This window comes from Lepus europaeus, chromosome 1 (genome assembly GCF_033115175.1).
Source record: "Lepus europaeus isolate LE1 chromosome 1, mLepTim1.pri, whole genome shotgun sequence".
NCBI lineage: Eukaryota > Metazoa > Chordata > Mammalia > Lagomorpha > Leporidae > Lepus > Lepus europaeus.
The window spans coordinates 108516333-108634321 of NC_084827.1; the positions used below are offsets into that span (position 1 = coordinate 108516333).

At 38.3% G+C, this 117989-nt stretch overlaps 1 protein-coding gene and 1 pseudogene across 1 annotated transcript; both read right to left on the reverse strand.

Annotated features, from left to right (window-relative positions):
• Positions 1–8433: 8433 nt before the first annotated feature.
• On the reverse strand, positions 8434–106601 carry TTC21B (tetratricopeptide repeat domain 21B). Its single transcript, XM_062187535.1, has 29 exons — positions 106488–106601; positions 101355–101484; positions 101154–101264; positions 96747–96913; positions 94089–94211; positions 91330–91487; positions 80229–80313; positions 79089–79187; positions 76565–76757; positions 76065–76162; positions 75564–75764; positions 71740–71869; positions 67989–68146; positions 65658–65882; positions 63989–64227; positions 62178–62250; positions 61113–61223; positions 60237–60375; positions 53614–53720; positions 46455–46643; positions 44604–44714; positions 43552–43633; positions 27753–27903; positions 27237–27398; positions 23264–23459; positions 20048–20272; positions 16255–16375; positions 10127–10194; positions 8434–8992 (listed from the first exon to the last, which is right to left on the reverse strand). Exons 1-29 carry the CDS (start codon positions 106506–106508, stop codon positions 8915–8917), a joined length of 3951 nt encoding a protein of 1316 aa, XP_062043519.1. The 5' UTR covers positions 106509–106601; the 3' UTR covers positions 8434–8914.
• On the reverse strand, positions 83207–89610 carry LOC133775722 (upstream-binding factor 1-like protein 1; annotated as a pseudogene).
• Positions 106602–117989: the final 11388 nt, after the last annotated feature.

Sequence of the window (117989 nt, forward strand, 5' to 3'; positions counted from 1 at the left end):
CAAGGTAGGAGTAGGATACATTAGTAGCTGAGCCTGGGACACCTTGTTATGCTAGAAAGAAGTGCATAATAAATAAGTAAATAAAAATAAAACAAGAATCTTGGGGACAGTCACAACGTCATAGGAGCCAGCTTGAAGAGGCGCCTACTGGCCAAATAGGAAAATAATTAAACACCACAATTAGGCAGGACATTAATGAACACTGAAAAAAATAGCATTTTACAAGCCTACATTTTTATATTTAAAAGGTAAAATAAAAATTAAAGTAAGCAAGGGAGAGGCTCTTGCTTAAAGTAAAATGCTGAGTGCTGAGTGCTGGGTACATGTGGAGGAAGTGCTCATGTGAGAAGCTGTCCTTTATAACTATGACAGTGATGACGGATCAGGAAAGAATCATGATAATGCAGGGGGATATTTTGGAAGAGGAGCAGGATATTTTTATGATCCAAAAGTGTCTTCTTACAGATTGCTTATTAATTGCAAGGGAAAAATAATAACTACATAGTGGAGAAATTTGTCTGAGTAATCAAAATTAATTCACCAATCAGGGCAGATGGACATATGGGCTTCCAGATGTCATACCCTGAGGACACAACATCATTTATAGAGCAGCAGGGCCAGGAATTCTTAGCTCACAGCAAATCTTGAGAAAGTATTAGACAAACCCCAAACGAGGAATCTTCTCCTCCAAAAAAGGAGAGGAGGGGAGGGGACGGAATTCTGTAAAAATGTCTATGTAATAAAAGATGGAGAAAGGCTGTGAGGATGCCCCAGGGTGAAGATACTAGAGAAACTCAATGATCAACGCAGTGTCCCATCCCAGGGAGGATCTGGATTGAAGGGACAAGGGGCGTGATTGGATCAGCTGGTGCTGTTGATTATTGTGTCCACGTTAAATTTACTGAAGTTGATAGCTGCAGCCCTATTCTTTGTAAATAAGACACCGAAGAATTTAGGGGCACAAGGGTGTATGTATAATGTATGCAACTTACTCCCAGAAAAACATTTTATGTATTTATATATGTGTAAGTATATATATATATATATATATATAAATTTGTAAGTGCATATGGAAAGCACAAATGATCAAGTAAAAAGGGTAAAACATTAACAGTATTTTACTACTATGTATTTTACTAAATCTATATTTACTGGGTAAATATATATCCTGGTATGTGGCTGCTTTTTACATTCTTATTCATCCAACTTCCCATATACTTGGAATGATTCCCAAATTAAAAGTTTAAATCATGTTTTTTCTTTTCGTGAAAACAAAATAATTTTATTGTAACCAGAATTATGAATATTTGACATTTTAAGAAATCTATAAAACAACTCAATATACAGTAAGACACACTTTAAAAGGCAGATTTCTGTGCCTAACCCAGAAAAGTGACATCAGAATCCAGACACATCTCGTCTGTCCCATTTCTTCCCCTTGCCTCTTCATCTTCTATGCATTCAATCATAATGTTGCTCTTGGGTTTTCTCAATATCCTGGACTTTGCCCCATGACTATACTCTGAGACTATCCCCTGCAATTTGTGACTTAAGTCAACATGAAAAATGGGACTGAAAGATTTTCAGGAGAGTTTTCCTTTATCGACTGAAGCAACTTCAAGTATGTAATTTAAACTGCATAAAAAGAGCATTTATGTAACTGTTTAACACTTTTGTGAATTTCCTTCTAAGTGCTTTCAAAGTTTAACCTCTAAGTAACAAGACCTAGGACCCTTTCCGCATAGTAAGTCAGGATACTACTGACCACTTCACAGCTCTGTTCTTCATGCCTCGAGTATTTCTTAAGGTTCTTACATCATTTTACCAGTTAAAAATAACACTAGGCTGCCTTTGCCGGAAACGGAAATAGTAATTACTCTCTCAAAATATCCTTATTTTTTTTTAGTTTTCTTTTACAGTGCCAAAAGGATTTGTTTAAAGAAAGATAAAAATAACATGCATACTATTTGAAAACAGCCCCGGTTTAAAGATTGCCATTGATTCCAGGGTTATGCCGCTTGGAAGGAAGACATTTAGAACCTGCTCATTACTCAGCTTTCCTCATTTACGGGATCGCATTTCTTTTATGGGCACTGTGCCAGACTCATTGATGTGCACTGGGAGGCGGATTGTGGAGGGAAGCTCTTTTCTAGAAAACATCTGGTTCTTAAGAAAGTATTAGAAGGTGGGTAGTACATTTTCGCTCTTCGCTCTGATTTATTATGTTACAGTAACCCCCTTCTCATCTGGCAGGCCCGCTTCCAGCAACCACAACCCGGAACCTGGAAATAAGCGAAAACTATCTCAGAGTCCAAGGAAAACAGAGGCCTAAATTCCATTGCGTATGAAGGAGCAGTGGTGCCCTTAGGTCAAAGTCTATGTTATTTGTTATAAAACTGTTGGAGCCAATTAGCATAAGGGCTCCTGAGGCCACTTTTATATGCGGTGCCTTTCTTTGCAGTTATTTTGTTCCGTCTTTCTCCTTAACTAAACTCATCCATTCCCCCTTTTCCTACTCAGATTTTCTCTTCTCTTCCTCATAACTCAACATTGACTGCCTTTTTCACATGAGCATTTCAAGATGCTCGGGAAAATCTTCTCCCAGACCTGTGCAGCTGTGGCCCCCTGCCCCCTTCCCTCAGCCTTCTGTATACACAATTTTCTCTACTGTCCTTAGTTCCAGTCCCAGGGCTGCCCACCAACCTAGGGGACAGTTTTGCTCAAATTAGAAAAGGGAGACCTTGTTCTTTGAGGAGACGTGGTTGGGAGTGTGCAATCTGGAGGCCTTCAGCCTCATCGACCGCCCCCTGGGCTGGCTCCCTGTGACACAGCCCATGCACTACACAGCCACACACTGTGCTCCTGTTGGGCTTCACTGATTTCCACGGGTTCTTCAACTTGTTACATTTGCAATGACTGACAGGTGATGGACTAAAAGTGCAGAGAAGTGCTCCTGCTCTCAGTTCTTTCTGAAGCTGCAGAACTGTGCCCCTGGCCCCCTTGGCAGGAGAGTCTCTGGATATTCCCTTGGGAACCCCTCTTCTACCACCACTGCTGTCACCACCCCCATCACCACTTTCGGGCAGTCTTTCCTCTTCTTACACTTCCTGAATCTTTCCCTCTGGCAACTGAAGTAAATTAGATTATATTTTTTTTTATGAACAATTAGAAGTAAAAAATGAGCGTTCAGAGTTGAAAGAATATCAGCTTTTATTTTTTTCCTCACTCATCTTTGCTCAGTAAAATAGCTTAAACAGGCAGCAACAAACAACTTTGAGGCTGATGTAAAAAGCAAACAAGAAAAACCTTTTACTTTTAATGTAGACTACACATTCATTGCAGTGAACTTTTACAATGGCAAAGAAATAAAAATTCTCTGGTATTTTATCACTCAGATATAACCATGTTAACAACTGAGTTTCATTGAGCTTGTGTGTTATCTATTATACATACTTTTTTTTTTTTTTTACAAATTAATGCACTGTTTCTAGTTTTATGCTTTTAAAATTACTTTGTGAGAATTTTAAGTTAAAAATCTGTGAGGGGTGGGTGCTGTGGAACAGTGGGTTGCCACTTGGGAGAGCCACATGCCATATCCAAGGACCTGGGATAAAGTTCTGCCTCTGCTTCTGATTGGGCTTCCTGCTGATGTGCACTCGGGGATGCAACAGATAATGTCTGAGGTACTAGGGCTCCTGCCACCCATGTTGGAGACCTGAATGGAGTTCCTGGCTCCTTCCTAAGCATGTCCCAGCCCTGACTAGTGCATACATTTGAGAAGTGAACCAGTGGATTGAAGTTCTCTTTCCGTTCATCTATTGTTTTTTTTTTTTTTTTAATAAGTAGAAATCAATTAAAAAATCTTTAGGAGGCAGGTATTTGAGTGTAAAAGTTTAAGCTGCCACTTAGGATACCCACCATACTGGAGTGCCAGTTTGAGTTCCTGTTACCCCACTTCTGATCCAGTCCCCTGCTAATGCACTTGGGAAGCAGTGGATGATGGTTCAACTACTCCAGTCCTTGCCTCCCATGTGTGTGACCCAAAGGAAGTTCCTGGCTCCTCAGTTCAGACTGATCCAGCCTTTGTTGGTGAAGGTATTTGGGAAATGGCTAGCAGGTGGGAGATGCCTTTCACATAAATAATTTTTAAAAAGGATTTTCTTTTTATTTGAGAGGTGGAATTATAGAGAGAGAGAGAGACAGAGATGTCGTCCATCTGCTGGTTCACTCCCTAAATGGCTGCAACAGCCAGAGCTGGGCTAATCCAAAGCCAGGAGCCAGGAACCTCCTACAGGTTTTCCACGTGTGTACAGAGGCCTAAGAACTTGGGTCATCTTCCACTGCTTATCAGGCCATTAGCAGAGAGCTGGATTGGAAGAGGAGAAGTCAGGACATGAACTGGTGCCCATATGGGATGCCAGCACTTTCAGTGTGGGCTTAACCTACTATGCCACAGCACAGGCCCCAACACATAATTTTTAGAAAAATAACTGTGAAAGAAGTTTAAACACATATTTTTAAAGTTTCTAAGGACCACACAGTACTCTATTATTGGAAAAATCTTAATGTGTTTGACCACATCCTTCATGTTGAATGTTTTGGTAACAACTAAAAACAGCAAAAAACATTGCTGTCACAATTTTTTTAGCTGAAAAACTTTTGAGAAAGTTTTTGAATATTTCCCATGATGAATTTCCCTAAATGGGACCACTTGATCAAAGGACAGGCTCTTAATTCATATTGCCAAGTTCCCTGTTAGGAAGGCCATGCTACACTTCTACTAGCATTGTATGTACATGGTGGTTATCTTTATACCTTTGCCCAAGTTTGCTTTTAAAAACTGCTACTAATCTATATGATCCTATTTTAAAACTATTCAGTTGTTATCTACAGTGCCGGGATGGCTGTTGTCAGATTCTTAATTGGTCTTTTGGTTTCCATAGTGATTTCAGTATCTCCTTATATCCTAGTGCAAAGTTCAATGAAGCTTCCTCAGCTGGGCAGCATAAAAGGACATTTCCAGATGTGCTCAAGGTCCCTGACCTCTAGGGAAGAAAGCTATTTCCTCTAGGGACCCAGTTTGTTATACTGGCTGGATTAAGGTCAAAAATGAATTAAACTTACAAATGTAGATCTCAGGTCCACAGAAAATTCTTTCATTCCAGCTATGTCTCTCTTTTCCATCCTGAAAACCTGGAAGTCTCATTTAACATGTCATAAACCCTGGTTCCTTTAAGTAGCAGTTCAGAGCAGTCTGGAATCAATACTGCCTAGTTTGAGTCACAGCTGTCACAGATTTGTGGTCCTGGGCATAAGATATATTTCATAGAGAGTTTAAAAATGGTGGCATGATAGAATCACAGGATGCTACTTTGGATTGTGATCCTGGACGTAGACAGGCCTGAGATGACAACTGATACTTGATGTAAAGAAAAGATTAAGCCTAAAGGGGGAAACTTGGGAACCAGAGGCAGGGCAGAGAATAGGGAGAGAATACCAAATAGAAGAGGGAAGGGCAAACGTATTCCTAGAGGTGCATGAAATGAGAGTCTGCATGTCAAGAGTCTAGCCTAATGTTTGGTGTGGAGAGACAGAAAAAGAAGAAAGGAAGAAGACAGGCAATGAATGAGAATCCCGAGTCCTGGATGGCTGAGCTTTCTAAGGGAATTTACTTATCCTACAATCTCGCTTTGGAAATTGTCTCTTTTCATCCATGAAGGTTCTTCTCAGTTGCAATTTCTGCATGGAGTATAAGCAGCAAGGAGAGCTAACATTTTAAGAGCCTCAGTCACTCATCATACGTTTTATATATGTTCCCTCCTTTAATCCTTCCACCCTGAGGCAGGTTATTATGCTTATAAACTTCTTTATGAATAAGTGAACTGAGACTCAAACTTTTAGTAAGTGGTAGAGTCAAAATTTAAAGCCAGTTTGGTCTGACTGCAAATCCATGCTCCTGACTGCTACGGCACACTTATCCTCAACTGCTTCCTCTTTGATAATCTCTACACCCGTAAGAACTGTTCATTCCACTCAGTTCATCTTGTTCCTCATTACTTAGCTACCTCTGAGATAGAACACTTAGTTTCATCTGACAGACAGATGTAGACAAGAGAACATTTTCTTATAGATACTTTCTCCCTTAGGTTTGAAAGGCATTTCAAACAGTAAATAGGCACAAGCTTCAAAGATGGCTGGGACAGGATGAAATAAAATTCTGACTTTTTTTTTCTATGACCCTGAACAAATCACTCACTCCAAGTCTTCTCTTCCTCATTTGAAATATAAGAATATTATTTCTGTGGCAAGTTGAGAATTCAAGACATAAAGTAAGGAAAGTCCCTAGAATAGCATCTAACAAATGGCAGTTGCAAAAAAAAAAAAAAAGCCATCTTAAGAAACAAAAACAAAATCTTCATTTTACGGATAGAAACATTGATTTGCAAATGTCTTGCTGGGAGAACAGATGCTCAGCTTCATCCAGTTTCCATGACTGCAGCATCCCATGACCCAAGTTCACCTGGATTTACAAGAGCATCCTGCTATATGGTTTCTGCCTCAGTCAGCTCCCGCTGCTATCACAAAATATCAGAAACTGGTTGGTTCACCAACAGCAGGAATTTCTTTTTCACAGACCTTGAGGCTGGAGTCTGAGATTCTGGTTTAGGCATGGCCAGGTCCTAGTGAGGGCCTATTTCTGAGTAACAGATGGCTGACTTTTTAAAAAAAGACTTTATTTCAATTTATTTATTTGAAAGGCACAGTGATAAAAGGAGGGACAGAGAGAGGCAAATTGAGAGAGAGAGAGAGAGAGAGAGAGAGAGAGAGAGAGAGAGAATATCAACTATCCACTGGTCCACTGGTATACTTCCCAAATGGAGCCAGGTTGAAGCCAGGAGCCAAAAATTCCATTTGGGTCTCCCATGAGAGTGGTAGGAATCCAAATACAAGGGCCATCAGCTGCCTCCAAGGTGTATTAGCAAGAAGCTCAACGAAAAGTATGGAGTACCCAGGACTTGACTAAGCATTCTAATACCAGATGAAGACACCTCAAGTGGTGTCTTAACCCACTGTGCTGCAATGCCTGCCCTAAAGCTTAGCTCTCCGAGTCTGGAGTCTGACTTCTTGTTATGGCTTCAACTGTTGGGAAAGACAGCCAGAGAGCACTCTCAGATCTCTCTCTCTATATATATGTTTTTTAAAGGCACTCATCCCATCCCACCCTCCTGCTCTCTGAAGGCCCTACCTCTGAATACCACCACATGTAGGATTAGGATGTTAACATGAATTTTGGGGGATACTCAGTCTATACCAATGTGCTCAATAATGCCCATTCAGGCTGTAAGATATTTTTCCCCTTGAATTGATGATAAAGAAATAATTTTTTCACAGCTTCAGTCTGAAAACAGGGATAATGATGCCTGTATTATATGGTTGTGAAGATCAAACACAATAAGACAAGTAATTTAACAGACATGAAAGTCTTCACATAGTCTATCATTGTTAAATGTTTTCAAGAAATACCATAAATAAAAGGTAGGTGGAAAAAGTGGAATGATTAGAATTTTGTAACGTAGAATTAGAATTAAAAAGAGTTTTAAAAACTTGGAGAAGTGATCAGTCACAAGAGAATACAGCTCAAAATAAACATGGGCATTCATTGTTTTAAAATTTGCTTTATTTATTTGAAAGGTAGAGAAACAGATAGAGATGTAGACAGAGATCTCCCACCAGCTGGGTTACTCCAAAATGTTAGCAACAGCCTGTGCTGGTCAGGCCAAAGCCAAGGGTTGGGAACCTAATCCTGGTCTCCCATGTGGGTGGCAGGGAACCAAATACCTGGGCCACCTACTGCTTTCCAGGGTGTGCAGGGATAAGGAGCTGGAATCAGAAGTAGAGCTGGGACTCAAATCCAGGCTCTCTGATATGAGATGACAGCATTCAAAATGGTATCTTAATTGCTATGCTAAATGCCTTCCCCAGGTAGAAGACACTAAAAGAAAAGCAGCAAATGACTTTTAAAAATACCTTGTGTTCATTGCAAATGTAGGAAAATTGAAAATCGTGTTTTTGATTTTTTAAAGACAATTGAGAAATATGTAGACAAAAAATTTAAAATAACGATAAGAACTGCATTTATTAAGAAGAGGTTAATTTAGTGTAAAAGAGGGATAATTGCTCTGATAGGGTACTGTTAGGCATAGCTGGGTGATCAAGTGATTTTCACATGGTGAATTTTGTGAGCTCCTTTTTCAAATCACATTGGCATCGACAGCAGGAAGAATGAGCAGAAAGGGAAACTGACACTCTGTACTTTTCCAGAAAAGGCTTACCTAAGAAAGTCATATTTTCTGCAATATTGCCCTGAGGAGTTTAACCTGATTTTGCAAAATTTATGATGTCGGGTGATTTCCAAGAGGAATATAAAAAAAATATAGTTACAAGATCTTTATTAAAATATATATTTAAAATATATATTGTCTTTTTCATAAATTTACATTGAGGTTTACTCAAACTTTTGAAACACAGACTATCACAAAAAATTTAACAGAGAACAATGCATTTTACATATATTCCCTGAAATAAGCAATGAACATTGCTTAGGAAAGAGACAGAATGTTTGATTATCCAGATTTTAACAAAATGTTCTTTGTAGAAATGGTTTACAGTCTTTACCACAGAGCCACCATATCTGCACATGATCAAGAGCCAGACAGACCTGTTCTCATTCAACCTCTCCATTAGCAGGCATGTGTTTGGCATTGGCTTTCTCTTTATGTGCAGCAGCAGCCTCTGCTGGAGAAAGGAAAGGATGCTTCTATCGCGAAACATTAGCTCAAACCAATTCTGAACTGGAAGAACTCAAAGCTTTCATTTCTCACTTAACCAACAAACTAAGTTAAAATTCTCCTTTTCAAGGTCTTAAAGACATGCGTGCCTTATCAAGTATATCCTTTCTGATCTTTGGATAAGCTGGATGTGCTTCAAGAACCTGCAAAAAAACAAAGAATCCCCAAAGAACCTGCAATTAATTATCAAGAACTAAGGAGTCACAAAATTCACTAGCAAAGAGCACTACAGGTGTAATATCATTGTAGTAATGCTACAGCAACTGTAACACCTTTGAAAGGTGACATTTTGGATGCAACATGTTTCATTTACATTGCCACATGACAACAGTACAATATGAATAACACATGTGGAAAACACAGCAAAAACAATACCTTCCTTAATAGAGAAAGGGGGAAATTATTTATCAATGACTTACAATATTTCATGATTAAACTATTTATTCATGATATTTAGTAAAGCCTTGGAAAGTGATTCTTAATCAAGATCAAATATCAGATTTACCTGGAGTAATTTTGAAACATGAATTTCCAGACCCACTGATCTAAAAGGAGATCTCCATTAAAAAAAAACTTTTACAAATGATTCTAACATATAACCTTAAATTAATGTGAAACCATAATTGTAATGTACAGAGTGACTCATTCATTGATTGCAACCACTGAGGCTAGCATCTGTTAGAACGATGCTGATGTGCAGTTATAAGGGATAAGGGACATTACAAAATTCTTTTCTAAGGAGCCTTTCTTGGAACTCTTAACAATATTTAATGTAGTGTTTTATATAGAATATCGATAAGACAATGTATATATAAGGAAATTCTAGGAATTCAAAAATATAACTTGAGAAATTGTCATTTGTAACTGAATGACTTCTAAATTACAGAATAATACATTTTATCAGGTTTATAAATTTCAATTCACTACTGGCCAGAATGAGACATTCACAAGAATCTATATTCAGAACAATGATCTGGAGAATCAGTATTATATCAAAACATCTTCTAACTTGAAAATTAAGTTTTATTTAACATTTGTTCATTAGCCTCTACCTTGAAATTGATACAAATATTTCATTTTGGTTCCAAATTAAAAACACATGTTCGATTTACATAAACTACTATTTTCTAAATTTTAAACACAATCTTTCCAGAATATACTTGATGTCATTTAAACAAAATACTAACTCATCTACTCAAAATGTACATTTTATGATTAATTATAGTATGAAATTATGCATTTGGAACAGTTTAAGAAATCTAAATTTCAGTGTTTACCTGGTGACAAATGTCAATTGCATCCACATATCTTTTTGCTTTTAAGTAATTAAATGCCAGTTTGTATCCTGTTAAGAAAACAACAAAAAGATACATTACTGTTCATAGAACCCACTGCTTGTATTTATTATTATTATTAGTTGACTCATCCCTTGTTTATTTAGTTATTGGAGAGCTCATTATGGCAGCTGGTGGCTGAACTGCACAGAGGAAAGTGGTGTGACAATAGAAGGCAGAGTGACACTGAAGAAGGGTGAGGAGAAAAGAGGCTGGGGAGGACAAAAGGACCCCAGTGGAAATCCTGTTAGCTTAAAAGACTGCCACTCCACAAGGGTGGTTTCTATAGCCTGCTAGAGAAGTCTCATTTATCTCAGGTTAACAACTCAACTGTTCATTTATACAGTGTAGATGGGCTTGGAACAACATATCAGGTCATCTGATTCCTATAGTCATTAGGTTTACATTCTCTTAGGAGAGAAAGTACATTTCTCAGATAATTGCGTGGGTAAACGAATCATTTCAAAACTGAGATAAATGCTGTGAAAGATCGACACGAGTCAAGATCCAAGCCAGGAGACTTGTAACAAGGAATCTGACTGAGACCAACAGGGTGCCAGAGGATGTGTGAAACCCAAAGCGCAAAACAGAAACCAGGCCAAGGCATGAATCAAGAATCATCAGCAAGAAGGAGGTGAGTGTGTAAAGGCCAGTGGTAGCACACATAGGAACCAAACAAACTGAGAGTGAGTGACGAGAAGACATAGCTCAGACAGGTACAACATAAAGGAGGGCGGATTAGTCATCACATGTTAACACTGCAGTGATCTGGAAGATTGGCCACAACTTCTGATTTAGAAATGCCACAGGGTAAGTGTTGACCATTAGAACAAAGTTTTAAGATATTTTAAAATGATTGCTATTCTCCAGTAAGAAGGAGTGAGAGTGGGGCTGGCACTGTGGCATAGTGGGTGAAGTGGGTAAAGCTCCCACCTTTGACTCTGGCATCCCATATGGGCGCTGGTTCAAGTCCCAACTGCCCCACTTCCAATCCAGCTCCCTGTCAATGTGCCTGGGAAAGTAGCAGAAGATGGTCCAAGTACTTGGGCCTCTATACCCATGTGTAAAACCCAGAAGAAGCTCCTGGCTCCTGGCTGTGGCCAGATCGAGCCTTGGCCTTTGTGGCTATCTGGGGAGTGAACCAGCAAATGGAAGATTTCTTTCTCTCTCTCTGTCTCTCCTCTGTAACTTTGAAATAAATAAGTCAATCTTTTTTTTTTTAAAAAAGAATGCATAAGAGTAAGAAAATTGAGGAGACAATAAATAACAGCAGCTCTGTACCTAGTAAATAAAATATAACACCATGTAAAATCATATGCAATAATACCTAACTTTACCACTCAGAAATATGAAATAGGGAAATGTGAATGCTGCTCGTAGGTGCTCATAAAAGTGACAGAATGAAGTTTTAAACTTCCAAATAAAACTTGACAAGAATTACTGGCTAATACAATCATAAGGTAGCCAAAAGAACAGTTATCTAAAATTTGTAATATTTGACATATACATATTCATCCCAAACTCATCTACATAGATATACTCACAGAACTACCAAAATTGAAAACAAGAAGTTTCAGAGAGGCAGACTCAATGTCATGGCTAAGGCATTGTAAGATTGACTAGTAAATAGAATTTGTGACATTTAAAAAGGAAAACAATTTAGGCCATCATATCAACCATACTTTGTGCAGGAACTTGTCATTAAGCTTGGTTTTAGGTTTGGTTTCTGGCTTCACCAATTTGGGGAGGTTAGGCATGTAATTTGAGCTGTCAATTTTAAGTTTCCTCATCCATAAAATGGAGATAATAACTTCCTTCTAACTCTTGGTATAATTTTACTTTTTAAAAATATTTACGTGCTTGTATTTGAAAGGCAGAGAGAGAGAGAGAGAGAGAGAGAGAGAGAGAGAGAGAGAGAGAGACTATCTCCTGGTTCACTTCCCAAATGCCTGCAACAGTCAGGGATGGACCAAGCCTCAGCCAGGAGCCAGGAACTCCATCTGGGTCCATGTGGGTGGCTGGGACTCAGGTACTTGTGCCATCACCTGATGCCTTCCTAGCAGCAGGAAGCTGGACCAGAAGTGAAGGAGCCAGAATGGATATGAATGTCCCAAGTGGCAGTTTAACCCACCACACCAAGATGTCCAGCCCTCTTTTAGTAAAATGTCAAAGATTAAATGGAGGATGTGAGTGTGACGTGGCTGCGATATCTGTTACCCCATTGATCACCAGGGTTGATTTGGCTGATCTGGCTGGCTAGGCGGCTGTCCCCTTCCTCCCTCACCACTCCAAGTGAATACCTCCTGAAGCTGTAGTTGAAGAAGATGACCTTCCTCACTAGAGGAGGACTGGTATCCGAGTAGCTGCACTCCCCTGCTACAACCTCCAAACAAGCTCTCAAAGATTAAATGGAAGACAAAGGTCTTTAAAAAGTCCAAAAAATGCATATTATGAAAAATTCTGTGTGGATTTCACAGTAGGACGTTTTTTTAAAAAAAGATATATTTTATTTATTTCAAAGGCAGAATAATAGAGGAAAAGACAGAGAAAAAGATATTGTCCATCTGCTGGTTTACTCCCCCAGATGGCTGTAATGGCCAAGGCTGGACCAGGCAGAAGTTAGGAGCTTAGAATTCCATCTGTGTTCCCCCTTTGGTGGCAGCGGCTCAAGCACCTGTCCCAGACACATTAGCAGGGAACTGGATTGGAAGTGGAGCAGCCAAAACTGGAACTGTTGCTCTGATACATGGTATCACAGGCTGGGGCTTAACTGTACTATAACACCAGTCTCAATAATAATAATAATAATAATTCTATAGTTTTTTATACCAAAATAAACACATTTTAATTCTGCTTTTTAAGTATTCTTGCTTGCACTTGTAATATGCTTTTTTAAAAATTTTTTTGACAGGCAGAGTGGACAGTGAGAGAGAGAGAGAGAGAGACAGAGAGAAAGGTCTTCCTTTTTGATGTTGGTTCACCTTCCAATGGCCACTGCGACCAGTGCTTCGTGCTGATCTGAAGGCAGGAGCCAGGTGCTTCTCCTGGTCTCCTATGTGGGCAAGAACTTGGGCCATCCTCCACTGCCTTCCCGGGCCATAGCAGAGAGCTGGCCTGGAAGAGGGGCAACCGGGATAGAATCCGGCACCCCAACCGGGACTAGAACCCGGTGTGCCGGCGCCACAAGGCGGAGGATTAGCCTAGTGAGCTCACTAGGGGTTCTAGTCCCGGTCGGGGCACCGGATTCTGTCCCGGTTGCCCCTCTTCCAGGCCAGCTCTCTGCTGTGGCCCGGGAGTGCAGTGGAGGATGGCTCAAGTGGTTGAGCCCTGCACCCCATGGGAGACCAGGAGAAGCACCTGGCTCCTGCCTTCAGATCAGCGCGGTGCGCCAGCTGCAGTGCGCCAGCCGCGGTGGCCATTGGAGGGTGAACCAACGGCAAAGGAAGACCTTTCTCTCTGTCTCTCTCTCTCTCTCTCTCTCACTGTCCACTCTGCCTGTCAAAAAAGAAAAAGAAAAAAAAAGAAAAAGAAAAAACTTTAGTATCATACAAACGTTAGCAATTTTTCTGTATAAACAAACACTACATTAGAGTCACAGAGCTATAAATGTCGGTATAAATTTCATAGATAATCCAGCCCAAAAAAATTTAGAGAGGAAACAAAGGGAAAAGAGGGCAAGGTACATGAACACTGCAGCCACATTATACCTGTCAAATTTAAAAGAACTCAACTATATGCTATCAGGAAAAGCAGAGAGAGTGAGAGTGAGGGGGAGAGAGAGAGAGAGAGAGAGAGAAACAACAATGTAAATACTTCAGGTTGTCCTGAAACCTGGGAATGGTTGTGAATGGAGAACAATGAATACATTGTTTTTTGTTGTCTCACTGTCTCTCAGTTCCTGCTGTCTTTATTTTTTGAATTTTATTTAGGTTGTACAAATTTCATGTATTTCATATATACAGATTTAGGCAAATAGTGATACTTCTACCTCCCTCCTGCCCACACTCTAACCCTTCTTCTACCTCACTCTCACATTCTCACTCTTTATGTTCACAAAGATGAATTTTCAATTTACTTAATGATTGCATAGTTAAGCCTACCCTAAGTAAAAGAGTTCACCAAATAGTATGAAAAAAACAAAACATTGTTTCTCAACAGAAGAGACAAGGGCTGTAAACAATCATCAAATCTCAAAATCTGCTGCCCATTTTTTAAAAAGTTCTTATTATATATATTTGAGGTGCGCAGCATTATATATAGACAGGGTGACATGGTTATGCAGTCAAGCAAATGATTCTGTCTTTCCTGGAGGCTTTCCCAGCGGCAATATTCAAACTTGCCACCTACAGACAGAGTATGAGTGTGATTTTAAGGGTTTCCTGAAAACTTAAAAAAGTGTAATGCATTGTTAAATTGGCCAGACAGATTGAGGTGTTGAATGCAATGACAATCTTGCAAAGAGTTAACTGAGAGTCACAGAGAAATGTTTACTAAATCCAAGTTGGAGTGACTGATAAATACCATGATGACACACTGAAATACCTAGTGAGCTGCAATCTACTTGCTGACCTCTGGCAAGGAACAGAATACATGAATTATTTTTAAATCTGTTGTTTCTGTGGAATAAGGTGTCAAAATTACTTTAAGGCCATTTAAGAAGTTTATTTCTACAAGCTAACTTCATTCTGTACGATATATATGGGTTCTTCAAAACATTCATGGGAAATGAGTATTACAGAACAACTATGCATGGGTTTCAAATTTTTTACACCAAATAAACTTTTCTTGATTCATAATTCTATAATTTTTTGAAGTACTCTTGTATAACTCCCGAGAATGGAAAATACTGAAAAAAATCATCTGTTCCTGTGCTTTATACAAGACCAGTAAAATAATAAAGCCCAGAAAAACATAAGGTGAGAGGAGACCTGAACTGATGGCTGTTAATGTGAGGATGACTGCATCTGAGGCTATGCTGTGCCATGGCTGCTGAAAAGACTGATGCTATCACAGGCTGAATTAACAATTAGGAAATGCCCAAAGGAAAAACACTGATTCATTACACCTGCAAGTAGCCCAGTCACAAGTGGGAACATGATCACCTAAGGAGCATGGACAAACAAAATAGAACAGTGTTTTGCAAACTTATTTGCTGATGAAAACATCCCTTCATACTCAAGTCTTTTTTTTAAATATAAATAACTATTAACATCTCATCAAGTGTTCCAAAGCACGGTTAGGGAAACACAAGTTTAGAGCTTGCAGCTGACAGCAGCAGAGAACCAAGTCTCAAGAAGTAAGGACAAGTTACTGAGGGTGGTTTGAAGTGGGGTCTTAAGCAGGGACACGACATAAAGTCACAATTCAAGGGTATCATCAGTGAGAAGAAAAGGATCTGTGGGTTACTCCAGAGAGCAGACCTGGGCAATTGCAATGCAGCCTATTTCAGCTCAGCATAAGGAGAGAGAAGAGCATGGGGATGGGCTGTCTCACAATGGGGGAAGCTTGGTCATTGAGTATATCCCAGATGCCTCCCATCTGTTAGGAACGCTATCAAGTAATGGTTCACAAATACTGGAACTAGATTAGGTTTCTAGATGCTCAGGAGGGGGAAAAAGGCCCCCTTGTAAAATAATTGTGGGAAATTTTGGCCCTCTGTGATGTTCATCACAATATGTAAGTGTTTGAAGGCTTTAAGAAGTTCTGCAGTAATCTGTGTGTATAGATATACTGGAATGTTTTCTAACTTGATAGTCACATACATTATTCCACAGTGCTACCATTTTTTTTTTTTTTTTTAGTGCCACCATTTTTTAAATAGCAGAGAGTGAAGGGGGAGAAAACAGCAGAATTAGACTAGATGTCTTCTATGGTGATGAAGAACAAGTTTGGACCTCAAAAAACTATACTTAACTATTGGTGGCTAATAATTTATTATGAATATGAACTTTCTTTTCAGAAAGGTCTAAGAAAATTGGTTGTTATATTTTGTTCTGCATTTGAATGAAGACTTATGAAAAAGAACCCACAAGTTTCCTATGAAAACACAGGGACCAATTTGCTAAACTCACCTACTGATGGATTTGTCTGACTGCCATGCTTCCATGCCATTTCATAGTTGAAGGCAGCATCTGTATATGCTTGCTCTTTTTCCATAATATATCCCATGTATTCATAAGCTTTGCAGCAGGACTAAAGAAAAATGGAAGATTATCAACAGATTAAGTTTGATCCCAGATTCTAAGGAATGTTTTTGACTATAGAAGTAACTTATATTAAACAATTCAAAAGACAAATAAAACAATGTTTTTCAACTTTGGGCATACAATCAAATAATTCATAAAACTTAATAAATAATTATGATACCAAGCCCCCATTCCAAACATACAGAACTACAAATTTTTTATAGAATCAGAAATATACATCAGGACATATGTATTTTATGCATATACATGTAAACTATTGTGAGTAATTTTAATACAAATATAGGAATAAGAGTATAATAAGACTCAAGAACCCATAACTCATCTTCTAAAATTAATACATGACCAGTACTCTTTCACCTCTATTCTACATACTTTTCTTCCTATATTACCTGAAAAACAAAAGTCCTTGGCTACATGTTAGTGGGTCTCTCAAAAAGATACATTCTTTAAACATAACCACAGTTCATCCCACCTGAAATGTAGCAACTCTGTAATATCACCATATATCTAGTCACTAATCCAAGTTCAAAGTCTCAATATAATTTTTAAAGACATTTCAGTTGGAATGAGCATTCAAGTAGGACTAACAAACTGCAACTGATTGAAGTGTCTCCCAAATCTATTTTCATGTAAAGATTTTCTCTCTCTCTCCTACTTTTGCAATAAAATGTAGTACAAATAAAAGTATTTGTCTTGAAGTTTCTCATAACCCAGATTTAGTTGACTATATCTTCATAGTTTTATCTAATATATTCCTGCATCACTAATGTCTGAAAATTTTAATCAGGTCCAGAGGTTTGGATGATTTTGATTTGGGGGAAAAACAAATTAATCTACTCCATAGGCCAGTGCCAAGCAGAACCACATTTTAGCCTGAAGTGAAAGGAAATATGTGCAACCCTGGATGTATATTTTTGTGTATTTGTAAGTTTTCTAGAACATTAGTTTAAAAATGGTTAAGAATTAAAAAACATAGTACAAAGACATACTATTTAAGTCTCAATATTTTATTTATAACTAAAATGAATTTATTATAATTTAACTTGCTTCAGTTTAATGGAAGAGATTTCATCAATAATATTTTCATTAAAATTGTTATCATTAAAAAGACATAAAAACATGAACATAGGGACATATACTGATGTAGGCTACAGCTCAGCACAGCACAGTAAGATCCTCTCTACTGAATAGTTGATTCCATTTATTTTGATTAAAAATATTAAATTTTCATTTATCTTAATTACTTAGTGTTTCACTTGTCTCACTTCTGATAGATATTGTATTCTTCCCTCAGAAGGCACAGAATGTCTGACTGTCCCTCTTTTGTGATGCTATTTACATTCACAAATTCTTCAACGTTGAAACACAGTTTCATCTTTCTTCCCTGATTAGCAGGAAAATGTCTGTAACGAGAAATGTCTCCTTATCTGCTGTTTGGTTACCCCATCATGCAACTTGTACAGAGAATGCATGCTTACCTCTTTTTCTTCACTTGCTAGCTTTAGGAATAACAGTCCATTCATTAGCTTATTAAAGTGGTGACCAATTAGCATTTTCCTTCATTTTTGAATCTTTGTGAAGTCATGAATTTAAATGTATTTGATGTGAGGGTGTCTTCAAGTTTTTTTCTAAGTCTTTGACATAATTCATATTTGATACTTCCCTGCCATCTGGTATGACAAGATGGCCTAGTATTATTTTGTATACTTCCTGCCTTGATCTGAATGGTTTCCATTTGTTAATTATGTAATTCAGGTTTCCTAAGCTTTAGTTCCTGACTCTCATGCTTACATTTTTTAAAAAGATTTATTTATTTATTTGCAAGTCAGAGTTAGAGAGAGACAGACACAGAGACAAAAGAGACAGACAGAGGGAGATCTTCAATCTGCTAGTTACTCCTAAATGGCGGCAACTGCCAGAACTGGATCAGGCCCAAGCCAGGAGCTTCTTTGGGACCTCCCACATGAGTAGAAGGGGCCCAAGTACTTCTGTCATTTTCCACTGCTTTTCCCAAGTGCCTTAGCTGGATCAGAAGTGGAGCAGCTGGGACTCAAACTTGCATAAGGGATGTTGGCATCTCAGGAGGTGGCTTTATCTGCCATGCAACAGCACTGGCCCCTCATGTTTCCCTTATTGATGAGCCTAATCAGCAGGGCTGAATGAAGTTGCCCACGTAGCCACCATACTTGACCATGCAATGAATTGCTATCAGCTATCTGGAAAACCAAAATTCTACCTCCATCAAAACCTTAATTCTCACACAATCTTGCTTATTCCTAGACTAAACATTTAAGGGTTAACTCTTTAGCAGTTTAAGTTTTCAAAGCCTATTGATCAATATTTAACTTAAAACTGAGCAGTCAGAACTGTCTATAAATTGATAAATGGCATGGTGCCTTAGGTTTTTAAATTCTTAAGAAATTTTCTTAACAGTACTAGATAATCTTAAGTTCTCTTTAAAAAACAAATGATCCATTTTGTAATCTAATTTGTTGAAAGAGAATAAAACATATTTACTGTGATTAAGATTTTGAAGTAAGGGGTTGGTGTTGTGGCATGGTGGGTAAAGCTGCCACCTGCAATGCTAGCATCCCATATGGATACCAATTCAGGTCCCAGCTGCTCCACTTTCAATCCAGCTCCCTGTTAATAGCCTGGGAAAAGCAGTGGAAGGTGGTTTAAGTGTTTGGGCTTCTACTACTCATGTCATCTGGAAGAAGCTCCTGGTTCCTAGCTTCAGCCTGGCTCAGCCCTGGCCACTGCAGCCATCTGGGGAGTGAACCAGCAGTGAACCTGGGGAGTGAACCTCTCTGTATCTCTCTCCTTCTGTACTTCTGACCTTCAAATAAATAAATCAAATCTTTAAAAAAAGATTTTGATGTAACTGATATGGATCTGTGAAGTTATATATCCTTAAGTTCCTGAGTACAGTGATTTTTTTCAACAAATAAAAATATTTATTTTCCCAGGCCATTAGCAGGGAGCTGGACTGGAAGTGCCCATATGGATGCTGGCATTGTAGGTGGTGGTTTTTACTGGCTACACCACAATGTCAGGCCTCCCACATTAACTTGGAAAAAAAAAAACTGTTATAAAACATTCTTTCTATGGTAAAACATCAGAATGTTAGTAGAAGCCTTCAATTCCAAGGACTTTAAGATTTTTCAATTTTGCACCTATAGATGAGGAACTTTCATTAAAAAAATCAAATTAAAAGCTAAAAAGACTTTCCTCACAAAATCTACTCTGTGTACTGCATTCTAATAATGTGAAAATGACATGCAGCTGCAGTAAATTCATTAAGAGAATTTCTTAATAGGAAGGACAGGCGTCCGCAACTAATCTTCTTTTGCAATTTTCATTAGTTCTGGGATGAGCTGGGTAATCACAGGCAAACACTTGACATTCCAAAACACTTCCTGTAAGTAGAGCATCACCACAGCTGAAATTTGAAACTGTATAAATCTCCTTTTTTCTTTTATTTTCAAGGGCAAATAGCTTCTTATTAATATTTATTTGCGGCTGTGGTAAATATAAATGTTTCATTCTCAAAACACACACAAGAACCCTTGGAGATGGCACAATACTTTCTAACAAATGTTAAAGAAAGCTAATGCAACAAAATGTTAACAAAGATTTTTACTCTTCAACCACCTACTTTATTATGACGCAGGCATCGTTTTAGCAATTCTTCTGCCATGTCATACTTTGCTGACTGAATATAAATATCAGCGAGTAGCAGCCAACTCTTTTCAAACTCCTCAGCATCAATAGGATTCCAGTTCATCTTTGCAATCCGCTTCAACTGGTTCCTGGCTTTTGGAGTCTGTTTCAAGATCATAAAAGCCGTTGCCATCCCCAGGAGTGCTGGGATATGATCTTTCTGCAATAAAACAAAGCTTTAGACCATTACACACACACACACACACACAATAAATGTGCTGTTGAAAGAAAAACACAAAGAAAGCAGCAAATGCTATGTCCTAGAATTGGTCTGTGGATAATAACAGTTTTTCTAGTTCTACCACAGATATGCGTCATTATAGTCATTTAAAACATCAAGTAACCTTAAGTCAGCGTGAAAAAACTTGGCCAGGCACTGGGTGTGGTTAGGATAATTCAATAACTATGCAGATGCCATAAACATAATTCCAACAATCAACATGACTCAAACTTTAATGAGATTAACCGGTTGTTTTGGGTTTTGTATAGAATCAGAAAAAACATTATATTACAGTATAATCCTTATTGAACAGCTTTAATGTTTTGGCTCATTGGTTCTTTCACCTGTCAAAAAGGAATAAAAGAATGATTTACCCACAAATAAGGAGTCTTTATCCACATTGACTTCTATTGTTTTTTTCCCCTTCCTTCTCTTTTTGGTCAAACACTTCTCCAAATAAAGTTTATCCAACTAAATGTTATAAATAAGCTATGCAATTAAACACTCAGGAATCATATGCAATCAACTCATTCTTTTAGAATGTTGTTAGATTCAGGGTCTTCAGCTTTTTATGGAGTCTATAAGCACAATACTCTTTCACATAGAATTCAAAGTCACTCTATAAAACCCAACAGAGGTTCAATTCATAAGAATTGATACGAAATGGAGGCCATTAGCGATCCATCCAGAAAGCCGTTAAGAGGTTTGCTCCTGTTTAAGACAGGGTGCTTCTTAAATTTCAGCAGAGGGATTATGGTGCTTTTATACAAAGAAGCTATCAGTTTCAAATACAAATACAGGATGAGACATTGCAACTTGGAAATTGTGATATCATGTCTATAGTAAGTGGCAACATAAGACATAAAATTTGAGTAACTAATAAGGAATATTGCAAAAGGAGAGGATAGTGGTAAAATGCTCAATGGCCAACATAGCTCTATTACAAATACAGCACTTTCATGGTCAAGGTGGTATGGTGAAAGCAAGGGGAAACACTTTACTTGGGCTTACTGTATCTGTCACAAATTCCTGTCACACACCTCTTCTTCAGTCCCTTTGAATGACCCATACTGTTGTGAATATATCCTCTTTTTTTCCCTTTGCTTGTATTTTCCCCTTTATGTATAATATACTTTCTCCATTTCTGCCTGTGAAACTATAATTTATTCTGGTTCTTCAAATCATCCTTGTTTCTTAAATCATACTTGTTCCACAAAAGGGTTCCCCCACTCTCCTTACAGTGTCTCCTACAGCACTTTTATTTGCAACTTGAGGATAGAAAGTAATACATGTTGTTTTGTATTGTAGTTGGTATGCTTGCCTCATCTTCTGTAGATTATGATAAATTTGGAAAAAGGGAACGTAAGTTATCTTTGAGGTTTCCACCATGCTTAGCAACTACTGGCTGCTTAACATTATTCATTACTTTGAACGTATGCAGTCTATGAGTTAAAAGACAAAAATGTGAGATGAAATGTAGTGTTTATGAAAGTTCATTTCACATATCATTATCAATCGAATAATATGATCGGTAAACAGACTGGCAGATGGTATATCAGCAATCACATATGGTAGAATGATTTAAAAACAGTGAAGTCTCATCAATACAGGAAACTGGCAGTCTTTCTAGGCCGGAAATAGCTAAAAAGTCACTCAATGCTTTTGATTCTTTTACTGTTAACCTGCATAGTAGGAATAATTGAGTTCACTGAAAATAAACTCTCTTATTGTTAAATGGAAGAACATCACCTGACAACATGCTGCCACCTTACCAGAAACTGTACTTCATCATGTTCTCACAGATTTTCGTAGACTTACGTGGCTGTGGCACTTTCATTCAGCAGCTATCATCCGTCCACTGCACAAAGCCCATTCAATAGTGCACAGCCTCTGAAAGCACTGCTTGAATGTCTGTGAAAGGGCTCTGTCTAGAGGGTTATTGCTGCTGATGTACCTGGCTGTTTTCTTTCAGGGGTGGCTTAGTGGTAATTCAACTGCCAACGAGGATAGTCATACCCAAAGGAGCAGTTATAGGTCTCCTGACCCCCTGAATCACCTTCAGGGTTCTGGAAGCAGGAGAGGGGCAGGGGGACATGATAAAGGGTTTTCTCATAGTTTATTCCTGCCACTGAGACCTCAGAACCACAGGAAAATACAGCAAGACTCTGCATAGCCTCTCAGAGGCACCAACTTATGAATTGACGGTGGTCTACAGCATTGTCCCATGGAAGAATAAACATGAAACCCAAGGAGTGTACTTCGAACTGTTACCAACTGCTGATGGGGCAGGCGTCATAATTCCTTCCTTGATAACAAGTAACTGAGTGGGCAAGGGGAAGGAAACAGAACACCCAGAGAGTGAGAAAGGAAGTGAATTTCAGTGAAGAGAGAAAAGAAGCCTTGGATCTTCTTAGAATACTAATAAATAATAATAAAAAAGATTGTAGGAGATTACCTCAGTGTTGCTAAAGAACAACACCATCATTTGTATTAATGAATTATAAGTTGTCAGTATTGATATCAGTTAGCACTACATTTGGCAAAATCCCAAGTTTACAAGTTGATAAGGTGAGAGATAGAGGCAGGCAGGTATTGATTTTAACTCAGGAAGTTAACCTAGGCTACATTTTTACCACAGAAATTCTCCAGAGGGAAAAGTTGCTCCCTGAGAATTAATTTGTGACCTTTTGTATAATTCCCTGTCCATTATAAATACATCAAAAATGTATCAAAACAGTAATGTGTCTATTCTGGAAGCAAAAGTACATTACATAAAATTAGGCCTAAGGATGTGAATGTGTATATGTATAAATTTTAAAAGAGTAATTCATTTAAAAGTGAATCTTCAGAAAATTTAAAAACTAATTAATTGTATATTTATGTCCTACCAAGGAATGACAGCATACCAGGTTGAAAAGAAAATCTACTAACCTCAGATGTTGCTATTTCGGTGAAGACATTTAGTGCTTGCTCAACATTAGATTTCTGTTTGGTAGCCATTAGGCAATAGTTTTCCATTATGTGAAGTTGTACCTGTCCCTGAGCCGTCTGAGGTTTTAATTCTTTGAGGAGTTTTTCTGCTGTTCTCACTGCTAATTGCATACACTCTTGCTTCTCAGTTGAATTACTGCATACAATTAAAAATAAATCACTTAGGTATATTAGTCACATGGCAAAATTCTTTGAGATTAGAATCAGAGTTTTGGTTACACTAGTTTCACATTTTATCACTCATTTAAAAATCAAGAAAATCATTTGTTATCCTAAAATACAAAGTAAAGCACAGTAATACTGTATTTTTTAAACTAAAATTAACATGACCCCAGAAAACACCATTAAACCATAATTCATTCTAGAATGAAGTAAAAAAAAAATCAATGAAGACAATATCAATATGTGGTACATGTGTTCATTTCAGCTAATATGAAACTAGAATAAAAGTAGAAGCATTATGGCCGGCGCCGCGGCTCACTAGGCTAATCCTCCGCCTTGCGGCGCCGGCACACCGGGTTCTAGTCCCGGTCAGGGCGCCAGTTCTGTCCCGGCTGCCCCTCTTCCAGGCCAGCTCTCTGCTGTGGCCAGGGAATGCAGTGGAGGATGGCCCGAGTCCTTGGGCCCTGCACCCCATGGGAGACCAGGAGAAGCACCTGGCTCCTGCCATCAGATCAGCGCGGTGCGCTGGCCGCAGCGCGCCAACCGTAGCGGCCATTGGAGGGTGAACCAACGGCAAAGGAAGACCTTTCTCTCTGTCTCTCTCTCTCACTGTCCACTCTGCCTGTCAAAAAAAAAAAAAAAAAAAAAAAAAAAAAAAAAAGTAGAAGCATTAAATTTTCAAATGTTCAGGTCAGCACCATGGCATAGTAGGCTAAACCTCAGCCTGTGGCACTGGCATCCCATATGGACGCTGATTCGTGTCCTGGCTACTCCTCTTCTGATCCAGCTCTCTGCTAAGGCCTGAGAAAGCAGCAGAAGATGGCCCAAGTGCTTGGGCCCCTGCATTCAGTGTCTAGCTTTGGATTGGCTCAACTCTGGCTGCTGTGGCCACTTGGAGAATAAACTAGCAGATGGAAGACTTTTATTTTTGTCTTTCCCTCTCTGTCTGTAACTCTACCACTCAAAAAATAAATAAAATTTTATAAATTTTTTTTCTAATGTTGAATCTACTGAGAAAGTAAAAGCAAAGAAAGGAAGAAGGGAAATGGGCCAATTATCATATTACCTCACTTAACCTACGTTAAATTCATTTTACAGATAGGCAAAACTGAGGTTCAAACAGGTGAAGTAATTTGTCAAAGATCATATAGCTGGGGCTGGTGTTGTGCCATAGTGAATAAAGCTGCACATGCAACACCAGCATCCCATTTGGTCACTGGTTCGTGTCCTGGCTTCTCCATTTATGATCTGGCTCTCTATTAATGGCCTGGGAAAAGCAACAGGAGGATGGCCCAAATGTTTGGGCCCCTGTCAACCAGGTTGGGGACCCAGATGAAGCATCTGGCTTCAGCCTGGACCAACCCTGGCCATTGCGGCCATCTGGGGAATGAACTAGCAGGTAGACTCACTCATTCTCTCTCTTTCTCTCTAACTCTGACTTTCAAATGAATAAGTCTTTTGCAAAAAAGATCATACAGTTAATAAATGGTAAATGTGAGATTTTAATGGAAGTTTGTCAGATACAAAAAATATATACTCTACTTTCCTCACCATGCTGCCTATTAGACTTTCAGAAAATAATATGTGTCCAAAAGTTCTACATTTCAAGTACAATAAAATTTGAATATTTATTGGCAAGTTTCTTATTTTTACATTCACAAATAGACAGATATAGATAGATATCAATTAGTAAAGGAAATCCAATTCCCATAACCTAATTTCTGAAGCCATTGGTCCTTTTCATAGGCTTTGGGCGTTTTGTCTTATCTCAAATCTTGCACTCTGTGGGTTGCCATCTTCTAAATTCCTCTCCTTCAACTTCTATAAACACAGAACAGCTTTTTTTTTCCACCACAGTGGAAAAATCACCACAGTGATTGCCCTTTTCTAATCTCCCTTACTGCTCCAGACCCCTTGAATGCAAACATGCCCAAATTTGTTCTCAGACTTCTGTATTCTGCTCTCAAAGAGGTCATTCATGGAGTTCTATTTGCTTGGCAGACATTGCCAAATCTATCTTGTCAGTTGTGACTTCTTTCTGGGTTCCAATTTTCAGTATTTTTTTTTACCTTTATTTATTTGTTTATTTATTTAAGGGGGGGAGGCTGTGTGTGTGTGTGTGTGTGTGAGAGAGAGAGAGAGCGCGCGCGAGAGAGAAAGTGATCACCTGTCCATTGGTTCACTTCCCAAATGTCTACATCTGCTGGGGCTGGGCCAGGCTGAGTCCAGGACTCAAGAACACAATCTAAGTCTTCCATGTGGGAGGCAAGGATTCAAGTACTTGAGTCATAAGTGCTGCTTCCCAGGGTGTGCGTTAGCAGGATGCTGGGATCAGAAGTGGGGCTGGGATAGACCAAGGCAATCAAATATGGGGTATGGGTGTCCTAAGCAATGTCTTAACCATTGCAACACTCATTCCAAGTTTTGTATTTGTAACTGCTTGATGAAGATCTCCATTTGGAGAGCATATAGTTCTTTATTATATTTTATATCAAATTTTCTAAAACAAAGAAAAATAAACAAGCTACTCCCCTCCTCTAAAACTTTCCATGGTCTATATAGTCTGAGCCTTAAAATTTGTCACTGAAAAGTGTCAGCAACCTATTGCTTCCTATTGCTCCTTCATGCAGCCTCCCTTGACTACCATGTACTGCTCTGACTTCTGTGAATTCCTCGAATACTAAATACTTATTTCACTGATTTCTTTTGAGTTGGACATGTAATAGTTTCATGTATCTTTCTTGCCTCCTAAGTAAATTTCATGCTCCTAAAGGCAGAAAGTACCTCATATATTCTCTTTACATCTTTATACATTCCCCAATCATGCCCTGTCCAATTCTGAGAGAAGCAGCAACAAACACAGTTGGATGGAAATGTAACCATTTCATAGCAGCATGCCACAGGGACTAACAGCAGGGGTTCTGAGGCCACGTGGAACTCAGACTAGTCTTGATCTATCACTATGATCACACCATACAAGTTAACTCTGAGCTTATTGCATGCTACTCTTTTTTTTTTTAAAATTTATTTGACACATAGAATTATAGACAGTGAGATAGAGAGAGAAAGAGAGAAAGGTCTTCCTTCCGTTGGTTTACTCCCCAAATGGCCACTACAGCCGGTACTGAGCCGATCCAAAGCCAGGAGCCAGGTGCTTCCTCCTGGTCTCCCATGCAGGTGCAGGGGCCCAAGCACTTGGCCCATCCTCTACTGCCCTCCCGGGCCACAGCAGACAGCTGGACTGGAAGAGGAGCAACCGGGATTAGAATCCGGCGCCCATATGGGATGCCAGAGCTACAGGTGGAGGATTAACCAAGTGAGCCACGGCACCAGCCCTCATATTACTCTTGTAGGGAATAAATGAGGTTATACATGTTTATAATATATGTGCTCTACACTAAGCACAGTGTTTGGTGTATAATTACCATTTGTTTAGAGGTTACTATTATCATTGCCAATTTTTGCCACAGTTGTCAATTTCTATTATTTATTTTATTTTGTACACAGTCATTGAGGGAGTATCTTCATAACGTGTCTACTCTGACTTAGGAAACATCCTAAAAACATTTTATGCCTGATTAGAGAATAGTTCTATTTGCTATGAATTGAATTATTCATCTGAGTTTCATTAGTGTTATAGCAGTATTTAATTTTCTTTCATAAAATATCCAGCACATTTTCCCCAGAAGGGGAAATTTTGTTTTTGTTTTGTTAAAAAAAAGCGTCAAACAACAGGTCAAACACTACTCACCCCAGATCTTCATCCAAGTTCTCAAACACTTCACCTCCAATAGTTTCATTATCTGGATTTAAGCAGATTTCTATCATATTATAGAGGGCATTCTGGCCCCAGTCACTGTCTTTCCGAGCTTTATTAAAATTTCGAAGGGCATCATTTGGTTCTCCAGTATACCTTGTTAAACATCAAAAAAAATTATTTCAATCAATGACCAAAAAATTTGTATTGGTTTATATTCTGGTGAATAAAACTATTAATGTTTTAAAATGTACATATTTCACTGTAAAAAAAAGCTTATGTTTTTTAAAGATCTGTTTATTTTAAAATCAAAGTTATAGAGAGGGTGAGAGAGAGAGAGAGAGAGAGAGATAAAGAATGATTTGCTTCCTGCTGGTTCACTCCCAAGATAGCTACAAATGCCAAGGCTGTTCTAGGCCGAAGCCAGGAATCAGGAGAGAAAAACTTATTTTACTTTATCTAAAATAAGAAAAAAGCTACTATGTAAAAGTTATTTGTCTGTGGGTTTACCAAAGATATAGTCCTTTACAGTACTGATATCCTGGCTCCAATTTTGCTCTGGAGTTATGTTTCTCAGCCATTAAGAAAAATCGTGGAACGTCCTCAAGTTTTCCACATCTTCTTAGGATATCAATCAAACGAAACAATGTCATGTAGTTATCTAGAAACAAATGATACTTCAGACATGGACAACAGAGATGATCTTTCATTTTGGTCGTTACAATCTTACATCATTTAAATGTGATTTATTTCAAATGAAGTACAATTTAAATATAAGAAAAGGAATGCTTCAGGGGTTATAAGTTCTTAAGGAGATCACACTGCTGATCTGTCAAGTGGTATAGGCTAGGCTGGGCTGATCACAGTGAGAAAAGGTTTAAATGGGTAAATCTAGAAAAAAAAGTGCACAATTTTTATAACTTACTTTAAAATGCTCCTGGAATCAAAACTTTCTAGAAATAGTCTCTGCCTTCACAATCCACACTCTCACTATGGAACTCAGGAGGACTGATCTGATTGCACAGGGTAAACCACTGTATCTCGGGGACACCCTTTGACACTTACTACAGGTGGAAAGGCAGTGAGAACAGCACATGTTGACAAGGATATTTGAGTGATAATTAAAAATTTTATTCTTGACTTTAACATGTATATGGCCTAACCCACTAGACACTAGCTTACTAGACTATAATCCTAACATCTGATCCAATTTCATCTTTTCTTTAAGGAAGAAGAATTAATTCACTTATTTGGTTTCCAATATTTTCCCAGCAGGTTCTCAGGAACTCTCCTTCTCCTAGTTCTAGTTCTCTTTTATCACAAACATACCAAACTTTGATAAAACAATTTATTTCACTATTTTTTTAGGTTCTTAGGATTCTAAGATATAACCATAGATAAAGATATGGATCTGTTTATGTTAAAAAGGAGGAAAATTCTGATACAAGCTCTAACATTGATGGACTTTGAAGACTTTATATGAAGTGAAATAAACCAGAGACAAAAGGATAAATGCTGTGTGGGTCCACTGACATGGGGCACCCACAGCCATCAGATTCAGAGAGCAGAGCGGCAGTTCCCAGGGGCAGGGTGGGGGAAGAGAGGAATGGGCAGCTGGTATATAGAGCTAAGTCTACAGTCATGAAGTTCTCTAGATGGATAATGCTGGTAGCCTACACAACAATGAGAATGTACTTAATGCCACTGAACCATAACTTGAAAATGGTGACGATTATAAATTTTACATTATGTTTTACCATAAAAATTATTTAGGAGAACCTCTGTACCTTTCTCTGAAGGGAGGAGAGAACTTCCACTTTGACTATGACCTTGTCTAAATAAGATCGGAGCTGGCAAACTCAAAATGCTTCCATAGCCTTGGCAACTCATGACAAGAGCCTAGGGTGATTACTGATGCCATAAACAAGAGTGTCAATTTGTTAAGTCAACAACAGGAGTCACTGTGCACTTACTCCTCATGTAGGATCTCTGTCCTTAATGTGTTGTACAATGTGAATTAATGCTATAACTAGTACTCAAACAGTATTTTATACATTGTGTTTCTGTGTGGGTACAAACTGTTGAAATCTTTACTTAATATATACTAAATTGATCTGTATATAAAGAGAATTGAAAATGAATCTTGATGTGAATGGAATGGGAGAGGGAGCAGGAGATGGGAAGTTTGTGGGTGGGAGGGTGGTTATGGGGGGAAAAAGCCACTGTAATCCATAAGCTGTACTTTGGAAATTTATATTTGTTAAATAAAAGTTAAAAAAAGAAGAAAAAAAAGAAAAACAAAAGAAAAGAGAAAGAAGAAAAAAAAGAAAGAAGAAAGAAAAAAAAAGGAAGAGACCTTTGAAGGTTTTTCACATACTCTATTACATGAAGCCAAAATCATCCTGGCTGATAATATGATCATTTGCCCTCCCTGACACATAATCTTGATTCTGTAAATTTTGTTCTTGCTTTTTGGCATCACTAAAAGAGTATAATAAAAATATTGTTTCAGAAAAAGAGGCTTCAAATATTAGTCTTGTACATTAGTCATACAAATTCATGCAAATTAGCCAAGAAAAAAATTAGATTATATTTGACTTAGATTGCTATGTAAATGAAGAAAAGGCCTAAAAGAGATGAACAAACTAAAATGCCATTATTAATATACAAAAGTTTTGACAGGAAATAGGATGGCTGCTCCATAATAAAGCCATAGACTCTGTGGTAGATGAAGGAGGAGCTAAAAATTAAAAATTTATGGCCAATTTTTAGAAAGATTAATTAATTAATTATTTAAAAGGCAGGGCAACAGAGAGCAGACAGACAGACACACATACATACATACATACACACACACACACAGAAAGATCCCATCCCTTACTGGTTGCAATAGCCAGGTCTGGGCCAGGCTGAAGCCAGGAGCCAGGAACTCCATCTTGTCTGCCTTGTGTGTGGCAGGTACCCAAGTACTTAGGCCATTATCTTCTGCTTTCTCAGGTCCAGTAGTAAGAAACAGAGCAGCCAGACTTAACTAGCACTCGATAGGAATGCTGGTATCACAAGTGGTGGCACTACAACACTGGCCCTTGGCCAAATTTTTTGTTATGATATTGCCAACATGTGTGGTGTGTGCTATTGTTAATATAACCTAGGACAAGACTGGGAAGATAGCTTCTTGAATAATTTTCTCCTTATAATAATACTGAACTATATTATTAGTTCAAGTTTTAATTAACTACTAAAAGATTAAATGACATTTACTTATCTTTTGGTTAATCATGAAATTTGCAGAAAACAAATTTCTTCATTTAAGAAATTCATTCATTAACTGAAATGTATCACACTTTGAGAAACTTAGCTGGTCCATATTTATTGACGGATGGTAAGAAGGTAACATACAGTGTGATAAAGATAAGGCATGAAGGCAGTGCTGTGGAATTACAAAGCATAGAATTTCTAACTCTGTCTGGAGGAGTCCAGAGAAGCTTCATGTAGGAGTATATCACTGGGCAGTCTCAACGGACAAAGGCATATGGAGTGGCATATGACTACAGAGCCAGGCGAAGAAGAGCAGGGGGGTAAGGGGTGCAGGTGGGAGGTAGTGGTGGTCATGGTGTTAAGTTTGGTATTATTAGATATTAAAGTGAATAAAGAGAGGTAAGAAATTTGAATGGAAGTGCCATATCATATTTAGAACAAAGGTATAGCTTTTTTTAATAGAAAACTTTTATTTAATAAATATAAATTTCAAAAGTACAACTTTTGGATTATAGCGGTCCTTCCCCCCCATAATGATCCTCCCATCTGCAAACCATCCCATCTCCTACTCCCTCTCCCATGCCATTTTTCATCAAGATTTTTTTGTTTTTTTTGTTTTTGGACAGGCAGAGTGGACAGTGAGAGAGAGACAGAGAGAAAGGTCTTCCTTTTGCCGTTGGTTCACCCTCCAATGGTTGCCGCGGCCGGCGCACCGCGCTGATCCGAAGCCAGGAGCCAGGTGCTTCTCCTGGTCTCCCATGGGGTGCAGGGCCCAAGCACTTGGGCCATCCTCCACTGCACTCCCTGGCCACAGCAGAGAGCTGGCCTGGAAGAGGGGCAACCGGGACAGAATCCGGTGCCCCAACCGGGACTAGAACCTGGTGTGCCGGCGCCGCTAGGCAGAGGATTAGCCTGTTGAGCCACGGCGCCGGCCTAAGATTCATTTTTAATTATCTTTATATTCAGAAGCCTCTTGAGTTCGCCCACTCCGATCTTATTTAGACAAGGCCATAGTCAAAGCGGAAGTTCTCTCCTCCCTTCAGAGAAAGGTACCTCCTTCTTCGATGACCCCTTCTTTCCACCAGGATCTCACTCACAGAGTTCTTTCATTTAGGGGTTTTTTTTTTTTTTTTTTTTTTTTGCCATAATGTCTTGGCTTTCCATGCCTGAAAAACTCTCATGGCTTTTCAGCCAGATCCGAATGCCTTAAGAGCTGATTTTGAGGCCAGAGTGCTGTTTAGGGGATTTGTTATTCTATGAATCTGCTGTGTATCCCGCTTCCCATGTTGGACTGTTCTCTCCTTTTTAATTCTATCAGTTAGCATTAGCAGACACTAGTCTTGTTTATGTGATCCCTTTGACTCTTAGATCTATCAGTGTGATCAATTGTGAACTTAAACTGATCACTTTAACTAGTAAGATGGGATTGGTACCTGCCAACTTATTGGGATTTGGAGTCCCATAGCAAGTTTTTAGCTTTACCCTTAGGAGTAAGTCCAAGGGAGCATGTGCCAAACTGTACATCTCCTCCCTCTCTCATTTCCACTCTTATTTTTAACAGGGATCAAAATAGTATAGCTTTTGATTTTTAGAATGGAGATGATGGCATCATGATGGCTGGGGGCAGCAAGAGCCCAGAGGCTGAAGATCAGTTGGGAAACTACACTAGTTCAGGTGAGGGGAGTAAATGTCCCAAATCATGACAGTGGGCTAGCAGAAGACAGACTAGATGTGATACCTTTCAAGCTGGCGGAACTGGTGGGGCCTGTTAACTAGTTAGTGTGAAGGAAGGTGAAAACTCCACAGTGATTTGGAGAGTTTGAGAGAGAAAAGATACAATCAGTCAAGGCAGCAGTAATTAAATATGTATCTAGGTTAAATCACACTGCACAATGTATTTTTGAAGTAAGCTAAAACAGCCTTAATCTAAAATATAAGATGGTGGGGCCAGCGCTGTGGTATAGCAGGTAAAGCTACTGCCTGCGGCACTGGCATCCCAAATGGGTGCCAGTCCTAGTCCTGGCTGCTTCACTTCCAATCCAGCTCCCTGCTAATGTGCGTAGAAAAGCAGGGGAGGATGCCCAAATACTTGGGGCCCTGCAACCACATGGGGAACTCAGAAGAAGCTCCTGATTTCTGGCTTTAGATTGGCCAACTCTGGCCATTGTGGTCATTTGGGGAGTAAACCAGTGAATGGAAGATCTCCCTCTCCCTGTCTCTCTCTGTCTCTCTAACTTTGCCTTTTGAATAAAGAGATAAATCTTTAAAAAAATTAAAATGTAAGATATGCTACTGACAATCACCAATGATGACACATTAAGTGTAGATGTGTATGTTTTAAGTTAATTCTGACATAACAAATCTGTTGGTAAGCATATAAAGTTCTAGTATGAATAAAGGATATATCATAAGATTAAAAATATAAAATATCACATAGACAACAGGAATTTATATTTGAAAACAGTGATGTGGTACTTGGCAGGAATTGAGTGACCCTTCAACCAATAAACACTTTCTCTGCATGGTCTATTTGCTCAGCACAGTGCCTGATTCTGGGGATAGGAGATGAAGATGATATGATTGCTGAACTAGAATTTATAATCTAATGGGGAAAACAACTGTGCACATAAAAATATTTCCAGTGAAATACTGTAAGTGATTAAAAACGTATGGCTAAAGTGGCCCAGGATTAGAGTGACCAACTCATGTCAGGTTGCTTAGGACTTTTTATTAACATTTAAAATCCTGTACCAGGAAGCCCTTCAGTCCCAGGCAAACCAGGGCAGCTGCCCATCCTTCACAGCACCACAGAGGATGTTTTCTAAGGTAAGTGGTGCCACTGAGAGGCAGTCTTATTTTTTTTTCCCAAAGAGCATTTATTTTAGATAATGTGTTGGGAAAGACAGAGATAAAGGATAAGGAAGGCAAAGTGCATGACAGATGAAAGGAAAACACCCACATAAAGACCTGCAGATGTGGTTGGGATGTCCTTTGGTATTGCTGGAGTATGCAATACTTACCCTGAATTTAGGAATAACTGACTTTATATTTGTTCATAAACACACCAAGGCAGTCTACTAAGTCAATTTAACTATTACCTCTGTGGAAAAAATGCTAGTGCCATGTAGCAGAAATTTAAGTGAGAAAACACCTACATGACACATAACATTTTTTACAAAGTAAGGGCAATATTGCCAAAAATGGCTGAGAAATATTCACAAGGGAAGCAGCCTGCTTTACAAGGATGGATCATTCTTTCGAATGCTGTGAAAAGCTGTGAAATGGGAACAATCTGAGATAGAATGGAAATATTATGTGTATTACCTTTATATGGCAGTTCAGAGAAGGAGAAAAAGGCAAAACAGACTCTGGAACCCAAAACAGAAAATGCAGAAAAGACTACAATGTGTTTGATGTCCAGTCATCATATGAAGTAATACTTACTACCGCTCCCATCCTTTCATCCTGTTTCTTGTTTTGGTATTGGTTGGTTGGTTTTGTTGCATTTTGTTTTTTTGGAAGGTTTTATGAATCAGAAAGCCCTAATAAAGCAAAAGAAAACAAATGCTTATATTTCATGATTTATAATTTTTGTTTTCTTTTGCTTTACAGATTTTCTTTTGCTTTACAGATTTTCCATCTGCTGGTTCACTCCCCAAATGGCCTAGTAAAGCAAAAGAAAACAAAAACTATAAATCATGAAATATAAGCATTTGTTTTCTTTTGCTTTATTAGGGCTTTCTGGTTCATAAAACCTTCCAAAAAAAAACAAAATCCAACAAAACCAACCAACCAATACACAAACAAGAAACAGGATGAAAGGACGGGAGTGGTAGTAAGTATTACTTCATATGATAGTTGGGGATGAACACTCTAAGGAAAAAGCTACACTGGAGCAAATTCTTGAATGAAATTGAAGCAGCAGTCAAGTGAGTATCTGGGAGAAGCATATTCTAGGAAGCAGGAATAACAACCAAGTCTCAAAGCAGTAGTCTGTTCAGACTATTGCCAATCAAATAGCCAATTCCTTCTTTTCTATCACAATTCTGATTTTATTCTTAGTGGTATTCAATTTAGCTAAAAGGTAACATGTCCCACCTTCTTTTGCAGCCATGGAGATAACTCTACAAAAGGGATTTTAAAGGACAAAAAGATGACCCATGGGGACGTGTGCCATTCTTAGCTCAACACAGCATGTGCATTCCCCATCAAGGCTCTGAAACATCAATACCCAGAGCTCCAGGGGTCATCTCGTTTCATGAGTTGTTGTCGAGAATGGAAGTCAGGCTGATGATGGCAGAACAAAAACACAGAGGACACAAATTTCTTAATCCCGTGGAGCCTCCATGCAATATCCTGTTCCTGCACAGTCTACTTTTAGCTTTCTTTTACATACGGGAAAAACAATGCCCAGATCTTTTTGGTTAGGATGTGTGTGTGTGTGTTTGTGTGTGTGATGGGGCAAGAGTTTGGCTACTTTCATCTGAAAGCATTTCTAAGCTAAACTACTGGGCAGCAAAGAAATAAGTGAATTATGAGGATCCTGTAACACTTATGTTAAACATGATGAAGGCTTAGACAAGGGGGCAGTGGAAGAGGTGGTGAAGGTGGAGCTCATAAGGACTTGCTGATAGCTTGTGTGATGTACAAGAGAAGACAAGATAAAGGTGACTGTGCAGTTTGTGGTCTCAGTAAATGGAGAGCAGTGATGCTACCACAGAGATGAAAAATGAGAGGGAGTAAATTTAGAGGGAAGGAAAAAAAATCATGAATTCCATTTGGGACATGTCAAGTTTAAGATCTGTTGTAGTGTGGCTCCAAGATGGCAGAATAGGGAGGGAGCTCACTGATAGTCCAGGAAAGGATAGTTTAATAAAAGTGGAGATAGTGAAGTCTCAGGGAAGAATTAGAGGGACATGGTGGATCTACGTGGAGGAACTGGGCGCCACGGCTTGGGAGCCCAGCTGCTGAGAGTCTTCTCCTCCGCTCCAGCGGTGGAAAGAGAGGTGAGGCGAAACAGTAGTAGCCCGAGACACTGGCAGAAAAGGGCAGGAAGAGCCTAGAGGGAACGAGGCTTGAAGCCCCGTGAGGGAAAGTACACCAGCCTAACTAGATTAGAGAAAAAAACAAAAGGGACAGGATGGTACGGACATAATTCTTTCTCTCCACACACCTTACAAAGGCATGTGAGACAACAGAACAGGTGCCATTTTGGACATATGTAACAACTGAGCTAGCTTGGGGCTGCGCCCACCCTCAGCCAAACCGAAAAACTTGAGTCTCGTTGGGAGTGATAACAGGAGACTAATACCTAGTGAATGTGTGGAGCTTATGAACCGGGACTGTAGAAAAAAAAAAATTGAGGGTGTGTGGGAGAACTCATGGTGTGGCTGAGACATGAGTAGTCTCGGTGGGCGATGCCACAAACTTGGTAGCCTTGGCTACCCAGTGAGAGACATTGCAGGGGAATCTGAGCTCAAACTGAGTACTGCACAGATCCTTTGTGTGGTCCTTGGGACAGAGCAAACGAATATTATACCCACCTGGGCTAGCGCTCAGGCACTCACTGATTGCCATCGAGAAGAGCTCAGCTGAATGGAATTACTTCCCTTCTAAATAAAAAAAAAAAAAAAAAAAAAAAAAAAAAAAAAAAAAAAAAGGAGGAGGGAAGATTTACCACACCAAACCCGGGTGTGTCACCTTTGGCACACCCTTAACCTGAAGAACTGAATAGAGCTCTCTGGCCACACCCACCACAAGCCTCTAGAAATTCACCAAAGGCAGATAGTCCACTTAATCTAGTATAACGATAAAAGCCACCACAGTGAAAAAAAAAATGAAGAAGAAACCAAAAAATATCTCCACAATGCCAAACAACAAACACAGAAACCGAGGAAACAAGAACAAGGATGACGTCATGATGCCCTCAAATGAACATGAAACTCCAATAAAAGATTATGAAGATGATGAGACAGAAGAAATGCAAGATATGGAATTCAAAAAATTTATAATAACATTTAGAAAAATTTAAGAAACATTTAGAAAAAATGATTATGAAACATTTAGAAAAAATTATGATAAGAATATTTATCAAAAAAAAATGCATGAACTACAAAAATCCAGACAGGACAGGACAGAAAATCTCTCTCATGAAAACGAAATCTTAAGGAGGAATCAAAATGAAATGAAGAATTTAGTAGAACATGAAATTGAGATATTGAAGAGAAATCAAAATGAAATGAAGAATTCAATAGATCAAATGAAAAACACATTTCAGAGCCTTAAAAACAGAATCAGTGAGGTAGAAGAGAGAATATCGGCATTAGAAGACAGAGCACAGGAAAGTATACGTCAAACCAAAGAAAAGAAGAGGAAATTAGAAATCTAAAAAATATTGTTGGGAATCTACAGGATACTATTAAAAAACCCAACATTCGGGTTCTAGGAGTTCCTGAAGGCATACAGGGAGGGAAAGGATTAGAAGGCCTTTTTAGTGATATACTAGCAGAAAACTTCCTGGGTTTGGAGAAGGACAGAGACATCCAAGTGCAGGAAACACATAGAACCCCCAATAAACATGACCAGAAGAGATCCTTACCATGACACATTGTAATCAAACTCACCACAGTGAAACATAAAGAAAAGATTCTAAAATGTGCAAGAGAGAAACATCAGATTACTTTCAGAGGATCTCCAATTAGACTCACAGCTGACTTCTCATCAGAAACCCTACAGGCTAGGAGGGAATGGCGAGATATAGCCCAGGTAGTAAGAGAAAAAAAACTGCCAGCCCAGAATGTTATATCCTGCAAAGCTCTCATTTATGAATGAAGGTGAAATAAAGACCTTTCATAGCAAACAGAAATTGAAAGAATTTGTCACCATTTGTCCAGCCCTGCAAAAGATGATTAAACACGTGTTACACACAGAAACACGGCCATCAATATGAAAGAAGGTAAAGGAAGAAAACCTCACAGCAAAAGATCACAGGAAGTTCAAAGCATATATTAGAAATATCTTTGGGAAAATGGCAGGGCATAGTCACTACTTATCAATAGTCACACTGAATGTTAATGGCCTCAACTCTCCAGTTAAAAGGCACAGACTGGCTGAATGGATTAAAAAACAAAACCCATCTATTTGCTGCTTACAAGAAACACATCTTTCCAACAAATATGCATGCAGACTGAAAGTGAAGGTTGGAAAAAGATATTCCATGCCAACAGAAACCAAAAAAGAGCTGGTGTAGCCATCATAATATCAGACAAAATAAACTTTAACATAAAAACTGTTAAGAGAGACAAAGAGGGGCACCATATAATGATTAAGGGATCAATTCAACAGGAAGATGTAACTATTATAAATGTATATGCACCTAGTTACAGGGCACCGGTTTATTTAAAAGATATGTTAAGGAGCTTAAAGGGAGACTTAGACTCCAATACAACAGTATTGAGGGACTTCAATACTCCACTTTCAGAAATAGATCAACCATGCAGAAGATCAGCAAGGAAACAGCAGATTTAATCGACACTATAGACCAAATGGATCTAACAGATATCTACAGAACTTTTCATCTTACACTTAAAGAATACACATTCTTCTCAGCAGCACATGGAACCTTCTCTAGGATTGATCACATACTAGGCCATAAAGCAAGTCTCAGCAAATTCAAAAGAATCAAAATCATATCATGCATCTTCTCAGACCACCATGGAATGAAGCTAGAAATTAGCAACTCAGGAATCCCTAGAGCATATGCAAACATATGGAGACTGAACAACATGCTCCCGAATGAAGAAATCAAAAGAGAAATAAAAAACTTTCTGGAAGTAAATGAGGATAACAATACAACATATCAAAACTTATGGGATACAGCAAAAGCAGTGTTAAGAGGAAAGTTTATAGCAATGGGTGCCTATATCAAGAAATTGGGAAGTTACCAAATAAATGAGCTATCAATACATCTCAAGGATCTAGAAAAATTGCAACGAACCAGACCCAAATCTAGTAGGAGACAAAAACTAATTAAAATCAGAGAAGAAATCAACAGAACTGAATCCAAAAAAAATTACAAAAGATCAGCCAAATGAAGAGTTGTTTTTTTTGAAAAAATAAACAAAATTGACACCCCATTGGCCCAACTAACTAGAAAAAGAAAAGACCCAAATCAATATAATCAGAGATGAAAAAGGGAATGTAACAACAGACACCACAGAAATAAAAAGAGTCATCAGAAATTACTACAAAGAGTTGTTTGCTAGCAAATAGGGAAATCTATCAGAAATGGATAGATTCCTGGACACATACAACCTACCGAAAATGAACCATGAAGACATAGAAAACCTAAACAGACCCATAACTGAGACAGAAATTGAATCAGTAATAAAGGCCCTCCTAACAAAGAAAAGCCCAGGACTGGATTGATTCACTGCTGAATTCTACCAGACATTTAAAGAACTAACTCCAATTCTTCTAAAACTATTAAAAACAATCGAAAAAGATGGAACCCTCCCAAATTCTTTCTATGAAGCCAGCATCACCTTAATTCCCAAACGTGAAAAAGATGCAACAGAGAATTACAGATCAATTTCCCTGATGAACATAGATGCAAAAATCCTCAATAAAATTTTGGCCAATAGAATACAACAACACGTCAGAAAGATCATCCACCCAGACCAAGTAGGGTTTATCTCTCATATGCAGGGATGGTTCAACGTTCGCAAATCAATCAATGTGATACACCATATTAACAAGCTGCAGAAGAAAAACTCTTGGAAAAACCATATGATTATCTCAACAGATGCAGAGAAAGCATTTGATAAAATACAACACCCTTTCGTGATAAAAACTCTAAGCAAATTGGGTATAAAAGGAACATTCCTCAATACAATCAAAGCAATTTATGAAAAACCCACGGCCAGCATCCTATTGAATGTGGAAAAGTTGGAAGCATTTCCACTGAGATCTGGTACCAGACAGGGATGCCCACTCTCACCACTGCTATTCAATATAGTTCTGGAAGTTTTAGCCAGAGCTATTAGGCAAGAAAAAGAAATTAAAGGGATACAAATTGGGAAGGAAGAACTCAAACTATCCCTCTTTGCAGATGATATGATTCTTTATTTAGGGGACCCAAAGAACTCTACTAAGAGACTACTGGAACTCATAGAAGAGTTTGGCAAAGTAGCAGGTATAGAATTGATGCACAAAAATCAACAGCCTTGGTATACACAGGCAATGCCATGGCTGAGAAAGAACTGCTAAGATCAATCCCATTCACAATAGCCACAAAAACAATCAAATACCTTGGAATAAACTTAACCAAGGATGTCAAAGATCTCTACGATGAGAATTACAAAATCTTAAAGAAAGAAATAGAAGAGGATACCAAAAAATGGAAAAATCTCCCATGTTCATGGATTGGAAGAATCAATATCATCAAAATGTCCATTCTCCTAAAAGCAATTTATAGATTCAATGTGATACCAATCAAAATACCAAAGACATTCTTCTCAGATCTGGAAAAAATGATGCTGAATTTCATATGGAGACACAGGAGACCTGGAATAGCTAAAGCAATCTTGTACAACAAAAACAAAGCCAGAGGCATCACAATACCAGATTTCAGGACATACTACGGGGCAGTTGTAATCAAAACAGCATGGTACTGGTACAGAAACAGATGGATAGACCAATGGAACAGAACAGAAACACTAGAATTCAATCCAAACATCTACAGCCAACTTATATTTGATCAAGGATCTAAAACCAATTCCTGGAACAAGGAAGTCTATTCAACAAATGGTGCTGGGAAAACTGGATTTCCATGTGCAGAAGCATGAAGCAAGACCCTACCTTACACCTTACACAAAAATCCACTCAACATGGATTAAAGATCTAAATCTATGATCCAACACCATCATATTATTAGAGAACATCGGAGAAACCCTGCAAGGTATAGTCACAGGCAAAAACTTCTTGGAAAAGACCCCAGAGGAACAGGTAGTCAAAGCCACAATGAAGAATTGGGATCACATCAAATTGAGAAGTTCCTGTATTGCAAAAGAAACAGTCAGGAAAGTGAAGAGGCAACCAACAGAATGGGAAAAAATATTTGCAAACTATGCAACTAATAAAGGATTAATAACCAGAATCTACAAAGAGATCAAGAAACTCCACAACAAAACAACCCACTTAAGAGATGGGCCAAGGACCTCAATAGACATTTTACAAAAGAGGAAATCCCAATGGCCAACAGACACATGAAAAATGTTCAGGATCACTAGCCATCAGGGAAATGCAAATCAAAACCACAATGAGGTTTCACTTCACCCTGGTTAGAATGGCTCACATACAGAAATCTACCAACAACAGATGCTGGCAGGGATGTGGGGAAAAAGGGACACTAACCTACTGCTGGTGGAAATGCAAACTGGTAAACCACTATGGAAGTCAGTTTGGACATTCCTCAGAAACCTGAATATAACGCTAGCATACAATCCAGCCATCCCACTCCTTGGAATTTACCCAAAGGAAATTAAATTGGCAAATAAAAGAGCTGTATACACAGTTCAATTCACAATAGCTAAGACTTGGAATCAACCTAAATGCCTGTCAATAGAAGAATGGATAAAGAAGTTATGGGATATGTACGCTATAGAATACTATACAGCAGTAAAAAAACAATGAAATCCGGTCATTTGCAACAAAATGGAGGAATCTGGAAAACATCATGTTGAGTGAAATACACCAGTCCCAAAGGGACAAATATCATATGTTCTCCCTAATCATTGACAACTGAGCACCTAAAAGGAAACCTGTTGACGTGAAATGGACACTATGAGAAACAATGACTTGATCAGCCCTTGTCCTGACAGTTGAGGAACAACTTACTACTTTATTCCTTTTAGTATTTCTTACTTACTACTATAGGTTGAACTCTTTAACTAACACACAATTACTCTTAGGTGTTTAAATTTAACTGAAAAGTGATCCCTGTTAAATATAAGAGTGGGAATAAGAAAGGGAGGAGATGTACAGTTTGGCACATGCTCACTCGGCCTTGTCTAAATAAGATCAGAGTCGGCCGGCGCCATGGCTCAATAGGCTAATCCTCTGCCTGCAGCGCCAGCACCCTGGGGTTCTAGTCCCGGTTGGGGCGCTGGATTCTGTCCCGGTTGCTCTTCTTCCAGTCCAGCTCTCTGCTGTGGCCTGGGAGTGCAGTGGAGAATGGCCCAAGTCCTTGGGCCCTGCATCCACATGGGAGACCAGGAAAAGCACATGGCTCCTGGCTTTGGATCAGCGCGGTGCGCCGGCCGCAGCGGCCATTGTGGGGTGAACCAATGGAAAAAGAAGACCTTTCTCTCTGTTTCTCTCTCACTGTCCACTCTGCCTGTCAAAAAAAAAAAAAAAAAAAAAAAAAAAAAAAAAAAAAGATCAGAGTTGGCGAACTCAAAATGCTTCTATAGCCTTGGCAGCTCATGACACGAGCCTAGGGTGATTACTGACGTCATAATTAAGAGTGTCAATTGTTAAATCAACAACAGGAGTCACTGTGCACTTACTCCCCCTCCCCATGTAGGATCTCTGTCCTTAATGTGTTGTACTATGTGAATCAGTGGTGTAACTAGTACTCAAACAGTACTTTATACTTCATGTTTCTGTGTGGGTGCAAACTGTTGAAATCTTCGCTTAGTATATACTAAATTGATCTTCTGTATATAAAGATAATTGAAAATGAATCTTGATGAAAAATGGGATGGGAGCGGGAGTGGGAGATGGGATGTTTGCGGGTGGGAGGGTGGTTATGGGGGGGAAAAAGCTGCTATAATCCAAAAGTTGTACTTTATATTTATTTTATATTTATATTTATTAAATTAAAGTTAAAAAAATCTGTTGTGACATCTAAATGGAAAGCAAATAGGAAGAGGACAAATGTGCTTGGGACACAACAGTATATGCATGGGAAACAAAACATGGGACTTGTAAAAGTTACCTAGTGGGTGAATATAAAAAAGGAGAAAAGATTTGGGAACTGAGGTCTAGCAAGTTCTAATGGTTAAAGGCTACAAAGAGAAGAGTAGCTCTAACAAAGGAGAATGGAACAGATTGTGCAACTGGAGAGAATAAAAACCAAGTGGGACAGTCTTTCATTTTGGAAGCTGGATGAACTATGTCAATATGAAAACTGAAGTAAGCAAGAACTGAGAATATCATACTGGACCTGGAAGCCCAGAGGTCGTTTGCCACACTGCACAAGTAACTTTCTAGGAGTACAGGAGTGAAAGATACAAAAGTGAGAACAGCACATTTCAAAATCCTTTATAAGAAACTTGCTGTAAGGAGTACACAGGCAGAGAACAGTGGTTGGATAGGGATGAGACTTAACAGTTGGTTTTATTTAATGAGCTTATTGAAAGCAAGGATATGTCACAGCATGGCTCTATGCAGATTAGGAAAAAAAAAACAAAAAACAAAAAACAAAAAAAATACCTGATGATGCAGTAGAGCAAGAACTGCAGAGAAAAGCCCTTCAGTAGATGAGAGGATGTATCTAGGGTGCAGAAAGGAAAGCTGGGCACAGATGGGACCACAGACTGGAGGAGCACAAAAGCAGGGGAACAAGCAGATTTGGTGATGCAGAATGGAGAAGTTCACTTCTATTTGCTCATAATTTCTCAGTGAAATGCAAGGCAAGGATTTTACTTGAGGGCAAGGAAGGAGGAAAGCATGTTGGAGGTTTGAAGAGAAAGGAGGATGTGTAAAAGTGTTTGGTGTAAGTGAATTCATTACAGTCACACAGTAGATTTGTCAGGCAGCTCCTAAGAGCCCACTGAAGGTTTGTGGTCATAATATAAAGGGAGAGCTGTCGACAGTGTTGTATTTTCTGTATAGCCATCCAAGTTACTGATGTCCATGTGAGTAATAAGCAGAAAGTTGGATTCATCCAAGGTTGAGGTTTTTCCAAGAGTTTAACAGCTAAGGAAAGAAAAAAGGCAGGGTAAAAGAACTGATTGCATTAGAATGTATATAATCAGTGCGTATTTACCTGGTTTGCGTTCTAAAAGCTGTTGTAAGTGAAATGCTGCTTGCTCATAGTCCTGTTTTCTGAACATGAGATCAGCCATCATCTATGAAGATAAAAGTTGGCTCTAAAAATACTGCAATATATTTTACAAAGCATATTCTTCTAACCAAGAGTTAGCACTGTGAAAATACATAGGAAAGACAATTTATAAAAAGGAGCCATTTCAAGTTCAAGCACCTTGAGCAGAATGGCTTTGAGAACAGTGTAAAGAAGATAATCAAGAATATGAAACAGATTTCTCTGGTCATGAAGCTACATTTTTAGCAAAAAATATGTTTGGAGTAGGAATTTCACACTCTCTGTGATATCGTAGAAAAGATGTTGTGGTGGATTCAGCTACAATGGTAATGAGAAAATTAAAAAAAAATTCAAAACTTTACTCATAAATTTTTCAAAGGAATTTAAAACAAGCAAAACCTACTGAAAATTTTAAATTATGTGTTTTAAAGGGGAGACTTCTTATATTCCTCTTTATAACAACTTCAAATGAAGCTCACAAAATGTCAGCCAGGCAGCTGTTTGAAAAGCCAACTACTTCAAGTCAGGTAGAAATGAAGAAGAAAAGAAAAAAGTCTATTGAAAATCCGATTGTTACAGAATGATACATAGCGTTTACTTTTCTTAATTCTGAAAGTTCCAGTGGAATTCTTAAATTAGTCCAACATGTCTTTGTAAGTATTTAAAAGGTAGTATTTGGTAAATGATATCTTTGCCATATGAACTCTGCCTGAGCAAGCATTGCCTTGAGCATAAAGAAAAATTAACTAGATGCAAATTCTCAAGTAAAGGCCTGACCTAGGTTTGTTATCATTCTTATAAATAAAATGTTAATGATACTTGGTCTCTTTTTTTGTTGTTAAAATGTACTAATGTTAGAAATATGTTATTTCTTCCAAAAGTCAACATGAGCCATACCTATCTAGTGTTAGCACTATGGGGTAAAATTTGAATCTTCCACTTGGAGTATTAAACACAGCTGCCTTCGTATAAGCGCTGAGGGATTCTGGACTAACCATGGTGGCTGCTTCATTATCCTGGTCCCTCTGGAGGAGCAGGGCACAGTGCCGCAGGCAGGCATCGGGGTCATCTTGCATCAGGTATAAGCGGGCTAGTTCCAACATTATCTGTACAGCACAAGTCAAGGTTGGTCAGAAATGGCTTTGGATTAAAAAGATAATGAGAAAAAAATGTATGGACACAGAATGAACTTTATAACTGACCAAAAGTTACAGCAATGACAATGTCAAATGTGACAGATAAGTAAAGCTCTGGGCTTTCCAGTCTCTAATTTTTCTTTTACTGGAGAAAGAAATAGAAAAAAAACAGGTGGCAACACACTTAAAAGGCAGAGAGACATAAGGGATTATGAAAAGAACACTAGTCTTAAAATCAGGAGATTGGTTTCTGTTCCCAGCTTCCTAATGATGGGGCTGAATCAAGTTCCTTTTACCTCTCTGAAAAAGAAAAGGCCTCAAGTAGATAATTTCTAAGGTACACTTCAGATTTACAATGAGAATTTTGACTACTTTAGCCACTACTGAGAAAGGTATCTGTTTGGTTAAGCCAAAATAGAGATTGCTTTACTATATATACACGAGAGTCCTGGTAATAAAAAAAAGATTCTATCTTAATCCGTAATTCTGGAATGTGGCTGTCTTTAATTCTGCATCACTTCATTTAAGTACTAGCCATTTCTAGGATACTTTTTAAGAAAAATTATTCATCTACCCAGCACTTCTCAAACCTTGATAGAACAATGGTATTTGGGGCCGGTGCTGTGGTGTAGCAGGTAAAGCTGTCTTCTGCAGTGCAGGTATCCCATATGCGCGTTAGTTCACGTCCTGGCTGCCCTGCTTCTGATCCAACTCTCTGCTATGGCCTGGGAAAGCAGTAGAAGGTGGTCCAAATCCTTCGGCCCCTGCACCCCTATGGGAGACCTGGAAGAAACTCCTGGCTCCTGGCCTTGGATTGACACAGCTCTGGTTGTTGTGGCCATCTAGGGATAGAACCAGCGGATAGAAGCTCTCTTTCTTTTTCTCTCTCTCTATCTTTGCTTCTCCCTAACTCTGCTTTCAAATAAAATAAATAAATTTTTTTAAAGATTTATTTATTTATTTATTTGAAAGGCACAGTTACGGAGAGGCAGAGAGAGAGAAGTCTTCCATCTGCTGGTTTACTACTCCTCAACTGGCTGCAATGGCTAGAGCTGCACTGATCCGAAGCAAGGAGCCAGGAGCTTCTTCCAGGTCTCCCACGCGGGCACAGGGACCAAGGATTTGGGCCATCCTGTACTGATATCCGATTGGAAGTGGAACAGTCAGGACTCGAACAGTTGGCAGCTTTACATGCTTTGCCACAGCTCCCACCCCAAAATAAATAAATCTTTAAAAAAACAAAATAACAATGGCATTTTGGTTTACACACTAGCCATGAACATAAGCGTATTCCATACTGTGCCACCTGAGATCACAGGGTTAGAACAGTCACTTCTTTATTCTCAGCACAAACACAACTGAAACAGGTGTACAACAGTTTTCTAGCAGAGTGAACTGAATCAGCTAGATCTAGATTGCTGATTGAGAAACTGCTTTAAAGTGATGATTAAAACATTGGTGTGTATTAAAAACAAAGAGCTTGTAGGTTTGCCTTATCCTGCTTATTTCATTATAATTTTTATATTCTAATGTTCTCAGTTTAAGGCAACATGTAAATATTTTCAGCAAACTTTAGAAACATTACTTTTTTATTTGCATTTTTTGTTATTATTGTCAAATCTACATAAATAAGCCAGTAAGAATTTTACATTTGAGAGAACTAAGTAACATCCGAATGAAAGGTACTTAACATTTTATCAAGGTACTGACCTTATTATCTGTTTCACAATGACCCAGAGCCTCTCTATAAAACTTAATTGCTTTTTCATAGTCTTGCTGAACAACAGAATGTTTTGCAATCTCTGCACAAATTTCAGCAGCTAATTGTTTCTGTGCAGGAACTGCATCTGGCTGTTCCATCTGAACACGTTTTAGTACCCGAGCTTGTAATTCTCGAGCCTAGAACAAGATAAGAATACAAATTAAAAGAAAGGTAAAAAAGAACAGAAAGAACTTTAAACAGTCCTCAGCAACTCACACAGTGTGTACTTTCACAGATTTGTCCCAGCAATATTGGCTCTTGAGGTAACAAAGTCTGGTCCAAAGAAAATTTCTTTTTTTTTCCTAAGAAAAATGTTTTATTGGCAAATAAAATAGTATGTATTTATCATGTACAACATGATGCTGAAGTACAAATACGTTGTTGAACAGTTAAATCTAGTCAATTAATAAACGAATCATCTATGCAGCATCATGTCTGTAGAAGAGCACTTACCATCCATACTGTTAGCTGTTTTTCTTTTTTTGTTATCTACTCCTTTATTTGGTATTAAGATTGAGATGGGAACTTTTTACTTATTAATATGAAGGAACAGATTTCATGTATTTTATAGATATGATTCTAAGAATATGATACTCTCCTCTCTCCCTATTCCCTTGCTCCTCCTTCGTTTTTCTGCTAATTTTTTGTAATATACTTTCGATTTACTTGATAATCACAGGCTTCATGCTCCTCTAAGTTCTACAAGTCAAAAGCTGGAAGACCACTGATCCGCAGGACTACAGACAAAGGTCATAAACAATAAGCAAATCACAAGATGTCAATTTCATTCATATTAAGTTTTTTTGGTACTATAAGCATTGGCTTTCACAAATCAGAGAAAACATAATATTTGTTTTTTGGGTCAGGCTTATTTCACTAAGTATAATGATCTTCAGTGACACACTCTTTTTTTTTTTTTTTTTTTTTTTTTTTTGTAAAAGACAGTATTTCTTTCTCTTTTAAAGCTAAGATCTAAAAAATGTGCTTGTTTGCAAATGAGCTTTCATGCACATATCTTTCCAACAAAAGTAGTATAAAATTACTGAGTCTCTTCCTACTTTTACAAGGATATGTAGAAGCAGCATAAAAAAAAGGAAATGCTGTCACAAACCAACTACTTGGAAAATGGTTACTAAATTAACAAATAGTAGGGCCAGAGCTGTGGCTTAGCGGGTAAAGCTACCGCCTGAAGTGCCGGTATCCCTATAGGCACCGGTTCGTGTCCTGGCTGCTCCACTTCTGATCCAGCTCTCTGCTATGGTTTGGGAAAGCAGTAGAAGATGGCCCAAATCCTTGGGTCCCTGCGCCCATGTGGGAGACCTGGAAGAAGCTCCTGGCTCCTGGCTTTGGATCGGCGCAGCTCCAGCCATTGTGGTCAATTGGGGAGTGAACCAGCAGATAGAAGACCTCTCCTCTCTCTCTGCCTCTCTTTCTCTGTAACTTCTGTGTAACTCTGACTTTCAAATAAATAAATAAATAATTTTTTTAAAAAAAAGATTTAGAAAGAGTTAGAGTTACAGACAGTGAGAGGGAGAGACAGAGAGAGAGGTCTTTCCATTAGTTCACTCCCCAGATGGCCACACTGGCCGGAGCCACGCTGATCCAAAACCAGGAGCCAGGTGCCTCCTCCCAGTCTTCCATGCGGATGCAGGAGCCCAAGGACTTGAGCCATCTTCCACTGCTTTCCCAGGCCATAGCAGAGAGCTGGATTGGAAGAGGAGCAGCCAGGACTCGAACCGGCGTCCATATGGGATGCTGGCACTGCAGTCAGAGGATTAACCTCCTGTACCACGATGCCGGTCCCTAAAGTCCCTAAATAAATAAATCTTTTAAAAAAAATAACTAATAGTAAGTATCTAAAATTCAGCCAAAAACTGTCAGATTTCAGGCAACAAATACATTTATATATTGTTCATGGGATATGAATTAGTACAGCATTTCTGAGGAGCACACTAGCCAAACATGCCAACTCAGCAATATTAACCAGGCTGCTTGAACTTGGTAGTTTCACTCTTGGGAAAGTATTAAGGACCTTATTTAGAAGGAAAAAAAGGGAACTTATTATCTGTTGTCAAATGAAAACAGTCTCGGGGCCAGCGTTGCGTAGCAGCTTAAGCTGCCACCTGCAGCACCAACATCCCATATGAACACAGGTTCAAGTTCTGGATGCTCCACTTCTGATTCAGCCCCCTGTTAATGTGCCCAGGAAAGCAGTGGAGGATGGCCCAAGTGGTTGAGCACAAGCCACCCATGTGGGAGACCTGGAAGAACTTGGTTTCAGCCTGGCCCATCCCCAGCCATTGTGGCCATTTGGAGAGTGAACCAGGGATGGAAGATCTCACTCTGCCTCTCCCTCTTCTCTAACTCTGACCTTCCAAAATAAATAAATAAATAAACCTTTAAAAAGAGAGAGGAAAAAAGTCTCTATTTGTTGTAAGAATAAACCATGAAAGAGTAACAACAAAACCAAAACAAAAAACTTGGTAGCAACCTCAGTGTCTAAGGGCAAGGCAACCACTCAGCAGCTGATGGAGTATATCAACATGGGCATATGTTAAGCACATGCTGCATGCTAACAGGAGGTGGGAGCCTTTTCCAGAGTAATTATATAAAGTTGGTTGTTATATTAGAAGAATCCAAGTTTTTCTATTCATACATCTGGTTTGTGTAACACTGAAATTTTCCTTTAACAATAACAGAAAATTCCTATACTTTAGGACTTCACAAGTAAAATTTAACTTTGAGCTAAAGAAAAGCACTCACTAAAGCATTCACACATCCATTCAGCAAACAATAAATGCCTACACCAAGGGCCATACATTAGGTACACAAAGGGTACCCTTCAGGGGATTTTGTCAAACTGTTGGTTGACAACTGGTAGTTGGTAAAGATGGATTAAAGCAGAGTCTGCATCAAATTATAGGTTTAAGGTGCAATAATAGCATTCTTTGGGAAATGCAAGAGAAAAAAATAGAAAACATGAGCATACAGAGCATGTGGTAAAGAGTCATACTGCTCCACAACATTTTTCTTTAGATTATAATGATGTGTATTTAGTTACATATGGCAGTATGTATAAAATTGTGTTTTGGATTTTACATGTGTTCATGGTTTCACTCATGCGAGTCCACACACTCACTCATACAAAAAGCAAACAACCACAGAAACCTCTGAAACAATGAGACTAAATGAGGTCTCTGTCCGGCAGAGATTCTGTAGCCCTGCATATTAACATACTCAGACATCCTGCGCTGCAATTGGTTGATGATCAGGAAAGTAGTGAGAGGCCCCTGCAGTCCATCCCCAGCACCAAAGGGGAGAGCTCTCACCCCAAGAATCCAAATTCCCAGACAGCAAACTCCAAGCATTTTGCTGAGACCTGCCCCATCTTTCTGGTCCTACCATGTTTTGCAAGGGAACTCTGAATTAGTGAGGTAAGAAATAAAGTGAAAATGAAAAAGAGCAGAACAAATATTTGCAAGAGACGCCCACTGCAAAAGGCCCTCAGGGAATAGCTGCCCCTTTATCCAACTCGGTAAGCACTGATATCATTTGAACCATGGCATTGAGGACAGCCTCAAGGTTCATACCTATTGCACAAGCCTAGTTACTAATTTCATCCTTTCTTCTCTTGCAAAAGTTCTCTGTTTTGAATGATAAATTATACAGCCATGTTAAGTATAAAATACATGCAATTCAAGGGCAGGGGCTGTGGCATGGTGGGTGCCGGTTTCAGACCCTGCTGCTCTGCTTCCAATCCAGCTCTCTGCTATGGTCTGAGAAAGCAGTAGAAGATGATCCAAGTCCGTGGGTCCTTGCACTCTCGTGGGAGACCCAGAAGAAGCTCCTGGCTCCTGACTTCAGATCAGCTCAGCTCTGTCCATTGCGGCCATTTGAGGAGTGAACCAGAGGATGAAAGAGTTCTCTATCTGCCTCTGCCTCTGCCTCTCTGTAACTCTGCCTTTCAAGTAAATAATCCTTTTTTAAAAAAAGATATGCAATTCATTCTCAAAGTAGTCTGAATTTTACATCTACACCAATTCAATCTTGATAGTCAAATACATGCACTTCATTAGTAGAAACACATTCATGAATTAGATTTTTGCATGAAGCTTTGAAATTTTTGTAAATGTAAGTTTAGAGGAACTTTTGAGTAAGGTAATTTTCACTTCCTATGAAAAGCATTTTATAAAAGAATATTCGATTTCTATTAAGAGCATTTATAATGATCATTTAGAACATTTATATATGGAATGCAGTATTAGTGAAAAAATTTTCTTAAAGAATTGATGTGATTTTGCATTTGATGTGCTTTTATGAAAAGAATGGTCAGGCCAATGAGAATGTCATCTGCTTAATCACTGTCATGTCATAAATTAGTACTATTTCATTTTAAGATTTACTTATTTATTTGAAAGTGAAAGTAACACAGAGAGAGGGAGAGACAGAGAGAGAGAGAGAGAGAGAGAGAGAGGGATCTTCCATTCTTTGGTTCACTCTGCAGATGACTGCAGCAGCCAGGGCTGGGCCAAGCTGAAGCCAGGAGCCAAGCTCTTCTTCCAGGTCTCCCAGGTGGGTAGCAGGGGCCCATGGACTTAGGCCACATTCAGCTGCTTTTCCCAGGCCATTAGCAGGGAGCTGGATGGGAAGTGGAGCAGCCAGGACATGAACCAGTACCCATATGGAATGCCAGTGTTGCAGGTGATGGCTTTACCCACTATGCCACAATGTCAGCCCCTAGTATTATATCTTTTTTTTTATTATTATTTTTTGACAGGCAGAGTGGACAGTGAGAGAGAGAGAGAGACAGAGCAAAAGGTCTTCCTTTTGCCATTGGTTCACTCTCCAATGGCCGCACGGCGCTGATCCAAAGCCAGGAGCCAGGTGCTTATCCTGGTCTCCCATGCGGGTGCAGGGCCCAAGCACTTGGGCCATCCTCCACTGCACTCCCGGGCCATAGTAGAGATCTGGCCTGGAAGAGGGGCAACCGGGACAGAATCCGGCGCCCCGACCGGGCCTAGTATTATATCTTAAGAGCTTTGTCGTGATGCATTTCATCATCTGTGTCAATGACCAGCTCAAGCTTTTGAGACTCCATGGCTATGGGTAAATTCTGGATGCAAGTTCAGGCAACAATAATAAATACCAACAATGAGGATCTAAATAAGTAAAAAGTTAGCATTCCTGAGGTGATACTGTTTTTTTCTTATTGTCATTATATTGGTTTCTATACATGCAAATAAAATGTGTGTTGGCAATAACTTGTTTTGTGAATATTTCTACCCAAGATTGTAATATTTCTATAGGCAACATAGAGGGATATGTTCTAGATATTTAGACATCAGATGGAGGGTAGGGATTGTGTAAACTATGAAATAAATCATAAAACACTAAATATAGGCAATGTGCTTGAAAATAAATATATGAGTATAAATGCATAATGGTATTTTTTCACATAAAGCTCTGAAATGTTTTATAATTGCTAATTATACAAAGAATTCTTCAAAAATATTTCAGTGTCTGACAACTAGAGGGAAATATATTCTGTTAACTATAAACAAAGTTTCAAATAGTGTGTTTAAAATGCAATAAAATAATGGAAGAAAAGGTAGAGTAAATGACTTTGGAAAAGACAGGATGTACATTGTGATCCACTAACTGCACAATATAGTAAAAGTAGATAAAAGTAATAAATTCATAGAGGAGAAAATGGACTAAAGTTACATAATCAAGAAAAAAAGAAATGAAAGAAAAATGAGCATGACATTTCAAAGTTTAAAAAGAAATCATACTATAGCAGATGGAAGTCTCAATATAATCCATAATTACACTAATATAGAAGATAAATATTCTAATGAAAAGATTAAGATTGTCAGAGTAGATAAAAATAATTAATTATATGCTGATAGGTTGCCAATATAAGGACAAGGAAAGTTGAAAGAAAAAGGTTAGAAACAGATATATCATCAAAACACTAACCAAAGAAAGCTGGTGTAGCTATATTAATACCTGACAAATAAGACTGTACATAAGAAACATTACTAGAAATAAAGGCCATTTTATAATTATAAAGGGCTTAATTCACTAGAAAGATAAATCCTAAATCTGGACAAATAGTATGTCTAAGAAAAAAAATACACAGGACTAAAAGGGAAAAAATGATCAACAATTAATTGAAAGACTTTAGCATATCTATCCTAACAATAACAGGACTGTCAAAGAGGCATTTTTTGCAGCACTTGCAGACATTGAAAGCATAACACAGAATAAAGAATTTATGTCAATAAATTTGACAATTAACTAAACAAATTAAGAATGTAACTATTCAAAATGACATAAGAAATTTTTAAATGACATAACTGAAATCTCTTAAAATTTTGGATCTGTTAATAAAAATTTTCTGTCAAGAAGTCTTGAGACCCAATGATTTCACTACTAAATTGGGTCAAACATTAAAGAAATAGCATTAGCTATATAGACCAGTCTCTGTAATGAACATAGACATAGTGTTGTAAATAAAACATTAGGAAACATCTTTAAATTCTGGCTATACCTTTTTAAAAAATAAAAAAGTGACTTTTATGTCAGGAATATCTGGGTGTTGTTTAACACTTGAAAGTTGATCAATTTAATATACTACATTAACCAAAAATTAAGCGAAAACACAGGAGAAACATATGACCATTTTCAATGATGCATAGAATATATTTGATCAAATTTAAATCACTTACATAATAATTGTGAGCCAACCAGAAACTGGGAAATCATAGCAAACATCAACAATTCAGGAAGGCACCTATGGGAATGTATATAAATCTTCTACTTTGAAAATCACAAAATACGAAGAGAAATTAAAGTCTATGTAAGTGGAAGAAGAAGCAACTGAAACAAATCCAATGGCACTAGTCATTTGATTTCATACAAGTTATTAAATCCAATTTCCTTAGATGTAAAGTAGGATGAAAAATATCATTAATATTTATGGTACTTTGTCATAATTTCTGTGATTGTTGGACCAAAAGAGATAGTTTTTGTCCTAGATGTGACTTATTGCCTTCTGCACCCATCTCTCATCACATGGCCACACTCAAAAACACACAGGTTTACCTGTTGCAATGAAGCAATTGCATCAGCAGGTCTATTCATTTTACTGTAAACTTTTGCTAGAAGAACTTGAGAACGCCCATCTTCCATAAGGGCTGAGAGTTCATTTACTATGAAAGAGTGGAAGATAATGGGAAAACTATTAACCTTAAATAAATACTATAATTCTTAAAATTAGTCTTTGGATAAAATGACTTTGAGAAACAGTAAATAAAGTTTGTAAATTATCAGTTAACTTATGATCAAATCTTTAAAATTGGCAGGAAAATTGGATGGAAGTAAAGTTAAAGAACTTGACAGCAACTAGAAGATTTTCCTATACATACAATAAGAAGTAACAATCTAACAACACAATATGAATTTATATTTTCATTCTTATGTGTATAAAACTATTAAAACCCATATAAAGACAGAAGTTGTTTTATACAGTTAAGAAGATAACGTGCTCTTTAAAAAATAACAGAAGCTTGATAAACAATAAAGTATAACCTTAAAGAGAATCAACTTTGAAGGCTACTAATCCAGTTTCAAATTATGCCTCACCACTTACTTACTAGCCATTTAATCTTTTCTATCTCCTCTGTATTATAAAGCAAGGAAAAATAACAGTACCAATTCACAAAGTTGCTGTAAGATTTAAAAAGCTAACAAGATTAAGTTAACATATGAAAAACTATGACAATAAATCTGGTAGATGGTAAACACTACCTAAACATATGATTAATACCAAATTATTTTGTGACCTAAGAACATTACAACAATCCAAGATAGTTAACAAAAATGGAGATTTTTTTTTTTTTTACCATTTATTGAGTGTACAGCCCACATCACACTCTGTTCCAAAGGGTCATGTACATTATATCATTACTATTTCAACTTAAGAAGTAGGTTTTCTAACAGCTAGTAAAAAAATTTATTCATTTACAAAAGGGAGGGAGGAATATGGGAGAAGGGATAAGGAGAGGGAGTGGGAGAGAGAGACATAGGTGAGCATTCCCATCCTCTGGTTCACCACTCAAATGCACACACAGCCAGAGCTAGGTCAGGCTAACGGCAGGAGTCACAGATTCAATCCAGGTCTTCCACGTGGGTGGTAGGAACTCAAGTATTAAAGCCAGCGCTGCTGCCTCTCAGGCTGCACATTAGGAGGAAGCTTGAATAGGGAGGGAGCAGAGCCAGCACTCGAACCCAGGCACTCTGATATGGGATGTGGGTATCCCAAGTGGCATCTTGACCACTAGGCAAAACACCCACCCCTGTTACACTTAAAGGAAGAAAAGCACTAAGATAGGTACAAGGAACAGGAGGAGACTGTGAGAAGGTAGAAGGAAAAGTCAAAGAACATAAGAAGGGTCACAGAAATCATTGTGAAGACTTGGGCTTAACTCTGACAGCCGTGGGAGGAAACAGAATGTGAGCAAACATTGCTGGACTTCGCTGCTTAAGAGTCTTAAAGTTGCTGCTGAGTTGAGGGAGGTTGTGGAGGGAATACGGGGTTAAGAACGGAAGCAGAAAGATCAACCACCATGGCCAAAATCCAGCTAAGGGATGGTGAAGGTGGGAGTGGTAAAAATTGTGAGATACAGCAAGGCTCTGGATATATTCAGAGAGTTGACTCTGTAGCATTTCCCAGATATGCAGCAAGGCTAGGGCATGGAGTTTGTTGTCTATTAGCGCTACAAAAAGAGTTGAACTTGTAATAAAAAGATGAAGGAGCCTGAATGTAAAATAGATCTAGGAAAGAATGTCAAGGAATTCAACAGTTTTAAAGTTTACTTCTAAGTGCTATTATTTATTAGTCGAGTAAATCTGTTCGAATGAAGAAACTGTGAGTCTAAGATTGCTAACTGTAATCAACCTGCACTGTGCTGTAGCAGGTAAAGCTGCTATCTGCAGCACTGGCATCCAGTGTAGGCACTGGTTCCAACCTGGCTGCTCCACTTCCAGTCCAGCTCCCTGCTAATGTGCCTGGGAAACCAATGGAAGATGACCTGAGTGCTTGAGTCCTAGCACCCATGGGAGACCCAGTAGAAGCTCTTGGCTTTGGACCAGTCCAGCTCTGGCTATTGTGGACATTTGGGCAGTGAACCGGTGGATGGAAGATTTCTCTCTGCCTCTCTGTACTTTGATTTCAAATAAATAAATCTTTAAAAAAATTAGGGGCAATTACAATTTTTTTAAAAAAATTGTTTATTTGAAAGACAGTTACAGAGAGAGGAAGAGCCAGAGAGAGAGAGAGAGAGAGGTCTTCCATTTCACTGGTTCACTCTCCAAATGACTGCAATAGCCACAGCTGAGCTGATCTGAAGACAGGAGCCAGGAGCTTCTTCCAGGTCTGCCATGCAGGTGCAGAGGCCCAAGGACTTGGACCATCTTGTACTGCTTTCCCAGGCCACAGCAGAGAGCTGGATCAGAAGAGGAGCAGCCAGGACTCAAACCGGCACCCATGTGGGATGCCAGCACTCCAGGCTGGGGCTTCAACCTGCTGTGCCACAGTGTGCCAGCCCCTGGGGCAATTACAATTAACTCAAAGACTAATGGGAAGGGGTTCATGTTTGGCCTAATGGTTGGCATTGGTTGGGAAGGGTCTCATCCTATATTTAAGTGCCTGGGTTCATATCCTGGGTCTAGTCCTGATTCTGGTTTCCTGCTAATGTTCTAATGCTTCCAGGGAGGCAGCAAGTGATGCTGTGTCCTGTGTGGAAGGCCAGGATTGAGATCCCAGCTCTCTGTTACAGCTTGGCCAAGTCCTGGTCATTGGGGTCAGTTTGCAGAACGAATCAATGGACGGAAGCTCTCTCTCTTTCCTTCAAATAAATAAATAAATAAATATAAAAGTTTTTAAAAAGATTAATGATAGTACTAATGCAATTATAAGTGAAATGCATACGAAAGCATGTAAGTATGCCATTGGGTGTGTTCAACAAATATGTATCAAATGAAAGCATTTATGTTACATAACTATAACATGCCCAATATAACTCAAACTAAAACATATGATACCATAAATTTATCTCTCCCTATAAACTTTCTTTTTTTTTTCCCTCCTCATAAACTTTCAAAGTGCAACTCACTTTTAGAACTTTTCTCTGTTTCAAAGGAAGTTCTGACAAAAATGTGCATAGCTTTATGGAACTGATAATACTTTATACAATAAATGTATTCATAACTAGGGGAATTTAAGCAACAATTCCATTAAAATAAACTTAAAACAAAATTTTAGAAATATGAGAATCAAAAAATTTAGAGCAAGCTTATCTTATCCTATACCCAACCACATTTTAAATCTATGGGAAACATGGTATTAGCAAAAGAAAAGAAAATGAACTCAGTGGAACAAAACAAACATTTGCAAAATCAGAGTCAAGTATATGAAAGAGTTTATCATATAAAGGTAGAATTTCATTAAATAAAACTGGCTGTTTGGGGCCGGTGCTATGGAGTAGTGGGTAAAGCTCCATCTGCAGTGCCAGCATCCCATACAGGTGCCGGTTCGAGTCCCGGCTGTTCCACTTCTGATCCACCTTTCTGCTATGGCCCGAGAAAGCAGTAGAAGATGGCCCAAGTCTTTGGACCCCTGCATCCATGTGGGAGACCTGGAAGAAGCTCCTGGCTCCTGGCTTCGGATAGGCACAGCTCTGGCTGTTGCAGCCATCTGGGGAGTGAACCAGCGGATGGAAGACCTCTCTTTCTGCCTCTTCTCTCTCTGTGTAACTCTGAGTTTCAAGTAAATAAATAAATCTTAACAAACAAACAAACAAACAAACAAACAAACAAAAAACTGGCTGTTTTGGAAACCATGCAGGGAAAATTGTATGTGGATTAAAGTACATGGAATAAAGCTTTCCATATAGCAGTTTGAAAGCCAAAAATGTAAAAAAAATACAAGAAAGTATTTTTATAACAATTAAGATTAGGGAAGCTTTAAGGTCAGCACTAAGGTTAAGCTGCCATCTGCTTGCTAGCATTGCTGACTTTGCATAAGAGCACCTGCTCTAGGCTAGGCTACTCAACTTCTGATCCAGCTCTGCTAATGTACCCAGAAAAATCAGGGGAGGATGGCTCAGGACTTGGGTCCCTGCACCCATGTGAGAGATCTGGATGAAGCTTATGGCTCCTGGTTTCTGCCTGGTCCAGCCCCAATGGACATATGGGGAGTAAACTAGTGAATAAAAGATCAATCTCTGTCTCTCTCTCTCTTTGTAAGTCTTTCAAATAAATAAAATAAATCTTAAAAAAAAAAAACACAGATTAGGGAAGCTTTCCCAGAAAAATGACAAGAAATTTACAAGCCAAAAGAGAAATAAAGCAGATCTAATTTATGATAATCACATATTCTATTTTGCCAAAGATATGAGAAATAAATTTGATAAAGGATAGTCTGAAAGAAAACATTTACAACAATAAACAGCTAAAGAATTAAAGACAAAAGATATAAATGAATAATTCTGGGTATAGGATCTATAACCAAAATAATGAGTAACTTTGTCAGTCACCAAGAAATAGAAATTAAAATAAATTGTTTTCCTTATTTGTCATGATTAATACCAATGATGGGAAATGTTTAGCCTTAAAAAAGAACAATGGGGGCCATACTCGATTTTAGAAAGCACATAGGGATATATAACAATGATTTTTGTTGCAGTATTGTTTCCAGTTTTGCTCCAATCTAAACGCCCATCAATAGGGGACTCACCAAACACAATGATATTAGCACACAGCAGAATACATATGCTAAAAAATAAACAGCAACGTTTTCCAGTAAGGAAAGAGTTATTAAAGAAAACATGCATAGAGTAGAATTATAGGAATAATACATGTAGCTAGGAAAAATGGTCCATGTAGCCATCCCTCAGTATCAATAGAGGGTTGGTTTCAGAACCCTTCCTGGATACTACGTCCCTCCATGAAATGGAATAGTGTTAGCTTATAGCATATGCAGAAACTTTTGTATAATTTAAATCATCTCTAGATTACTTATAATGCCAAATAAAATGTAAGTACTATGTAAATAGTTGTTATACTATATTGCTTAGGGAATAATGCCTTTAAAAAATCTGTACATGTTCAGTACTGATTTTTTTTTTCTGAATATTTTAGATCCATGTTGGTTGAATCCAGAGAAGAAAGGAGCACAGACTGTAATTACATGTGCAAGAGAGAGACAAAGGGCCATGGTGGCTAGATCAATTAAGATGACACAAAAGTTGATAAATGTAGTTTCCTCTGGAGAGTAGGAGAGGATACAACTTCAATTTACTTCTGTAATTTTAAAATTCTGGCAATGAGGGGCCAGCATTGTGGCATAGCCAGTCAAGCTGCCATCTGTGATGCTGGTATCCCATATGGTTCCAGGCTTGGCTGTTCAACTTCCAATCCAGCTCCCTGCTAATGTGCTTGGGGAGAAGCAGCGGAAGATGGACTAAATGCTTAGGCCCCAGTCACACACAAAGGAGACCCAGATGAAGCTCCTGGTTCCTGGCTTTGGCCTGGCCCAGCCCTAGCTGTTGTAGCCATTTGGGGAGTGAATCAGTGAATGGAAATCTCTTTCTCATCTTTCTCTATTGCTCTGTAACTCTGCCTTTCAAATAAATAAATAATTCTTAAAAAGAAAAACACAGAAAACAAACCAAATTATCAACAGTCCAGGGAAAATTAAGTAACTTTGTGAGTTACAGAAAATTATGATGCCATCAAACTGAATGATAAAAATGTACTGATATTGGCCGGCGCCGTGGCTCAACAGGCTAATCCTCCGCCTTGCGGCGCCGGCACACCGGGTTCTAGTCCCGGTCGGGGCACCGATCCTGTCCCGGTTGCCCCTCTTCCAGGCCAGCTCTCTGCTGTGGCCAGGGAGTGCAGTGGAGGATGGCCCAAGTCCTTGGGTCCTGCACCCCATGGGAGACCAGGAGAAGCACCTGGCTCCTGCCATCGGAACAGCGCGGTGCGCCGGCCGCAGTGCGTTACCGCGGCGGCCATTGGAGGGTGAACCAACGGCAAAAGGAAGACCTTTCTCTCTGTCTCTCTCACTGTCCACTCTGCCTGTCCAAAAAAAAAAAAAAAAAATGTACTGATATTGAACTATATTTGGTGTGTAATGGATGTGAAACAAATTAGAAAATAGAAAGAACAATAAACTTCTGAAAAGGACAATTACTAAGCTTATACACATGTGCACTATACATTAAATCAGAAATTACTTCTAAGAAGGTAATTTGAAAACAGGGCAAGTGGAATTCATGGGAAAAACAAGTGACACATTATATTCCTGTATAGTGCTTGACTATTTTCAAAAGAATAACATGGCACCTTTTTAATAAATAAAGACCATAAGAATATTAATCATCAGAAGTAAACATCAGAGGTAGCTGCAATTTAAAGAAAACTTATTTTATATCATTTTGAAAAGTATATTATCTTTCTATAACATAATTAACTGTTTCATAAATCTGTTGGATTTTAAAATACTTCATTTTACAACAGTGGCATTGTTATACAAGAAAAATGTACCCATGTAACCAACAAATATATAAAATATTGGGACTACAAATAAACATTTACATGGCATATAAAAATAAACCAGATTTATCAGGCATACTTTTTTCAAATCAGAAAGACTTTCATACCAGGCTCATGAGTGAGAGCATGTTGAAGAACTTTCTCTGCTTTGTCATACCATTTCAACTTTAATAAGAGCTCTGCTAGGTCATAGCAAAGATAATTCTGTTGTCCACTTTTCAAGGCAGCTTCATAATAAGTAATTGCCTAAACGAGATGCATTTCAGTCAGGAAAAAAAAAAGGCAATGAAAATGGTATTCAAGCATAGATATTTTATCTAATGCATAGAAATTGAAAGCATATATGTAGTTGGAAACAAGCTAGGAAGAGTCTTAGGCACATATTTGCACTATTAGTTGGGTATCCTTTTAGAGAATTCAATGTCACATTAGGTAACTAATAATTGTTACCTTAAATGGCTGAAGAACAGTGCTTGGCAAAAAAAAAAAAAAATGTTTTATCCCAGACAACATTTCATTGAATGTATATAGTTTGCCAGTGATTGCACATATACTTAACAATGAGTAGCACTAGGGCAAGAAAATAACAAATTAAAGGAAAAAACTGTTATTCCTAATAGGGAAAAAAAAAAAAAACTAAAAATCACAAATCTTGCCAAGATTCTTTCAACAGAAAGGACATTTATCATGCTTTGTCATATAATGGAAAATGTCAGAATAGCAACTTTATGGTAACTGTTTCAATTGCAAGGATATAAACGTGACATGAAGCCTGAATTAAATTCTAGGGCCCAAACATTCTCCACAAAATGAAGCAATGAAGAATTTGAGACACTGAGAAGTCCTTAACACAAATCCCATTACATGAATACAAATCTGGAGTTCGCAAGCACCAAAGATGCGAATGGTACTTTCTGAAGTCTTAGCTCTAAGACAGGATAAGTTTGATCCAGTGGACACATTTCAAATTGTGAAGTACTTGCCTTTGAATAGTTGTGGGTTTTGACAAGTGCTTTACCAATTTTGCTTGCCAATGTTCCATCTTTTGGATTCTGATTCAATGCCTGTTCATATGCAATTATTGCTTCTTCAGGCTAATATTGTGAGATACAAAAAAACATTACAAACAGCATAACTAGATTCCACTAAGTGGTAACATTTCTATAATTATTATCTACATTTGAAATATTTTCTAAGAGTAAGCAATTACAAAAATGTGATGGAGGCTGGACCGCGGCTCACTAGGCTAATCCTCTGCCTGCGGCGCCGGCACCCCAGGTTCTAGTCTTGGTCAGGGCGCTGGATTCTGTCCTGGTTGCTCCTCTTCCAGTCCAGCTCTCTGTTGTGGCCCGGGAGTGCAGTGGAGGATGGCCCAAGTGCTTGGGCCCTGCACCCGCATGGGAGACCAGGAGGAAGCACGTGGCTCCTGGCTTCAGATCGGCGCGCGCCGGCCGCAACGCGTTGGCCATAGCGGCCACTTGGGGGTGAACCAATGGAAAAAGGAAGACCTTTCTCTGTTTCTCTCTCTATCACTGTGTAACTCTGCCTGTCAAATAAATAAATAAAAATGTGATGGTGAGTAGGATAGGTGTAACTTATTAAGATAAACCTACCCATGTTCATACTCCTATCTATATAATTAACAACATGAGAACTAAGAGACAACTTCTTGACTTTTCAATTCTGGAAGTATCACCACAGTTACAGTGCTGTGACACTGTGTCCCTTTAAAGAAAATGCCATTTTAACTTGTAGTTCTCTTCTTCAGACATGTGTCTGGCACCAATATGTATTTCAAATAATGATAGGGTTCAATCACTGGATCTCAATTTGAAAAAAATGTTATGAAAATTTAAAAAAACTTGTAATGGCTACCTCCCTCTTATTGTCATGACTGAATCTTCAGGTATTAAATAAATATACAAGATATAATTTGTATAATTTATATAAATATAAATACAGATAATTTCCTTTTAAAAGAAAGTTATACTGAGCATAAATAGTTTTTTCAAAAGAAAATCTAAGTTTGGTAGCATCAGAAATTTTACCTCTTGAATATTCATGTATGCATCACCCAGGAGAAGAAAAGATCGAGGGTTGGGCATTCTTTCAGCAATTTCTCTGGAAATCAGAATTTAGTATAATTAATATAAATATATTCTCAACCCATACAATGAACAATAATATAATATATTTAAATTAATCAGTGGACTTCAAAGTACCTTCCACATATCCAGCAGTGTAATATTTTTTAAAAAACCACCATCCATACCCACACCCAAACTGTTTATTCTAGGTAAATTATTTTTTTCATTGAATCTGTTTTCTGAAATGTAAGTAACAAAACGTAAGTAGACAGTAATCATAAATTTTCATTAAACATAAGTTTTCAACACATCTTTAATTTTGAAATGATGTGGGAGTGAAGGTTCTAAAAATGATGCTTCCTATACACTCTGAGCACTGGCAGTCACAGAATAAATTAAATTTTCTGAACTGAGTTACCTTAAAAGAACATGAAATCTTTACTTCAATATTTGCTTATTTTTATCTACAAAATTTAGACTAATTTAGTCAAAACATCAAATTATTCAAATAGTAAGTCTTTAATATATAGCATTAATGTAATTAATCCAAAAAATTATGAGACAGGGAATTCTTATCCCAACATTACATATGACAAGAATTTACATCTACAGTTAATGCATCAGATATGGCTGAAACAGAAATCTATTAAAAATACTGTTAATCTTAGATGATATGATTCAGGTACTCCAATCCATCTTTCAAAACAGAGAGTGTTCCTCAGTTTCTCTGAATCTCTTGGCCCTCAGAATTTGAGTAGGTTTTTCTTCTTTTTAAAAAAATAAAGATTCATTTTATTTATTTGAAAGGCAGAGTTACAGAAAGAAAGAGAGGGAGAGACAGAGAGAGAGGTCTCCCATCTGTTGGCTTACTCCCTAAGTGGCCTCAACAGCCAGGGTTGGGCCAGGCTAATGCCAGGAGCTAGGAGTTTCTTTCGGGTCTCCCACGTGGATGCAGGGGCCCAATCAGTTGGGCTATCCTCTGCTGCTTTCCCAGTCGCATTAGGAGAGCTGGATTGGAAGTGGAACAGCCCAGACTCGAACCAGGCCCATATGGGATGCTAGTGCTGCAGGTGGTGGCTTAAGCTGCTAGCCCACAATGCCAGCCTACTGAGTACTTTTTTAAGCTTTAGTATTTATATAATATAGCGGAATCAGTATTGAATTATTTCATCAGAATTTTGCTATGTTCTTAAGAGCTAAAAATAGGAATTCTTTTCTTATATGTAGTGTGTTTTTATGTTTACTCTTCTGTTTGAGAGGAAGAATAACCTGTGTTTATGGGCATGTTTGTGTCTTGTGAAGTCCCACAACTCCTAAGGGCATCAGTGTGACATAACTTTTAATGTTCCTGCCCTTCACCAAGGAAAATTTGTAATCCACACCATAACTTTCTTTATGAGAATTGCTATATTGAGAACTAAATATGCCCCTACCCCACTGAGTGTGGTTACATGACACAATGCTGGCAAGTTATTGGAATCTTTGTACCTTCTCAAACACCAAGATTCAGGGGGCTGGAAACAGCATTTGATGAGGAGGGCTGAGAAGCTAGAGAAAGCCACAGTCTGATGTCATCATAAATCATGTTTTAGCAAGAGCAAATAACTTAGTTGCACTGACTGTGATTGGTGGTAGGAGAAGGTAGGAAGACCTCATTGGGGAAAGAATCTACAAAGTATCTGTCAACAGTGGAAAGGAAGACTAAAAGTGAAATGGGAATTAATTTCAGGAGGTAGATGTGTCAGATATAGTGGACTAAGATAACTGTTTACCTGTAACAAGTGATATACAACATTTTCTCTTTTCTGTGCTTCAGGTAAATATCTGCCATTTTTTCTTTGACCTCTATAAAATAAGGCTGTTCTACTGTAACGTTTCGAAGCATGCTTAGAGCTCGCTCAACATCTCCCTGGACCAGAGCCAGGTCCGCATTGGCGATAGTAACACGCAGTTCTTCAGATGTTCCAGAAAACTCATGGATGGCATCCTGTAAAACTTTTGCTGCCTCATGCTGTCAGGATGAAATTAGAACACTCTTTCAAGAGATTTACCAAATCACAATAGAAAGAGAGATTTTCTAGTAATACAGAATGAACAGTGAATGCTGATGTAAGTATGGTATTCATTATACAAATTATTAGATTTTCTGAAAAGCACAAAATCTTAAAACTAAATCCAGTGACCAAAATAACATGATGCTACAACTATTTGTTAGCTGGATAAATGTTCTGATAACTAAGACAATCCTAGTTGCTAAGCGGAGTCTTATAAAGTCTACTATACTTTAGTGAGCATTTACTTTACACAGCATTAAATTAGCCCATTTAATTTTCACAAATCTCCTCTTAGATAGTTACTGCTATTATCTCCACCTTGCAGTGAGGAAGCTGTGATGTGAGGGTTAAAAAGTTATCTCCTATTCAAACTCAGGCAGCCTCACTTCCTAGTTCACAGCTAACTCCTGAGGGGCCGAGTCCACAGTCACCACTGTACACACCGACTCTTCACCAGGCAGCAGACCATACAGCAACAACAATTTTGTTATAACTCAGATGAATAGCTGGCCTCATTTTCAAATGTGTACCTTAATAAATCTAAAGTGTTATTCATTTTAAGACTCATCTCAGCTTTACAGATTATGACATTCTGATTCCAGAAATGCTATAATGTGGACAAAAGATAAACTTAGAATTAACGCTATATGGCTGAAATGCTCCTACTTACTAAATGTATTCTAAGTTATGTATTAAGGAAATAGAAATTCTTTGTGATTTGCAAATTATCTAGAAACATAGCCTTCTTAATTTCCATTTAAATTTCAAAATAACTGATTAGCAACTGCTGAAACCTAGAAAACTGATACAAATGGCATTAAATTCCTTATTTTCCACAAGGTTTTAATTCTCTCAGAACTATACTTTATCTATCTGTATATAAATCTATCTAACCTACCTATCTATACATATTATTATTTTTATAGTATGACTCCATATTGAAGAGTTTACCAAAGTCATATTCAACAAGTATTTTTTTCTTAATTATTAAAATTTAAGGTGAATATTTTAATTTTATTCCAGTATAGCTTGTGTGTGCATAAGTGGGTATATCTGTGTAAGTAAATCCTTTTAGGGATTCACAGGCTTAAAACTCTATTACATTATGACCTTTCATGCTAGCCAATATAACTATAAATTATACCATTACTTTTCTTGATAGTCAGCATAAGCATACTAGATTTAAAGTCCTCTAGGAGCTACTTATGTTTAACTTTCAGGGGCTTGCAGAAAGAACATGTCTTAGTACAAAGTAATAACAAAAACTTTTTTTTTCTAAACTTTACCACTTGTTCTACCGAATCACTTTAGAGTTTTCATTTTCTACTAATGTATACACTTGAATAACAAAGTTCAGGTCTGAACATTAAATTAAAACTCAACCTACCTGTTCTCCATTTAAGCGATGAACATCTACCAGTTCAAGAAACACTGATAAACGATGGCTTGTCTCAACCTCTGTTTTTCTGTATTTTGATTCTGAGGAAGCCCCAGTTCTCCTCATTCCTGGTAAACTCATTGCCATATGCAGAGTTTTAATTGCTTCTGCTATTTCTCCCATTTTCTTTTGTGACTGAGCTTTTATCAAATGGTATAAAGGATATTCTCTCACCTTCAAAAAATAATACAAAGTAATACTTCCTTGAAATGCCTACAACATAAACATGTAATTTGCCACCTATAAAATATTAAATAGGATTGGTGAGGAGAGTGCACATGTGATGTGTAGTTGAAACCTATTTCTGTCCCCTTATGAACCTTCTGACCATTCATTACACTAAGTTAATTCAGGGAAATTGTTGCTTCCAAGCACCCTCCTGAATGATAGAGTAGGGATCAGATCATTCTACCTCGGCAAAAGAGAAAAAAGCAAAGTTTATAAAACTAACAAGCAGGCCGGTGCCGTGGCTCACTAGGCTAATCCTCCGCCTGTGGCGCCGGCACCCCGGGTTCTAGTCCCAGTAAGGGCGCCGGTTCTGTCCCGGTTGCTCCTCTTCCAGTCCGGCTCTCTGTTGTGGCCCGGGAGTGCAGTGGAGGATGGCCCAAGTCCTTGGGCCCTGCACCCACACGGGAGACCAGGAGAAGCACCTGGAGGCTTCGGATCAGTGCAGCGTGCTGGCCATAGCGACCATTTCGGGGGTGAACCAACGGAAGGAAGACCTTTCTTTGTCTCTCTCTCTCACTGTCTAACTCTGGCTGTCAAAAAAAAAAAAAAAAAAGCTAACCAGCACATTCAGAAAAATTACCAAGTTTTCAAGAAAAGAATTTCTTTATCTAAGAATTCTTGTACTGACATAGTTATTAGATTCCCAGAAACACAGTAAATGTGTGTATGAGCATGTCTACTCTTCCTTATTTTTTAATTTTAGGATTAAATATTTCAGGACAGTTTTCAAACACTGGCTGTATCTTCTGACACAACTCCTAAATGCAGTAATAAAACTTCCGTATTTAACTGTCAACAGCATATACAGAGAATGACAAAATGAGGGAGGACGAGAAGTCAAAGAGAAGGAGATGATCCAGGATGGGTTATGAGGCCACCATGCAGAAATCAGGATGTCTACAGCCCTACTGCTGCAGTTCTCAGCCTTAGCCAGGTGTCACATTGACCTGTAGAGCTTTGTGTGACTTCCTGTGCCTGCGCTCATTCTCAGGGGCAGGGCCCCAGCACTGGCTCTCAGGAAGTACTGTCCCGAGAAGCAGGAGGTATCTTCTGTAAATCTTGCCTAGAATTTCAATTCTCTTCCTCATCAAGGGTTCAAGGTCTTGTCTAACAGGGTTCAAGATCCAGTGAACCAAATTAAAAGTCTGAGTGGTTCCTTTCTGACTCTAGGGAGCTTAGGAAGCATTAGGCATTTCCTCTCATGCTGAGGGAATACTGGATGAAACATCCAAAATCTCTTGGATAAAACAGAGTAGTCATTTTCAAAATGACTGAATCTATAAACTTATTAAAAACAAAGTTCTAAGAAAGAAACAGTAAAAATGTTTCATCCCTACACCAAGAATATCTGACCTTGGGGCAAATATTGTAATTCAGCAGGTTAAGCCACTGCTTGCAATGCCAGCATACCATATGGGCATCTGTTTGAGTGGTTTGAGTCCCAGCTGCTCCAATTCTGATCCAGTTTCCTGCTAATGGCCTAGGAAAGCAGTGGAAGATGGCCCAAGTGCTTGGGATCCTGCACCCATGTGGGAGACCCAGAAGAAGCTCCTGGCTTTGGATTGGCCCAGCTCTGGCTGTTGTGGCCATTTGGGGAGTGAACCAGTGAATGGAAGATCTTTCTCTCTGTATTTCCCTCCCTCTGTAACTCTACCTCTCAAATAAATATATTTTAAAAAAATGACAATGCTTTATAGTTTTGTTATTTTTACATACATTCATTATTACACAGAACAATAGATTATTATAAAACGAGTTTTATAGAAAAGAAAACTGAAGATCATAGAAAGTGGAAAGATCAAACATTAACTTTAGGTCTTCTGTCACTAAGTTCAGATAGTTTTTTTAATTATACCAGAGTTGCTTCTATTTTTTCTCCTACTGCTTGTGAATGTAATTTTTTAGAAAAAAACTTATAAATTTTTTATTTATATATTTATCAGAAATGCAATATAGGTTATAAAAATATAAAATAGTTGAGTATATAAACATTCATTAAAGATTCAAAAAGGAGGGTATTAAGTCTTAACCATTCGAATCTGCAATACTTACCTTGAAATCATAGCTCAGACAAAGTTCAAGAGACTGAGAACACAATTTGAATTTTTCTTGAGACAAATAGACCTGTGCCATAAGGAGATGAGCATCTGCATAAGAGGGACTGTGTTCCAGGCAATGCTGCAGGTTATTATAAGCTGCTTCAATATCACCTAAAGTGAAGGAAACAATGCACTGTCATACCTCAGACAATTAAGACATGGATATCAGAGAGAGAAGAGTGAGGAGGGTGTTTATTTTAAGGATAGAGCTAGTGTTTAAAGTCCTCTGCTTACAAGGCCATGGCTTAAGTTCTACCCTTACTAGTTAGCTTCCTTCCAGTCCACATGAAAGAATAGACCCAGAAGTCAGGCCAGCTCTTGACCTTAATGAAGACATTAGGGGAAATGTGAAGTGATGAGAGCCCAGCACCAGTATTATTGGGAGAACTATAAATGTGCATTTATTTATGTTCTTTGTTAAAACATTTCAATTTACAATTTCATTAATGTAGGTTATGCAAAACATACAATCCAATAGTGTCACTTTTATTAACACAGAGGATATACTCATAAGTCTAATAATCATTCTTGCCAGAAATTTTATTACTATAAATATAATCACAAAAAAAGCCCAAGAATATATTCCAAAAATTCAGAAATGTATGTTACAAGTTTAAAATACCATTAAATACCAATTGAAATATTAAATGTTTTAGAAAACACTGGCTCTGTATTTGGGAGTCTTAAGACAGAAAGAAATGATTAACATGATAGGAAAGGAAAGACTGATCTCGGGCCAGCAGAGAGTAGAAAGAGTCTCTTCAGATAAAAACAGCACAGACTCAAGCAGTGGCTTTACCCAACACTTGCCCCGGACAAGCTGTTCTTAAATAGGTATAAGCAGGCCAGTTCTCCATTCAACCTTGCTAAGAAAATGGGAGAAGAAGATAATTCTAAATTATTTGCTATTCAATTATGGTCCTCAACCTTATCTGATGCCACAACAGACAAAATAAATTATCATTAGGGCATCCTAGCTCCCAGAGGTTCAAGCTACTGGTAACAGAAATCCATTGAAGTAGAGTTCTGTTTTCAGACAGAGGACTGATGGACAACAGCTTACCAAAGATAGTTTCAAAATTTACCAGTAAGCCATCAAGTAGAATTAATAGCAAATTATTTTTAATGCATTGTAGGCCAGGCAAAAATAAATAAAAATTCTATGCAGGACAAATTTGAGTGAAAATTCTTTTAGAAAGAGAAAGATTTAATGAGATAACTTGAAGAAAAAAAGATTACTACTAAGGACAAAAGCATACAGAAAAAGAATTAGAATTTACAATAAACTGACTGAATGAAGACTGTACAGAATAATTAGGATCAGAATCTCTAGTTTCTTTTAAGAGCAAGGGGAAGGATGTGTGGGGTTAGCAATACAAGGCCACAAGAGAGTCTCTGTTATTTGTGGTGAGCCTTGATAATTTATGATAATGAGGAAGCTCATGGTAGGCCCCTTAAATAGTTTATGCTAAGGATATGATTCAGAATGGCAGTCGACTATGCCAGGAAAACCAACCATATGATTAGAAGCGTGGGTTCTGAGCTACATATTATCAGCCAGAGTGGGACTGATGAATGCGTTCAATCATGCGGCCAAAGATTTAGTCCATGTTTACTTAATGAAATCCCAATTAAAAACTCCAGAAACCAAGCATAGGGTGAGCTTCCCTGGTTGGTAATGATCTACAACTGTCACGTGTCTGATGTTTCAGTAGGGTGACATATCCTGATTGCACGGAGAGCAGACAATAAAAGTTTCACCTTTGAGAATGACCCAGACCTTGATCCATGCATGTCTTCCTCTTGCTAGTTTGAGCTGGTGCCCACCCTATTGCTGTAATAAAACTGTATGTCTAGTGCTGTCTTGAGTTCTCTGTCATCCTAATAAATTATTAAGCATGAGGGGGTTGTAGAAACCCCCATATTTGTAGCCAGCTATTGACAAGTGCAGGCATCCTGGGGACCCCACACTTGTGGCTGATGTCTAAAAATGAGGGTGGTTTAATGAAGGGCCATGACTTCAACTGTGATGTTCAGCCCAATTCCAGCTTGTTGGTGTTAGAAGTCATTGCTGCTGGTACTGTAACAAGAACACTATTAATTACACACATGTGAGCATTAGTTCCAATGATTTAAGGCTGCTGTTTTTGAAAATAGGAATAATGTATGAAATGTTCAGCCCCAGAGATTTTGGCAAGTATCACTGGATTGTATATATATCTATAACACTTTCAGAAAATACAATATTTAATGAATTAATTTCAGAATCATCTCATAGCTGATACCAACCCCAATTTGGAAGAAAGGAAGAATATTACATGGCTTAACAGTAGAACAGGGAGTGTGGAGCAGTAGGTTAATGTCCCACTTGTGAAGCCAGTATCCTATATTAGAGTGTCTGTTTCAGTTCAGGCTGCCCCCTCCCCCTTCCAATCTAGCAATCCTGCTAATATGCCTAGGAAAGTAGCAAAAGATAACAAGTACTTGGGCCCCTACCACCCATGTTGGAGACCAGGATGAAGTTCCTGGCTCCTGGCTTTGTTCTGACCAGCAGATGGAATCTCTGTCTTTCCCTTGCTCACTCTATTGTTCTGCCTTTCAAACAAATGCCACAATGTTGGCCCCAATAATATTTTTAAAAACAGTAGAACTCAAGTCAGAAGGTATTAACAGAATCACTTCTTAAAAATAAAGAATTTTATCTAAGTGCTAGCAAAAGATGTATCATTCTTGGGGCTTCTTTAAAGTTAGTTTCTAAAAAAAAATGCAAGGACTTTGAACAGCCCTAGTCTTGATTGTTGAGGAACAGTTTTGTTTTTGTTTTTTTTTAATCCCCTGTGCAAACTGGTGAACTCTTTACTTAGTATAGAGTTGGTCTTCTGTTTATAAAGTTAATTGAAAATGCAACTTAGTGGAGAATGGGACTGGGAATGAGAGAGGGAGGAGGAGGTAGGGGTGGAAGGGTGGTTGGGACAGCGGTATGGTGGGAAGAATATTCCTAAAGTTGTACTTATGAAATGCATGAAGTTTGTATTCCTTAAATAAAAGGTTTCTTTGGAAAAAAAATTAGAGAATTTTAGAGGTAGAAAAACTTTTGAGATGTTTTTCTTAACAATTAAAACAGAAGTCCAAAACAGCAGTAGAGGTGATCTCTTACCTTTCTCCATTATATTATTTTGAATAGCATTCTGCTGGCAAGATATGTGTGGACAATCCTAATGTGAGGGTCTATTTTTTTATGTGTAGTCATTCATTTGTCTATGTTCTAAAAACTGTTTTTTCCCCTTTGGCTATAAAATACTATTCACACAAACTAAACAGGAACTAATAGGCTGAGGTCTGGCAACATTATCTTTGGTTATCACAATAAGTGGCAACTACAGATTAAAGCCAGCAATTCTTATTGCCTCTCCCCAGTCCCATCTGACAGATGTCCCCTGCCGCCTCTCCACCCCAACTTCATGGGGTACAGCTGTGTTTTCCCAGGAATTGACTTGCATCACAAAAGTTTATGGTAATTTTCAAAGAATCCAATCCTAAATTATGTAATGTTATTTTTGATTAAGAGTACTTATCTATGCACATGTAAAATACATGGATTATATGACTAGTCTCCAATTGTGTGGCATGCTTAATTTATTTACACACGTTTTTACCAGCATCAGAAGAAAAAGGTCATTTTAAGCTTCTAAGGGATACTCTACCTGACAAGTACTTCACTTTTGCTATTAAGAAGACAGCCTGCAGAAGACCTGGCACAGTTCTTACGATAGTCTCCAAGACTGAGGTAAAACGTCTGAGAAGTGGAGAAAGAGGTTGCCCAGGACTTGCAGGCTAAACAAAAGAAATCAGTGCATCACTTTCTAAGCTTTGTAACAGTATTTTGCTAAAAATAAACATATGTTAACTTAAGTTTGACTAGTGAAAGTACATATTTTTCTCAGTTTGTCCCCTATCACTTTTATTTCACAGTTCTTTTACCATGACTAGGCAAGTACCAACTAAGTCGTCTCCTGCCGATGTGTGGTCAGACTACGCAAATAATGGTTTTCCTTCAGCAATTTCATTATGAACTGTTACACAATTACTGTCTTGATAACATAAAAAGAACCTCTCTCTTCAAAAACTTATCAAAATAACTTATGTGTTCACAGGAAAGATCACTGAGAAGTAGAATTTCTTGCTGGAATTGACAGTCAAAGCAATTGGTGTTCAAATTCTAGACTTCCCCGTGATTTACTAAATTCAGTTATTTTCACTACTCCCCAGAGCACCTATAAAGTCAGCCTTTAAAGATGTTATATTTATTTTCAAGTAGAAATCAGAAGGTAGAATAAAAACATGTACTACACTAAATGTCTCATACTTTCACATTTCCCCCACTTTTCTATCTGGCCTATTGTATACCTTCAAAAGTTTCTCTATCTCATATTAACTAACTAAAGTAGTACTAGAATATGGCTCAACCCTTCAATTTTTCTTATTTTTATAATAGGTGTCTACCCAACCAACTTTTTTTCAAAGGTCATCCGATCTCTATTTAGAAACTGGATATTAGGATTTAAATAGCACATGTTCATCCCCTTTGTTTGGCCTTGTGGATGCTGCATCCCTTATATGAAGGATGATCCTCTCTATCCCCCAAACTTCATCTGACACATACAGAGGGAGAGAGAGAGGGATAGAGAGAATCTCTTCTATCTGCTTTCAAAAACTGGCTCATTGGTTCAGTCCCAAAATGCTGACAACAACCAGAGTTGGGCCAGGCTGAAGCCAGGAATCTGGAATTTCATTTGGATTTCCTGTTGCCAGGAACTCAATTACTGAGTCATCATGCTTTCCAAGGAACATTAGCAGGAAGACAGATCAGAAGAGGGGCAGCAAGGACTTGAACTGACACTATAATATGGGGTGCAGGAGTTCCAGGTGGTGGCTTAACCTGCTGCACCACAAGCCTGCCTCCACGTACAGATTCTTAATTGGACTGTATCCTCTTACAGAAAATCACTTCTGCAAGGAGCCACTGTCGATGGCAAGAAATTGCCACATCTCTGTATCTATTTTCAGACATAAAAACATGTGTACCCAAAAACATACTCAAAATATGACTACTGTAGCTTAGAATACTTCAGCTTCTTTCAATCTCTGCAGCACTTACAATCGATATAACAAAATTCAGCATTATATGCTATCTCTTCGTCATAATAAGTTTTGCTTCTTTTTTAGGACTAAGGGTTTTAATGTGTATTGAAAATCAGGATTTTATATTTCTTTGCACAATGTTACAGTAAAATCTTTAGATATGTGTTTTTCCAGCATAACCAAAAATAGTCAAAGTACAAATGATATGCTGAGAATGAATCTTGATGTGAATGGAAGGGAAGAGGGAGCGGGAAAGGGGAGGGTTGCGGGTGGGAGGGAAGTTATGGGAGGGGGGAAGCCATTGTAACCCATAAGCTGTACTTTGGAAATTTGTATTCATTAAATAAAAGTTTAATAAATGAAAAAAAAAAAAAGAATTACCAAGACCAGTCACCACTTTTACTTTACTTTCAGAAGCAATCCCAGAAAAAAACAGAAGCACACAGACAATACTTAAGACAACACACATCTGATTAAAATTCAAAACAAAATTCTATCTAAAAGGGATAAGGAAGCTGGGAGACAATTCTGCCTTTCTGGTTCTTCCTCATAAAAACGGCAGTGTAAATGCTGGTTAGGTTCTATCACAGACAAAGATTTTATTAGAGGAAAAAATATGATGTCTAGTTGGACTAGAGACTCAGCTACCTCTTCAGACATTAATTTTTTGCTCCACCTAAAATTTATTCTCAGTCCAGCTGCCAGAGAAATCCTTTAAACTGCTGGATCATGCTGGCACCAAGTTAAAACCAGAAGATGTAAGAGCAATGGCCAGGGCCCTTCCTGGTCTGGTCTCTTGTGTGGACTTCATCTCTGACCATGCTCCTCCACCTTCCTCCATATGTGCCCTACTTCTTTCCTTGTATCTCTTTTAACTTCTATAACAAATGCTCCCTTTGTCTGAAACATCGTATTTTTAGATATTCCCTTCAAGTATTCCTTCAATGTCACTTTCTTAATAAGGTCTTCCTGACCACCTTATCTAAAATTACCACTGCTTCTACCTTGCTCAACTCCTTTCTTTCCTCCTCAGTGATATATGACATAATTAACCCAATTACATTATCTGATTCCTCTTGCTGGAATACATGCCTTGGGGCAAGGGTTGTTGTTTGTCTCCCACAAGTCATTTCCTCAACTCTAAGCAGAGTGCAGGGTACTCTAGAAACCTATGTAGAATGACTCCTGAATACTGAATTAATACTGAAAAAATGCATTCCAGCCTCCAGGTAACTGAAAATGGATCATGACTGAGAGACTGAGATCACTCCTAGGTATGATTCTATGAGGAGTCAACGAAGTTATGAAAACCTGGAAAAGGATATGGTAATAAAATCAGGGTGAGTTCCCTAAGGGGAGGTCATTTCCCTGTTAACACAGTCACTGAAGCTGTAGAGCAGGGAGAATGCTGAGAACTTAGCTTTTGGTAATGAATGATCTGCTTGTGCCCCTGCTGACACCCCTGTGTTGAAAAGTGAGCTCACTGGTGCCAGCACTGGGTTAACAAGGCGGTTAAAACACTGACTGTGATGCTTGACTCCACTATCAGAGTGCTGACTTGAGTCCCGGCTACTCTGATTCCGATCCAGTTTTCTGCTGATCCAGTTTTTCTGCCTCATAAAGCAGAGGATGATGGCCCTTTGACCCTGGCCACCCATGTGAGAAACCAGGATGTAATCAGCCTTGCCTAGCCCCAGCTATTGTAGCCACTTGGGAAGAGAACAAGTGAATGGAAAGAAGATTGATCTGTTTCTCTCTCTCTCTCTCTCTCTCTCTCTCTCTCTCTCTCACACACACACACACACACACACACACTGTGCCTTTCAAATAAATAACTAAATGCTTAAAAAGTAAGTTGTTCCAAACATGCAATTGTTCAGGTAAACATGAAAATGAATTTCCAAAATCTGAAGATCTATTTTAGAAATGAGAAATATTCCTTGCTGACTAAGGAACTGGACTTGCTGTCGTTCCAGGGAGCAGAAGGACCAGCAAAGAGCACCCCCACCTCCTTTTTCTTAATACAGAGTTTGACTTAACATAGGACATCTAGTCTAATAATTATAGTTACATACTAAGAACTTCATTTCTGAGTGTGTCCAAAGATTGGATGGGCACTTGATGGTGATGTTTCAGAGTAGAATAAAAAATTAATAGTTCTTCTAAACTAATGATTTTAAGAATTACAAATAAGTATTTACAACCCAATTTTTATATTATATAGCAATCAATACTATAAATACTCTGATTAAAAACTATCTCAAATGAGATAACAAAATTGTCATTATATGTCAATACAGTCTAACATGTTAAAGATAACTTACTAGTACTTTCTGAAAAAAATTATATAAATGCATCCTTAAAAACAAGTCCTAGAATTGCTTACCTGCATTGGACAGAAATTCAGATATTCTGTAATAATTTCTAGCAAGAAATCAGGATTTAGCTTCTCAAAATACTGTATGCCAAGAGGTAGATCTTCTAAGTGTGACAAATGAGTGTCTAGGACATCATTTAACAAATCTATAACCTCTTCTTGGCGTTTATTTTTCTTCATAGCAAGAACTGCATGTAAATAGGTTAATTCCTGGAAAATAAGTCATTTTCAGAAATTATTCCATTCAATTACAAAGCCATTTATTTTTATTTAGACTTTAAATGTACATCAAGTGCTATTTACCTGCAACTATTTTACAAACTTAAGTATCAAGTTAGATGGACTTGTACAGACAGACTACATGTGGCTTAATTTTGCATGGAGATATATCCATACTGCAATCACACGGTATAACCAGTGTACACTTTTCCTTCAAAGAAAATCAATTTAAATGTCATATTTTATAAATAATAGCTAGGATCTATGATCTGATAAAAGAAACTACTATACCGCAGATTTTTCAATGGACTGCTGAATTTCACTCAGGAATTCTAGCTGCTGATCTGCATCCTCCAATTCTCCTTCTATTAATTGACATCGGATGCATCCTAAAACAAAAGAGGACAAAAATAGTTAAAGCTTACCCCAATTCAGCCATGTATACTCCAAACATGAACATTAATAAGATAGCTGTTTCCTCCACTATAATACATTAAAGTTTCAGATTAGAAAAATATAAAACAAAAAACAGAGTGAAATCAAAGAAAATGGACAGCTTTGGGACTATATAGGATGACTTACTATAAAATTTGTAATTTATAAGAGCTATTGTAATAAAAATGTATCATCTCAAGATGTTTATGAAATAAATCATTTTAAAGATACATGCTTTTATTCTGTTGTGGGGTTTAATTTTCGAAATCCATAAATATGCTTTTTTCTTTAATGACAAACATTTGAAGCAATCATAACTTGAGTCTATATTAAGAACATTTATAGAAACATCATACCAGTCAGTGCAGGGACACTAGTTTCGTCAAGCGTTATGGCTGTCTTATACCACTTTGATGCCTCTTTAACTTTTCCTTGTAAGATCATTTGGTATCCAAGTTCGGTAGCAAACTTTGATTGCTGAGGGCTTAATCTGAAAGCCCTTTCTAGTAATGTCTGAGTTTTCTGAAGAATGGGTTGACTACGTCCACACTAAAAAGAAAAAATAATCAAGTTAAAGTAGAAAGCAAACACTTCCATTTTTTCCTAAATATACCTTCTACTTCACAGTAGTGAACAAAAAGGAATAAAAGTGTAAAATTTAAAGAAAAGTAAAACATTAACTAGATGATTCATTAAGAAAAGTTTATACTGTATCTAAACTGATATGTCCTAAAGAATAGTGCTTTTATCAAACAGGTATCTTGGGGGCAAGTGTTGTGGGTCCTGGTTCAAATCCTGGATGCTCCACTAGTGATCCAGTTCCCTAAGACGCCTGGGAAAGCAGCAGAGGATGGCCCAAGTGCATGGGTCTCTGCATCCATGTGGGAGACCAGGAAGGAGTCTGGCTACTGGCTTAGGCCTGACTCAGCCCCAGCCATTGTAGCCATTTGAGGGGTGAACCAGCAGATGGAATTTCTTTGTCATTCCCCTCTCTCTCTAACGTTGCCTTTCAAATAAATAAACTAAGTTAAAAAAAAAAAAGGTTATCTTGAAAATTACTTTTTTGAATGATGTTCCAGAAATATTTTATGCACTCCTTTTTCAAATTCTCTCTTGATTGTTTTACAAATTAGACAAGAAAACCATGATTTTAAGGATATATATGTATATTAATAAAAAGCTAGGGCAGGGACTAGTATACTGGTACAGTGGGTTACGCTGCCACTTACAATGACAGCATCCCATACTGGATTATCAATTTGAGTCCTAGCTACTCCACTTCCAATCCAGCTTCCTGTAAATGCAGCTGAGAAGGTAGCAGAAGATGGTCCAAGTGCTTGAGGTCCTGCCACCCATGTGGGAGACCAGGATGAAGTTCCTGGCTTCTGGCTTCAGCCTGGTCCATACTTGGCTATTATAGCTATTTGGTGAGTAAACCAGTGGATGGAAGAATTCTCTCTGTCTATCTCTCCCTCTATCTTTATTACTCTGCCTTTCAAATAAATACAATAAATCTTTAGAAACAAAAACAAAAATCTAACAGTAGGGTCTGTTTTCCCCCTAAAGATTTATACTACCAGTGAGGGAATTTTAAAAGATATCTTAGAATCTCCTTGGAAACAACATAAAAAATTTCAAGAAATGACAATGTTGTTGGAATAAGTGTTTAATTTTTGAAAAGAACAACTTTTCAGAGAAAAATACTTTTACAAATGTTTGAATACATTTAAAAAAAATTTGTAAGATTATTAGAAACTAATCAAAATAATGTTCCTGACAATAGTTTAAATTTACCCTAAAATACCATTTTTTTAAAAGATTTGATTGATTGATTTGAGAGGCAAAGTTACAGAGAGGGGAAGAAACAGAGAGAAAGGTATTCTATCCTCTGGTTCACTCTCCAAATGGCCACAATGGCTGGATCCGGGCCGATTCAAAACCAGGAGCCAGGAGCTTCTTCCGGGTCCCCTGCCTGGGTGCAGAGGCCCAAGCATGTGGGCCATCCTCCACTTCTTTCTCAGAATAGTAGTAGTGAGCTGGATTGGAAGTGGAGCAGCCAGGACTAGTCCCAGCACCAACACAGGATGCTGGCACTGCAGGCGGAGGCTTAACCTACCATGCCACAGCACCAGCCCCTAAATACCCTTCTGAATTTCAACTTTTATAATAGTAGTGATTCTTCTTCCTCTGTATTTCACCCAATCTGACAATCTTTGTTTTTAAATAAGATTCAGTTTATGTCTTTTAACAATTAGTGTCTTTAATTGCTTTCTTTCAACTTTGTTTGCCAATCATTTTGTTTATGTGAAACTTTTCCTTTTTTTTTTTTGCTAGTATAATTTTTCAATCCTGTCATTCATTATATTGGTTTTAAGATTCTGCTGTATTTTTCTATTCCATTTCTGACCACCTTCATTTTACTGGAAGCTTACAATAAAAGTTTGATACCGATCATTTTCCCCACTAAAATAGTCTATTTTAGTATATGTGCTGCCGAAGCGAGCACTAAAATAGTCTATTACTTATTTTAAAATTTCTTTTGTTCAAATAGTTTTATAAAGCAAAAGCAAAGAACAACTCCAGTCATAAATCCTATGCTTTGATTAAAATAAATCATTTTCTATTTCTTTTTCCTTGAAGACATTTCCCTACCCTTCAATGCTTAACAGGTACCACTTCCTACATGAAGTCTCCCTAATGGCCGCTGACAGCTGGAAACCATATCATCTCTGAACTGCCTTTCTCAATAAGGTACCACGTATTTAGATGTATGTCATATTTTCACTCTAGTTATATGCTCCTCAGTGCCTCAGCCCTCTGATTTATTATATGTTTTCTATTACAGGTTGTAGGACTCTGGTTCATAGTAAGCAGTCTTACAGTTCTGCTGAAGGCTATGGTAATTTTATAAAAAAGGTGAGCATTCTGCGGTTCCATGGTATCCAGTGCATTTCCCAAGTTTTCCAGCTTGCTGGCAGCCTAAACAAAAATAATCGTTATTAATTTTGAATTATACAAAGAAAAAAGAACATAATACATGCGCATATACACTAATAGTATATATTAATATTTTAAAAAACTCTGGCTTTGAAAATTCTTCTCTGCCAATGGATTCTTACATTGTAAGGCATACTAAAAGTTCCTTTAAAAATCCCAAAGTTAAAAAAATATTCTTGCATTTTAGCATATGTTTCATGCATGTTATGAATGAAAACCTTTGGGTGGGTAAAGATACATATAATATTCATTTGGCTGTACATGCCAGGCTTCCTCCCCAATAAGTAATTCATGATGCAAATGAGATATGAATGATAACATATTTACAAATATTATTATATGAGATTAGCAATTGAACTGCCTAAACTGACTGATTTAAATTTAAAATATTTTCTATAAAGAAAAAATCATTAAGGTACTTAATATAAGTAATTTCAATGTAATTAGATTCTTAAAATGTACTGAATATTTATTCCAACTAAGATTCTTTTACTGTTTACTGACATTCTTATTAGGCACTGTCACATCAACAAATTTAAACACTAAACACAATGTAAACCAGCTAAATGTTAACAATGCTATTTGCTTCAGGCTGGATTTTGGCTCTCATAATCCAGTATACAATTAAGATGTTCACTACCATTGAAACAGATGTACCTTATTATAAAGTACAATGAGATTTTACCCTAAGTTCACAAATTTCTGTAAATTCAATTCATTGTAAAAATACCATGAATGATATTTTTTCATATCCAGTATCACAAGTTACACTGATCTCAGGTACTATCACAAAAATTTTATACAGAAAGATACACAAAGTATAATTAATGATTTAAGAGATTTTCAAGGATAATTTTAATGATATTAGGTTTCTGTTTTACTAGTTGATTTAAGAAGCTAACCTCTTCTTTAAGATGTATTCCTAGCAGTCAAGTAAAAACTTCAAGGCTTTACTGTATGATTGCCTGCATGTACACACTTGTGTGTACAGGCTGTACAGGTAACATAAATCATACAACTTACCTTCTCTATATCCCCTTCTCTACACAAGTAGTAAAGAGCCAGCATTCTTAATGCATCCACATTTTGACTATCTTGGATCAGTAGCCTGCAGGAAAACATTCCAGTTAATGTTGAAATCAACTTTGATATTTTCTTTTATTCAAGAACTTGGTTTGCTGGTCTAACTATTCTACTGTTCAAATAAATAAATTTAATTAGTAAATGACACCTGCATCATGAAAATTGACAACCTATTTACTTAAATTTTAAAAAGGTTTTAGGAATTTAATTTTTTAGAGATTTTTTATGAAAGGCAGAACTACAAAGAGGGAGGGATAGACACAGAGAGGGATGGAGAGATAGATAATTCCTAGATAATAAAAACAAATTAGTATATAGGAAAATATTCTATTAATAATAACAAAAATAAAAACAAAAATATAAATTTAGTAAGAAATCTACAAAAGTTATTGAAATTCCTATGCCACCATACTCAAGGTCATTTTAAAAAGGAACTGAACAAAAAGGATCATACACTATGTTTCTTAATATGGATAATATTGTTTATTGAATTATTGATAAAGTTTTTCAAACTTCCCTGAGAAAGTGCTTCTGCCATTTAACTTTTTTAGCTCCTCCTGTAAAGGCTGGAGTGTCTTTACACTCTTTGACGAGGGACTTGGTTATTTTCCTTATGTTGGCCAATGGAACATTACCAGCAGTGGCAGTGTGCCAAGCCTAAATTTCAGAGGTTTTGTATATTTGTTTGTTTTCTTGAATCTCTGTTACCAATCACCAAAAGAAAAATTTTTCCAAGTAGCTGCTGGTGTTTTTTTTTTTTTTTGGCTTGAGTGAAGGAAAAATACCCCTGGTGATGACCACCACAAGGAGGTGCCATGACCAAAACAACTGGATCTGATATTTGAAGCAGAGTCCCAGCCAAGCCTGGTTGAGATCTACAGACCCTGGATTATCCATACTAACAGGAGGAATGGATGCTTATTATCACATGCTGAGATTTGTGTTTCTTTTTAAAATTCTATAGGTTGCTGTAATTGTACATGTTAGCAGAATTTGCATAGTTGCATGTCCTGTAAACATGATTAAAAGTCAGAAGTATGACAAGACCCAATCAGTGTTGTTATTTTACATTAGTCTGGATATTCCCAATGAATACGGTTAAAAAGAGAAAGAAATACGAATTTTTAAAAAGATAAATATTGCCATTGTTTCTGTAACTGTTTATAAATAATAATTTGCTGAAATGCCTAGGAACAAAATAAACCCTCAAAACAATGGTTCTCATAGACAAAAGATACAACTGCTTCTGTGATGCAAATATTCATGAGAAAAATACCAGTAAATAAAAAAAAAAAGCAATATGGCACTGGTGAATTCAGACACACCAATAGTACAATGTTATCTATGTCTATTTTTTTAAAAGATTTATTTTTATTTACTTGAAAGTCAGAGTTACACAGAGAAAGAAGGAGAGGAAGAGAGAGAGAGAGAGAGAGGTCTTCCATCCACTGGTTCCCTCCCCAATTGGCTGCAAAGGCTGGAGCTGCACCGATCCAAAGCCAGGAGCCAGGAGCTTCCCCCGGGTCTTCCATGTGGGTGCAGGGGCCCAAGGACTTGGGCCATCTTCTATTGCTATCGCAGGCCATAGCAGAGAGCTGGATAGAAAGTGGAGCAGCCGGGACACAAACTGGCACTCATATGGGATGCCAGCACCGCAGGCAGCGGCTTTACCCACTACGCCACAGCACCGGCCTCTAGGTCTATATTTTTCTAGTCTAGTATCTGTGCATTTATCGATATTGAGTGCTAGAGGTGAGATTCAATTGCACCCAGAGCAGCAGGAATGATGTGAAACAAACGCCAATGCTACACAGCAAGCAGTGGTCAAGATCAAGGCAATGATTATACACCAGGGAGCTCACTCAAATGAAATAAGTATTTTTAATATCCACTTCTTCTAAATTAGGGAGAGTTTTCAATAAGAGCAAACAGTTAAATATAAATAATACAGAGACAGCAAATATACATGATGTAGTGTTGCTACCTACATGGCTCTTTCTACTCCCAGGTATAGGAATGGCCAACTCTACTTCTGGGAGTGGGGAGAGAGATATCAGGAACCTAATGAGTTTAAGAAACTTATCTTAGCTCCCATCAAATATCCTTCCCTCCCCAGAATTCAGTGCAGACACAAGGGATAACAAGGGACAATTCTGGAAAGAAGGTAATGGTCACTATGTTATCAATGTTTGTCTACCACTTCTGGCAAGCAAGCAAGCAATAAATAAATACATATATACATACATAGCAAGAGACAGCAATGTTCCTTATATCAGGAATATTCTGTCTAATGCCCAATCGCATCATTATTTATTCCAAGAGCCTCAGATGCCTAGAGTTCCTCTGGCAGTGGGTGGGAGTAGGTGGGAGGGAAATACTGAATAAAACTTACTATCCAAGGAAGTCCCCCTCCTCAGGTTTATGGATCTGATAAAGACATTAACTATTCCAAGTTCTTTTCTTCCCAACCTGTCCTACTCTGGATTGAGAAAGACAGGGAAGCAGGGAAGGGAAAAAGCAAGGAAGTGAAAAGGGAGCAGGGATGAAAATTTCCTGTTTGATAAGGATGCCCTGACTATTTGCTGGGAACTTCTCTGCTAGCCTTTTAGGGTACGGGCAGAGCTCAGGCAGAGTCTAACTCAGAGGCATCCCCTGAGGAAGATGAGCTAGAGCCAGGGCCCTCAGACATCTCCATTTTCATCCTTTCTGCTAGTCTTAGGAGTTAGTGCCTTCATCCCATTTCTTCACATCTTCTTCTGATAACTATGGGGGATAAGAGTTGATCCAAATATTCTCTGATAAATCTGTCCCTGGAGCCTACAACTTTGGCTCCTCTTTTAGCCCATCTGGGAGATTCCTTGCCCATGGGGACTGCAGATTTGTCCATCTGAACTTGAGGTCAAGCTTCCTTGTCACGCTCATATTCTGTTTATTAGAGGTAGACTCTTGTGAACAGTGCAGTGCTCAGGCAACAAATTCTTGAGCCAGAGATTCAGGTCCATCTCATACTGTTTCTGTAGCTCCTCAGTCTGGCTCTTATGATGTTCCTTTAGGCTCTGCAGAAAGTATTGCCAACATCTGACAATCTCTACCATATGTTCCCTCAGGGGTAAGTATTACAGCTACTGACTCATATATAAATCTCGGTAGAACCTGTGACTTTTACTCATGGCTGGCTTCTTGGGCTCCCATGGATTTTCACCTTCTTGGGAAAGCCAGTTTCCTAGAATAGATGTTATTTCCTCCACATTTAATATTTCATTTGGGTTCAGTTCAATGCCTCCTGGCAACAACAGATTTTGTATTGTTTTGGACTAGGGATGCTCTTCTCTGAGTTGAGCAGTTTTTCCTCAAGACTCTTTCTACTGGAAACATTGAATATATTTGAACTGCAACTGCCCTGGGAGCTCCTTGACAGGACTTTGGTCAGCTCCCAGATGCTCAGCTCAGGATGCAACTGGGAGAACTGGAAAATAAGTACTCAAGTGCTTCTGGGACAAATCCAGATGTTTCTTGCATTTTGATTGCTTTTTTTGAATTTTTTAGAAGGTTTTAACATGTTCCTTAGCTTCTCAGACTAATTCTTCCAAAGTATTATACTTTCTCAATTTACAAGAAATTTCTAACCATTTAAGTTTGTACATCTTCCCAGAAAAACCTTTAAAAGCCACCTTTTCCCTTTCCAGATACAACTACTGGGTTATTTCAAAGTGCTAGCCTTCATTCTTCAGCTGCTTAGAAGACTTCAGAACTGATTGGTCGTACCACGCTTTGGGAACTACTTTAAAGTGACTGCCTCATTCTCAGGAATCTACGATGCACTACTCCATCAGCTTCCTGGCCTCTGGTGAAGTCGCCAGTCATCTGTTCCAACGAGAATGCTCTTTTCCAGAGAATGCATGAGGCAAACTGTAGTTACTCCTGACAGGCAAGAAGGAATGCCAAGGAAATGCCATAGCACCAGTCAAATTTAGGAGGAAAAGTTGAGAGGGTACCTTCTCACCACTGATGTGAAGGCAGAGCTGAAAATTTTATTTAATTGGACTCAGTTTCCTGAGTATTTTACAAAAGAGTTGAAGGAATCAGAAATCTTTTTATAGGGTGGACTTTTGGCCAAGTGGTTAAGATGCTGATTAAAATGTCTGTGTCTCATATTAATGTGCCCGGGTTAGATATCTGGCTCAGGCTCCTGACTCCGGCTTCCTGCTAATGCAAACTTTAGGAGGCAGCAGTGATGGCTCAGGTGATTGGGTTCCTGCTGCCAATATGAGAGACTTGGATGGAGTTTCCAGCTCCTGTCTTCAGTTTAGCCTCATCCTGACCATTGTGGGTAGTTAATCAGAGACTGGACGCAAAAGTTCTATGTCTGTCTGTGTCTCTCCAATAAATAAATAAAATTTTAAAAATCCATTTATAATTCATGTAACTGTAAACCTGAAGCACAAGCTTGGTTTCAGAATCACTAAATAAAAGGCAGAAAGAATGACTGGAAAGATATATGGTTCTTATATACCAAATAGCTGATATGATAATGCTCAGTTTTAGATTAAAACCCTTTTCTCCAAATAATCTATAGATTTGATGCAGTTCAAACCAAATTCTTAGAAGGTTTCTTTTTTTAAACTAGGTATCTACAGAGGTGTGTGTATCTGTGTGAGTTCACTGTAATATAATGAACAGTGAAAAATTGGAAATACTATAAATGTACAAGAATGAGGAAAATCAAATAAATTGCTTGCATGTTTACCTTACAGAATGCTACACAGTTGTTTAACAATAATTGTGGTAAGAAAAACTATAACTGCTCTTGTTACAGATTACATGAACATTTAGAAAATTCAAAAGAATAAATAAGGATTGAAAAAAACTCCTGGAATTAGTAAATGATTATAGCAAGATGCTTGGATACAAGTTTAATGTAAAACACCAATTGTTTTGCTCTATTTTAGCACTTAAGTACATCTGAAACTAAAAACACAATATCATTTAGATTAGTAACCCCCAAAATACTTAGGGATAAATCTAAGAAAATACGTGTAAGATATATATGAAGAAAACTTTCAAAACTCTGAAAAAGAAATTAAAGAAAAACTAAATAAATGGAGAAATACTTTAAATGATGGGCAAGAAGATAATATTATCAAAATATTAGTCCTTTCCTTTTGGGGACTGCAATGGTAGCAAGGTCCCCCACCCACCCCTTCAACTTCTCAATAAAGCACTTTGATCTCAAAAAAAAAAAAAAAAGTTCTTCTTCCCAACTTGATCAACACATTCAATGGAATGAGAATAAAAACACTAAGTTATCATATAAATAGTGATAAATGGTTCTAAAGTTTTCATGGAAAGGCAAAAGATCAAGAATAGCTGATATAGTAGTGAAGAACAAAGTCAGACAACTTACATTACTTGACCTGAAGACTTACCATACAGCTACAGTAATCTAGATAGTGTGGTATTGGTTAAAAAAAAAAAGTCAAATGGATCAATGGCATATGAATAGGAAAGCCCAGAAATGGACCAACATAAAAACATAAATAAGGTCAACTGATCTTTGACAAAGTAATGAAGGTAATATAATGTGAAAAAGATGGTCTTTTAACAAATGGTGCTGACATAATTGGATGCTCACATACAAAAAGTGGATCTAGACACAGACCTTACACCTTTCACAGAAGTTAACTCAAAATGGATTACAGACTTAACAGAAAACTATAAAATTCCTGGAAGATAACAGAAGAGAAAATCTAGATGACCTAGGGTTTGGCAATAGTTTTTCAGATATCACACAAAAGGCAGGAAGCATGAAAGAAAGACTTTGTAAACTGGATTTAATTTAAAATTAAAAACTTCAGTTCTATGAAAGACAGTGTCAAAAGAGAACAAGACAAGATAGATCTATCTGACAAAGAACTGTTATCCAAAATATATAAAAAGCTCTTTAAACTCAACAATAAGAAAACAACTGATTAAGAAATAGGCCAAAGATGTCAACAGACACCTCAACAATCCCAAGAAATGAAAACATGCTCCATATTATACATTTTCAGGGAAATAAAAATAATAGGAATATCGAGAAAACACTGTATCTTTATTAGAATAGCCTGCCAGAATACCAGCAACACCAAATGCTGGTGAGGATATAGGCCAACAGAAACTCCCATTGCTGGTGGGGGCACATTTTCAGCCACTTTGGAAGACAGCTTAACAATTTCTTACAAAGCTAAATATACTGTCACCATACAATGCACCAACCATGCTCCTTGGTATTTAACTCAAAGGAGTTGAAGTTTATGTCTATTTAAAAAGCAGCACATGGGTATTTTTGGAAGCTTTATTCATATGTTGAAACCTGAAAGCAACCAAAAATGTCTTTCACTAAGTAAATAGGTAAGTACACTCAGGCAATGGAATAGTATTCAGTATTAAAAAGAAATGAGCTATCAAGTCATAGAAAGCCATGGGAGGAAATCAAATTGCATATTGCTAAATCAATGAGGCCAATCTGAAAGGGCTGCATATGGTACTACCCTGTATTATTCGATATTCTAGAAAAGGCAAAATCATATAGACAATAAAACAGTGGTTGGAAGAGGCTGGGGGGATGGAAGGGATGAAAAGGGCAAGCAGAGAATGTTTAGGGTGGTGACACTACCCTATAATGGAGATACATGCCATTATGCATTGTCCAAACTCATAGAATGTATGCCAAGGGTAAAGCCTAATGTAAACTATGGTCTTGGGGTTATTATAGGTGTGTAACAAATGTACCCCTGTGTTGGGAATGTTGATAAGTGGGGGGAGGCTACCATGCATGGAAGCAAGGAGTATATGGGAAATCTCTGCAGTTTTCTCAGTTTTCCTATGAAACTACAACTGCTTAAAAATGAAGTCTTTTAAAAAATTAAACATAACTGTTTATAAAATATCAGTGAAATACTCAGTTAAGTAAAAAATTTTTAATTATATAATATCTATTTTTAATTTTAATATTAATATAAATTTTAATATTATACAAACACCACACACATTGCCTAGAAAAAAAAAGTTACTACAGCCATAGTGTGGCCTCTAAATATCACTTCCCACTAAAGGAGATTAGATTACCCTGGATAATGGCTGATACCTACTTGGTGCGGTACAGACACAAAATGAGCCAGCTATAGCTTGTCATAACAAATAGCAAGATAACTATCAAAGACTACTAGGATCATGTCAAATGGACTTAAGAACTAATACAAAGAAACTTCTAATGGCCAAAGACAAGACAATTTTAACAATTATAATAACTGAAATTGCTTTAAGTGCTCAAGGTTTGATTACGTCATAAAATCAAAGAAACACATACCATTAATACCTCTGAAGGATACTAGGAAACTTTTTTTTTTTTGAAAGAGTTAGTGAGAGAGAGAGAGACAAAGAGAAAGGTCTTCCTTCCGTTGGTTCACCTCCAAAATGGCCACTACAGCTGGAGCTACGCCAATCCGAAGCCAAGAGCCAGGTGCTTCCTCCTGGTCTCCCATGCGGGTGCAGGGGCCCAAGGACTTGGACCATTCTCCACTGCCTTCCCCAGGCCACAGCAGAGGAAGAGGAGCAACCGGGACTAGAACCTGGCGCCCATATGGGACGCTGGTGCTGCAGGTGGGGGATTAACCATGTGAGCCACAGCAGTTTTTATCCAACTTTTTGTTTTTTTAAAGATTTATTTATTTGTTTGTTTACTTATTTATTTGAAGGCAGAATCACAGAGAGAGAAGACCGAGAGTGAGAGAGATCTTCTATCTGCCGGTTCACTCCCCAAAAGGTTGCAACAATTAGGGCTGAGCCAGGCAGAAGCAAGGAATCAGGAGACTCCCTTGGGTCTCCTAAGTTGGTGCAGGGGCCAAAGGACTTGGGCCATTCTCTGCTGCTTCCCCAGGCACATTAGCAGGGAGCTGGATCAAATGTGGAGCAGCTGGGACTTCAACCCACACTCATACGGCATGCCGGCACTCCAGGCCCTGGTTTAACATGGTGTACCAGAGCGCTGGCCCCAATGTGGGTTTCTTAACCAGCATCCTAACCACTAGGTCAAACACTAATACTTTAAATTATTAAATGTGATAATGATATTCTCTCTACATCTCAAAAAAGATTTATTCTATTTTTGTAATATTAATATTTCTATGAAAAATATAGAACATTGAAAATTAAAGGGGGAAGGCATATAGAGATTTGTCCATGTTACAGGGAATAGAAAAAGGATGCTTCATGATGCTACCCTGTCTGCTTTTATGTGTCTGGAACTCATACAATAAAAAGGTTAGGTTACTTTGGGAGGCAAAAAGGAAAAGCTGAAGCAATAATCTATTTTATTTCCTATGCAAATGTAGAAACTATAAAAATGAAAAGCTGTTAATGAAAAATCTTAACAGAAATTATAGAAGATGTTAACAAAGATGCTGCTATGATATTAGGCCCTAAGATGGCCATTAATATTTTGTCAGACATGGATAAAGCTGAGAAATCTTGCCATTTTACCATGAAGATGTGATGATTAGAAAGCTTAATGCAAACTGAAGTGAAGCTGACTTCCCATGCAGTTTATGCTTCAGTTGTTTCTTTTTTAAAACTAATTTTTGAAATACAGTATACATACCAAGAAATGCACATAAGTATACAGATAAACGCATTTTTTGTCTTCTGATCACAATCATAACCAACACTCCAATTAAGAACAAAACATTACTAGTACCCCAAAATGCCTCACTAATCTCCTTCTCTCTCCATTTCTTGTTTTATTCAATGTAGGAAACATGAGTATATTGTCATTTGCATGCTATATTTTAGTGAAGCAATATTTTTAACTACATACCAAATTATATGACACCCTCTCAGTTTTAAACTCAATACTACCACAACTCAGAGAAAACTTGGTATTTGTCTTTTTGGGTTAGGCTTATTTTATTTAGCTTAATGATCTCCAGTTGCAAGCATTTTATTGCAAATGTCAGGATTTCACTCTTTTTTAAGTATAAATAATATTCCATTACATACATATATCACATTTTCTTATCTAATCATCAGTCAATGGTTCACTTGTATCTTGAAAGGATCTTACCTAATATTTACATTACCAGCTCTATTTCACTATTTATGAAACTTACTTTTTGGTTTTTAGTGTTCTTTAAGTGACTGGAACTCATTTATCAGAAAGTATTGATTGATGACTCTAAGAAATTCATTATCAATCAGTATGATGGTTTTAAATGGCATCTGTGTTTGTTAAAAAATACTTCTCTTCAGAACACCATACTTGGACATCCAACTCATACTCATACATTCTTTCATTCTTTGTTATACTTTTTTTTGGACAGGCAGAGTTAGACAGTGAGAGAGAGAGAGACAGAGAAAGGTCTTCCTTTTTCCGTTGGTTCACCCCCAAAGTGGCTGCTATGGCTGACACACTGAGGCCGGTGCACTGCGCCAATCCAAAGCCAGGAGCCAGGTGCTTCCTCCTGGTCTCCCATGCGGATGCAGGGACCAAGGACCTGGGCCATCCTCCACTGCACTCCCAGGCCACAGCAGAGAGCTGGCCTGGAAGAGGAGCAACCGGGACAGAATCCAGCGCCCTGACCGGGACTAGAACCCGGGGTACCAGTGCCGCAGACAGAGGATTAGCCTAGTGAGCCACGGTGCTGGCCTGTTATACTTATTTCTAAACCTCAAAATTATTATGTCTAAAACTGAACTTTTTTAAAAAAATATTTATTTATTTGAAAGGCAGAGCTACAGAGAGGCAGAAGACGACAGAGGAAAGTCTTCCATCCACTGGTTCATTTCCAAGATGGCTGCAACGGCTGGAGCTGGGCTGATCCGATGCCAGGAGCCAGAAGCTTCTTCCAGGTCTCCCACGTGGCTGCAGGGGCCCAAGGACTTGGGTCATCTTCTACTGCTTTCCCAGGCCATAATAGAGAGCTGATCAGAAGTGGAGCAGCCAGGACTGAAACTGGCATCTAGATGGGATTCCAGCACTTCCTGTGGCAGCCTGACCCACCATGTCATAGTGCCGGCCCCCAAAGTGAATTCCTGACCTGCTCCCCTGGACCTTTAGCTCCTGGGGTCTCCCTGGGCCGCTATGAGAGAACTGTTAACAATTTATTATTCTTGTTATTTCAGTTGTTCAGGCCAAAAACCTGGGAATTGTCCTCAGCTACTCTCTCTTTTCATCTTTCTAGTCAAAATACATCAAGATTCCAATCACTTCTCAAAGCACTTCCTCCACAACCAACTATCTGGGTGCCTGCCACTGGCACTTCTCTTAGATGATGGCAGTGGTTGACAAGATGATCTCCCTTCTTCTGCTCTTGGCCCTTCCCCAGTCAATTCTCTACATAAAAAAGTAACTCTAAGTCTATATTTCAGATTGTGGCACTCCTTTGGTCAAACTCTCCAATGACTTCACACTTCAGAAGAAAATCTATCATCACTGTGGTGTTTGCTTAAAAGAACATCTGCCCTAGGGACAGGTGCTGGGCGTAATGGGTTAAGCCACCGCCTGCAATGCCGATATCCCATGGGGGCAGCAATTCAAGTCCCTGCTGCTCCATTTCTGATCCAGCTCCTTGGTAATGCACCTGGGAAAGCAGTGGAAGATGGCTCAAGTGCTTTGGTCCCTGCACCCACTTAGGGGACCCACAAGAAGCTCCTGCTTCGGCATAGCCCAGCCCTGACCAATACCACCATTTCGGGAGTGAACCAGCAAATGGAAGAATTTTCCCTCTCTCTTCTCTCTTTATCTCTCTCTCTCTCTCTCTCTCTGAAACAAATAAATAAAATGTTTTAAAAAAACTGAACTAAAAAAACAATGTCTTAGAAAAGGTACCCACATACTTATGTAAACCAATAAATTTAGTTTTTAAAGCAATATTACTTTGTTTCCTCAATTCTAGGCTATTTGGAAAAATCAGCTTCTATTTTAATTTTTTTTTAAACTTGTAACAAATAAAATTTCCATTTTTCTCAAAGTTAACATGAAGTTAAATTTTTTTTTTTACTTGACCTTTGTGCTGTTTCAACTGTCAGGTCCCAATCCTGCAATGCTAGTTGTAGCTTCATCTTCTTTATGAAAGCGGGAAGGAAACTTGGAAAGTTCACAATTATCTGGTTCACAGTCTCCAGGGCACTTGAATACTTCTGACGCATCTCAAGGCACTGGGCCTAATGGGAGGAAACAAAAAGTTGCATCAGAATTGTGATCTTATATATTAAGGTTCTCACAGCCAGAGTATGTGGGATATTAGCTTTAATACTCCATGAATGTTCCACTAAAAAAAGTTATCACTTTTATTATGAGAAAAAACACAATAAGTTTTAATAATATCTTCAAAAAGAATCGCAAGACAATCAAATAATGTTTCTTTTTAAAATAGAAAAATCATCTTTCTGGAATAAAACACTCAGTTTATTTTCAAGTAGCATCTAAAACTTAGAAGATTTTAGAGACACTGCATGTATTTAAAATTTATTTTCAAGTTACAAGAAGATACAAGTCAAAGAACAAGCAAAGTAAGTTCAAACTACTCCCTCTACCTCAACATTTTCACTTCTAGGAATTATTTAAGGAAATAATTGGAGAAACCACAAAGAAGCATATAGATAATGCTGCAGCATTGTTTATATGTAATAGAAAATAACCCAAAATGTCCACAGAATAGCTAAATTACAGCAAATCTATTTAATAAAATTTTAGTCACTCTAAGTGACTATGTAAATGTACAGAACAATTTTTACTGACATACTGGTAAGTTATATGTAAGGACTTAACTGGCTATTTTGAGTGATGATTCAGATATTACTATATTTTCTTAATTATGTTTACAATTTCAATGTTTTTCTTTCATATTCAGAAAAAAAGTGAAATTTAGTTCATTAAAATAGATAATGAAGCACATTTATCATATATTAAGGATTTTTTTTTAAATTAGCTTTTAAATTTCCTTTAGAAATAATTTAATACTGGTATAGCTCAGGTAAAAAAAATAAGTACTGGGGCTGGCACAGCTGCCACGTGCGACCCCAGCATCCCACATGGGTGCTGGCTCAAGTCCTGGCTGTTCCACTTCTGATTCAGCTCCCTGCTGATGCTCCTGGGAAAGCAGCAGAGAATGGCCCAAGTACCTGGCCCCCTGTATCCAGCTAGGAGACCTGGAAGAAGCTCCTGGCTCCTGGCTCCTGGCCTAGCCCTGGCTGTTACAGCCATTTGGGGAGTGAACAAGCGGATGGAAGATTTCTCTGTCTCTTCCTCTCTCTGTCTAACTCCACCTTTCAAATGAATAAATCAATCTTTTTTCAAACAATGAGTACTAGGTCTCAAAAAATCTAGAATAAAACTGAAACACATATCTGAACTCAGTTTAAGATTATATTCTCAGATAATTAGAAGTATGAGAACCACACAAAGATGCTACTACGTTAAAATGTTAGTATTTAAGCTTTTAAATCATTGACAATAATAGAAGAGATTATAGATAATTTTTAATATTATATTCTCCCTGGAATCTATCTAAACAACAGATACTGAAATTAACAAAATCATACCACAAAGAACTCTACCATTCCTTAGACTGTCACCACCCACACAAATGCTAAGTATTGTATTAAATTAAATTTGCTGTTTACAGAAGCTCCATAGCTTACAATGATAACTTTAAGCTGTAAATGCATTTAATACAAATAACTTCCTAGATATCATAGCTTAGCAACAGAATGCACTGGGAAGGATCATTTGTTTACCCACGTGATCCCAAAGCACACTGACAACTGGCTGACAGCATGGAAGTGTGTGATACTGCAAATTGCCAGCCCAGGAGAAAAATCTAAATTTAAAATTCAATGTATGGCTTCTACTGAAAGCACATAAATTTTGCATCATTGTAAAGTCAAAAAGATCCTAAAATGAAGCATTGTAAATTGGAGATAGTATTTTCACCCACTAATGATTTCTAATGACTGCTAATTGCACATCCTTCATGGTATAAGTCAGTTACTTCTCTGCTCGAAGCTTTTCATTGGCTGCCTGTTTATCTGAATCAAAATAAAAGTCAAAACTCTTACAAAATGGGCCCACTTTTCCTCTTCACCCCATGTCTAACTGCCCTCATCTACCTTCCTTCCTCTATATTTCATTTCTACTCACTTCACTCATTCCATTTTGTTCTACTGGCCTCCTTACTACTCCCTGCACACGCCTTAGAATGTGTGAACTTGTTATATCCTATTTGTAATACTTTTTCCCAGACCACAACAGGGCTTGACCAGCCACCTCCTCCAAGTCCTTGTTCAACTGCCACTTTCTCTGACCACTTCATACAAAATTACAAGTACAAATCCCAGCTCACCTTCTTCCCCATTATCTTATTTTTTTCCACTGCACTTCTGACCCTTTAATAAAGTTTAATAAACTACAAATTTGCTTATTTTGTCATCTGTCTACACTAGCAGAACATAAGCTCCAAAAAGTAGGAAGCTTTATTTTGTTCAGAGCATTCCTAGGATCTAGTGTGATACCTTGCACATAAAGTAGATGTTGAGGAAAGACTGCACAAACCACCACCAACAACTAAAAACAATCCTGGATATAGGAACTTTGATAGGAATACATTTCTCTAATTTTTTGTTCACTGTCAAACACAAATGCAAGTTCCTTTTACAGTGGAGAGTGACAACATTATCATGAAAATTATGAACTTTTTTGAGCTACTTTCATATATATTATGCACAAACACTGAAAATGATTCATTTACTTTAACTCCAACTCACCTTACCCAGCAGAGCAAAAATATCATTTCCATCTTGCAATCCCTCTTCAAAATATCTTAGTGCTTTTTTAGTATAAGGTTCTTTTCCTCTTGTAATATCAAGCCATCCTCTTAAAACTAGTCCCTGTAAAATAAAGAATTCTATCATACTTCTATTTTGGGGGGTTGAAGTGGTAGAGTAGGAATGGGATTGAAGGAATTAAATGATGATGAAAAGTCAACCCAATGTCACTTTTTGATAATTAATAAGAAAAAGGCTTCTAATGAGTAATGTTATAAACAATAAAATTTCCTGCAGTGAAATTATTTTTGAACTCTTGTCAGCCTAGAGTATTGAGAACTATGTTATGAGATTGAGCATTTACATTTACTTCCAGGTTTAATTATAATACCAAGAAGCTTGTCAAATATTTCATTAGTGCTAAATCCAGTACTCTTATTTGAGATTCTGCTATTACTAATAATCAATAAACATGTTATTCAATATAAAAATAAGATATTTTTGCCTCTTTTTGGGTAAACAGCCCAAATGAAGTAAGATAGAAAAACAGAATTTGTCTTTTTCACATACATTAAAGATTCTGCTAATTTGACAACTATCTTCTTAACCTCTTTGACTACTCCAGTCAATATCAAATGAAAAGATAAATGGCCTGAAAATTGAAAACTGAAATGGCCATGGATGTTTGCCTTCAGCAATGTGAGTGAGTCAACGGGTTGCAAGATATACAGAATTGGAAATAAAATGGAGACTGATTGTTTTTGTTTTGAAGGTCAAATAAAAAATGTGAAATGTGCTCTTCCATTTAAAAAAGTCTAGATTTATACATTTATAAATCTTTACCTAAGGATATATTTACCTTCCTGTATTTCACCTGAAAATACAGAAAGGATCTTAACAAATGCTATTTCCAGTCACTAGGTCAGTGACATTATTTGAATGGTTTCACCTACTGTCTTTGTGTGGATGATTCCTTTTATATATGGGTATAGGTATAGAAATACATATGTACTTATACATACAAAGATTTAATTTATTGTATTTATTTAAAAGGCAGAGTTCCAGAGAGAGAGGGAGGGAAGCAGAGGGAGAGGGAGAGGGAAGGAGAGAAGTAAGGGGAGAGGGAGCCTCCATCAGCTGGTTCATCCCCAAATGACCACAATAGCTACTGCTGGGTAAGGCTAAAGCCAGGAGCTTCATCAGGATCTCCCACATGGATGCAGGGGCCCAAGCACCTAGGCCATCTTCTACTGCTTTCCCAGGCATATTAGCAGAGAGCTGGATTGGAGATAGAGCAGGGGAATCAAACCAGCACCCACACGGGATGCAGGTGTCCCAGGCAGTGGCTTACCCGCTACAACATAATGCCAGCTCCATCTGTTTATATTTTTAGTCCAAAATTTTCTCCAGACTTTTTCTTGCTTTCCCAAAAACTCATCTACTATTACCAGCTCTCTGTTCTGCCAGCACCTAACAATACAACCTGTTTTCTGACAAATATTTCACTTACCTCCGAAACTAACTTCTCATCTGAAGTGTATTTTCTATTTATGTGAACTGGTCTCTGAATTACCCAGGCTTAAAATCCCAGGGACGCCTCTGATATGTGGTACCTCGTTATCCTTTCCCCACTATCAATTATCAGTTGACAGGTTAGGTGGGTATATAAAACTCAAATTCTCAAGTTTATAGGTGCTGCACAGTATTTTAGTGCAGTTCTCAAAGCCTTCTGCCCCAAAGTACTAACTTTGTAGGGGGAACTGCATTCTAGTTTCTCCTCGGGCTAGTTCTTCCTACAAATCACTGCTAAATTAATCTTCTGAATTCATGCTCTAACCACATCATGATTAAATTATGCTCAAAAATCCAATGATGAAAATATTCAATGGCCTCTTATTGTGTAGCAAATTAGATTCAAATATTTGTGCCTTGCAGTCAAGACCCTTGAATCTGTCCCAACCTGCCTCTCCAACATTTTATTACACTTTCGTCATCTCTATATCCTGTGTTCTCATCAAATATGACATTTTCACTATGTTCAGAATCAACCTGTCTCATTTTCGTGTGCAATTTCCTACATCAGGACTATCTACTTGTATTTTCAACAATCTCTCTTGAAACTGTATCCATTTGTCAGGATTTAGCTCAAATGCTACTTCCCTCAAGAAATTCTTCCTCATTTTTCTAAAACTCATGGAAATGATCTCTCATTAATGTAAAATACTGCCTAGTACAACATATGCCATAAATATTAATTATTTTCTTACACAATTTATTCACTTCTATCATGCCATTTACAATTTTTCTCAATATATGGGCTGAGTATGTGCTCCGATGATTTGTTCATGAAAGTAAAATTTATGTATTCCTTAATATACCTTGTATCTAGAGTTGTTCAACATGGAGGGAAGCAATGAAAGAGGAGGAGAAAGGGAAAGTAAAAGGCAGAAGAGTGAGTGATCTTTTCAAGACTTAATAGCATAAGAATAAACACCCTTGAAGAATCTCTACTTTACAATGTAATAAAACATGAAAATAAAGTAATTTATAAAGTGAGAATAGAGCAGATGACAAAGGACTAAGTACTGCATATTGCTGAATACATAAATAACACAGGTTCCTTTCATATTACTATTTCAAAACAAGAAAGGCAGTTACCTCTTTGCTGTTATTTGACATTTTGATCATTCTGTCAATGTAGTCTCTTGCCTTATCGTGGCGACCAATGTGCCATAGAAACAAGCCTGCATAGTATAAAGCTTTCTGTCCAGCTCCTTTACGCAGCTCCTTCATTCTGGAATCTAACTCCAAAATAGCTTCTCTGTCTGGGAAGAGAAAATGATTTTAATGAAAATTAAATTCTAGATAAGTCTTTATAATAAGTTAGAAGATTAACAGGCTGGAGAACTCAGTGTGCTCCTCTATATCTAATAGAAATAAAAAGTAAGCCATATAAGTAATTCAAATTTTACAGACTCAATTTTAATAATTAAAACTATCATATCAAAACGTAATTGATAAAAACTAATGAGATACTTTGCACTCCGACTAACTCTTTGAAATCTGGTGGTTATATTACACTTGCAGCATATTTCAATTAAGATGCTGAATTTTCTTCAGAAACACTTGATTCATAGACTTCGTAAATCTTACAGCTGAAAGGCAAATTCACAGACAAGTTGTTCCACAGGTAGGTTTTCTAGTAAGTGAATATCAGTTTTAAATTCAAAATATAAATTAAGTAAGATTTAAAACTTAGTTCCTCAAACTAGACACATTTTAAGTGTTTCCAGTCATGTGCAGCCAATGATGACTATAAGATACAATACAACTGCATAGTTTGTAGCATTTCCAAAGCTAATGTTATTTTTAAAAATGACTAGTATAGTTTATAATGATGCTAAACTAATGCATTGTTAGGGGCAGGTTTAAGACTAGTACTCAGGCTGGCGCCGCGGCACACTAGGCTAATCCTCCGCCTTGCGGCGCCGGCACACCGGGTTCTAGTCCCCGTTGGGGTACCGATCCTGTCCCGGTTGCCCCTCTTTCAGGCCAGCTCTCTGCTGTGGCCAGGGAGTGCAGTGAAGGATGGCCCAAGTCCTTGGGCCCTGCACCCCATGGGAGACCAGGATTAGCACCTGGCTCCTGCCATCGGATCAGCGCGGTGCGCCGGCCACAGCGCACCTACCGCGGTGGCCATTGGAGGGTGAACCAACGGCAAAAGGAAGACCTTTCTGTCTGTCTCTCTCTCACTGTCCACTCTGCCTGTCAAAAATAAAAAATTAGGCCGGCGCCGTGGCTCAATAGGCTAATCCTCCACCTTGCGGCGCTGGCACACCGGGTTCTAGTCCCGGTCGGGGCACCGATCCTGTCCCGGTTGTCCCTCTTCCAGGCCAGCTCTCTGCTGTGGCCAGGGAGTGCAGTGGAGGATGGCCCAAGTGCTTGGGCCCTGCACCCCATGGGAGACCAGGAGAAGCACCTGGCTCCTGCCATCGGATCAGCGCGGTGCGCCGGCCGCAGCGCGCCTACCGCGGCGGCCATTGGAGGGTGAACCAACGGCAAAGGAAGACCTTTCTCTCTCTCTCTCTCACTGTCCACTCTGCCTGTCAAAAAAATTTAAAAAAAAAAATTAAAAAAAAATTTAAAAAAAATAAAAAAAATAAAAAATTAAAAAAAAAAAGACTAGTACTCAAATTATCTCTCAAATTCAACTCTAAAAAATGGGCTGGGTTAAGGTCATGTGCCAATGAAAGGAGTATAATTATCATGACTTTCATATGTTAACACTGACTATTCAACTACTCCCTTAAAAGGAAACCTTTCTTTGAATGATTCTATTTACTTTTATTAAATCTAGTAAATATGAATGTTTGCTTAGAATACATATGTCAGTTATGTCTAAATCCCAGACAGAATCAGAATCAGGCACAGAAAAATGAAGAAGAAACTTTGAAGTTGAGGGCTGTGATTCTAACAACTTTACCTTTCTGGGAACAGTTATCAAAAAAAGAAGGTATGTGAATCTTCCTTTTAAACTGAATAATACAAATTTAAATGTGAAATTACCAAGGTACAACTTTATGCATGGAGGTAACAAAATTGTTTCTGGAGGTTTACACGCTTGCCTGACACACGAGCCCTTTCCCCTCTTCCCTGCCCCTAATCTATTCAGAAATTTTCATTAATAGCCATGATAGAGAAATAGAAAAGAGGTCATCAGTGCTGGGGCAGCCATTGTACGCCGCAGTCCAGATTTTTATCAGATCCCTAAGATTACAGCTGTGACACCGTCTACACCAATTTGGCTCTTGGCAGATCTCAGCTTAAGTCTTTGTATAATCAGGGCTTACACCATTCTGGAACAATGGACACCAAAAATCTACACCTTCCCTAGGAAATCTGTACTGACATCTAGGCTCCTACTTGAGTGCAGGTCCAACACAAGTTATAGAGGGTAGAAAGCAGAGTTACTGCTTCTAAACAATATTCCTGAATCTATCTTTACAATGTCTTGAAAACACATTTCCAAACAGAACAAACAGAATAGGGAATATTCAGTTAAATGAAAATGTTTCTACTAATTTCTTTATTATGGACTTATTGACTATGGTTCTCCAATGAGATCTCTCTGCTCCAGCTAATCCCACTCCCACTAGAGCACAGAGAAAGGGGATTAACAGAAGGGCCTAATCCTGAGCTACTTCCATGTGTTTAGCCATCCATTTCCCTGTATGGCAAGTATACGTCAACTTTAACCTGTCCTACAAAGACCAAAGTTATGGTCTTTTACAAAGTCTTCCTAGCCTAATTCAATGTACTAATAGACCTTTGAATTTCAACTAATTATGGATTCATTTGTCTATAGTTTTTTTAAATCACTGTATTTGATTGTAATACTGGAATTTAAACTTTGTGGTTTTTACATTTTATTTTCTCAACTAGATCATAAACTTGATGTCATGGATCACTTAGGATAATTTTGTATTTTCTAATTGCTTTGACACATTTCCTAGCAGATAGTAAGAACATATTATAAATTTGTTTACTTGGTAAATACAATGTTTTATTTATCTTTAATTTGAAAGGCACAGATACAGAGATATATATATATATATATATATATATTTTGATTGATCTTCCATCCGCTGGTTCACTTCCCAAATGGCTGTAACACCTGGGGCTTGAGCCAGGCAGAAGCCAGGGGCCAGGAGCTTCTTCTGGATTTCCCAAATAGGTGGTAGGGGCCCAAAGATTTGGGCCATCCTCCACTGTTTTCCCAGGCCATTAAGCAGAGAGCTGGATTGGAAGTGGAGCAGCCAGGGCATGAACTGGTGCCCATTTGGGATGCTAGCACTGCAGGCGGTCACTTAAACTTTAATACAGCACCAACCAGCCCCAAACATAATGTTTCAGATAACATTTTATTGATTTGTGCATGTACGTGTACAGTGAAGGAGGCATGTGATACTTGGCTTAAGAACAATTTTATAGGGGCCAGCGTCATGGCGCAGCAGGTTAATACCTTGGCCTGAAGTGCCTGAATCCCATATGGGTGCCGGTTCTAGTCTCGGCTGCTCCATTTCCCATCCAGCTCTCTGCTATGTCCTGGGAAAGCAGCAGAAGATGGCCCTAGCCCTTGGGCCCCTGCACCCACGTGGGAGACCCGGAAGAAGCTCCTGGCTCCTGGCTTTTGATCGGCACAGCTCTGGCCAATGCGGCCAATTGGGTAGTGAACTAGTGGATGGAAGACTTCTCTCTCTCTCTCTGCCTCTCCTCTCTCTGTGTAACTCTGATTTTCAAATGAATAAATAAATCTTAAAAAAAGACCACTTTTCTAATATTTAAGAAACCATTAAATATTTGGTTACTGCTTATTTGAAACAAGATCTATGTTACAAATCCATTGGCTGCTCCTGGATATATATTAGAAAATACAATGCAATTTCCTCCTTATTTCTTATAATTTGGATAGTCTCCTGCCTTAGTCATTAAGTTATACTGTACAATAAGACAATTCACACAACTTTAATTACTGGTTTATGCATATGGTTCCTTCTATAATCTAGTCATATTTCCCAATATACTACTGGATAAAAACTGAATATTTTCCAAGAGCCAGCCCTCATATAGGGGGTAAAGACCTTCAAGAGGCTTAATATATAGAAGAGAAAAATTATACTCATTTATAACTATATATTTGCAGATTAAAAAGTGGTACAGTCATTTGATGCAGAGAAATTTATATACATACTTGCTTTCTGGCTGTCTTTTTACTGCCTAAGTCTAACTGCCAATATACATTCACCTTTAAGTTAACTCAATACCTATGTACTACCAAAACATGGGCCATGGAATATAAGAAATATGAAAGGAATATAAGATGTATGTTTCTTGTGTTTGCTGAATTTATATTCTTGTCAGAAATATAACACATACATGATACAAATGGTACCTACAGATAAAATTTAATATAATAAGATCAGACTGAATATTATGGTAATTGAGAAAAATAAAAAGGATTTGAACATGAAAAACTGTCCTGAGCAATGTATTTAAATACTATACCTGGATTCAGACTCATTTTATGAATGTGTATTAGTGCAATATGAGAACAGAGTGATACATCTTGTTTATTTTTAGTAGTCTCGAATTCTCGAAGAGCTTCTTGAGTTTTGCCTGAAAAATCAAGATAATGATATGAAGAATTGTTCATGGTGCAAAGCAAGAATTTAAAACTATGGAACAAGTACAAAAATTAGTACATACCTTCCATTAATGTACCATAAGCATGATAAAGCCTGAAGACAGGGTCATTGCCATACATCTTAATTCCTTCACTGGCAAAAAGTACCACATGATGGAAATATCTCTCTTGACAATAGTAATCTATCAAAGCCTAAAAGGAAGCAATGATGACATGTTACGATATTCTTATGTTCTGAAACACTTCAGAAAGCAGATATTCATCTGGAAAAGCCAAAACTTCTCTTTTTCCAAGAGCCTTATAGAACTGCAGAACATAAGGAACACAAAATGAATGTTACTTCAATCTTTCCCAATAATTTCAATCTTTATTCCTAATTTTTTAACAGCACTAATATTGGACTACAGTAACCTCTTTCTTTCCCTTTGCCCACATTTTCTTAAAGATTTTAGAAAACTGACAAAAAAGCAAGAATAGAGAAAAAAAGAGGCTGCCATCATCAGAGTATAGATTTCTTTTAAAAAAAACTTGCTTCTGTTAAAATATCTACTTTTTTTTTTATTTAATGAATATAAGTTTCCAAAGTACAGCTTATGGATTACAAAGGCTTCCCCCCCACACACCTTCCCCCCCACCCGCAACCCTCCCCTTTCCCACTCGCTCTCCCCTTCCATTCCCATCAAGATTCATTTTCAATTCTCTTTATATACAGAAAATCAGTTCAGTAAAATATCTACTTTGTTATTACAGCATTACAAAGTGATGAAACCTAATAATTTATTTTCAAATGCAATTTTACTTTTTTTTCCAAAAAAAAATTTATTTATTTAAAACACAGATTAAAGACAGAGGAGAGAGAAAGGGATCTTCCATTCACAGTTTCACTCCCTAAATTGCCACAACAAAGTCAGGAGCTTGGAATTCCATCTTGGTCTCTCACACAGGTAGTAGAGGCACAAGCATTTGGGCCATAACCCACAGATTTCACATGCACTTTAGGACCTGAGATTAGAAGTGGAGCAACCAGGACTCAAAACAAGGCCCAAATGGAAAACCAACATCGCAGGTGGCAGCATAACCCACTGAGACACAACACTGAACCCACATCTTTACTTTTATGTCTGAGTCCTACAACAAATAATCATCAGTGAAAATAAATAATCTCAAAGGGGTTTCAATGGAAATGGCTATCTTTAAGCTTTTTTGCAAGGCTATATTATTTTGTTAAAAGATGTACTGAGGCTGGCATTGTGGCATAGTGGGTAAAGCCACCACCTGCAGTGCTAGCATCCCACATAGGTGCCTGTTCGAGTCTTGGCTGCTCCACTTTCAATCCAGTTCTCTGCTATGGCCTGGGAAAGCAGAAGATGGCCTAAGTCCTTGCACCCCTGCACCTGCATGGGAGACCTGGAAGCAGATCCTGGCTCCTGCTTTGGAATGGTGCAATTCCAACCACTGCAGCCATCTGGGTTGTGAACCAGCAGATGGAAGACCCCCCCCCCCCCCCCGCTTCTGCTTCTCTGTAACTCTGCTTTTCAAATAAGTTGTTTTTTTTTTAAAGATGTATTTATTTATTTGGAAGGCAGAGATACAGAAAGAGGAGAGAGAGAGAGAGAGAATCTTCCATCTGCTGGTTCACTCCTCAAATGACCTCAATGGCTCTGGTTGGGCCAGGCTGAAGCCAAGAGCCAGGAGCTTCTTTCAGGTCTCCTACATGGGTGCAGGGGCCCAAGGACCTGGGCATCTTCCACTGCTTTCCCAGGCCATTAAAGTGGCATAGCCAGGTCTGGAACCGGTGCCTACATGGGATGCCAGCAGGCATATGAGATGTTCTGTGGGCAGAGGCTTAACAGTCTATGTTACAGTGTTGGCCCCTATACTATTTTATTATTTTGGTTTACAGAGAAAACTCCCCAGGAGATACTAAATTCTCATTATTTCTATGCTTTATCTAGGGCTTATTTCCTATTCTAATCTAAAAGGGAACTCACAATCTCACCATCACCAGGATATACCTGATTCACCTCCACAAATCAATTTGGGTTACCCTATACCTACCTACTCTGACTGAAAAGCTGGTTCAGTAGAATTGATTGATACAGTCGAATTCCAATCTGACAGGATTAAAATATGAGTGTATCCAGACAGTTCTGTTGTGTAGTCTATTGTTCCTGGAGAGCTACAGCCCATGTCCTTCTCTGTGTCATTTAGGCAAATGTTCTGTGTGAATTTTATTCTGCATCACTCCTTGTAATTACTGAGTTCTGTTCTTTCTTAGCCACTTTTCTTGAGAGTGTGATCCACACCCCATCTCAAAAGTCTATTGCACATCTCAGTAAACTGTACCAACCCCATAACGGCACAAATGACCTCTTGGTTTGTCACAACTAAGAATACTTTCATTTGGGCTGGCATTGCGACATAATGGGTAAGCCACCGCCTGCAACACCAGCATCCCATGTGGGCACCAGTTCTAGTCCCAGCTGCTCTACTTCCGATCTAGCTCCCTGCTAAAGCACCTGGGAAAGCACCGGAAGATGGCCTAAGTGCTTGGGCCCCTGCACCAAGTTGGAGACCCAGATGAAGCTTCCTGGTTCCCACCTGGTCCAGCCGTGGCCATTGCAGCCGTTTGGGGAGTAACCCAGCACATAGAAGAGCTCTCCCTCTCTGTAATGCTGTCCTTCAAATAAATAAAATAAATCTTCCTGAACAGCAGTTAGTATTGCTTAGAATCTACAACTTTGCTGAAAGCATGGTATTATACAAAGAACACAGATTTAAAGGTAAAACCTGATTTCAACTCTTTGGGTCCATTTCACACTACCTCAGTTGGCTCATTCATAAAATCCGAATAGTAAAGCAAATTTACAAGTGGTTGTGAGAGTTCAGAGAGCATAGTATAAAGTCCTATCTTTAAAAATTATTTATTTATTTATTTGAAAGTCAGCTACAGAGAGAGGGGAAGAGAGAGGAAGAGAGAGGCACAGAGGCAGGGAGGGAGGGGAAGAGAGGGAGAGATTGATTTTCCATCCATTGGTTCACTCCCCAGATAGCTGGGACTTCCAGTTGGGTGGCAGGGGTCCAAGCACTTGGGCTGTCCTCCACAGCTTTCACAGGTGGAACAGCAGGGAGCTGGATCAGAATTGGAGGCAGCCTGGATGCCAACTGGCACCCATACGGGATGTTGGAGTTGCAGGCAGCAGCTTTACCCCCTACGCCACAATGCTCACCCCAAAAGTCCTATTCTGCAATACAAAAAGTTCGTTTGAAGCTCATATGTTGATTATGTGAAAAATGATTATGTCCAGCTAAGACTCTTGTCTAAGCTCTGAGTGCCACCTGCTACTCATACCAGCAACTAGGTAATGGACTTCTCCCTTCCCATCTGTCCAGTGCCCCTAAATCTAACCAGTTATTACGTTCTTCTTTTTGTCTAGTTTGTTTCCCCACTCTCTGTACCAATTGCTACTGTTGAGGTTCTGGTTAGTTTTTCTGGTACAACAAACATTATCCATCCACCTACTAGTATCAGGCACTGGACTAGGTAGTGAGGACCTGAAAATGAATTAAGACACAGTTTCTGCCTTGAAAAGCTTATATTTTTTCAGATGAAAAAATGAGGCTTTAATCTGAAGACTGAAATACAATGTAGTAAGTGTAACAAAAGAGCTTGCATTATACATTGCTTTCAGAATGCAGGATAACATTAAGACAGTTTTGACAATAGAGAGTATTGTGAGGTGAGAAAGAAAGAGTAAAATTAAGGGAAAGATTCCTGGGCAGGACTTCAGAGACCAGCCCTGAACTGCCAACTCTCCACTCCCCCTCCACACACAGACAGACCTTCCTATTTCTTCTCATGACTCTTGAGGAAAGTGTAGGGGTTAGCCAGAGATGAGCTGCAATAACAGAGATAACATGCATCGATTTTCCCCGGGGAAGAGTGTTGACCTAGAGCATTAACAGACCATATAAAGTGACTACAAAAAGTTTGGGGGGGGGGGGGGAGGAAGGAATGAAATTAAACGTTTTAGTGCAAGCATTTTGAAATCTAGGGATAATGTTTTCATTAATGTGTACTTTCCAAAAAGTTGTTGGAGCACCCTGGTAGCTGGTCCTTTGTAGAGGAAGTTTGTCGCTTCCAGGGGGAAGGCAGGTCAAGTCATGTTCAGGGCGTTCTACTCAAGTCTTGGACTTGATCCTCCAGTCTCAGTGATGGGGATCACTTAGCAGGTTTTAGCATTAAGGTGTTTTTTATTGAAGAGTTTATGTGGGTGGCCGTGTAAAGCATAAAGGGGAGTAAAAAAAAAGTCAGACACTTCAGTACTGCCCAACCTTCCGCACAGCCAAATCCTCTTCTATCCACTTACGAATCTCACAGGGTGAATACTTTATTTACCTACTTATTGTCTGAGCCCTACTCAAACGTAAACTCTAAAGACTGGAAGGGTTTCTCTTCCTCCTGTGGCTGCAGTATCCTGGGGGTTAGAACGGCGGCAGACGCACAGGGGACATTCGATGCGGAATGCATCATGGGAGGGTTTTCCTCCAAGATCAGACTGTCAAGTTGTGAAGACAGAGACTGTCTGCTCCTGCTACCTCCAGCTTTTGAGGGCCGTGGACAGAGACCTCGACAAATACCGACAGAGTCGACTCACTGGGCAAACAGTGATAAAGGTCATCATCCAAAAAGGACACTTTTCAAGCCTCATGTCTTCAAGTGCTTTATCTCACTAGTTCTTAAGTGGGCCGTCTGAGCGGACGAACCCCTCATCTTCAAAGACCAACAGACGCCTGCATGTTTACGCCTCCGGTCGAATTGGTTTCACAGGACTCGCTGTCCAGGGCTGCAGCGGACACTGGTTGGCCCGGAGTCCTTAACGGTCGCACCTGGACGCACAGCGTCACAGGTTCCCCGGGCTTTCCTAACGAACACGACCCCAAAGTAAAAGGGCACACAACAAACGGCAGAGGACGAGCGCTCCACCGGCCGTCCACGCAGCCGCGCGCTGCCCAGAGCCCCGGGCCGCGGCCGGCACCGAGGCGGCGGGGAGGTGGGCTTCAGGCCCAAACCCCTCACCGGCTGCGGCCACACATCCTAGGACACGGAAGCCACAAAAGAGCAACCCCCGAGCTCCCTCCATGGCCCCTAGCTCATCGCCACCACGAAAAGCCCCGTCCGCCCGTGCGCTCACCTTGAGCCCCTGCGAGTCCATAACTTTCCCGAGGCCCAGCCGCGGGCTCCAGGGCGTACGCCCACCGGCGCCCAGGCAGAGCCCAGGGCTCAGGGCCCAGCAGCCACGGCCCCAGCCCCGCGCTAGCGGCCGGACTCGGTGGGCGGGGCGGGGCGGGGCCGCGCCGCCATTGGCTGTTTAGCGAGAGGGGGCGGGCCCTTGAGGCCGGGATTACCGGGGCGCTCGCGGAGCAGGCGCACAAGGGGGCCCAGAGGGAGTGCTGCGAGGGCGACCGCGGGCGGGCCAGCGTTCGAGAAAGGCGCGCGACTGGTTGGTCAGAAAGGAGGCCGGACCTAGAAAGAGACCTCGGAGACCAGTGGGTGGGTTGACTCGAACATATGGAGTTAAGGAATGGTGGAGGAAGGGGGAAGAGGGGCAAGTTTTCGCGCTCACTGGCTACAAAGAAAGACACCATTTTCTTCAGGTTTCTACGGGCCGGTTTCCGCAATGCGGAAACTGCAGGCTTCCCCAGCGCTGGGAAGAGCGTTTAGCTCTCACGTGTAGTTGGGTTTGGACCACAAGGTGGCGCAGAAAAATCACAAGTCCTTAGCAGAAATGGCATTGAGCTTCATGGGCCTGCATTCTTGCTATACTGTTTGTTGCTGAAATGCAGGTTAAATTAGTCCGTTCTTACCAGCCCTCATAAGAAAGACAAATGAGGCAAACTTTTTTAGTGTTTTTGTATATGTTTAATAGTACTGCCGCCGATTATAGGAATGAAATTAATCCCTATGCAGGTTTTTATTTTTAATACCCCTTAGGCAACTGTCAGCTGCGCGTAGATTGCCTCAGAGAATTAGATTAAATACACTGGACTAAGGCTTTTCTATTCCTGTTTAAAGATAGTGTAAATAGTGCATAGGGTTTGAAGTTTAACCGATTTTCGCTGCATCCTTTACGTGGATTTCAGATGTCTATTGTAGTCTTATAAGATATGATATGCATAGTTCCCCTTTGCAGATTTTAAATGTCTTAAGGAGTTTGTGGACATTAATTTTCTTCCATGCCAGTAGGTTACATAATGACAATCTGGAGAGAAAAGTTAGCTACTATTGCAGGCTTTAAAACAAAACCATATTTTTCATTCGTTTCCCTGTGTAGTGCATTCCACCCAATGAGACATGTGTTATTTTTATGAGAATTTTTGTTTGCTTCCAGTCTTAAACATTTGTGGTCATGGGCAGCGGGAAACACCTCCTGGTCTGATGTTCAAAACTGTGCATTAATCTGCCCTTGGTATGGGGAGGCCAAGATGCTCACTGAAGTGTATTATTGTGTACTGTAGACTTTTGCTTCCCAGGCAAAAGTTCATCCGGAAGCACACACCTAAGGATCATGATCAGATGAACAGAGTATCAACTCACCTTTCTGAGATCTCCAAAGACTAAACTTGGGCTAAGTCAGGCCACAGAAAAGCTGCATTAATTTAGCCTAAGGTAAACTTTCTTTTGCTGAATTTTGTTGTGAGGTTAAATTTTTCAGTGCAGCAATCATGCCAGGCACACCAAGAGTGTTTTCTGAGTTAAAACTCTTTGGAGATTTGCTTTGTCACACATGGTGTTCCCTGAATCATTCAGATTTCTTTTGGATCTCAGGCCAGGAAAAATTCTTTCCTAAAAAAACAATTATGAACTCCTTACCTTAAACATTTTTAGAGCTCACATTATCTCCATGCTTTTGAGCCCAGCATCCAGGACCTTTCACCTTATTGTTTTTCCAAGGCTTATCTCCTTTTCTCCCATTCAAAGTCTTTGTTCCAACCACATAGGACAACTATTCCTTCTTCTAGGAACACTTTCCTTTGGGCTCTTCATCTGATAAAATCTACTTTATCTTTAGAGTTTATCTCAAATACCACTCCTTTTTTTTTTTTTAAGAAAAAGATTATTGTATTTATTTGAAAGAGTTACAGAGAGAGGTCCTATCACATTTCATGCTTTTTCTCAGCTGGTTGTTTCAACTTGTGTGCCCTAAATACCTTTTATTCTGCCAGTTTGACTCCTTTATCTGTAAGAAGCTGGGCCACAAGCATATCAGAGGATCACTTCACCCTGATGCACACAACATTTTGTTGATGGCACCCACACTCTGTCTCCCTCAGGAAGAGAATCTTTCCTACCCAGAGTTATGCCTGGAGGCAGAGGTTATTACTCTCTATCTCCTGAGTTTTTTTGTTTGTTTGTTGCCATCTCAGAAGTCCAGGCTTTCTCTCCTAATATCTAACTCCTGGTTTCTCAAGTGCTGTCCTGATATTGACTCTTCCACTTGTCTAAATTGGCTGAAGAAAAAGAGCTGGAGCTCACACTTCAGGAATTCCGTTCATAAATCCATTTGTAACTGGACTTTAATTTGTAGTAGCAGTAAGTGTATTTTTCCCAAATGTTTATTTCTGAAGATATGGAAAGGTTGAATGAGAGTACAATGGAGACCCTGTACTCATCACCAGAGTACAGTTAGATTTTTCAGATGGATTCTGTGTTGCTCCCTATGACTTCCATCCTCTTGTTTTAAGTAGATAGCTATGTCATCAGTATTCTTGCAGCAGGGTAGAAGCAAAAGCCTTTAGAACTTGATATCCAGTAGGGTGGTCATGCAAGCCACATGAGACTGTTTAAATATATAGTAAAATTAATTAAAGTTACATAAGAGTAAAAAGTAGCCAGTTGTACAGCCATATTTCAAGGTTCAGTGGCCACATTTGACTAGTGGATATTATACTATATAAGTATAGAATAATTTCAGCATGTCAGAAAGTCCATTGGCTAACACTTCAGAAGCTTTATAGGTTTATTATAAAAGAATAAGTTTATTGAAAAAATTATTTTTATGGGATTATGATTTTTTAGGGATCCAGCCTGTGATCTGGAACAGTGATCTAGAAAGATTCTAAACTTCAGGAAATTGGTTGCATGGTACAGAGCTGAGTGTGGGACACAGAACTCAAGAATGTATTTTAGTTTGGACAACAGGAGGACACCAGAGGCTATGACAGATTGGAAGGTCAAGAAACATCTCCCGCTTTCTGAATATCTTCTAATCCTCTTGGTTTTTTGTTGAGTCCTAGCCAAGAAAGGTGTTCAAGATACTAAGAATTTACAGCTTATCAATCCAGTGCACTGATGCTCAGCCTTGGATTTAATTACATTAAAACAAGGAAGAAGGAATAAAATTTTCTAGCACGGATGAATTTTGGGACTGAGTTTCAGTAAAAGTAAAATTACCTTTGTAATTATTTTCAATACAGTATACTTTTACTTAAAATTAGAATGAACATGTTTTTGGCCACTGGGGGACATTGTTTTCCCATACATAAGATAAAGTTATATAGCATCATTCTTAAGCTGGAGCATACACCAGTATTAACTTGAGGGTTTTTAAAATAATTTTCATTTGTTTTAAAGACAGAGAGAGAGTGAAGCAGACAGAGAAATACAATTCTCCCATCTACTGGTTCACTCTCCCAAATGTCTTCAACAGCACGGCTGGGCCAGTGTGAAGCTAGGAGCCAGGAATGCAAATCAGGTCTCCCATGTAGGGAGCCAACTTGAGCTCTCATCTGATGCTTCTCGGGGTGTGCATTAGCAGGAAGTTGGACTTAGAAGTGGAGCCAAGACTAGAACACATGTGCTTTGATGCAGAATGTCAATATGCCAAGGGGATTCTTAATAGATGCGCTAAATGCCTGCCCCAGAGGTTATGTTAAAACACATATTACTGGATCTCTGTCTGCACACATTCTAACTCAGTGGGAATGGGAAGGAGGCAAAGATATGAATATCTAGCAAGTGATGCTGATATTGCTAGTCTGTGAACCACACTATGATAACCATTTCTTAAATAAAAAGTTTAACACACATTATTAAGACTACTTATTGACTGGGCTTGCTTCATCATAAGGGTATTATAATGTACACAAAGAACAATATGCATACTGTACTAAGAGCTGGTCTTTGTCTATTATAAGAAGGTTGTGTGTGATTATACCCTATTTAAATATCTGTAGTAAGAGCTCTGCAGACAGTTATAGTGTCTCTATGGTTAAAAAAGAATGTATGCAGTGAGTGGGGTACAGCAATGTAGTTTAAGACCAAAAAACTTAACAGTTTATGAGACTAATTCACTAAGGTTTAGACAAAGCCCTGTCCCTAAATGTCAGTATAGGAAAAGCACCCCCCCCCCAGATATGGATGATGTTTATGACTAGTTCTAAAAGATAGTAATTCATTTCCAAATTATAATTCAAGGAATAGTCAGTAGCTATATTTGTTAGGGTAATCCAGGATTTGGCTTTGTTTAAGAGCTGAATTAGAGATTGAGATGTGAGCTTCCTGAGGACATTCAGTCTTGCAGAGTAGAAAAAGCCATCTTCCATGGATTCCTAAGAAATGCTTATAAAAGAGTTATCTGTACTCATATGTTTATAACAGCTCAGTTCACAGTACTAAGATATGAAATCAACCCAGATGCCCATCAACTAGTTAAAGAAAATGTTATATACACGCTCTATGAAATATTACCTAGCCATAAATAAATGATCCTGTATTTTGCAACAAAATAGATGCAACTGGAAACTATTATGCTTAGTGAAATAAACTAGTTCCCAAAAGACAATATAACATGTTTTGTCTGATATGAGGTAGTTAATATGGAATATAAAAAAATTATAAGAACGAAACTGACATTTTATGATCTGATCATTGTTAATAACCCTGTGTCTATTACTGTGGAACAGTGGCCATTTTACTTTTTAGTTGTTGAACATTATGGTTAGTGATGCATTAAGCTTGTGATTATAAAGTAAATTGAAAGTATGTTATTAAAAAAATTAAAAGAAAAAGAAAGGAAGAAGGGAGATTGAGGGAGGGGGTCTTCTCTAGCATTGATATCCTTTCTATGTAGGAGAACCATACCAAAGTCAGTCCATCGACAGCAGTTACCCAGTCTATGCAGTAAGGGAGCAGCCTGGCTTCTCCTGACTACTTATATAAAATCTGAGAAGAGAGAAATGATGTAAAGATGGAATTGTTAAGCAAAAAGGAATAAAAACCTAATGATTTAGAAAATTCTCAGTCTATCTATATTGAAAAGAATGAGAAAACCTGTTCAGGGACGAACAGTAAGGATGGTCATGTGATCATTTAACAAGGAAACTAACATAGGTGTGAACTATGAACTTAATGAGCCACCCTACTAGGAAAATCACTTGTTTAAACTGAAGAGGAAAGGGTAACAGACAGATGTTCTTGGACTTCATGGGATGAACCACAGAGCTCTGTGACTGTGAATGTGTGCTATTTTTTAAGACCGTGGAAGAATGACTCTGAAGGCAATTCAGAGATCATCAGGGCTGCCCCCTCGGTTTCTAGAGAGGAACCACTGCCTTGCTTTCAACAGGCAAGACAAACTCACCCACAGCAAAAACACCAGGACCTCTGCCCCAGTGACAGAAGGCGGAATCTCCATGCCAGTGGGTGTAGAAGGCAGAGCATCTGGCCCAAAATGATTATTCTCAAGCACTATGGTCTAATGCTATTTGCTTTGTTAGACTTTTTATCTACTTAGGGCCTTTTACTCCTTCCTTCTTTCCTATTTCTTCCTTGTGCAATGAGTAACCCTCCTTCATGTGCAACCTGTCATTGTATTTTGAAAGCACATAACATGTTTCATTCCACAGGTTCACAGCTGGAGAATTTACCTCAGGATGCATCTCACCCTTATATCTGATTTGAGTGAAACTTAAGGTGAGATTCTGGATTTAATGTTTAAAGTGGGTACTGGAATGAGTTCTGATATTTGGGGCTATTGGTGTGGAGATGAATTTATCATGTATTTTAGAAGGATTTGAATTTTGGGGGGCAGGGGGAGGGATACTACAGGTGAATGGAAGTAGGCCCTCATGTTGGAAATATGATCTTAGATTTCCAGCTTTCAGAACAGTGGAAAGTAAATTTCTGTTATGTATAAGCCGCTCAGGCTATGATATTCTGTTATGTTAGCCTGATATTACTAAGCCATAATTCTCCAATTGAAATCTGACTTCATTTTCATTTTCAAGTCTGCCATTTGTTTTTGAAATTTCATGCAAGAAATTCTTATAGTCCAGTAAATAATAACATATGTCAAATATGACAGCTTCTATTGTATTTAGATTATATCATTCCTCATTCTCATCTCTTCTGCAAGAAATAGTTCTCATTACTTTCACTATCCTTCATAAATCCTATTGTCTACTTCTTTACATAGCTATATTCACAATCTATGGTTATTGTATTTTGCTTTAGTATTTCACTATATCAGGTTATCAATCAGTATAACTCAATATATATTTTCCCTAAGGTTGAGCAAATGGCTACATTTATGACTGAGACTGATCCAAGGCACAATTTGTTTGCCTTTAAAAATTTTGTTTTCTATGACTGCAAGAAATACTGCTGAACAAGACATTTCTTCACCATCCTTGATGAAAGATGAACATTAATAATGCAGTTAAAAATCAGGCCAAGTAATTTTGAAGAGAAAACAAGGTCCAGAAGCCCTAATTCCTTTTAGAAGAATAGATTTAAAATGGCAAGCTCAATAGTTCTACTACAGCAGAGAACAAGGTGAGTATTATGAAACCCTTAAGTTTTAAGGAGTTAAAAATCGATTTATGGACTCACATCTTGGAAATATTTGTGCTATACATATTCATACCCTTATCTGCTCTTACACCTATGTCTATTTAATTATATGTACTGAGAAGTGTATCTACTCAGTTTTATATATCTGATGTTACTGTGATATGTCAAGGTTGGTTTTCATTTATAACTTTTGTAGTGTTTTATTATATTATACATCTTACCCAATGACAGCTCTATTATGTAGAAAATAAGCAAAACAAAAATATCTTGGAGGAATTAACAACTTTTTAAAAAAGAAATATTTACAGCAACGCTGAAAATTAATTTTCTCACTTTCTAAACTGTTACTGAGTACTTTGCATTTACCAAGCACTATAGAGAATCATGTCTGCCTATCAGGCACCACGTAGTGTGTGTGTTCTTATGCTAGAGTGGAAGATGAGAATGATGAGATGAAATCTGCTTTCCTAATTACAGAGAAAAGCAGATTAAAGTGCCATGAAGTGGCATATAAAAGGTAACCCTTTCTGTCCCTGAGAATCCTAGTTTATGGCTCTTGTTTTAGCATAATTGTTAATATTACCCTATTCATTTTCAAAGTTGTCCATGTTTGGACATATACATCAAAATCCCACAGAAATCCACAGAAGAGAAAATTCTTTTCCAGTAATAAGGTAGCTGTCACTGAATCTTGAAAACCCTACAGCATCAGGCAGGTAACCAAAGTGAATAGGATAAGAAGGCAAGGACAGGGGCACTGGAAGCTATGGCTCTATCTCCTGGGGTCCTGAGTCCTTCAGAATACAGTCCAATATTGCCAAATCTCAAATCTCCAGGTCTATGCATGTTGCTTAGAATTTAGCAGAAGACACTGTAGTTTGTAGTTGAATATAATTAAATTTTAGACTAGGTTAGGTAGCCCATTTGGAAAATCTGGTGCAAACGGTATCACATTCTTTTTTTTTTTTTTTTTTTTTTTTTTTGGACAGGCAGAGTTAGAGAGAGAGAGACAGAGAGAAAGGTCTTCCTTTTTCAGTTGGTTCACCCCCCAAATGGCCACTATGGCCGGCGCGCTGCGCCAATCCGAAGCCAGGAGCTGCTAGGAGCCAGGTGCCTTCTCTTGGTCTCCCATGCGGGTGCAGGGCCCAAGGACCTGGGCCATCCTCCACTGCACTCCCAGGCCACAGCAGAGAGCTGGACTGGAAGAGGAGCAACTGGGACAGAATCTGGCACCCCAACTGGGTCTAGAACCCGGGGTGCCAGCGCTGCAGGCTGAGGATTGGCCTAGTGAGCTGCAGTGCCGGCCCGGTATCACAATCTTATTTGTCCACAGAAGTGTTGCTTACAGGACATATATTAACTCCGTAGAACTATGTCAAAAGATACTGCCTTTGAAAGCAAGCAACTTGCTCTCCTAGACTACTATGGAACAAGTACCCCTGAACCCAAGAGTAAGTAATTTCAGCATTTACTCAGATTGAAGTTGAAATTAATACCCATGTTGTTATATCTTTGTATAGAAATGCTTCTATTCTCATAATACTGGCCCTTGCAAAAATACAATTCTAAATAATCATATCACTGACTGAAGATATCCTTACAATTAGCCTTTTTATAATTCTTAGAAAAGCAAAAAATTCAACTGAATTGTGAAAAATAACATTGACCTGGATTAGATATGAGAAACTCTTTATCATTCTAAAACATTTTTGAATATGAAAGTAGATGGGCAAGAATTTAGAATTTTGGTTGAGTCTAGTAGCCCTTTCAAACACTATTATATTCACAATATGACTTTTCTAAGACAGCAAGTCTTTGTAGTTTATTTCTGTCCTTAACTCATTCTAAAAATTAGTTTAAAGAACCTGACATATGCACAAGTGCCTAATAGTGTAGAACAAATGTAGTAAAACAGTACAAATGACTTGAATCATATGACAAATTATTTTCTTTCCCTGGTGTCTCTTTGGTTCCTACTCATTTTTGTGGTTTCTTCTGACTGCTAAATTCACCATCATGATCCAGAGATCAAGCATTTAATTCATTGCATTTCCAGAGCTATGAGAAAAGGATATACCTATAATGGTGAAATGCGACTCATTTCTATTTCCACATGGGAGAAATAAAACCCAGAATACACCTTTGATTTGAAACCCTGGGGGAACCTACAAAAAATGACATTTGTACTTACATATAAAACCAAGAGATAAAGATGAAATGCTGCCAAATGAAGTCTCAAGTCAGATTTGCTGGTTAAGTCCCATTCTCCTCTTCCCAATAGTTTCTTAAATAGTGTCTTTGTTTTCTACTTACTTTAAAGTTAAAATTCTATTCACACGAGCCTATTTCAACTACTTTGACAGATCACTAAATCAATGGGGTCTTCATCACTAAATCCATCAGCTTGCATCTAAGGCCCATTCTTATCTGGGCCTTGTTTCTGTCAGCCACTGTCAGTGTTCACATTTCCCTCTTGCACCAGTGAACTGTTGTAAGTGTGGAGAACAGGCCAGTCTGTGTCTCATTTCCATTATGTGTCTTTGATTGTTGTCTTCAAACCAAGCACATACAGTAGTTCTTGTGTGCCTATATTTGCCTGTAACTATTGATCTTGATCTGAAAGCTTTTGTTAACACATGCATCTCTAACAAAATTGGCATTGCCATTTTATAGATGATAAAATTGAAGTCAAGAGTGATTAAGATACCTCTCAAGGTAATTCAGGTAGTAAATAATGTCAGTACAGCAGGTATTTTAATCTAGGAAGTTTAACTGCAGAGTCTTTACCTTTGACCACTCTTCTAGGATGTTTTTTGCTGTTCAGGATGTCCTACCCCTCTTATTTGTCAAAACTCAGATCAGAAATCACTCAGTTATAACCTTCTCTATATCCTTATAGTTACTCATTTGCTTCCAAATATATTTTATGATTATATTTATTGTTTTTATGAACTACAGGGGAAACTTGACCAATAACAGATATTGGGAGAGCAGGTTGACTTCTGGTCAGTTTTATTGGTGGCTGAGGGCAATAAAATATGGAGGGATCAAGTTTGAACATACGAAGCTGAAGGCAATAGCTGGATATGAAAGAAAGCCAAACAGCCAATTGGATTGAAGCACCTGTTGAGCAGAATGGCTGATGCCAAAATATAAATCTTAAGGCAAGAGAAAATGACAAAGAATAAAAGCAAAGAATAGAATATATAGAAGTGAGACTTAAGGTGGTCTAGTTTTATGGAAAATATAATTTAAAGAAGAAGGTGGCAATGATTATAACCATCAAATTCTAACAACCTACCAAATATAGTGAAGACTGTATAAAAGCTACTTTATTTGGCTGACTGTAGACTAGTAGGAATGGGAAGCAGATGTGAGAGCATTAAGGAGGTAGAAGGTGCCTTGGAAGAATCATATTCAGGATTGGTTTGGCATTTGAATCTGTTACAATCACACTTTATTTCAAACAGCTTGAAGAAGAAAGCTAAGAACTGTGTTTTAATGGTTACTAACAAAATATATACGTGTATAGTGGCTGGTTTATTTTATAAAATGGAAATAAATTAATTAACAGCTTAGTAGAAAAATTAAACATTCTATAATGATACATTTTCATGAAAAATTATGCTTAAGAAAATTATTTCCTGTAAATTTATGTTAAGAACTTTCTGATCCCTATATCTTCATAAATAAAGGTTATATTCCTGGGAGGAAAACAAGCAAACAAACCATGCTTCACGGAACAATTGAATAGCTCTGTGAACATCATGCCCTTCTAAGTAAGGATTGCATAGAGGAGATGTAGTTCATGATAACCATAAGAAGTGTATGCATAACTTTGCCCCATATGAATAATGTTCTTTGTTCATATGTCAAACTTTTAGATTTTCCAGCCTTTCAACATCATGCTATTGTTAAGTATAGTAACTTTCATAGCATTTTGAAAACTCAATGTGCATATGTCAACAAACCACTGTGATTACTCACAGACAAATTTTCTCATAATTATCACTGACACCTATATTACTTTTAATTTCAACCAAAAATGAAGATGATGACAACAGAGTCCTGGTTTTAGAAGGTAATCTTGAAAAAGAATGAGATAACAGGATAAAGGATAAAGAGGTATCAGGGTTGACCAAAGCTATTTTTTTTTTTTTTTGACAAAGTGGATAGTGAGAGAGAGACAGAGAGAAAGGTCTTCCTTTGCCATTAGTTCACCCCCCAATGGCCGCTGTGGCCGGCTGGCGTGCTGCGGCTGGTGTACCACGCTGATCCAAAGCCAGGAGCCAGGTGCTTCTCCTGGTCTCCCATGCGGGTGCAGGGCCCAAGCACTTGGGCTATCCTCCACTGCACTCCCGGGCCACAGCAGAGAGCTGGACTGGAAGAGGAGCAACCGGGACAGACTCCGGCGCTCCAACCCGGGGTGCTGGCGCCGCAGGCAGAGGATTAGCCTATTGAGCCATGGCACTGGCCCGCTATTTTTCAAGATTAGGAAAAATTGATTTTGAAAGTACAAGGGCAGACAAAAACATATCAGTCAAGACAGAGGAAAATGAAGATACAGGAGAAGAACTACTCATGGAGCAAGGAAATATCAGGGAGTGTGGAAATAAAGCAGGAAGGAAAGAGGGAAGAAGGAAGGGAAGGAAGGAGGGATAGAATCAGGGACAGAGGTGTGCAAGATGGAGAAAATGAAAAGAAAGGGGGTACGGAAGAGTAAGGGAAAGGGAGAGAAGGAAAGGAAATAGTAGGAAAAGGGGAGGAAAGGAATGGGAATTTAGATATTTTTCACTGAATGAGAATGAGTTTTGAGGACACTTATGAAAATGCCCTTTTGTTT

What these genes read in the sequence shown, in the direction of transcription:
- TTC21B (XM_062187535.1), bottom strand. Translation starts at nt 106,508, where the DNA reads ATGGACTCGCAGGGGCTCAAG. An exon ending in TTATGGTACATTAATGGAAG is followed by an intron (nt 101,265 to 101,354) that starts GTATGTACTAAT and finishes TTGATTTTTCAG; the next exon opens with GCAAAACTCAAGAAGCTCTT. An exon ending in CAATTGACATTTGTCACCAG is followed by an intron (nt 8,993 to 10,126) that starts GTAAACACTGAA and finishes GTTTTTTTGCAG; the next exon opens with GTTCTTGAAGCACATCCAGC.